General features: G+C 37.5%; 1 protein-coding gene and 1 pseudogene across 1 annotated transcript; both read left to right on the plus strand.

Annotated features, from left to right (window-relative positions):
- The first annotated feature begins 61,165 nt into the window (after positions 1-61,165).
- Positions 61,166-104,049, plus strand: LOC140522799 (uncharacterized). The gene is made up of 5 exons (XM_072638053.1): positions 61,166-61,268; positions 72,224-72,336; positions 87,225-87,416; positions 95,809-96,054; positions 101,673-104,049. Exons 1-5 carry the CDS (start codon positions 61,166-61,168, stop codon positions 103,470-103,472), a joined length of 2,454 nt encoding a protein of 817 aa, XP_072494154.1. The 3' UTR covers positions 103,473-104,049.
- Positions 104,050-138,443: 34,394 nt separating this feature from the next.
- Positions 138,444-144,179, plus strand: part of LOC140522801 (heterogeneous nuclear ribonucleoproteins A2/B1 pseudogene) — a 7,487-nt pseudogene continuing 1,751 nt past the window's right edge.

The raw sequence follows: 144,179 nt of genomic DNA on the forward strand, positions 1-144,179 counted from the left end.
ATAGGAAAATCAACAACTTCTCTGCAATTTATAGTGTTAGAAAGTTGCCTCAGACACTTAGAGGTTAAATTACATCCCTAGGGTCATTCAACCAGTATACATCAAAGAGAAGTTTTAAATTCAGGTATTTCTTCCTGTCTGAGGCCAGCTTTCAAACCATTATTCCCTTCTGCCTTTTTAAGAAGACCTTATTGGAGGCAACCTATTTTATTTTGTATTGTTACCTAGCACTGTCTCTGTCTCCCTTTATCCCCTATCTTCTGTGTCCTCTTGGTCTCAGACTCAGGCTCATTTTCTTCAATTCCGATGGTAGTCCTCATCATAGAGGACATTACAGTCCCCTTCCTCGATGAGCCCTTTGAAAAGACATTTTAAGTATTCTTTAGATATAGAGAATAATAAACATCTTTCTCTTCCAGTTGAGAATAACAAATAAGCTTTTAAAATAGCCCACAGGGGATAATTAGCTCTTGATTCTTGGTTTATAGTTTTCTCTAGCTATGCGACTGAAGGCAGAGACCAATCTAAATTCACATTATAAGCACATCAGGAAATTGGGGGAAAGACATTGACAAAAAAATGGAGGGAGAGGTAATAAAAGTCCAATTATCTTTTAAAGGATTGGCTCAATTTATAAATGAGTTTGCACTGACCAAATGACTTTAGAACTATCTGAAGGCAGTTACTTCTGTAGGTGTTTTGTCATTTGAATATTTAGCCTGCATAGTTCACCTCCTTTTCTCCACTGTTTTCTATGATCTCTATTGATCCCACAGGGAAAGACTGATTATTTTGATTTCAGATGAAAGAAAAGGAAATTTCTAGATTACCTGGAAATCAGAGGGAAATAGAAAATAGATACAGTAATTGAAAAAATAAAAATGAAAAAATAGGAATTATTTCTAACATTTGATTGCTTACTCAAGTGGTTTATATTAATTCATTAATATAAGTACACTCACTTTTTAAAAATAAGCCCCTAAAATTTGTTGAAATATTAAATAGGAAAATAATTGTGAATGATATAGAAATATAACCTCATACTAAGTGTTTTTAATCTTTGTGTGTGGGTGGGTGTGTGGGTGTGGGTGTGTGGGTGTGTGGGTGTGGGTGTGTGTGTGATGGACCCCTTTGATAATCTAGTGAAGCCTTTAAACCTCTTTTCAGAATAATGCTTTTAAATGCATGTAAGAAAAATGCAAAAGATAATTAATGAAATTGAAAGTTACCAGAATGGTTTTTTTTAAGTTTAAAGTCTGCATCCAAAGAACTCCTCAGATAAATAAGAATTGCATTGAAAGTTAGATAAAAATATGATCACCTCACTCAATAACTGTGACTGATATTTATGTGGACTTTAGGGTTTTCATTTGATCTTCACAACAACCTTATGTAACAAATACTACAGGACTTACTTTCTCTATTTTGCAGATGAGGAAACTGAGTCTAATAGAAGGCAAATGACTTGTTCATGCTTACACAAGGTGACTTTTAAAAAGTTTGAGAGACATAGTTTCTTAGAGTCTTAGAGTTATCAGAAACACTAAGAGATTCAATGGCCTTCCCAATTTATTACTCAGTCTGTTTTAAGAAAGATACTAATAAAATTAGGGTGTGAGTATTCATGATTTAATTTCTCTCAAGCTGGCTTGACATACACTTCATGGAAGTTCATTCCAAAATTGAGCCCTCCCACAAATGGGCCAGTTCAGAACTGGCTCAATTTGGGATTTGGGAGTACAAGTTATATGGCCTTCAAAGAATAGCTGCTCCCAAGGGGTGTCAATCAACCCTGAGTGATCACAATACTGGGTAGTGGGCTATATTAAAATTGGTCTTAAGTATGTGACTTAGGTCACTTAATCTTGGTCAACAGGGGCTGGTATCATCCCACCATCATTCTATCTCTTTCTGAATCTCTCTCCCCCCAAGCCTGAGTAGGAGAAAATCAATTCATGTTTGGGTCTAGTCTGACCAGGATCAGATCCAATGGAATCTCACTTTGAGCAGAAGGCTGGGGGGTATAATGATAATTTAAATGGGAAGATATTTCCCATTCATTAATAGGCCCATATAACCTACACAGGTCACATGGAAGTCTGAGTCACATGGATCCTGTGGTGGGAGGAGCTTGCTGAACAGGTAGAACAGGAAGAAGTGGAGCTAAAGCAGAGCTGAGAGGAAGTCAGTCATGAGAACAGGAATTCAGAGATAGGAAGGATACAGACAAGCAGGCAGCTGGCTAGCATGAGTGAAAGAGCTTGTTTGTGATTTTGTTTATGTGAGCCTACTTGTGATTTGTTAATGGAGATTGTTTGTGGGAAGCCTAGTAAGGGGAAGGCTTGGGGATGGCATTGTCCTCTGCATTGTTACTGTGTATAGATTATGATGGATTTGGCTTTCTGGTGTCCAATGAATGTTTTGGTTCTGTCTTCCATGTGAAGAGTCTGTTGCATTTCGTGATTCAGAATTGTGTCAGGATATTCATGGCTACCATAGACACCATGAATATCATGTGGGCGTTAAAGTGGGATAGAACTCTGAGTCTAGAAAACACTTGTTTTCATAGCAGGTAATTTAATCATTTTATTAATAAGACTAACATGTTATTAATAAGAGGTCAGTGGCACTCTCAAATGACAAAGATCCCTCATGGCACTGGGCTTCCATGTATGCTATGGAAGAGCAGGTTTTCCTGAGGGTGACAATCAGCTCTAATTGGTTAGCAATTAATGAGAAATGAATATTACAATGGAGGTGAGTTATATTACTATGAAGGTCTTGAGGTATGTGACACTGAGCACCCAAATCTTCTTCAAATACACTTATCAGTTTCCATATCTTCTGTCTAACAAATGGAAGAATCCACATTTTCCCAGATACTTCTGAGTAAACACAATGAGCAGGAATCCACCCATTAGGCTAAACTTATAATTTCTTTTACTATCTTTGTTTACATCTTTAGTCTGAGTTAGTCTTTGCCCAAGATTTCTCACACTGGTTGATTTCTGGTGAGGAAATAGAAAAGGGGAAAAATCATCCTAATTCAATAATAAGCTGTTAATGCAAGAGAAATAATCGTTTCTCTCAATTGCTAGCAAATGTCAGAAGCCACATTTAGATCTAAGACTCACGTGACTACAGCTGTCGCATTCGTTGTACTGTACCACATTGTCCCATTCTGTGGTTTTTAATATCCCAGATTAATTTGACCAGGGCATTTCCTTCTTACGTCATCATCTCTGTGCAATGGATCCTTCCAACAATAATCTAACTTACAAGGCTGCTGTGTTGGTAATATTTGAGAAGTCAAGGGAAATAGAATTGTCATAAGACTAGAAATAGGCAGACACCTATCTTTCACATAAAGTAAAAGTAGATTCCAAAACTTAAAGTATTTGTAGAGTACTTTAAGGTTTACAAAGCACTTCCCATATGTAAACTAACTCAATTACCCCCATTTATCAGATCAGGAGACTGAAACACAGAGCTTTAATGATTTGTCCAAGGTCACAAATGATTGAGATAGAATTCAAATTCATATCTTCTTGACTGAAAGCCTATGCTGTACCATGTACCCATAAGAACACGGACCTAAAGATGGAAGTTACCTAGAAGATTATCTAAATGATTCCTCCCACCCCTATCTCAGAGGTGAGAAGAGTGAGGTCCAACCAAGGAAGTGACTTGCCTCAAACCACTTAAGTAGTAAGTAACAGCTGAAATTAGAAACCAGGCCCTCAAACTCCAAGTCTAGCACTATCCCCTGTACCATGAAGCAGGTAAAAATCAAGAATAATTTATTAAATATTTTAGAGGTACTAACAAAATGGATTAGTGAGTATTAGAATCAGCACTAATATATTAGGAATCCATGCCAAATTGACTGAATACTTTTTTTTTGACAGGGGAGTTATATGAAGGATTGTTAGTGGATTATTGTACCTGGATTTGAGCATAGTATTTAACAAGGTTTTTCATGATGTCCTTGAGGACAAATAAAGAGAAGAACTGTAAGATAGTCTGTTGGGTGGATTTGTAAGCATTGAACAATTGTACCTAAAGCTTAATGAACTGATGCTGATGTAGGGACAGATTTCTAGGGGTCTATCAATGCTCTCTATTTATCCCTATTATGTTCAACATGTGTAGCAATGATTTGAATGAGGAAATAGATACCCTTTTGTCTGTGATTACTTTCTACTTTCATGTTAAATAGTACAAGGCCTACTAGTCCATTTCTAATGTTTTCCATCAAAAAATATAACTTTACTAAATTTTATTTCTTAGTGAAACAAACTTTATTTTAGGAAAAAAAAACCTAATTATATACATCAGATCATCTTGACCATATTTTTCTTAAGAGGAAGTTATTTTTATTTACTCTTGGTATAGTCAGTTCTCTTATAGCTATTTGGGCTTTTTTGAATGCAGGACATGACCATCCTATTCAAAGTACCATAATATTTTTTTTTAAAATGACATCAGTGAATGATATCAAAGGATTCTGTAATAGCCCAAAAGTCTTTTACATACAATTTTATTTTTGTATGTTGTTTCCCCTATCATATTATGAGCTTCTTGAGGGCAGGAATCACATTTTGCTTTTTTTGGAAGGGGGGGAGGGTGGAATCCTCAGAGTTTTGCATAGTACTTGGCACATAGTAAGTTTTTAATACATGTTTGTTGTTCTTGGGGAAAATGGATTATATATTGGATGGCAGGAATGGCATCCAAAAAGATATTTACAAGCTTGGAAAAGGGTTGAAACTAATAATATGCAATTTAAAAGAAATAAATGCAAAATTCAGAGATTAGCTTTAAAAATTCAAACACATAAATACAACATGCGGGCAGCAAATGGCTTTAAATGGCCACAGACTGGGTGATACTTTCCCCAATGAAGCCTCCCTCCATAGAGCCTCCTCTAACACTGGTTTACAAGCTGTCCTGGGAACAATGTGTCACCGAGTCAGAATAACTTTCAATATTACCAGATAGACCCTTAGTAATCTAAAAGAGTTATTGAACATCTAGTGGACTAGATTGTGCATAATGTCTTTTCTAACTCCAAATCTGTGATACTATTTCAAAAAGTCTATTTTTTACCATAAGCTCAATACAAATAGTGCAATGTAGAAGGTCAAAAAGCAAATTTAAGCTTCTGTAATACAGGTATCCAGATTAAGGGAGATAAATAACAGTACCACTTTCCTCTGAAAAAGCCAAATAAAATATGAAATGCTAAGTTTAATTTTGGTTGGTTCATTTTAAGATGAATCTTGATAAACAAGTGTATGATAAAACAAGAGCAACCAGGAAGATAATCAGTCTAAAACTCAGATGGTATGAAGAATGGTTGAAGAAACTGGGAATTTATACCCTGAGTATAGGAAGGAAGAGACATTTTAATAAAACAATAGCTAGATCCAAATATTTAGAGAATTATCAAGAGAGATTCGGCTAATTCTTTTTCCAAAGGGCATAGATATCTAGGTTAGTAGGTAGGAGTTATAAGCAATCAGATTTTGGTTCAACATTTAAAAAATAGCCAATGTTATCACTGGAACTGTTTAATTAGGATGTTTATGACCATCTTCTGGACTGTCATAGAGAAGATTCCTGCACGGTATAGCAGATTAGACTACTTGAACAAAGGCCCTTTCCAACTCTGAGACTCTATGAAATAGGCACAGAGTAAAAAATGTGATTCAGTGAGTGCCACATAGCTAGTTAGTGATCAGGTGGGGAGAAGATATATCTGGGACTTCTTAAATTTTGAAATTTCAAGTTGAAAAAGTTGTTGATTTACTTAGATGACTACAGAAGATTTCATAACCCCCAGTAAGGAGGGAAGAATACATAAGGTACAAAGTATGTAAGCAATTTATCTCAAGTCTTTCAATTTGCAAAAGCTGTCATCAGCAACCAGATAAAAATGTCCCAAATTTCTTGAGTAGGTCAAGTGAGTTTTTTTTTTAATCAAAGAATGAACATTTTGTGTTATTTTAACTTTTCTCTGTACCATTTGTTTTTACAACAGACATTCCCAGCTATGCCCTTCTCTCCCAGAAAATCTTCCTTTACAACAAAGAAAAATAACTAAATAAGCTTATTCAACAACCTTCTGGTTGCATTTGTAGCATTTCATGCCCTTGGTTTCCCACTTTTGTGGTGAAATAAAGGTTGTGCATTTCCTCATCTTCACTTCAGATCCAAGATTATGTGTATGTAGCCCAAGAATTTGCTCTGTTTTTAAAAATTATATTATTCTAGCCATTGTTTTCTTGGCTCTGCTTACTCTATACAGCATCAATTTGGACAAGTTTTCCTGTGCTTATGTGAATTCCTTATATCCATTATTTCTTATGGAACATTGACATTACATTATGTTCCCATACCACAATTTGTTCAACCATTTCCCCTATTGATGAGCATCCACTTTGCTTTCAGTTCTTTAATGCCAGAAGAAAAAGAAGTGCCATTATGAATATTTAAGTACACATAGGATCTTCATTTCTGTCTTTTGCTTCCTTGTGCTGAGTTAGAGTATGAATGCTTTGGTCACTTTTCTCACATAATTCCAAAATGATTTCCAGAATAGTAGGATTTATTCAAAGTTCCCCCAATAGTGTGTTAATATGCCTATCATCCCATTGTCTGTCCATCAGTGACTATTCCCATTATCATCTTTGCCAAATGACCAAGTATGAAAAGAAATCGAGTTCTTTTGATTTGTTTTTATTTTACTGTTAATGATTTGAAGCCATTGTTTATATGACTACTAATTACAAAAAAAAAAATTTTTAAATCATTACCATGTTTTGACCAGGTGAATTTGTTGAATGCCTCTTGTTCTCATGTGTTTGTTCTACTTCTATATAGATCTTAAATAACAGAATTCCCATCTCACTGTGACAGTGTGATTATGATTTTCTTTCAAAGCTTTTTTTAACTTACCTCAAGTGTCTTCATTCAGTGGGTTCAGAAGAATCCTATATTACTTATGATATGGTGGTGATTTGAAGGTAGTTGGGGAAACTCCTCTCTCTCTTCTATAATATATATGGAAATATTCATTGTGCTTTTGTGTCTGTCAAGCTAAGAATTTCTTTTCTTATTATTTGTCTCTGAGAATCATGATTTCAAGATGAGTCACAATAATCAGTATATAATTTGTTTTCTCATTTAAAGTTCTTTTTCATTTTCTACCAAGTTGTCTCCTACTTCTTCTGTATTTTAAAAATTCCAAATTTGCCTTGTTATTCTTTTACAGCCTCTAATACTTTTGAAAGATTCTCCATTGGATGCTAGTTTTCAATTCTCTTGTATTCTTGCTGAGTTTTTTCTATAGAAGTTCTGATTTCTTACCTAATTATTATCATAATACCTTCTTTTAAAAATTTACCATTCTCAAGTTTCCTGTGGAGAATATGCAGAATTTATTTTCTTATTCTCTTTTTCTTTTTTTTTGTTTGCCTTCTCTTAGAATATAATACTTAGACGTTATCTTGCTGACCTTTTTAAAAATTCTTACTCATTTTTCCTTCTGTCTCTCCAAGTCTCATTGTGAGCTTATATGCCTGAAATCATGTTTATATTTTCTTGGAGTTTTTTTTTCTTTCAACCTTTTTTTCTGGTAAGTCCAGTATTATTTGCTCCTCTTCCTTCACTTAATATGCACCAGTATTTTCTTTTGAAGAAAACTCTGAAGCCAGATGTCTTTAATAGTCTCAAGTTGTTGTATGGGGAGACCCCAACTACATGTGTGACCTGTGAAAAACCTACTAGTTTTCAGCCCCTTTTCCCTATAAGATGCAAGTCCCTTCCTCTCTAGTCAGCTCTGCATTTATTCATCTCTGTTTCTTGTTCACTGTCTAAAGTGGCAAGTCCCAATTGCACAGCTTAGAGGGTATATAGACAGTCAATATATTTATAGGATTGAACTGAGGATGCCATAGCCAAAACTGGCATCAGGTGGAGGACCTGCTAGTTAGTTCGTATTTGTTGTGCAGTAAGGGCAGCTAGTAAGCACAGTGGATTGAGCATTGAGTCTGAAGTTAGTAAAACTTGAGTTCCAATCTGGCCTCAGATACCAGCTGTGTGACCTTGGCAAGGCATTTAACCCTGTTTGACTCAGTTTCCTCATCTGTAAAATGATCTGGAGAAGTAAATGGCAAAACCACTTACATGTCTTTGCCAAGAAAAGCCCAAATGGGGTCACAAAGAATCAAATACACCTGAATAATAACAACAATACCAGGACGGACTGGGGATGAGTGGGAAAAATTGGAAACTTGAAGAAGTTTTGCTCTATAGTTTTATTTCAGAAGGACTTCTTTTTTATCTATTTACTTGTGTTATCTTGTTGATACACCTTTAATTATTGTGAATTTGGTGCATTTTTTTCTTGTTCTGAATAAACAATTGATTCCCCTTGGTGTTACTGACAAGATTGGCAAATTAAAGATAGGTGAGTTTGTTTGTTTTTCCATGCCACATAACCACAAATCACATGATTCGTGGGATTTTCTTAGCCCAAAAAAGATATTTTCATCCTTTAAAAGGTTACATATAATATTTAAGGTGGGAGAGAACTCCCTAGGAGCAGTCTACATGAGTTCTGAGGAAACACAATCATGAGCTTTATTATGATAGATATCAACGGGACAGTTGAATAATACACATAAAACTAGAAAGGACTTGACAGGATATCAGGTACTCATTTTATGGATTGAAACTGAGGTCAGGAAAGGTTAAATTACCTCCCAAGAGCACAAGGTGAAGCCTGGTGAGGCAACTTGTCTTAGCTGAAGTTACACAGCTAGTGGTGGGCAGGGTTTATATTCTCAATTCCCAAACAAAGACTCTAATCTCCTAATTTGCTTCTTTTAAAAATCTTTTTCATTTTTCTGATATGGTTCCCGATGCGCAAAGGGAAGGGAGATTCCTTATCAAGAGATTTTCCCCAGTCCTCTTTCTGACAGGAATAATACCTTACCTTCGTCTCTGACTGCAGCCTAGTGTTTTAGATTATAACAAAAGGAACTCCTGTTGAGTAAAGTCCCTTGGTTCATTCAAATTAGCTCCAACTGCAAGCATTCAGTACTTTGTAGACCTTGGTTGGAAGATAAGGCTTTGCAGTTAGTTTACTACTTGAGAAGGGTTCTTGGAGATAGTTGAAAATCACAAATTCCCCCTAATTTCTCTGCAGAAACATGGTGTATGAGATAAAATAGTAGCTTTTTCTAAGGTTGATTTCAAAAATAGTATTTAGAGTTATAATAAAGAGCTTATTTGAATCTAATTTACTGAGGAATATTTGTTTTTTAACCCAAACTATGGATTAATTACCACAAGAAACATGGAATTACCAAATGTTAGGCATGGAAAGGATACAAGAAGGAATGTAAGAGATTACTGAGCCCAATCCCTTTATTTTATGGATAAGCCATCTTTTCAATGAAGTTATGCCTGATTCCCCAACTACTAGCACCTTCCCCCAAGAGCTGTCTTGCATCTATTTTGCTTATACCTACATATATACATAGTGTCTCCTCCCATGATAGACTGTAAGCTCCTCAAAGGTAAGGATTATTTCATTTTTTTGATTTATTCATAGGTAGATGAGAAAAATAAGGATCAGAGAGACAAAAGACACTCATATGATTGTATTGCTAATGACTTACAGATCCAGGACTAAAATCCAAGTGTCCTCACTTCTAGGCTGTTTCTCTTTTCAACTGTACCCCAATTCATCAAATAAAAACAGAATCATCTGACATAATTTGATATCCAGGAGCTAAGCTTACATTGTAGCCAAGCAACAACAATGGTTCCTGTTCTCTCTTCTTCATCAAGTTCAATCAGTTCATTTTTACAAAATACAGCTATCACCAGATTTGGCTCAGATAGGAGTATAATTTTTAGTGGGGTTGTGCTATAGGACAAATGGTACCTAAAAATTGCAACTAAGCATAGCAAGCCCATTTGTGAAATGCATTTCAATTCAAATGATGGAGTTTGGCAATGTAAACAGCAAGAGCAAAAACAATAACCACAATGGCAATTACAAGTGAACTCTGTCTAATTAAATTAACCAAACATTTTGACCCTGGAGGAGAGTTGAGAAAATGTACCTCCCTCATCTTTTTGCAGACATGAGGGATTATGGATATGGAATCTGGCATACATTATCAGACTCAGCTGATGAGCTGGTGAGTCACAGTAAAGTGCTTTTAAAAATTATTTGTTATAAAAGTAGTCTGACCGAATAGAGAAAGTTGAGAAATAGAATAAGAAATTAAGAAGAAGCAAAACAAAATATAGCTCCATTTTCCAAAAGTGGATAAAATGATGGTATTTGAGTGAGTTTTTAATGAGTTTTAATTTCAAAACTTCATTGCTACAGGTAAAAAATTATAACAGATTTTTCAAATAAACACAGAGATATATGTGTGTATGTGCACATATATACACAAACAATTAGGGATAAAGGATCAGCTGAATTAAAAGAAATGGATTCAACTTCTCCCTGGTGCTCAAAATAGGATTAAACCTTGTTTAGTATGTATACTTCATTGTCCTTTACAATAGAAGGACTAAGAAAGATGACTGGTTCTTACTGCACATTCAGAGCCATGGAATTCTGTCTAGGAAGCACTGTGTGGTTCAGTGGAAAGAGTGTTGTTGGATTTGGAAGCAAAGGACCTAGGTTTGAATCCTGTCTCTGTACCCTTACTGTGTAGCGTGAAGCAGGTCAATTAACCTTTCTAAATCTGCCTGATTACCCTCATCTATAAAATGAAGATGTTTTACAAAGTAAAGTAAGAAAAACAATTTATACAGTAACACGATTGTTAAAAAAAAAACAAAACAATTTTTTCAAGATTAAGAACTCTGATTAACACAATGATGAACCATGATTCCACATTGACCATGAAGCAGGCTACGTCTAGACAAAGGTGGGTAGGCTATCACATTATAGACTCAGGTTGTAGAATGAGACATTAATTTTGTTGTCATAGTCAATAGAAAAACGTGTTTTGCTTGACTATGAATATTTATTATATTTTTTTTGTTTTTCCTTTTTGATTTTCAGTGGTGGAATAGTAGAGAGAGAAAATAGAATTTTGCTAACTGGGAAAAATAATTTAAAAATATAATTAGCTCATTAGAGTAGATGATCCCTAAAGTCAATTCTAGCTCTAAATCTATAATTCTAAGTGGTAGAGCTAAGAACCACTTTATCATAGCTATTTTTTTAAACCAAGACAGGAAGTTTCTTGAAATTTGGAGTAGAAAGATCTTTATTGTGTAATGACAAAGAGATCTGTATTTTAGTACTGGTCTGGCCTCTACCTAACTATGTCATCTTGGGCAATCAATAAGCATTTCACAAGTCATTTCATAGCTATGTGCCTCAATTTTTTCCTCTGTAAAATGAAATTATTTGATTAGATGATACTAAAAGCCTCATCTAACTCTAACATCTAAAATTATTCCACTAATCAATCTAGGTGCTATCTCTCAAGCTTTCTGGCCCCTAGAATATGTTATTAAGTTAAGTGTCCTTGACTATTGGGGGAGAATCATAGGAAATGTCTTGATAGTTCTGTTAAAGGTAATTTTAAAAGGAACTTGGTATAGCCATTCTATTTTGGTATATCCCAGGGAAAGACTCACAGACCTAAAACCCAATAAAACAGGTAATGAGCATAGAATGCCCTCAGCAACACAGAGAAGTTTTTCATTTTTAAGGAAAGAAATAGCCCATTTCAATATTATTCTTTAGGAGAATGGAAATTTATAGGATAAACCTAAGTAAAGTGGGGGATGGGGAGAAGGAGGTGATTCTTGCTAAGTATTCAGGCTTTGTAATATTCATTTGTACAGGCTGCCATAATGATGATTAGCTTCAATCAGTAATCTGCTACTTGCTAGGAATCTGGCTCTTGTTCCTAAGTTGTCTTTTTTCTCCCTAAATAAATATGGAACTGCTATTTGTATATTTCAATCCCCATAGAAAGCTTCCCTATAACCACTAATGGCAGCTTTTTAGTGACCCCAGTTTATCTGTATAAACACCCATATGCTTAGATTTGTCTTAATTCCTTTCATTATAAAGAACAGACTGTAAGGCAGCTGTTATTATCTGCATGTTTTATAGGTGGAACAGAATAGTATATATACTAATGCTAAATTGTTTATACCTTCATTTTGAACTATTATACTTTTCCTCTGATGCTTCAAGGCAACATGGAGAAGACCCTGGATTCAAGATCATTCTGGGAATGTTCAGCCTCTGGCATGTCAATTAATCAATTATCAAGCATTGTTAAATGCCTCAAATTCATACCACCCTCAAGTATTCAAGAAGTAAAGATTGTTATTTTTTTACATAGACATTCATGCTTCCAACTCCAAATGGATGCATGATTGTCATAAGTACCCATGATCTAGGTTTAGGAAAGGGAAAATTAATAACAATATTGCTGGAGATGGCAAGGTTTTACTCTTATGCAATGACTGAAAGGTTTACATACTTTCACATAATTAGGCTGGAGCATGAACTGAGAGATGTGCACTCCTGTGTACTCATGTCAACCCATTCTCAACATCTTCCTCCTCACTTCTAACATTGAGGCCCTCGGTATGGAGGCACTGATGTGCAAATATAAAGCAAATGGCCCTTTGCATGAACAACTGCATTCCCAGACTGTACATCTAGGGCTTTCAGTACAGAGAGGGACAACATGTCTTACAAGTCCTTAGAGAAGCCCTCAGACTTTCATTTCAGTACTATTTCCTACACAGAACTTATTTGCATCTGAAATAAAACAGAATCCTACTTTCTAGTGTTACACTAATTTTAACCTTCCAATCCCACTCTAATATAGACTAGTGTACCAATAACTGATCTGAAATTCTCAAAAGCCTGGGCTGAGGAGATAGATTTTTTATCCATTCGTGTATCCACTTCTCAAGTTCCAGGTGAAATTTGGTTCACTCCTAGGTTCTTTTCCTGCCTTTCTCCAAATCTGAAAATGTGACAGTGAGAAAGTGATTGAACTCAGTTTTCTTTTACATAAAATGGGGACACCAATGTTATTCTCAAAGATTATATCAAGTAGTAGTGGGAATTACCGAGTTTCAATTTGTGAACATCTGTGAAAATGAAAGTATGGTGCAGGGTATTGTTTTTACTAAAATCACCTTAAAGCCAAACTCTCATTTTAGTACTGTATGGTGAAAGATAGTTTGTTATAGAAGTGGTCAGCACCAGGGTTATGGATAACAACAATACCAATCCAAATGAAGATTGGTGGAAATAATAGAAGCTGCCACAGCTGAGTTGAAATCTCCCTCCATTATAGCTGCATTTGGGATTACCCTCAGAGATTTAAAGGAGAGAGGGCTAATGGATTTGACTAAGTTAGTCAATCTGCTTAACTTCATAAACTTCAAATTTTTCGGAGAAGAGTACATGCTAAGTCAGCCTCTGAAACATGGGAATAGTTCCACTGAATTGTATATGATTTCCAGAGTCCTTCCTGAATATATCTCTGTCTTTGTCCTATCTCTTATGATCTAGTCAGTAATTACACAACTAGGAGAGGAGATACATACACACATACACACATAGAGTTGGGTTCAAAAACACATTTTTCCCAACAGGGAAATAGCAGGACAAAGGAATAAGAGGGAGAATAGATTAATGGAGGCATTGTCAGAAGCAAAACAAATTCTTTACAGAAAGGATGCAGAAAAGAATAAAATGTATAAAAGAATAGGATGGCAGGAAATTAAAAAACTAGTAATTATAACTGTGTATGTGGAAGTGACAAATACTTTTAAAACAGAAAAGGATAACAGAGTACAGTAGAAACTAGAATCTAAAAATATGTTACTTGTGAGTTATAGAGAAAGAAAAAAGGGGAAAAAGGCATGTATGGAGTGCCTACAATGTGCCAGGGACTGTGCTAAGTGCTTTACAATATTATTTCGCTTGAACTTAGAGCAACTCTGTTGCATGGATATTATTGTCTTCATTTTGCAGTTGAGGAACTGGGGCAGACAAAAGTTGGATGATTGTGTTGTTGATGTATTGTTAATGGAATGGGAAGATCTTTCCTATCCATTAATAGGCCTATGTGACCTGCTTGAGTCACATGGAAGTCTGAGTCACATGGAAACCTGAGTCACACAGAGCAAGAAGGGGTGGAGCAGGAAGGGTAGAGCAGAGCTGAGAGGAAGTTAGATAGAGAAGGCAGAGCTGGAAAAGAGAGAAGATGGATTTCTTGGTTGCTATGATGGATTTGGTGTTTCGGTGTTTGAATAAATGTCTTGGTTCTGTTTTCAATGAAGAGAGTCTGTAATATCTTGCAATTCAAACCTGGAAATCCCCCCAGCATATTAGCAGCAGCTGCTGTGGTTATCACCTTGGAGACAGAATGATATACACAGGGTCACACAGCAGGCAAGTGTCTGGGGCAGGATTTCTAAGTGGATTTTGAACTTGGCTCCAGGCCTAATCACTATGTCACCTACCTGTATAAAGACTTATGGAAATAGAGGTTTCTTTAGGTTAATATATAAGAATATCCAATGAAACAGAAAACAGGAAAAATAATGTCAATAGGCAACAATAATGTTAGTTCTCATTCTTGTACTATTTTACCGATTATAAAGCATTTATCAAGTGGAAAGGTGTTATAGAGTAGTAAACAGAGAGCTAGTCTCAGAGGCAGAAAATCCTGTATTAAAGTTCTGACTCTGGATTGTGACCATTGGCAATTAACTTTACCACTTAAGTGTCATAGGTAATTTATTTTTTAAGACTATAAGTCGTAAAGAAGGTGTTGGCCTCCATTGGCAAAGGGATTTTCCTCATTTAATAGTACCCTAAATCAATGAAATCACAGATTATGTTAATATATTTTAGCTCCCAATGATGTAAGATTGGTAGTACAGATATTGTTATTCCATTTTTATAGGTAAAAGAATTGAGTCTCAAAGAATTTAAGTGACTTGAATAGGGTCACATAGCTAATAAGTATGGAAACCAGGATTTGAACTCAGGTCTTCTGACTCCAAGAACAGTGTGTTTTATACTTTTCCATGCTTTCTCTCTTCACTCATACCATTTTTACCCTGTAGAATTACAAGGTAACTGAGAGTCGAGGAAAATACAACATGTCTCCTCATTATTTAGTAAATACATCTTACTCTTTAATCTATAATCACTTGTAAGATCAAGCAAAGTGAGATTTTTTTTCTTGTTTTCTTTCTGGAGTTCAGTTTCCCAGGCTCATTGAAAATATCTGAAGGATTGATAGCCTTTGAACCCTGGTGGTTCACAGCTGTGCTGAGTGATGTAGGTTTCAACCCTACTTTTTCTGAGCCAATCAGGAGCTGAGTCTTTATTAAATGTACTTGAAGGTTGACATTTTACATTGGGAGATTCACTTAGGAGAAGGACCTTTTGATTCCCTGGATGGAACTCTGAGTAGTTATTTATTAAGAGCCCCCAGACTTCTCAGATGTTGCTGGTGCTCCCCCATCTGTTGGTATGTAGGTGGTTGTATTACTTTGTCAGACACATGGAGACCTGTCTGTTGATCTTTGTGATAATTTGTCTGTATTTTCTCCACATTTAGGGTGTTGACCTAGTGAATGACTTATACGTATTTAATTAAAGAAGGATTGTTAACCCCTTTGAAGCTGTCCTTCCTTTATAAAGCAAATCAAAGAACCTTTGCTAACAAGCAATCCTGGGTGTGGTAGGGTCCCTGCTACTACATCACTTAATTCTCCTATTTTCTGCACCTGGTCTTTCAATCATGTCCTCCACAAATAAACCTGTGTGCCCTCAAGGAAGGCAAAGGAGGAAAAAAAAAACTAGAAGTCAATTATGTAATGAACTGAGGGAATTTATTACAGGCCTGGACAATGAGAAACAATTATTCTGTTAACAGGCCAATGTGGCTGAATGGCCTCCAAGGTCTCTGTTCCAACTGAAGTCATCAGCTCTCTTTAACTTCACCTCTGAGTCTTTGATCACCTCTCAGATTCATTGATCATCAATAAATCAACCCCATCTTTTAATTCTTCTATTCAAGTGCCTTATAATTAGACACACACCTCTATAAGAAGATATTAAACACTTGACATTTTTGAAAGAAACTCATAATGGAATAATTAAGCTGAAAGTTCATCACTAGCTAGCCTTGCTCCTTATGCAAAGACTATATAATTAGAATAAAACTAGAGATGTTTAAAAAGAACATAGCTCTATTTGACAATAGAAAGCAAATATTTAATACTACAAAGAACCAGCATTGGGTTTGTATGACTCTGTGTGTGTGTTTACCTATATAACTGCTAATCCTGTTCAGAGTCATTCCTGGACAAAATTGCAAAGCTTATCTATACCACAATATTTAATTTCACCTTCAGAGCAACCATATAAGCCAAACAGGACAGATATTATTATCACAGGATTAAGAGCTGGAAGTTAGGTCAGAGATCAATTGGTCTGGCCTTTTTATTTTTCTCATGAAAAAACTGAGATGGAGAGGTGAAATGATTTGCCCAAAGTCAAATATTTCTCAGTTTCAATAGTCTCATTGAAATCATCATTTATCAAACAGAGAAACAGTGAAGGATGGATTAAGTTACTTGCTTTCAAAGTCCATAGCTAGTTGATGACAAAGCCTCAACCAGATTCTAATTCTTTTCACTTTTAGTATCCACCACACTGTTCTACAAGACTAGAGTTTTTAGCAGTCCCACTGAATATGTCTACTGCATTTTAGCACTGGTTCCCCAGGGGTGCTCCCAAATTGAAAACACCTTTAGAACTGAGGGAGTGAGGCAGTGGACACAGATTCTCACTAAATTCAACTCCATGGAATTCTTCCTTTGGTTTCTATTCTCTTGCAGCATTTTGGTGCAGACCCAGAACTCCACTTTTCTACGCACTCAAGAATCTAAGTATTCTGATGTATAGCACCATCTTAACCATGTAGTATAATGGCATTAATGCTTCCTACATGATGGGCAAGAGGTTTTTGATATTAGATTATTTATTATTTCCCTCCTTCTGCCTGAGAGGTCGATGACATTTTCTGTTTATCAAAATTGAATCGAGAGAAATTACCTCTTTGCCGGGGTGACAAAGTATTCTCTTATTTTGAACACTTAAGAGAAACATGCCTTAAAATACATTATACTTGCCAAACAATTATTGGCCTGAGAGTAATGTATTAAATCTGTTTCAAATACCCATTTGCTATCATCAAGGATAATTTTCAAATGAAGAATATATGGCTCCTCTCATTTCCAGGCATTTAAATGCATGACATTCTGTTATGTTCCCATGAGAAAAGAATAATTTCAAATATTCCAATAGACAGGGCATTCCACAGTCTCCTATTGCCATTTCTTTGGTCTCTCACATTCTTGCTGCTGGGAACTATAATGTAGCTGGGGTGTACAATTTTTTGAAATTAGTCAAAAAGTCCCATTCTTTTCACTCTATCTCTACATTCCCACTCTCAAAGATAAGATTCACAAATTCTCTGGAGTTGTGCTGAAAAGACATGCAGATCCATAATCACAGGATTACAGATTTAAAAACTGAAGATTCTCCAACACCTTCATTTTACCAATGAGGAAACTGAGGTCCATATAAATAGCAAGTAACTCATTCAAGGTTATACAGCTGCAAAGCCAGAGTTAAGACCCAGACTTTCTCACTACAAATAAAATAGTCTGCATAATAATACCATTATTATTATGATAATAATACAAATAATAATAGCTCATTCCTAAAACATGCCACAGTATAGAAAAATTCCCCTTCCCCTGGAAACAATTTTGGTGACTTGTCATAGCAACTAGAAAAGATCATAGATTCCCATACTGAGAGCTAGAAGAGATGATTGAATCAATCCCTTCACTTTATAGACGAAAAAAAAACTGAGATTCAGAAATGCCAAGGGACATATCCAAGGCTAGTTAGTGGCACAGAGAGGATTTCAACCCTATTACTACGATTTCAAAAGCTATATCTACTTTGATTTAGCCAAAAGTATATCGAGCTGTGAATTAGAATTCTTTTATCCCTTGCCTATTAGATAATACTAAACCTAGTAAATCAGAGCATCTTTGAGCCTCAATTTCCTCAAGTGTAAGATAGGGTAATAATACTGGAACCTTAAGTTGTAGTTTCCATATCCTTTCAATATCCTTTTTGTCTGGGGCTAATCAATCAGGCCTGCAAGCATCAAGTATTTTTTCATGTAAAGAGTATTTAATTTTTCCAATTAGATATAAATATAGTGTTCAACATTCATTTTTACAAGATTTTGAGTTCCAAATTTTTCGCCCTCCCTTCCTCTCTTCTCCCCTCCCTAAGACAACAAGCAATCTGGTATAAGTTATATATATGCAATCATGTTAAACATATTTCCACTAGTCATGTTGTGAAAGAAGAAACATAATAAATGCAAAACACACACAAGAAAAAAACAAAGAGTGAAAAGAATATGCTTCAATCTGGATTCAGACTTCATCAGTACTTTCTCTGAATATTCATGACATTTTCCATCATGACTCTTTGGGAATCGTCTTGGATCATTGTGTTTCTTAGAAGAGCTAAGTCTGTCATAGTTGATCACTGCACAGTGAAGCAACAAGTATTTAACAACTTCCTAATATGTGTTACGCACTGGTGCCAGGTACTAAGGATATAAAGGAAAAATTAAAAGCCCATATCCTTGAGGAGCTTATATTCACTTATTTGGATGGGAGGGGATAAAATAATGATAAATCCCTACAAAATACAAAATAAACCTAAGGTCTTTTGTAGTGCAGAAAGGACACTAGCAGACTAGGAATATTATCAAAGGTTCATATAAAAGGTAGTGTCTGAATAGTTTTTAAGAAAATAAAGGTACAGGTATTTATATAAATGAATGCAGAAGATGTGCATTACATGTCTAAATATAAGATCACATGCTTTATTACCATTAATTAAGTCATATTTATCAGGCAAATTCAATCTGGCAGAGAGCTTTTGTCCCTAGGAGGCTGAAGACATAAATTATAATCTTATTCATACTATTGATTTATAGTAAGACGTAGGAGGCACATTCAGTCTAGCCTGGGAATCAAGGGAAATTTCAATTCTGTTCTATTTAACATAATTTATCCTTTGTTGAGAAATTTAAAATCAAGATGAGTTTCATGCCTTATTTGAGAAATCTTAGACATTAAACTTAGAGTTTTAGAGAGCAGATATCTAGTATTGCCCACTCATTTTAGAGAACAGGAAATTGAAAGCTCAGAATGGATAAATGACTCATCCAAGGATATTCAGTCAGTAGAAGTGATGGGACTAATCTTTGTATCTCTCTGGACTCCCAGTTTTCTGGGAATGATCAGGAGAGTTGTGTGCCAACTGATAAAAGATTAATTTTATAATTTTGCCTTAATTTACTGTAATTTCTATCTGTGTGAATGCACATTTAAATACAAATAGTTACAAACAAATATCATAATTTTACTCTGAAATAAAAGTTTCATTGTGCTGTCTCTAGTATATGCAAATGTGTCATTTGAATTGACTTAGCTGGGTAACCAAGCTGAAATTGAAACAGTACATTTGCCTGTACTAGAGAGAGCAGAATGAAACCTTTTGTTTCAAAGCAAAATTACAATATTTGCTTGTAGTTATTCATATGTAAAAGTAAATTAAATTCTGGTCTTTCTTTAAGCTGTTTAGCATCTGTACACCAATGCATGTGGAGCACCTGCTTTAAAATGGAATTCAAAATCCGCTTTTACCTGGAAGTCTTCCCCAATTAACCTCATATTACTTGAAAAATTCAAAATGCATGCGTGTATTTGTATGTGTATGTGTGTATACATATATGATTATATAAACACATATACATATGTATACATAAATACACATGCCTATATACATATACACATATATATACACTTACATATATATACATATATATACATACATATATAACTTTACAAATCTTAAATTATGATGTGAATAGCAGTTATCAAACTCAATTCAGTGATTATTCATTAAGCCCTTGCTATATTCTTGGCATAGAGGATAAAGAGCCCAGCTAGAAGTCAAGAAGATACAAGCCTAAGTTTTGCTTTTAAACATACTGGTTTTATGACTATGGGAAAATCACTTCAGTTTTCAGTGACTTAAACAACTCTCTATGACTATAATTTGAGTATGTGATCTACTTTTAGTGGAGGGAGTTTTCACACTAGCAGATTTGTTCATTCAGAAGTCTCTCCTCCAACCATCACAACCACCACCCAAAGCTGATATTCTATCATGACAATGGTCATGGTGGTGTATGGGATGGCTCGGATCCCTACTTAATTACTCAGAGGCCTCTCAAAGTGATGACAGAAAATTTATTTATTCGATTCTCAAGAAGCGGGACAATCCTGTACCAGTTCACCTGGAGTAGGAAAGCTGAAGACAAAGAAGAAGCAGTGATATTTATAGACCCTAATGCAAGACCCACCTCCCCCCACTGACCATTATCCTCATGGGCTGAGAATATGATCTTACATTCTAGACGCGAAATCTAGCCTGTCCCTTTTGAAATGAAGACATTGAAGAATTATGTAAGTTTCACCCAATCACTGAGACCCTAATGTGCTACACAGTTTTATATCCTTATATGGAACTATTCTACTCTAAAAATACTGTAACCTTGAGCCTCTCGGTCTTACCTCACCCCTGGGAGAAGAATTACAATCTGAGAAGTCTTCACTAAACCTATCCCACTCAGTGGTGACAATGGTGGTAATAATGATAATCAACCAACCAACAAGCATTTAAGTGTCTACTTTATTTCAGACACTATACTAGGTTCAGATTTGAGATACAGACAAGAATGAAACAGTTCTTGAGGAGCTAATTACATTCTATTGAGGTAAACAACATGTACACATAGAAGTGTCTAAAAATAAGTATATATACGTATATATAACATACACAAAAGTAATATTGGAAGAGAAGTACTAGTAGTTGGGGGTGAAATCAAAAAAGGCCTTATATAGAAGTGGAAGTTGGAGTTAAGCTTTAAAGGAAAGTAGGGATTGTAAGAGGAGGAAGAAAGGATGGTGTTTTCCAGGGGAGTAGTGTAGAGGAAGACTCAGAGATAAGAGATGGTGTGTGTGTGTGCATCTGTGTGTGTGTATGTATGTATGTATGTATGTGCATAAGAGTGAGAAGACCTGTGTAGCTAGACTTAAGAACAAGTGGTAGAGTGGAATCCAAGTACAATAAGCTTTAAAAAATGGATTGCAGTCAAGTTGGGGAGAGTTTTAAATGCCAAGCAGAGGAAATTATATTTGACCATAGAGGTTAAAGGAAACCATAGACCTTAAGTGAGTAGAGGAGTGATAGGGTAAGACCTGTGCTTTAGGAATAGTAGTAGTATGGCAGCTGTATGGAGGATAGATAGGAGATTTAGGGATGACAGTAGTGATCCTAGTGATAATAATGATTTCTTTACTGTGAGACTCCTCTTAATATATTTGTGTAGTACATGGTCTGCAAACTATCATGGTCCACCTGTTTTTGTAAGTCCCAAGAGCTAAGAATTTCTCAATATATCTTTCCCTCTTCCCTCCTACCTGTTGCATCAAGCACACTGGCATACACAAGAGGGCCTGCTGGACAGGTTCTTAGGTTTACTTTTCTAAAAGGAAAACAACTTTTGAGAGGTCAACAATCTTTTTTTAACTGCATACCAAAAGAAAAAATACAAGTAGAGAAATAAAGACCAGCAGACAGGGCTTTCAGCTGTTTGACCATAAGCAATACGTGCATCAGAGACTGACAGATCCAAATGTCAGACCATTACATACATACATAGTTACCAGAGAGAGATGCACCAACATCTGGCTTTTCAAAGCTGCAGGGGAGGCCTCCTTAATGACTACCCGGAGACTCATCTCATTTGGAGCATTCTTCCAAAGGGTAAGCCCCCAAAGTCAAAATCTCACCTCAGAGTATATATACACTTTTCAGAGCTGGAGGGCATCACAATCCTCTAGACCCAGTGCCTCATTAATTAACAAAAGGTGTGAGCATTCCAACAAAACAAGCTTCTTGCAATCAAGCTTCCCTTAATGGGCTTCAGCTAAGACCTATTAATGGATGGGGAAGATCTTTATATTATGCCACCCCTTATAAATTACAAAAGAAAAAGAAACAGGCGGTCGGCACGGCAGGGCGGAGGGGACCAGAGGAGCCCGAGGGTGGCGGGCAAGACCAGCGGAGCAGGAGATAAGCCAGGCCGAGCCGGTGAGAGCCGCTGAGTGCCAGACATCAGCGCAGCAGTCCTTGAAATCTTCAGCCTGAAGACAGACTTCGGTGGGTCACTACTTGAACTTCCAGGAACTGGGATGGCAGAGTGATCAGTAAGTGCTCTCTCCTCCCCCCTGATGACCCTGAGGGAACCATAAAATTCTTCCCCAGATTAATCCTGGATCAGCAGGAACAGCAGAAGGGGGCGGGTAGTCTCATAACACCAGAGGCTGGAGAGGTGGCAAAGGGGAATTCTTCCTACCGTGGTGGAGGCTATTTGGAGGGACAGACGACCCAGGGCAGAGAAAAATTCGCACTGAGACCCAAGCAAGCCTCAGCCCAGGAGACGAGCCCCAGGAGGGGCGGGAACACGCATTAGCCTCTAGGCGTGCCCCAGCCCTCCAGGGGAAAGGGAAGACAATAGGGAAGCTGGGATCAGCATCCCCGGACCTTGCCTTTGCCTCAGGCCAGCTGAGGAGATATCCTGAGACCAGACCACACCTCCCACACACCTATCAAGCTAAACCCAGGGTTGATCTGGGAAACAAACAAAAAAAAAAAGCCTGCTTTTAGCCTAGACAAACATCAACTCAACTTAAAAGATCTGTATCTTCTGACTGAAAGAACCAAAAGCTACAACACTCAGCCAACATCATGAATCGGAAAAAGCAGATGAAAAGTGAAAAAACCATAGAATCTTTCTATGGGGATAAGGACCAAAACACAAACACCAAAGAGGTCAGAGCTGAGATTGTACTTCCATCTGAAACCTCAGATGGGACTATGAATTTCTCGCAAGCACAACTAGATTACCTGGAACGTCTGAAGAAGGATATAAAAGAAAAACTGGCCAATGATTTTAAAACCATAAAAAAAGAATTCACTGATGAGAACATCAATCTGAAAAAGAAAATTGAAGAAATGGAAAAGGAAGTTCAAAAATTAACTGGAGAGAATAATTCCCTAAAAGGAAGAGTTAATCAAACGGAAAAGGAAACTCAAAACCTAATAGGGAAAATTGATCAGATGGAAAAGGAAACCCAAAACCTAACTGGGAAAATTGGTCGAATGGAAAAAGAAGTACAAAAATTAAATGGAGAAAATAGCTCCTTAAAGGGAAAAATTGGCCAGATGGAAAAGGAGATGCGAAAGCTAACTGAAGAAAACAATACGATCAAGATTAGAATTGGGCAAGTAGAAACTAATGACTCAATGAGGCAACAAGAATCAGTCAAACAAAATCTAAAGAACGAAAAGATAGAAGAAAATCTAAAATATTTAATTGGAAAAACAACTGACCTGGAAAATAGATCCAGGAGAGAAAATCTAAGAATTATTGGCCTGCCAGAAACCCATGATGAAGAAAAGAGTCTGGACAATATCTTCCAGGAAATCATCAAGGAAAACTTCCCAGAAGTACTAGACTCAGAGGGCAAAATAGTCATCGAAAGAATCCACCGTTCCCCACCGGAAAGGGATCCCAAACTCAAAACCCCAAGAAATATAGTTGCCAAATTCCAGAGCTATCAAGTGAAGGAGAAAATACTACAAGCAGCCAGAAAGAAACAATTTAAATATCAAGGTCACACAGTCAGGATCACACAGGACCTTGCAGCTTCTACATTAAAAGATCGAAAGAATTGGAACCCAATATTCCGTAAGGCAAAGGAGTTGGGACTCCAACCGAGGATCAACTACCCAGCAAAGTTCAGCATAACATTTCAGGCAAGGAGAAAGTCATTCAACGAAATAAGGGATTTCCAGAGCTTCCTGACCAAAACACCAGAACTCAATAGATAATTTGATCTTCAAATGCAGGTCTCCAGAGAATCATAAAAAGGTAAACAGAGGGGAAAAAACAAAAACAAAAACTCGCAACTCAATTAGGGCAATCTGTTTACCTCCCTGTAAGGGAAGATGATACCTGTTAATCTTGAGAACTGTGCAGCTATTATGATAAAAGGGATATATGTAGAGGGAACGGGCATAAAGTAAATGATGTCATGGCAAAAATATGATTTAAGTATGAGAAGGGAATGTAATAGGAGGTGTGGAAAGGGGGAAGCAGAAAATGGCAAATTATATCACATGAAGAAGTACAAAACTATAGTAGAGGGAAGGAGGGGAGGGAGATGAGCATTGTTTGAGAGGTACTCTCATCTGATTTGTTCAAAGGAGGTAACAATAATCTTAAGTAGATAATCCTAACTAGCTCTATAGGTAGTAGGAGGGGAAGGGGGAAGAAAGGGGAGGGTGGCTAAAAGGGAGGAAAGAAGCAATAAGAGTAAAGGGGACTAAAAGGGAGGGGGGCTAAAAGAAGGAGGGGAAGGCTGCAGGAGGAGGGGGAGAAAAGTGAATACTATTGAGGAGGGGAAGGGAGACGGGAGAGTTAAAAGCACAAATGGTGGGAAAGAGGGTGGAGGGAAATACACAGATTGTAATCATAACTGTGAATGTGAATGGGATGAACTCTCCCATAAAACGGAGACGGATAGCAGAATGGATTAAAAGCCATAATCCAACAATATGCTGCTTACAAGAAACACATTTGAAACGGGGGGATACACATAGGATAAAGGTCAAAGGATGGAGCAGAATATATTGTGCTTCAGCTCATGTAAGAAAGGCAGGAGTAGCAATCCTAATCTCAGACAAAGTGAAAGCAGAAATAGATCTAATCAAAAGGGATAAGGATGGAAACTATATCCTGCTAAAAGGCACCATAGACAATGAAGCAATATCATTACTAAACATGTATGCTCCAAGTGGTATAGCATCCAGATTCTTAGAGGAGAGGTTGGGGGAGTTGAAGGAAGAAATTGATAGCAAAACTATACTAGTGGGGGACCTCAACCTCCCCCTCTCTGAACTAGATAAATCCAACCTTAAAATAAACAAGAAAGAGGTTAAGGAGGTAAATAAAACTCTGGATAAGGTAGATATGATAGATCTTTGGAGAAAATTAAATGGGAATAGAAAGGAATATACCTTTTTCTCAGCGGTACATGGAACATTTACAAAAATTGACCATGTACTAGGACATAAAAATCTCACAATCCAGTGCAGAAAGGTAGAGATAATCAATGCATCCTTTTCAGATCATAATGCATTAAAAATTACATGTAATAAAAGGCCATGGAAAGAGAAACCAAAAATCAATTGGAAACTAAATAATCTAATTCTAAAGAAGGATTGGGTTAAAGAAGAAATCATAGAAACAATCAACAACTTCATTCAAGAGAATGACAATAGTAAGACAACGTACCAAAACTTATGGGACACTGCAAAAGCAGTTATTAGGGGAAGTTTTATATCTCTGAATGCTTACATAAATAAAATAGAGAAAGAGGAGATCAATGACTTAGGCTTGCAGTTGAAAAAGCTAGAAAAAGAACAAATTGAAAATCCCCAAGTAAATACCAAATTAGAAATACTGAAAACCAAAGGAGAGATTAATAAAATTGAAATAAAGAAAACTATTGAATTAATAAATAAAACCAATAGTTGGTTTTATGAAAAAACTAATAAAATTGATAAACCTTTGGTTAATCTGATCAAAAAAAAGAAAGAAGAAAACCAAATTACTAACCTTAAAAATGAAAGGGGTGAACTCACCTCCAATGAGGAGGAAATTAAAACAATAATTAGAAACTACTTTGCCCAACTTTATGCCCACAAATTCGACAATCTAAACGAGATGGATGAATATTTTAAAAAATACAAATTGCCCAGATTAACAGAAGAGGAAGTTGAATACTTAAACAACCCCATCTCAGAAAAAGAAATTGAACAAGCCATCAATGAACTCCCTAGGAAAAAATCTCCAGGGCCAGATGGATTCACAAGTGAATTCTATCAAACATTTAAAGAACAGTTAATTCCAATACTACATACACTATTCTTGAAAATTGGGGAAGAAGGAGTCCTCCCAAATTCTTTCTATGATACAAATATGGTTTTGATACCCAAACCAGGAAGAGACAAAACAGAGAAAGAAAATTATAGACCAATTTCCCTAATGAATATAGATGCAAAAATTTTAAATAAGATTTTAGCAAAACGAATACAGCATCTTATCACGAGATTAATACATTATGATCAGGTAGGATTCATACCAGGACTACAGGGCTGGTTCAATATTAGGAAAACTATTAGCATTATCGATCACATCAACAACAAAGCTAACAAAAACCACATGATTATCTCAATAGATGCAGAAAAAGCTTTTGACAAAATACAACATCCATTCCTACTAAAAACATTGGAGAACATAGGAATAAAGGGAACTTTCCATAAAATAATAAGCAGTATCTATCTAAAACCTTCAGCAAGCATTATATGCAATGGGGATAAGCTAGATGCATTCCCAATAAGATCAGGGGTGAAACAAGGTTGTCCATTATCACCACTATTATTCAATATGGTACTAGAAATGTTAGCTGTAGCAATTAGACAAGATAAAGATATTCAAGGAATTAGAATAGCCAAAGAAGAAACTAAGTTATCACTCTTTGCAGATGATATGATGATTTACCTAGAGAATCCCAGAGATTCAAGTAAAAAATTACTTGAATTAATAAACAACTTTGGCAAAGTTGCAGGGTACAAAATAAACCCACACAAATCCTCTGCATTCCTATATATTAGCAACAAAGTTCAACAGCAAGAGATAGAAAGAGAAATCCCATTTAAAGTTAGGGTAGACAGTATAAAATACTTAGGAGTCTACCTGCCAAAACAAACCCAGGGACTATATGAACACAATTACAAGACACTTTTTGCACAAATAAAGTCAGATTTAAGTAAGTGGAAAAACATTAGTTGCTCATGGGTAGGCCGTGCTAATATAATAAAAATGACAATTCTACCCAAATTAATATACTTATTTAGTGCCATACCAATTAAACTATCAGAAATTACTTTCTAGAGCTGGATAAAATAATATCAAAATTCATTTGGAAAAACAAAAGCTCCAGAATATCAAAGGGACTAATGAAAAGAAATGCTTGGGAAGGTGGCCTAGCGCTACCAGACCTTAAACTGTACTATAAAGCAGCAATTATCAAAACCACTTGGTATTGGCTAAGAAACAGAGAGGTAGACAAGTGGAATAGACTTGGCACTCAAGATGCAGTAGGCAAGGAATATAGCAACCTTCTGTTTGATAAACCCAAGGACCCCAGCTTCTGGGATAAGAACTCATTGTTTGACAAAAATTGCTGGGAAAACTGGATAACAGTGTGGCGGAAATTAGGCATAGACCCATACCTGACACCGTACACAAGAATAAAGTCCAAATGGGTACATGATTTAGGTATAAAGATTGATACCATGAATAAACTGGAGAAGCAAGGAATAGTGTATTTATCAGATCTATGGAGAAGGGAAGAATTCTTTACTAAAGGAGAGATAGAATGCATTATGAAATGCAAAATGGATAACTTTGAGTACATTAAACTGAGAAGTTTTTGCACAACCAAACCCAATGCAACCAAAATCCGGAGGGATGTAGTAAATTGGGAAAAAATTTTCACAGCTAAGCTCGGGGATAAAGGCCTCATTTCTAGAATATATAGAGAACTGACCCAAATGTATAATCATACAAGTCATTCCCCAATTGATAAATGGTCAAAGGATATGAACAGGCAATTTTCAGAGGAAGAAATTAAAGCTATCTATAATCATATGAAAAAATGCTCTAAATCACTATTGGTTAGAGAGATGCAAATCAAAACAACTCTGAGGTACCACATCACACCTATAAGATTGGCAAACATGACAGAAAAAGAAAATGATAAATGCTGGAGAGGATGTGGGAGAGTTGGAACACTAATTCATTGTTGGTGGAGCTGTGAGCGCATCCAACCATTCTGGAGAGCAATTTGGAACTATGCCCAAAGGGCTACAAAAATGTGCATACCCTTTGACCCAGCAATATCGCTACTAGGACTATATCCCCAAGAGATCATAAAAATGGGAAAGGGTCCCACATGTACAAAAATATTTATAGCAGCACTCTATGTAGTTGCCAAAAACTGGAAGTCAAGGGGATGTCCATCAATTGGGGAATGGCTGAATAAATTATGGTATATGAATGTAATGGAGTACTATTGTGCCATAAGAAATGATGAACAAGAAGACTTCAGAGAGGCCTGGAAGGACTTATATGACCTGATGCTGAGTGAAAGGAGCAGAACCAGGAGAACTTTATGCACAGCAACAACCACAGTGTGTGAGAGCTTTTTCTGGTAGACTTAGATTTTTGTAATAACACAAGAACTTCTGAAAAAAAAAAAAAAATCCCAATGGTGGACCTCAAGGCAAAATGCCTTCCACACTCAGAGAGAGAAATATGGAAGTCACTCACATAATGTAGCAGATCATGTTTGTGTATGTGTATCTGTTTGTGTATCATGTTCTGATTTGTTATACGGATTCTTTCATTTATCTTAGTCTGACTACATAGCATGACTATAGTGAAAATATACTCAATAGGAAAGTATATGTAGAATCTATACAGAATTGTATGCAGTCGTGGGGAGGGAGGGAGGCAGTGGGGGGTGGGTGGGGAGGGATAAAATCGCAATTGTATGGCAGTGATTGTTAAACATTAAAAAAATAAAAAAATTAAAAAAAAAAAAAAAAAGAAACAGTAGTTAAAAAAAACTAAGAAACACTTTCACTCAAGTCTTTCAAATATATACAATATTCCACCCCACATACACCTCTACAAAGGAGAAGGGGAGGTACATATGTTCTTCTCTTCTTTCAGACCAAGACTTATAGTTACAAAGAGACAACATTGTGTTGTTTTCTCCTCCTCCTCCCTTGATTTAACATTCTAATATTTTTTACTAGGAATCAAAGTCAAACTTGTTGACCTATAGTATAAAATTTCTACTTCCCTTATTTTGAAAATTTTGACAATCATTTCCCACAGTTTTTTGATGATAGCAACCTATGAATCATATTCATCAGTTTTATTTTCCTTTTCTTGATACATTATTCACTTGGGTTTAGTGACCTGAATACAGTGAGAGCAGGTTGCTTTACAATTACATCATCAGTCTTGGATTTTAAAACTCTATTAACCACTTTTGCTCAATATCTCTCATTCTAAAACTTGATTTCTTTAGTAACAAAAAAACATAGAACCATTATACTAGTCTATGAAATTAGAGTGCTATAACTGAAAAGGGACATTAGGAACCATTAGTCTAACCTGCTCATTTCCTAGATAAAGTAATTGAGATCTAGAAAGATTGACTTGCCCAAGGTCACACAAAGAGTAAGAATCAGAACTGTTTATCTATCCAATATACCATGTTTCCATACCTACACATTTTTTCATCATCCATTAATATTATCCTACCTAATTCTTGCCAAGGATATAGTTAAAAATTTATTTGTCTTGTTCTGACTCTGCTACTTGAGCCAGCCGCTAAGTCTTTGTTTTCTCATCTGCGAAACAGAAGTAATAAATACCTGTCCTACTTACCTCACAAGATCACTTGAAGCAGTTTATAACTGAAGAGCATTATATAAATGTGAACTGTCATTACCTCTCTCATTTGATCCAAGAGAGAAGAAAGGCATGATATGCCAAGCCTAGAGGCCTGTATTGGGCTACCCGAGTCTTTCTTACCTGTCCCAGGTCTTCGGTTGGCCAAACCGGATAAACGTATGAGAGAAAGGACGTTCCAGAGTCAAACAGGGGTTGAGCTTTATTACAGGGTTTGGGTTACAAATGCAGGGGGATCTTCCTTAGGAGGAAGAGGGGGAGATCTCCTAAGGAGGCTAAGCTTAAGGGATTGGAAGTAGAAGTACAAGCGGGGAGAGAGGGGGAGGGGAGAGAGGAAAGAAAAGAAGCGGAGCCCTACTATCCTCTTAGGCTCCACACGTGCTAAGAGAGAGCTTTCTGGCTTCCTCAATCCTACTTAATCTTCAGCCACACAGTTTGCATCTCAATATCATGCTGTTAGGTAACTAGGTGTGCTCCAATCCGGGACGACCTCGAGGGCAGGGAGACTCCACCCATCAGGTATCTCTGGGGGAGAGGCGGAAATACCCGAGCTAGCCAAGCTAGCTCAGTCTGACCTTCTCGAACCCCCGCTGTTCATGGAGGGCCTCGTAAGACTCTAAGATTTAGAAGTCCCACTTTTACCCGCCCGAGACCGTCCACACGGAATTGAGCTTCCAGTCCCAACAATGATAGAATGGAGACAGAGAACCTGTTTGGGACTCAGTTTTCTAAACTGTTAAACTAGGGGATAAGAATAAACAATCATGAAGGTTCCTTCTACCTCTACATGTATCATCCTCTGGTTGTGTGATTTTGGATCAAGGCCCAACTCATTCTGTCACTTTGATCATGTCATTCAACCTTTCTAGACCTTTGTTTTCTTATCTGTAAAATGAGCAAGTTAGACTAGATAGAATCGATTCTTCTTCCACCTGTAAATGTATAGCCCTGTTTTAGAGTTGGAGAAATCAAAACCCAGAGTAGGGTCCCCAAGTCATAGCTATTGAAAAGGTAGGAGAAGGCCAGGGGTGGGCAGCTAGATGACTCAGTGGATAAAGTACTGGGCTTAGAGTAAGGAAAACTTGAGTTCAAATCTGGATTCAGACACTTATTAACTGTGTGATCCTAGGCAAGTCATTTAACTTCTGTTTGCCTTAATTCACTGGAGAAGGAAATGGAAAGCCACTCTAGTGGTTTGCCAAGAAAATTCCCTGGAAAATCAGATCCATCAGGTCAAGAAGAGTGGACATGATCCAATGACTGAACAAAGCCATAGATCTCACTTATCCCACTAGTTAGACCCCTGCACCTTTCTTTCATTTAAATGAGCCCAAGGATAAAGTGATTCTAGCCTTACCAAATATTTGCCTTTCCATCTGGACCTCTCCTTGCAGTATTTGTATACAGATGCTGTTGATCAGTTTGATGATGATGATTAAATAGAGTCCCTTGATTTGGGCTGAAAAGCGGTGTGATTCTTTGCAAGTTTTTTATCATGAGGAATTTTTTTTTTTTTTTTACTTCTGATCCAGGCATCAATGCTGACTGAAATGATCAATTGTCTTGATAGCTCAAGGCTAATGACTAAAATTAAAATTTACAAGGCCATGGGGAAATATTTCAAAACACAACTTCTACACATTTCAAATCACACATGACTTCTAATAACCACCATGGTGCCAACCATGTTACTGGGCACATAGTAGGAACTCAAAAAATACAGATTGATTCATTAACAAATTTGCAAATCACTAAAAATCCCTTATTATATAATATCATTTACATTAACAAGTATCTTACAGCAAATATTTGAAAAGATGAAGAGATAGTTATATCATTCTTTTTTTAATTAAATACTTTATTGTCCCCCAATTACATGTAAAAAGTAATTTTAGCATGTATTTTTAAAAAAATTTTTGAGTTCCAAATTCTTTCCCTCTTTTCCTCCTTCCCTCTTTGCCCCGCTATAGATGCTGAAAAGGCAAGCAATTTGATATAGATTATACATACGCAGTCATGCAAAACATATTTCCATATTAGTCATGTTGTGAAAGAAAACAGTAACCTAAAAAACAAAACCCAAGAAAAATAAAGTAAGTATAGAAAAAAAGAATGTTTTGGTCTGCATTCAGACTCCATCCGTTCTTTCTCTGGAGATGTATCATTCTTCTAGAACATTTAAAAATAACATTTTAAAAATGATACTCTTTCCTCCTTCCTTGTCTATTAAATTGTTCCCTCTGCCCCCCATTCTAAATCAGATTCTCTTTTCAGAGCTTCTAGCATGGAAGTAATTGCAGTCTTCCATGCCTACCCTTCCTTGCTGTCTTTGACCCCATTATCACTTAACTGAGAATATTTTTCTTTATTTTATTAATGGCTTCAGTTGCATAATTTTTCCTATTTGACAGTCCTTTTATGATATATATTTATTTCTAAGGTATTCATATTGTGATTGTCTCATAAAACTTCACTCCAAGGCATTGATTGCCTACAAGCCTTTCAGTTCTCTCATTACCTTTTTATGTAACTCATAAAACCTTTCTTATTTAAAAGACTCTTGATCTAATGTTCTGAGAGACATGTGTTCTGTGCTATTTTGCAAATGTTCTTTCTGTTTGGCATCCAACAGTCATATGAGTATTTTACTCTTTTTACATTTGAAATTCTTTGAAAACTATGACATGACCATTTCTACATAGCAGCCCCCAATATTTTGAATAGTGCTATGGGAGGAGAAGAAGATAGCTGGCCATGGTTCAAGTGTTGGGGCTAAAAATTGAAGATTCAATTTTTACTGTGAAAATAATTTTATATTTCTTACCTATCCTGGTCTAGGGCAGGCTACCTAACTACTGTCCTTCCATGGTACAAATGTCAATATATATATATATACAACATAAGCTCCTTGAGAGCAGGAATATCATCTTTTCCAAAAAGCCTTCCTTGATGATCCCAGTCAAAACTGGCCTCTCATTTTTCTGAAATATTATAGAATATCATTATACTTCTATTCCATGCATATAAGATTCTATTTAGTATTATAGTTTTTTTGTCTACATGTTTCCTCTCTTCTCTTCTATTTTTTTGCCAACAGGCATGAAGAAGCATTTATTAGCTTTGTACTTCTTCCAGTGACCAGAGCAGTGCCTTACATATGGCATATATCTTTAAAATTGTTTGCAATTGAAAAATGAAAAACTGATGCTTACTAAGTACTTGTGTAATGGAGGAATGAGTGGGTGAATGAATGATCAGTTTCAGGCCAATTCTCAAGAGAAAAAATAGATGTGGGTCAAGAGACAAAATGTGGCAGGGAACGTCAAACAGGGAGAATAGCTGTTGTTTTGAGAGGCAATATGGTGTAGCGGGACTTGGAGTCAGAGATGACCCAGTTATCAGTTCTACCTCCAGTCCTTACAAGTAGTGTAATAGGTGAGTCATCTAATTCTCTAACCCCAGTTTTGCTCATTATTAAACTGAGATCATAGAATAGAACAACTGAACTATAGACACAAAACTAGAAAGACAAGCACCTAATTCACAAGTTTTTATGAAAATCAAATGATATCTTAGGATCAAATATTTAGACATAATAGCATAAGAACAATAATATCTGGCATTTATATAATGATTATGATTTGTAAAAACACCTTAAAATATCTCATCTGATCCTCAGAATGACCATGGAAGGTAGGTGTTATCATTCCTACTTTGCAGATGAAGGAATTGACACATAGAAACAACAAGTGACTTGCCCAGATTCACACAGCTAGTGTTTGAGGCTGAATTTGAACCCAGGTCTTTGTGACCCCAGTTCTAGTGATCTATCATCCACTGTGCTACTGATCTACCTTAGAAGTCATCTATTCCAAGTCCTTAACTTGACAGGGAGAGAAATTTAGGATGATAGAAATTAAATAACTTACCCAATGTCACATAGGTAGAATGTAGGAAAACTGGAATTTTAACTCATCTGCCTTCCCTAATGTGTACGAAGTGTTTTACAGTCTAAAAAGACTATATAAAGGTAAGCCCTTCTTAATAATAGGCAGTTCTCCATCATGGGTAAGGATTCTCATTTCACTAAAAGGTAAATGTCCTGAGAATTCACAACAGACTCTGATCCCCAACAAACAGAATCTGAGAACAGAAATTAGAATTGATGAGCAGGAAGAACACTTGGATCACTAAAAGAATGAAAATGAGCCATGATCTATAGAAGATTCCACTGCAGGAGGGTTACAGCAAGAGTCCAATCAAGCTCAGGATCATAGTTATCATGATAATATTCATTAAGCCACCTTGTACAAGTTGACACTTTTCAGAACAGAGGAGAGATATGGTCCTTGACCTAGGAATGGCTAATATCTGAACAAAGATGAGAAGAACCCACATAAACCACTTTGAAGAATGAATTACCTCCTGCAGAGAGAAAACAAAGGTTTATGGCACTTCAGGTAGGAAGGGACAAAGTTTTCACTTAACTAGAAAGGAAAGTGGATTAAGCTTGAACCTCTGGGGTAAAATCAATCAACCAATCAAACAACAACACAGCATCACCTTTGTTTTGTTTTTGTTTTCTTTACAAGGCCCTAAGGTACAATTTGTTCTTCATAGGAAATTTACCTGTGCATACTCACTCCTATCCTATCAAGTGACTGAAGACAAGATAGTAGCTTCAGTGGTTTCACAGTCCGTACTCGGTGCTATAGACAGGCATTTCCCTTGCACACCACAAAGGAATCTTGGTTGATGCAGACTCTTCTATATAGGAAACCTGGGTAGAGAGTCAAATTTGGGAGTTCCTTGAACAATGTACTATAATAGTTGGAGTATAAATATTATCCCTCACTATTCCCTCATCTTATAATAAGCTTTTGTAAGAAAGCAAATTGATGAACATTTAGATCTCAACACCTGTTTTCTCGGACCCTGGAATTCCTATTTTTGATGTTCAAGAGCTGGTGGAATAAGGAAAGGTAGCATATTTCTAATCAACCAGTATAGAATTTTGGGTGGCACTATGACATTATGAAAAAATCCTAGGTTCCAAGGGATTGCTAGAGGGCTGTGGAGCCATTGCGGAGTTAGTGTGTCTTCATCTGAAACCACTGAGAACTTCAAGGAGGAAAGTATACAAAGGATATCAGTAACTCCCATTTGGGAGAGCTCCAGAAGGCCAAAACTCCAGGAAATTTTGCTGTCCCTTTCTCCTTTGTCCTTATATCCATCTATTGCCAAGACCTGCTGATTCTATCTTCTGTGATTTCCCTCCATTGCAATTGTCATAGTTTGAGCCTTAATCTCTTCCCATCTAGACCAATGTAATAATAGCTTCTTAATTGTTTCCTGTCCTTCTTCTCCAATTCATTCCTCATACCTCTAATACTTTTCACCCCTAGTAATTTTGATCATGAATTACTGTAAAGCTGTAAATGGCCCCATTGTCTGTTGAACAAAAGATACCCTTCTACCCTCTAGTCATTTTCCTTTCATCGTCTCTGTTTCTATACCTCCCAACTACAAATTTTATCTAAAGGACTTACTCCTTTTGTCTGTGGGACCCCTGCCCTGAGATCTTTGCTACCCTGATTGATAAGCTCTCCTCTCTCCCCATGTGGCTCACTATATTTAGACTGGTCATGCTTTTCACATTACTTCTTGACCATCTTCTTTTCATCATTCTGTCTCTAGACCATCTCTCCATTCCCCACTCTGGAATCAAAATCAAATCAATACTGATTTTGTTAATGGAAAATGTATGTCAATCTATTTTTTGATGGCTCCACTCACCATCCCTGTGTTTCCAATCTAAGATACATTGCACATAGATACCACTCCTCTCTATGTCTCCAGTATTAGACTGTGAGATTCCTGACAGCAAAGACAGTTTTGATTTTGTTTCTGCATTCTCAGTATTTAGCACATTGCTTGTCAGATGGTTAGGTCTTAAATGTTTTCATTCATTCATTCATTCTCATTCCAGGCCCTCCACAGTCTGGTTTCAACAATTCTTTCCAGATTTATGCTATTCTGTTTATATACCCTGTATTTCAGATTACTCCTCATTCTCTGTTCTTATCTTGCCCTTTCCCATCCCTGTGCTTTTGTTCATGTCACCACCACCACGGATTGGTGGAATCCACAAATGGAATGGACAAATCTACATCTGCACTAAGCCTAACTCAGACTATTTCCCTGGTAATTTAGTTTCTTTATTGGGTCAAAATGAAGTACTCATATGATAGTCAACATTTAACAAAAATGGATTGACTCTTGACATAGTGGAAGAGGAGGATATTCAATGTATTATTAGGTAATGAGAATGTATCAATTTCATTCAAATAAATGAAGATTCCTTGCCTGCGTTGTCCATAATGATCCATCAGCTAAACATCAGAACACCCTGGAGCATCTTGTGGCAATTTTATACTCTGATGACCATGAAATTGTGTCAATTCTTCTGAATCAACCAAAATTCAAGGATTGTCTCAATACCTTTTAAGGAAAAACTAGTCTAACTTGCATGGGGGTGAGGGAAGCAGAGGTTAGGATATTGTTCTTACTATTATGTTCAATTTTCATCTCTGTTGAAGCCCTACCTTCTTTCAAGATTAGTCCAAAAGACAGCTTCTCCAGGGAGTCTTTCCTAATATCCCTCATCCTTAACTGGTAAAAATGTTTTGCCCTCTTTAAATTTATCATAGCACTTTTTTGTATCTCTTCTGTACCTCTCTCATTCTTTTTTCTTTCCCTCTCTTTCTGTCTATTTTGCATCAAAGTTATTTACATGCATGACATTTCCCCAAATGCTATAGTTTCCCTGAGAGCAGTGTGTGGTTCTTCTATTTCTACACCCTCAGAAGGTACCACTTTGCCCGCAGAAGGTATTCAACATTCATTAAATTTAATTGAACCAGTTTGCCAAGAAAATTCACTAATAGAAGGGATTAAGTTGATTACTATGTTCACAAAAAGAGCACACAGTCAAAGTCCAATTGTCATCCATCCATCCATAGAGGGAGAAAATATCAGGAGGTAAAAGGGTAATATAGAAAGAGGGAATGCCAACTCTAATGCCAAGGACTGAGAAGTAAAGAGTGAAGTCAGGAAAATGCACTACCTTTCCTCATTATTAATTTGCAGGCTAGAAATGGAACAGTGGCTCAAATTGCTGGCTAGCTTCATTTGAATCATACTTTGAATGGTCTTCTCAGATATCTTAGCACTATTCTTGTTTCTTAAGTATAATTTCCCTAAGAATTGAGTCATTCCAATCACCAATGCCTTTTGTAACAGGGATCAGAGTTCAGATAGAGTTATGTGTTAGGAAAAGATTTGTTTTCTCTCATTTTTTCGACTTCTCCAAACCAGAGTCCTGGGAATTTGGTAGCCACAGAGGAGCTTTAGGATCCTGTTCTGGAATCACCATGGCACACATAAAGTATCCTCAATCTATAGAAATGGAAATAAACTTTTCTTGGACCATTATAGCTCAAAAAATAATAGATTTGGAGCCAGAAGGGCCTACAGAATATATTTAATCAAATGCTTCCATTTCACAAAGGAGAAAATTGTTTTCCTTAGGGTTCCTGGGACTTTTCAAAGGTCATCTAGGTAGCAAATCAGGATTTGAACCCAAGCACTCTGACTAAAAACCCAGCATCATTGCTACTGCACCATGGTGTATCCAATTATGCTAAATAAATATAGTCTCTAAACCATATAAATTGCTAATCACTCAAAATTATTCTATCAGCTACAATATCACAAACTTAACTTAGATCAGTAACTTACAGAAACTCACAACTAGTTTCCAGTTGTATATGAGTTCCTTTGGCTCTGCATCAGAGCCTGCTTTGACTGGAAAATTTCCCAGCCACCTGTCCTCCCAATATTTGTCGTCCAAAGCAAAGGCTGTCTTAGAGAAGACCAAGACATCTGTTTTTCTTAGTAGTCAGCAATATATAGTTTCATGTAAACTATTTGCCTCCAGTGCCAATTGCCTTCTTGTTCATCCATCAATTTTCCAGCAGTTTCATCTGACTTAACAGACCAGAAGGTACATGGGAAGCCAGGAACATTCCTTGAGAAGGGACAAAGGTCCTAAGGATAGGACTGAAAATATTTCATTTTGTATCCACATCGTTGGACCAGTGTGAAAGGGTAGAACTTTATGCTCATACTCAGCAGCTACAATTCCCTGATTTAGATTTCATTCTCTCAGTTGTATTGAGCAACAATATCCACACTTGAAAAAAATTATCTGATTGGTGAAAGAATCCCATTTTAAAATATTGACTTTACCTTTGGTAATCTGACAATCTGACAAGCCACTGTAATTTGTCCTTTAAAATGTTTGGGGAGATCTATAGGAGCAAACAGGCTATGGTCTGTCTCAGCAGAACTAAAGTTGTTACTACAGAGTGTGTGTTATGGAGTCTCCTCACACCAAACTTGTCCTCTAAATACAACGCATATTCTCCCATAAGGGCAAGAGAAAGGGAATAAATTCTCATGTGGCTGCATTTATTGCATGCATCTGATTAGTTTTCATATGCCAGGGTACATTTTGCAAAGTTTGTCTGTCTTACTTCTTTCTCATAAAGTTCTGATTTTTCTAGCCACTTCACAATTCCTATTACATGCTCATACTTCATGCCCCCTTCATTAGCTTTCTTTCTATTTTTCCCTCTCAGTACTCTTATTTAAAGATGATGGCTCTGGGCAACCATGCACTTAAATATTTTGCTCACAACTATTTTCTAGCACCTTTTCAGAAATTACAAAAATCATTCTTTAGGACGAGAGACCATTTCTAAGAGCTGATTCATCTTCACTGAAAATATTGCAGTAAATGGTTGTACCTCATGAGATGAAGTAACATTTCCTAGCACCAAAGTTGTTGTTGTTATTGTTGTTACTGTTTCTCTTTCATTCTCAAAGAAGATCATGACATCAGGGAGGAAATGCCATGACATGCAAGTGAATTGGATTCAAGTGAGACAGGACTATACCAAATCACCAGCCTCACTTTCTCCTCTGGAGTCATCTGGGTCCAAAGACAAGATAAGGATCAGGATGACCAGAGATGGCCATGGATGCAGTGGGAGACCTTGAACGTTTTATGCTTAACAGGTCTCAGTTTGACTGATTAAGGCTAGGTAAGAAATGAGGCAGAGAGTGGCCTCTGTATTTACCTAATCAAAAAAAAATTATTCTGAGAGAGAAAGACCCTCAGAGTTTCTGGCCAAAACAGAAACAATTGCTATTTACACTTACTCTGAGCCAATCAGGGCTCAAACAATGAGGAAGCGGGGCTTAGCCTGGGACCAACTGTTGGTCAATCAATGAGAGTCCAGTGGTTTTTGTTTAAGGAATAGTCATTAAGAAAAAAACCTAGTCTAAGAATACCAAGATATCTTGGGAGATTTCAGCAATCAAAATTCACATTCCTTTGGGCAGTGCCCATACGCAGAGGTAAGAAGTATTGATATCAGTGGTAAAAATTAAAATTAAAAATATAATCAAGCTAAATTTTAGAATCTCTTCTTTTAAAAAATATTTATTTTTATTTCCTAATTGACAAAGGTCCTTTCTTAATATTCCTTAACCCTCGCACCACATAGGTCTTTGAACCTTTTTATATAAACAAAGAGAGAAACATTTAGATAAAACTAACTAATAAAAACAACTATATCACATGGTATCTATTATATTCCATATTTTTGTCTACTAAAAGGGAGAATATAAATTTCAACATGAGCTCTCTGAGATCCATAAAAATCAATGTGACCCACTGAAGTTCACTTCTTTTTTAGGGTTGGTATTTTTTATACATTATTGCAGTCATTTTACATAGAGGCACCTGTGTGGCATCATAAATAAAGTGCTAGGCTAGGAATTTGTAAGACTTGGTTCAAATCTAGCCTCAGACTGAGTAGATATGTGACCCTGTGTAAGTCTCTTTGACTCTCTATGACTCAGTTTTCTCATATATAAAAAGGGAATAATAATATTACCTATCATCTAGAGTTGTTGTGAGGATCCAATGAGATAATATTTGTAAAGTGCTGTGATAATCTTAAATCACCATATAAATGGGAGTTATTTTTATTTTTACTCTAAGTTTGCTTTCTTCATTCTACATCACATCATAGACATGTTACCATGATTTACATTGCACACTGACTGCTCTTCTATTTCCTTTTAAGGAGGCACTAGGCATTAGTCATAATGAAGATGTAAGCAATTATCCCTGGAACTGTAAGGTGGAGGTTTAAAGAGTCAGATATTGTGAAAGAAAGATTGATATCCCTATCTTTAGAATCTAGACTCCCCCAGGACTAAATCCGTGCCCGAAAGCCTCCAGAGCTGTGGTCCCTTATTGGGAAAGGGTGCCCCTGCCTCCTGGGCCAAATTCAGTTCACTGTTACAAATTGTTATGCTAGAATTTGTTCATGCATTCTCCTATTGGTGGACAGCCATGCTGTTTCCTTCTTTTTTCTTCTACAAAGATTAATGCCACAAAATATTTTCTTATATTTAAGGCCTCCCATCACTGACCTTCTTGGAGATATACACCTAATTGAGATCAAGGAATATGAATATTTTAATGGTTTTCATTGACTAATTTTTGCAAATTGTTTCACAGAATGTCTGACCAATTTACAGCCCCACCCACAGAGGCTTAGTTTGTTGTTCCTTCAATAGAACTTCCAACATCGAATGTTTTTATTTTGTGTAATCTGTCATTTGATAGCTGTGAAGGAAAATCTCCGAGTTGTTTTAATATGCATTTTTCCTCTTAATAATAAACAAAAGAATGGATGAATGAAAAAACATTTATTAAATGGTTACTATATGCAAGGCACTATACTAAGGAGTGGGAAAGCAATTAAGAAAGTGAGACAATCCCTGTCCTTAAGCAATTTGCATTGTTATAAGAGGAAACAGCTTATAAGGGAGGAAAGTTTGGTCTGGGGAATCATGAGATAATGACTGGAAAAGATAAAGGTAGACTGTATTACTATTCTCCACACCAAGAGGTAGGAAATAGTATTAGGGAATAGACTGGGGGTGGGAGAATTACGTGCATATGAAAGAAATAAAACAGAAAGTTGAAGTAGATGTCTGGATAAGAATGAAGCATTTTCTGGTCTGGGTCCTCCTAGATATAATGGGTTGGGTGACTTTATACTCATTTATTCACCAATCAGTTCAGTTCTGCCTCTGGGTTATAAAATTGAGGAGATTCACTGGGCTAGTTTTCTCAGAAATTAGAGTAATGGCTTGTGGAGATCCAGTCTAAATAATGTTATTCTATATAGAGAATGGAGGAGATGACAACAGCAGGGTAGGTGGAAAGATGGTGCTGATAGATGGCTAGATGAGATGGAATTTGTAACATTTCTTTTCATTTTATTGTTGATAACTTGCATTTTACCTAAAAACTATTTGATCATATCATTTAACCATGGAGCTATTGGGGAATTAATCTTGACTTTATCTATTTTTGTCAGTTTTCTATATAACTTTGATTTCATATTTTATAAGATATTTTATGAAGTGCTTATTTCCATAATTGACAAACCCTTAATTTTAAAATTTCAGTTTCCCACTCCCATGATTCGCCATGATCAGTCATTTTACCTTCTCTAAATATCCTATCTTTGTCTCCTCAAATCATTCAAAAAATATTCGTGTTTTCTTTCTTCATACATGTTATATTCCTTACCCTTATGATTCTTCCTGAAGGTATCACTCTAACCAGTCTAAAAGTAACATTGTTCCTCTGGAGTTGAGTTTTATACCACTATTCAGTGATACATGTCACTATGTAATTCTAGGTAATAATATATGTGTGAGGGAATATCCCTCTACTCTCAAAATTGGGAAGATTTAAACTTAAAGATTCATTGCCAGTATTGCCTTGCCTGATCATTATTTTTCTCCTCAATATGAATATCTTATTGTTATCTTGAGGAATAACAAGCAAAGCGACCCAAGAAAGTCACTTACCTGAAATAAACTGATTATATATCCAAAAATCACTGAAATATAGAGGAGAGAATAAGGATTACCCAACTGACACATGGTTGTTTCATTGCTTATCTTTGCATCCCAACCCCAAGCATGGTGTCTAGGACGTAACAAGCTCTTAATAAATATTTTATTGAACAAGGAGATTGAAGATAAAAGTCTTTTGTAGTATAGCATTTCATGTTATCCTCATTATTAATCTGAAGCAAATTGGAAAACTTTGGGTTGGACATCTCTTTTCCAAGGCCATCTCTGTAATCCAAAACAAAAGCCAAGCAATTTACAAATGTTAAGTACTCAGTGAATTTCTGTATCTCTAGTTTCAGGCATAGACATGATCATTCACAAAGTAATTCATATTCTTCACAGTTTATGTAGAAGGAGACCTGGAGCAAAATACTACCTTTTCACATTTCCTGAGATAGATGGCTTCTCAGTACATTGATATGTCCTGAGATAGATGGCTTCTCAGTACATTGATATGTCAAGATCCTGTGATTTCATTGATATGGGTATTCTTTTCATCAAAACAGATGCCACCCTATCTATAATATACAGTACTAGAGAATTGTATAAGGTTAAGGGAAATTAGGGAGCAGATAGACAGCACAGTAGATAGAGTGCCAGGTCTGTCTGGAGTCAGGAAGACTTATCTCTATGAGTTCAAATTTGGCCTCAGAGACTTACTAGCTGTATCACTCTGGACAATTCATTTAACCATATTTGCCTCAGGTTCCTCATCTGTAAAAATTAGCTGGAGAAGGAAATGATATGCCATTCCGGTATCTCTGCCAAGAAAAAAATGGGGTCATGAAGAGTCAGATATGACTGAACAGTGACTCAACAATAATGGAAGTTAAGTGACTTGCTCAGAGTCACAGATATTAAGTAGGTCAGAGCTGACATTTGAATATAGTTCTTCCTGACTTTAAGCCTAATAGTAGATCCACTATTATCTCTGTCCTATGGACCAATTATCCAAAATAAGGTCTAGATCAAACTTGTACGGCTAACATAACTGAAAAGTCCATAATAATTCACATTCTTCTTGTCTGCCTAATTAACCCTTCTGTTCCCACTACAAAATAATATAGACCTATCCTACAATTTCCTTCCCTGTCCAAATTCATTAAAATGTTTTTGTCTTGTTTTTCCTCAAAAACTAAATGACATCTATATTGAACAGAGGTCTGGATACCTAATATCTAAACTATATAAACTGTGGCAGGGATTCAAAATAAACAGAGGTGTTGTTACCACGTGATTACAGAAGAAATGCTATTTTTAGAAGGTTGGCCCATGACATTCTTCTGATAGATGCAGTAATAACAATTACAGGGAGATATGCAAGTTTCTAAGTATACTGCAAACCTTTGACAAGAAAATATTTGAGCTCTGATTTGTCCTTGGCCTTGCTTCATTACCAAATGTCCTCATCATTCTTAAATGATGTTTGTGCCTAGCAAAAAAAAAAAAAATTAAAACTGAAAGGTATTCAAAAAAAATTTCCCAGAACAATCAACATAAGATCTCTCTCTCTCTCTGGAACCCATAGCCTTTTTTAATGCTATTTTTGCTTAGTAGATAATTGTTTTATTTTTAAAAACCATGAGCAAAGCAATGATTTTAATTTTACAGAAGAAGCCAGGAGACCATTGGCAGAAGAACTGACTTGGGAGGCAGAAAAAGAGATACTACTCTTGATTCAGCTGTCAATGGCTCTGTCAACGTGGGTGAGGTACTTTCCTCCTTGGGGCTTCAATTTCCACTTGTAACTTAGCATCAACTGCTCCTCAAGCCATCTAAGTGTAAGATTGTAAGAATGAATCTATCCCAACAATGTCCTCTTAATGATTCAGCTAATCTAGCATTTCTTTATAAATCTAGTGTCAAATACCCAATCCAGTGGCATATTGGTGCAGTTTGTGTAAGTTTTGCTTATGAAATCTTTTGTCAGAGACCGTATGATCATGTGACATTAAAAATAAAAAATACCTTTAGGGAACAAATCATGATCAAACAGGAAATATTTTATGAAGTACCTACTTTGTGTCAAGCTCTGTACTAGATTCTGGAGATCTGAAAACAAAAATGAAACACATCTTATTTTCAAGGAACCTCTATTCTATCAGGGGAAAATATGTATTTCTATACACATAATGTGTATGTGTGTATACATATGTAAATATGTATATATAGCAAAAAATACATAAATAAAAGAAGATAAATTGTAGAGATGGTGCTAGAAGCTTATGGGATTAGAAAAAGCTATAGGAGTTGAGATGAGTTTTAAAGACAATAGGATTCTAAGAGGAGCTTTAGAACAGAGAGTGTCAGAGCTAGAAGCAAACTTAAAATCCTCTTATTTCAAATCTTCATTTCTAATGAAGAAACCTAGGCCTAAAGAAGAAAAGTGTCTTAAGATTATACAGCATGCTTAGCTTGAATACAAGGGTTAAATCAAGGAAGGAGCTTGACATTTTGTATGAATAGAGGGCTGCTGGGAAGAATTTGCCTTACTTTTCATCAATATTTCTTATAAGTTGGTCAGCTTTGATTTGGGAGTTTTCATTCACTGAAATGACTGAGTTTTCAACTGACTTGGGCCTCATGCAACTGCAACCAGAGTTAGACGCTGTTTAGAGCTAGAAGATAACATTCAATAATTACAGGGTTGTGATGTAGTTCTGTGAACTAGAAAAATCCATGTGAATTTCAAACTAAATTGTCTAATTCAACAGGAGAGGTATATACATCCAGAGATCTGAATCCCCTGTGTTATGGTGGTGTTATGTATAGATGTTAGCTCCAATTTTAGAGCCAGAATTAAAAATAATATAAACATTCACAAATAGAGTTAATTTGAAATGCAAATGTTCAATTCTTCACTTACCTAAGTAGTTCTTTTCCCTCCAGTCAAATGATGCTCATATCCCCAAATTAAGGAATCCTAACTCATGAGGTAAACATCAAGGCTGGAAATCTCCATTTCTCTGGATCTTTAATTGTTTACCTTCCTCGGGGAAGGAAAAACAAAGGTAGAAAATGGCAACCAATAATTCAGTCTAGTCTCTGGCCCACCTACGCAAGCATATTTTCTCATATCCATAGGCTTATGACGGAAGTGGTCATTGCCACAGGGTATAGGAAGGAGGGGGGAAGGGAAAAGAATTTATACCCTTCCCCTTGCAAGAAGTTCAACTGTCTGTTAGCACTAGAAAAAGGCACCAAATATAACACAAATAGGACTTACTCTTCCCTACACGAGTCCATCAATGTCAGTATCATTCAACAGTCATCTTTAGTGCAGCCCTACTCACTCAGAACTAATCAAGAATTTCCTTTATCATCTAAGGAAGGCACATATTCCCTCAGTGAAGAGCCAAAGCTCATGCCATGTGGTGTGCCTCAAGCTAGCAAATCAAATGGTTCCCTGGATTACTCCTTCCACACGGTGAATGGGTGTTCTATTTTCTGTTGTTTATATGCTTTATAATGTCTTTGGTATATGCCATTTTCAGCAATGTATGCCTTAGCAGATGACTTTGTGAATTTCTACGGCTGATATTGTCAGGTGACAAATATTCTGTTAAAGGGTTTTTTCATGTTGAGCTAAGCTGATCATCAGATGTTAGAGTTGGAAGGGATTTTAGAAGTCACCTAGCCCAACCCTTCCAATTTACAAATGAGGAAACCAAGGCTCAGAGACATTACACTGTCTTTTCAAAGGTCATTCTGGAAATAAGTGGCAAAGCTAAAACTCAAATCCAAACCCTCTGACTCTAAATCCAGCACTGTAGCACACAGCCTCTAATGACAATGATATACAAGGCATGACTGGTTTGTACTAGAAAACTTAATCATAAGGACCTTCTAGAGTTTTTGTAAACTCAGAATCTCCTTTCTGTCATTAAGACACATTGGAGGAGGATGTTAATGGAGAAAGAGTTCTATAAGGGCACTAAAATACTCATTTCCAAATCACCAGTTCAATAATCTCTTTCTAATCATCTATTTGGGTGTCATGTGAACAGATTTGAAAAACAAAAGCAAAATTAGAAAGCAAAGTTTTTCTTTGTCCTTCCCAATTGCAAAAAAAAAAAAGAGAGAATGTTTAAAAAAAACCACACATATCTCTAATCTTGATTGTGTGCCTTTTGCTGAGTGTAGAGGACACAAAGAAACATTTTACTTCAGAGAACTTCAAAGCAGGTGACAATATTTCTATCTTTGGGTACAGTGTCCAACTTTCTGACAAGTCACCACCTTCTGTGATCATGCTAATCGAATAGCATTTGCTAGCCTTAGGGGAGGAATTATATTCGGAGTCTGTCATTCCACTTTACAAGTTCTCTGGAGACCTTCCAGAGGCAGATGACAAAACCTCTGCAAGGTCTTTAAAAAAAAGAAAACAGAACCAAGAACAACATTTGTAATGTCTTTCACTTTTCAGGCACTTAAGAGAAAGAAACTTTCTGATCCTTCATTGGAATTTTTTTAACATAGGTAAGTACATTCAGAAGAAAAATGAGGGAGGAAAAATTGTTCCAAGATGCCTTTTTGGTTGTCGTTGAAACTGCTCATTGGTAGGAAAGCCAGACGTAGATGAGGTCATTGAAGAGATTTGTGGTGGTGATGTATGTTATAGGTGTGACATACTGCCCTGTTAGCCATCTTTGGTGACTAATTCCTTAATGAATTGCAGTACATTATTAATATTCTCTAGACTCCAGTCACTTGTCAAGATCTATATGCCTGGATTCCTTTTCTGTTTATTTAATATTTTGAAGTAATGCTTTTATTGCCTGTTTCAAAACCTTAATGGTTATCATCTTACAAACTAAATCTTTAAACTTCTACTGAAGTTCTGTTTATATTTCCTCATTATAATCTGGAGATAACCTTGGGATTTTAAAGGGTTTGTCAGTGGAGCCTAACAGCTTCTAAAAAAATTTGGAAAGATGTCCAGTGTAGACCCAGTAGTAAAGTCTGTAATCTCTACAACAACCTGGCTAAATTTCAGAAACTGATCATCACAAAGGTGGCTACCAGGAATTTTTGGGTTTTGGGGGGGGGGGGGGTTTGTTTGTTCTAGTTTTTGTTTATTTTACAATTTCAGCTTTTGAGACAATCTAATAAGGCATGGAGAAAATAATATTGATTTTTTTAAAGGAAATGTGGCAGAACCTGAAAATTATAAGGCAGTGAATTGACTTCAAACTCTTACAAAATTTTAGAGTATGTAATTTAAAATAGGGTTGATATATATTTAGAAAAGGAAGCAGTTGTCACAAAGAACCGTCATTATTTGAACCTCATAATAACAGAGCACAAACTGTTATTCCCATTTCATAGATTAGGACACTGTGACTCAGAAAGCTTATGGAATTAGACTAAGGTCACACTGATAATGGTAGAGTTATGATTTAACCCAGATCTTGTAGCTCCTAGGTCAAATTCTCCTATATCAGTCTACCTTTGGGTCAGATTGAAACCTTAATTACTCTCCCCTAAATTATTTCCAGGCTTTCCAGACCCCTGTTCCAGCCCCGATCAGTGGTAGTCAATGTCCTTACTCTTCATCACAAGTCCCCTTGAAGCCATTTAATGCTTCCTTTCATTGATTCTTGCTTCCCCATAGCCCCAGTTCCAAATCTGCCAGTTTTCGAATTCATAAAATCTAGCTAGTTAACACTCTAGCCACAGAGAAAAGGAAAAGCCAGAAGACAGTACGGGCTTTCTCAAGAACAATTCAAGTCAGATTAAGCTACTTTGTTATTCATAGTAATACTATACTTAGTGCCCTGAAGAATTTAGAAAGTATTTACTGAACTCCACTCTGTTGTTCTTAGAAAAATAGAGAAATGTGGATGAAAGGATAGTCCATGTAGACGAAATTTGTAACTAATTGAATGATTGGATATAAGGAGTATTCATAAATGATTTCATGTTCCTTTAGAAAGAGGTTTCTAGTTATGTACTCCAGGGATCTGTACTTGTTCTATGCTATTGAACATTCTTGTCACTGATTTGGAAAAGGGCACAGAGTCCATTAAAATTACATACTCGCTAAATTTGCAGATTACACAAATGTAGAAGGCTTTATCTCATATGTTGGATGACAACCTCAACATACATACACAAAAGAAATACATGAGATAGGATAATAAGGTCCCTTATAACTTTTGAGATGCTATGATTCTGAGGGATTGCAAGGTAGATTGGTGGAAAGAACATAATTTCAAGGAAATCAGAGATCAACTCAGTTCAACTCAGTTTAATTCAACATGAAATTTTTAAGAGCCAGACACGAAGCCAAGTGCTGGGGACACAATGATGAAGACAAAACTTCTCCTGTCTTCAAGCAGTTTACATTGTAGATAGAAAGGACATGTATGGTAATAAATAGAAACAAATGTAAACAAAACAATTTCAGGAGGTTGTTTACTAACAATCACATGCATCCGTGTGTGTGTGTGTGTGTGTGTGTGTGTGTGTGTGGTCATTAATCCTTTTGGAGGCAGAGTGATATAGCGGTTAGAGAGTTGGCATCTATCAGGAAGAACAAGGTTCAAATCCTATCTTTGGCACACACTGGATGCCTGACTCTGGGCAAGTGACAGCTTCTTAGTGCTCCGAGGTAGTTTCTAGGTCTCTGAGTTGCAAAATAGGAACTGATGTGTATCAACAGAAATTTCCTCAATGAAATTAACCTGTGCATCAATTGTTCTTGATTTCCACTCCACCAACATCATGCTTCTAATTTGGCTCCTCTGGTGACTACCCTCACATGTTTTTTTTTTTTTCAGCTTCCTTTTGTGCATTGTCAATTTCCCTTAGATTATAACTTACTTGAGGGCAAGGAGTATCTAAGCACTTTCTTCATTTGTATCCTCAGGGCTTAACACAGTGCCTGGCATGGAGCAAGCACATAATAGGTGTTTATTGAATATACCAATTAGTCATTTATCCAATTTTTAAAAATCTTTTGATAAAGTTAGTGCTTTGATAAGGTGTGAACTCTCCTGTTCCTGTGTGCTACCTCTTCCCCTTTAAAAATCATATTAAAAATGCTTGACTATCTGCCTGGTATATGAGTTGGGATAGATTCTCTCATACCATGCAGACTGGGTACTTTGGAGAAAGAAACAGGCTTTTTTGTTGTTTGTTTCATTTATCAAATGTCATCCAGTGAGACAACAGAATATTCTGTCAAGTTGTATATTGTGCAAGTGAGAGAATGTCTGTGTTGAGGGGAAGGAATAGATAAAGAGAAGTGTGTGGATGATAAGGACTAGTTAGGTTTAATTCCTACTTTCTGAGCATGCCCTCTCTATGATATATTGGCAGTATGGTAGTAAAAGCACTCTTCCTGACATTACATAACCTGACTTCAAGTCTTCATTTTTGCTACCTAAATGGACCTATAAATACCTTTAAAAGTATATTTCACTGGGCCTTGGCTTCTTCATCTATAAAGCAAGGAGATTGGACTCTCATCTCTAAAGTCCGCTTCAACTCTAATCCACCATTTGCAGTTGAGTGTTTCTTTCCATAAAAGATTAGAAAATCAAATTGCAAATAAGAGCTTGAATCAGTAGGCACGCCTACATACACGGGGGTGGGGTGGGGGGGGTGGGGGGGGAGGGAAGGTAACTACTATCACAGGTTCTTTGATCTGCTTTTCTAAAAGGAAAGGCAACTTTTAAGGGGTTAACAATTTTCTTTAATCAAGTACATATATCATTCACCAATAGAGAAAAATATAAGGAGAGAAATAAACACCAAAAAATAGGCTTCCAATGTTTGGCCATTATATACATATATAGTTACCAGAGAAGTAAGCACCAACATCCGGGTTTTCAAAGTCAGGGAGCTGCTTATTGACTTCCCAGAGTCTCATCTAGCACACAAACCATTTTTCCAAAAACTAAGCCCTCAAAGTAAAACCTCATCTCAGAGTCTTTATGCACTTTTTAGAGTTAGAGGGCATCCAAACCCTTGAGAACTCATTAGAAAATTAACAAAAGTTGTCTGCCTTCCTACAAATCTTCCCAGGCATATTAATCAGTGGGGAAGATCTTCCCTAATCACTTTATTCAATCTGAGGCACTTTATATTAAAACAAAAACAGCAAAAGATCCTACTTTACTTGCACTTACAGAGCTTTACCAGGGGAAGCAATACTACTTTCTCTCCTCAACACTCTTCAGTGAAGTTTCTCCCATCTCCTGTGGTTACAATATCACATATCTTACTCAAGCTTGTGAATGTGAGAATTTCTGAGGAATGCTTTGGTTTGAATTCAAAAGAACACCAGATCTAGTTTCAAAGAGCAAATTACCAATAAGGGAAGGAATAATTGCTCCCTTCTGAATGGGAAAAGATCATAGGGTTTCATGTTCAAAGAGTATTTGAAAAGTAACAGTGATTTCTCCTTGAATAAGCTCTAAGTAGTCATAAAATCTTAGCTTTAGGAAAAAACACTTAGAGGTCATCAACTCTCACTTCCCACTCAATGAAGTTGTAAGTGGTCATCTAGACTTTATCAAATAATTCCAGGGAAATGGAGGTTACCATATTGCAAAATAGTCTATTCCACTGTTGAACAGCTCAAATTCTTTAAAACTTCTGTTTTGTATTGAAACAAAAATATATCTCCCTATAACTTTCCCCCATTGGTATTAGTTCTGCTCTCTATAGCAATAGAAAAACTCTAGTAATTCTTCTAGTATTTGAAAATATTTATCACATTCTCCTTAAATTCTCTTTCCCCCTCCTCAGACTGATATAACATTGAAAGGCAATGCAACATAATAGTAAGAATTCTGCATTTGGAGGCAGAAGATCTAGTTCTAATCTTGTCTCTGATATGTATGAAGTATGTAAATATGCACTGGAAGCAGAAATTGCAGACAGTTTAGTTTACCCAAGAATGAGAATTCATAAACTAGGAATGGTTGAAATTCATGGATGACTGGCATTCTAGTGAAGTAATTAGTGAAATTTTAAAGTAATATACCATGAAGTCAGTGTCCAGTCTGAGTAGAGTTCTTTTAATAACCCTTGGAGAAAAGAGAAACCCCCAACTTCCATGAGGTCTTGCATTACTATACCTCCAAATTTGTTAAGGTACCAGGGCTTCTGAAATCTTTTGTCATGGCCATGTCTTTGAAGATGAATCTCATGGGATACCTGTATAGTTTTGTTCTAGGTTGTCATTATACCACAATATACGAATTAGGAGTTCAGCAATGAACATGCTAAGCTAAAATGACTCCAAAAGCAAACTACAAGGACCTTCTAGAGAATGACTTTTGTATAATAAAAATACAATCCTTGATGATAATCTCAGAAAAAATAAATATTTCTGGAGACAGAAAAACATAGAGACAGACAGACAGAGAGGGAGAGAGGGAGGGAAAGAGAGAGATGAAAGAAAATGAGAAAAGGAGGAGAAAAGAATCAGGTCAGAGCCTTCAATTCTCTGACCAATATGAAGGAAAAGCTGGGTTAGGACAAAGGAAGAATGGGAAAAAAACTAAGAATCTGATCTTTTGTGGAATGGAATAAGTGAGAGTTTAGGTACAGAACTTAGAGTGCTCACTCTGATTCCAAACCTGGTCATAAAGAAAATCATGAACAAAGCGAGGGCCTTCTGCCTCCTCATGATCTCTTGGGAAGAATGGAAGAATGAAAAATAAAACCTGGTCATCAGGAAAAAGGGATTTAGGAAACAAGGTTGAGGGCCAAAATGCTATCTTGACTACTCCTTTCTTGCCAGTTGGAGGACCAGGGAAGAGAAATACCCAGAACCCAAAGGATCATTTGGGTTTTATTCTCACTATGTGAACAACTTAAATTACCAAGACACAAAGGTTGACCAATCTGGCACTTGCAGCAGCATGACACTGAAGAGAGTTGGATTTGAAGACAGAGAACCTAGGTTCAGATACTGTCCCTATTACATTCTACTTTGGTGTCCTTGGTCAAGTTATATTACCTCTCTGTGTGCTTTGGTTCCCTCATTTACAAAAGAGACATATTGAGCTAGATGACCTCAGAATTTCTTTACTGCTTAGAGGTTTTAAACTTAGAGTTTAAAACATCCTTAAATACCCTGCCACAAAACCCAATCTTCCATTGCTCTTTGCTGTATCACCACAATGTTGTTAATGTGAAAGCAACTTCAATGTGCCTTGATGCTGTCCCTTACCACAGTGCTGATTTATCTCCCAGTTTTTGTCCTGATAATGGTGCTCATCACTTCTTAACAATAGTACCAACATACTGTATATAACAACAAAACCAGAAGGGGAGAGATGGATGAAGTAAGTGAAAATGGTTCAAGAGACTGAATTAAATGCTCTATTACCAAGTAATTAAAATTTCCCCATTTGAGTTCATAAACTGCTCAAAAGTATTAGTCATATTTCATAGACCAAAAGGTATGACCAATGATGGTCATAGGCGTTTAACAGTTTCCCTTCAATTTCCTTTGTACACCAAACGAGAATATATGCCCCCCCTTAGATTTATTTTATTATAAATTGTAGTCTAGCATACCTGGTGCAATAATTTGTTACCTGGAACTAGAAGCACCAGTGTCATGTTATAAAGACATTAAGAATCGCAACTGACATGATATCAATTCCCTGTGTTTCTGTTTGGTTAATAGTTGCTTTGCCCCAGCTGTAGAGGTAGATAGCTCAGTTAATGTCTTCAGTACAAATGATCTAGAGCAAGAGGGCATAGATTTAAAACAGCTCTGCTGCTAAATACCTAAGTCACCTGAGTAAGTCACTCGCTCTGCTTGGCCTCAGTTATATCATCTGTAACACTAAGGGATTGAATTAGATCATTTTTAAAGTCCCTTCTAGCTCTAAATCTATGAACCTAGGATAATGATGCCCCCAAATTAGTTTCTTAACCTTTATTGTACTTCAGGTAAAAGTTACAATAAGGAGGCAGCCATCATGGTTCAGTGGAAAAATTGGAGTGGGAAAGACTAGAATCTGAAGACCTGGCATTGGAATCCTGGTCTCATCACTTTTATTTGTGTGATCTACAGTCCCTCCCCTAAGAAAAGATTTAGAATTGTAGAGGATTATGTAGTAGATCAAATGTTGAACCTGGAGTCAGAAAGAACTGTGTTCAAATTTCATTTCAGACACTGATGAGTTGTGTGACCTTGGGCAACTCATTTAAACTTTCTGGGAATTAGTGAAATGAGAGGGCTAGACTTTATGCTCTCCATATTCTTATCTAGCTCTAAAAATTCAGTCTTATAATCTAGTGCAACCCACATGTTTTACAGAGGATCTAAAACTGAGGACCTAATCAAAATAGTGATGTGACTTTGAAAATGAGGAGCAGGAGAATCATTCTTATTTCTAGACCAGTTCAGAAAGCCAATTTTAGCCATGATACCCACCCCACTTCTCTATTCTTATTTGAGGGAGCCAATGGAACACCATATCTTTTCTGCTACTTTTAGAATGGTCCAAAACTGCAAAGAAATTAATCACAATTTCATTTTTATTGTTATGCTATGGAGACTTAGAATTGAAAACTTTACATAATGCCAACATCACTTAACAAAGAATGCTTTACAAAGTCAGTACCAGTATTGCCTTATAGAAGTACCCAGGACATAAGTGCAAAAGAGAAAGCTATTTATTCTTAATATAAAAATAAGCCTTATAAAAAGGAAAGTTAGCATTGCAGTAAGGTTACATGCCCAAATTATTTTCTATTCAAAGGCTCAGAAGATTAATAGCTAAAAGAGACCTTGGGGATCATCTCATCTAGGATCTTTTTTTATAAAACCAGAGTAACAAAAAACTTTGGGGCAGGATCTTAGAACACATTTTTTAAAACATTCCAGGGGGGTAAAAGCCACTTCACATCCCCCTGATGAGGTTATGAGTCATAAAGGGGTCCTTTACAAAATGAAAATGCAAGCTGGGAAGCCAGATTTAGACAGTACTGGGTTTATTAAGTGTCAAATTCAATGGAAACATTTTGTAGTGCAATTACAACACCTTGTTGTCTTCATGAAAGAAATATTAAAATTGTGTGCAAAGCTTGACAATATCCATATTTTCTTTATAAATGGAAAGCTTTTAACAAACCATTGCAGTATCATCTCTTGAATGCAAAACTAGTGTATTTTTTCATAATATAAAATTTATGGGGTAGACAGACACAGGTTTATTTTTCACATTTTCTACTTCAAGCATTGGGGCTTCCTTGAGTCATTGACTCAGCATCTCACTCTTGTATGGATTTCAGAATATATATGCATGTATCTACATATAATATATACACAAAACATAAAATTAATCTGTGATTTTTTATTATACAACAGATTTACTGATGCCTGATTCTGTCTCTGCTTTGTCCTGATACGAAGAAAAGCCTTAGGTTATCTTTCTTAGATTCTCAATCAGCTCTCTGAGTAATGAGGGTCATTATTTCCTTTGCTTTCAAACCCCACTCCACATTATCTCCTCACTCTCTAGAGAGAGAGAACACCCTGCCTTTCTACTTAGGAAAGATAGAACACAGTTATATTGATCTCAATTTAATAAGGATGATTAGTTTGCCTACAGTGTTTCTTTCCTGACAGTTATTATCAAAAGCACCCATGTTGACTGAGAGCTAGCAATATGAATTGAAAAGAATGATGGGTGTAAGACAAATAAATTTTGTTCAAATCCTTGCTCTGCCAGTGTAACCTGGGCAAGTCACTTAACACAATTTTATATTGAATTTTTATCTATGATAAGAGGGAGTTGAACTAGATAACCTCTAATATTCCCTCTAAATCTGCAATCCCATCTTCCTATTAGAAGGCAGTATGTTGCCTCCACCTGCCCATTGTACTTAGCCTTTCCATTTTTGTCTCCAAAGTTAGTTTTATTTATTGATAAATTTATATAGAATTTAGTAAGGGTCACAAGTGTAGAGAAAGAGGACTAATCCTTGGATGCAGGCAGACCTGGACTCCAATCTTATTTTTGACATATAAAAGCTCTGTGAATATAGAGCACTTAAATTCTAATGCCCTTGGGAAAATATAAGATTATTAATTAAATTACAAAAGAGATGCTGACTGCACTGGAGAAATTAGGTTTCCATACTAGGAATTCCCTACACCATTCTCCTCACCAAACACTAACATACATAATTAAATCATAATAGATATATAATAATATATAATATAATTACATTAATAATAAATTTTATATATAATTAAATATATTACACATATTTATAAATATTTGCATATATATGCATATAGAGATATGCATGTTTATATTAAATATATTTGGAAAGAAAGAGAGGGATTTGTTCACCATTCTAATAGGCACTGACACAAAGAAATTTGCAAATCACCTCACTTTTTAAAGTAGCAATATCTCTTTTGGAGATTATAATCCCTGAAAATATATTTAGAGAAAATATAAGATATTTTAATGGATTTAAAAAGTGAAATTCTCCTGCCCTAGGATGAGCATTACTGGTAGGAAAGAGAGTTTAGTCAGTTGCCTTTGCAAAGCTCATTTCAGGATGCAATAGCTATACATTTCACCACTACTTCTCTTTTAGGTTATTTTTCCATTAGCTTTGAGATGAAAAATTATTGTTGAGCTGGAGCTTGGAGTCATTGGGAGAGTGATTCAAAAGCATCTTTATAACCTTCAGAATATCTTTTATAATTTGTTCTTATGGTGCTGTGTGGATTTGTTTGTCTTTCAGACTCAGTGGTTCTGAGTTTACACTGAGCAGTGGACAGTAACCCTTTCAAAATGTATATCATATTAACCCCATGTGGCTTCCCTGGGACAGCAGAAAATACTATTCTTTAATGTGATAAATGGTCAGATTATCTAACTTAGAACTTTTCTTTTAATAGAGCTTCTTAGCTGAACTGAGACATTTGCCCAGTCATTATTATGGAAGGTGGGCAGTTTGTCATTGAAGTCCTGAAAAGGAGACTCAGAAAGAGGGAGTAATACAGCAGTTTAAAGTTGCTGAAGCAAGCAAAATACACGTATGAGTGGTAGAAAGAGAAATAGAGGGCTCTCTGAGCATTCAACATGGTACCAGCTCCTCTGATCAAGTCTGTATTTGATTTCAATGCCTTTTCACAGATTCATAGCTTTGACAATAAAATTCAAACTTATCAAGCTTTTGTCAGATATCACAGCCTTTAAAACATAGGTTATAACAGAAGTAGTGGGGGATTGAGTGTATGATTGGGTCTTCAGACAAAAAAATATGGAGGGGGAATAAAAGCTAAGGGTTTTTAGGGAGACTGCCTCTTTAAGATATTGAAAAGTATGTAGGTGATTTAGTGAATAGAGAATAGGTTTGGCATCAGGAAGATCTAAATTCAGTTGTAACTTCAGACATTAACTAGCTATGTGATTGACCCTGGGCAAGTCACTTAGCCTCTGTCTGCCCAGTTTAATCCACTGAAAAATGGAAAAATTACAAAGTTGTGAAGTGCTTATCACCATTGTCTGGTAAATGCCAGTAGGCATTTAATTTTTTTCTTAATTTTTGGCAAAGAAAAATTAGCAGGCCAGAGTGATAACTATTGGTAAAAGTGATGTAAAAGCCATAGAAGGTATGCTGGAATCCTCTTCTTTTTAAAAAAATTTATTGATGCACTTTGTTTTTTTACTTTTCAGATGTTTATACATTACTCCTACTTCATGAGAAGTCTCTTATAAAAAAGTAAAACAGCATAGTGACTTTATCTGAAAACAAATGCAGATACTTTTCTAACTAGTGGGAACTATTAGGGGAACTGACAAGATTCATGTTAATGTGTAACATGAATAATTAAGGAATTTGTCTATTTTCTCCTAGATACTTTGTGTGTAATTGGATCCTGCTGGCACTGCTCAGGGATGTGATTCAAAGAACCTAACTTCCCATAGTGGGATGACTAGGAAAAATGTTGTGGGCTTCCCATTATTTTCCCTTTTTAATGGGAAATAGATTTATTAAACTACTTCTACCACTAATATCAATCAGTTAATCACAGAACATTTTTCAAGCACGTGCTATGTAAGCCATTCAGTCTGCCAGGCCCTGGGGATAGAAATACAAAAACAAGATACTCTAACTCAAGAAGCTTTTATTCCACTGGGGTAATATAACATACTTGAAGATAAATAAATAAAAGATGCATACAAAGTAAATTAAGATGGGTTTTAAGAAAGAATTGGAAGAATTCAGGACATGACAGTGGAAATCAGGAAGTCCTATTGTGATGCTTCATTGTGGCATGGAAGTTAGTGTGTTTTGGAAGCGTATGTTATCAAAGATCTGGCAGATCTGATGAAAACAGAAGGACTTTTGGAGTGGGGTTTAGGTGGCATTCAAAAAGTACCTACTATGAACCAAATATTTCTCATTTAAGAAATTCATAAATACTAAATATTAAGTATTGCATGGAACCAGTATCAGATGGTGGGACTTTTGTTCAAGAAAGGACCAGACTATGTTCAAATGCTTTTTTAATTAAAAAAAAATCTGGAGATACTCATTAAGGTTATCAGCTACTGCATGAAGTAAGGTTATGGAGTAAGTCAGTGAAGGGAGCACTAAAATTAGTTAAATCATAGGTAAAAAATGTCTTTAAAAATTCTTAGGAAATGTTTTCTCTGTTGTTCTCTTCTGATTGATCAGTTCCTGGCCAGGCTGACCATCTCAGGATATGCCCAAGTCATTGGAGCTCTCCCAGCCCTTCTCCTAACTCCAGAATTTCCACCTTACCCCTATTTAAATACTCTTCAATGTAAGCTTCCTGAAGATAGAGGCTGTCTTTTGTTACTCATATTTCTCCCCTTGGTACTTAACACAGATCCTGGCACATGATAAGTGCTTTATAAATTCCTTATTGTGAAAAGGAAGAATTAAGGATCTGAAGGAAAGGAAATAAAAAGCATTTATTAAGAACATAATATGTGCCAGGCACTATGCCAAATGTTTTATAAAAATAAGTTTATTAAATCCTCACAACAATCCTGACAGATTGGTGTTATTATTATCCACACTTTATATTTCAGAAAAATGAGACAGCCAGAAGGGAAATGATTTGTTCAGAGTTACACAGCTACTAAATGTCTAAGGCCAGATTTGAACTCAGGTCTTTTGTACTACAGACTCATAGCTCTTCATTGTGCCACATCACTGCCTAAAGGTTATAAAATATTTTCAATATATAATTTATTTATTTTTCAGTTCTTAACATTCACTTCCACAAGAATTTGAATTCAAAATTTTCTTTCCATCTCTCCCCACCTCCCACCACAGGACAGTATGCACCACATCCACCCCTTCCTCCAATCTATCCTCCCCTTCCTCCAATCTATCCTCCCTTCTATTACCCATCCTCCTTCCATCCCTCTTCCCCTCTATTTTCCTGTATGGCAAAATAGATTTCTATACTCCATTGCCTGTATAGCTTACTTTCCAGTTGCATGCTAAAACAATTTTAACACATGTTCTTAAAGCTTTGAGTTCCATATTCTCTCCCTCCCTCCTCACCCACCCTCATTGGGAAAACAAGCAATTCAATACAAGTCATACATGTGTAACAATGCAAAGCATTTCCATAATAGTTATGTTGAAAAGACTAACCACATTTCCCTCTGTCCTATCCTACCTTTCATTTATTCCATCCTCTCCCTTGACCTGTCCTCCCTCAGTAGTGTTTGCTTCTGATTATCCCTTTCCCCAATTTGCTGACCCTTCTATTATCTTCCCTCTCTTATTCCCTTCCTCCTTGCCTCCCTGCAGGGTAAAATAGCTTTTCATAGCCAATTGAGTGTGTTATTCCCTCCTAAAGCCAAATCCCATGAGAGTAAGCTCAATTATTTCTTTCATCTTCCCTCTCTTCCCCTCAACTGTAAAATCTCTTTCTTCCCTCTTTCATGTGAGATGATTTACTATGTTCTACCTCTCCCTTTTTCTTATTCCTAGTACATTTCTTTCAAATGTAAATTTTTTTTTTTTAGGTATTCTTCCTTCATATTAATCTCACCCTGTGCCTTCTATTAATATATATACATATATATACACATATAAACATACACCCATGTACATATACATACCTACATATATATAATATACATATATATACCCATACACACCTACATATATATAAAACATTTATATATAATATATATATATATATATTCCTACTAACTACCCTAATACTGAAAAAGGTCTTCAGTTTCAAATAACATCTTTCCATGTAGGAATGTAAACAGTTTAATTTTAATAAGTTCCTTAAGGCTTCTCTTTCCTGTTTACCTTTTCCTTTTTCTCTTACTTTTCCTGTTTTTCTTAATTCTTGTATTTGAAAAGTCAAATTTTCTATTCGGCTCTGGTCTTTCCAACAAAAATCTTGGAAATCGTCTATTTCATTGAAATTCCATTTTGTCCCCTGACATATTATACTCAGTTTCACCGGGTAGGTGATTCTTGGTTTTAATCCTATCTCCTTTGACCTCTGGAATGTCATACTTCCAGCCCTTCAATCCCTTAGTGCAGAAGCTGCTAAATTCTGTATTATCTTGATTGTATTTCCACAATACTTGAATTGTTCTTTTCTGATTACTTGTAATATTTTACCCTTGACCTGGGAACTCTGGAATTTGGCTGCAATATTCCTTGGATCTATTTTCCAGGTCACTTGTGTTTTCAATAATATATTTCACATTGTATTCTATTTTTTCATTCTTTTGGTTTTGTTTTAGAATTTCTTGGTTTCTCATAAAGTCATTAGCTTCCACCTACTCCATTCTAATTTTTAAAGAACAACTTTCTTCAGTAAGCTTTTGAACCTCCTTTTCCATTTGGCCAATTCTGCTTTTTAAAAAATTCTTCTCCTCATTAGCTTTTTGGACCTCTTTTGCCATTTGGGTTAGTATTTTTTTAAAGGTGTTATTTTCTTCAGCATTTTTTTGGATCTCTAGCAAGCTGTTGACTTGCTTTTCATGATTTTCTTGCTTCACTCTCATTTCTCTTCCCAATTTTTCCTTCACCTCTCTTGCTTGATTTTCAGAATCTTTTTTTTTTTGAGCTCTTCTACGACCTGAGACCACTGTGTAATTTTTGGAGGTTTTGGATGTAGAAGCCTTCACTTTGATGTCTTTATCATCCAAAAGAATGGAAGAAAATACCTTTTCAACAAGAAAGGAAACTTCTATAGTCTTTTTTCCCTTTTTTTAGACATTTTCCAAACCAGCTACTTGACTTTTGAGTCCTTTGTCAAGTGGAGGGTATACTCGAGGGACCTGTAAGTTCTCGGTTCCTCCAAAGTGGCACAATCAAAGGAGAGGAGTTTACTCCTCTCCTGGCCTGCACTCTGGTCTGTGAGCAACCACAAGCACTCTTTTCTGCCAGTTTTTGACAGCAGGATTCCCTCTCCATAGCTACGACCAGCTCTACCATGCCAGTGCCACTGCTCCTCCTCACCCCAGCAACTCCACTCAGGGCTGAGATCCAGATCAGCTGCTTGATTCCCCCAGAGTCTTTAGGCCAGGGGCTCCAAAAGAGGATGCTGCTGCAGTGACTGCCACTGCCTTGGGACTGGGACTGGGGCCGGACCCAGGCCCCCCTCTCACCTAGGTGAAAAACTAACTAACTAACCTTTGAAGATCTCTTTGGCATTTGTGGGTTGAGAAATCTAGGAACCACAGCTGCTACCTGTAATTCTGTGCCCTGAAGCTTGCTCCAGCCCTGTTGCTGTCATGCAGTACAGCCAAGGCTGGGCTGCACTCCTTTCTGAGCCTGGTGTGATAGACCTTTCCTGCTGGACTTCCAGGCTGTTTTAAGCTGGAAATCTCTTTCACTCTATCGTTTTCTGGCTTCTACTGCTCTAGAATTTTTTTAGATTCATTTTTTACAGGTATTTTATGGGTTATGGGGGAAGAGTTAAAACAGGTTCATCCTTCTACTCTCCCATCTTGGCTCTGCCCCCCAAAGGTTAAAATAAGAGTGAAGAATAAGTATTAGAGGAGTAAGGGGTTGAGCAATATGAAAGAGAGTAGATTGCTGAAGAAGCGTAGTGGTTCTGGATTTTGAAGATGAAGCATTTTCAAAGTATCTTGGCATGTGGTTGAAGTAGAATGAAGTTTAGAGGTCACAAGAATTAAGAAGTTCAAGAAACTCTAATAATAGGATATACAGAGATCATCAAAATGAACACTGAAGGCATAGAAGAAAATGTCAGGAACAGAAATGGAAATAAAGTTTGTGATGCAGGTGCCAAAGTTACGGGAAAAGTGAGAAAATGGACAAATGGTCAGTATATAATTGTAACAAGCAACAGGAAAAGGAGGGTAGTATGAAATTTAAAGGAAAAGGTCCTTAGTGATAGCAACAGAGTATGGAAATGCAAGTGGGGAGTCAAAATGTCAAATTTCCTAATATACTCAGTGAGATAGTCATAGTAAGGAGAAAAGTGTCCTGCATTAGGGATAGCAGTTGGATGTTGGAGTCCTTAGAAGAAAGATAATTAATTAATCATCAAGAAATTTTAGACAACTACTATATGACAGACACTGTGCTAGGTACTGGGGGTACAGAAGCAACAATGGAACAGTCTCAGTCCTTAAGAATCTTATGTTTTACCAAGGGAGACAATACATACAATAAGTACATGAAAAGTAATGCAATTTGGGGAAAGCATTAACACAAGGATAGAATGGGCATAGGAGGAACAAATCCATAATAAAGAGAAATTTATGTTTGGTTGTTCACAATGAAACAAGATTCCAAAAGTGTAATGGGAGAAGTGAACAGGGAGAAGATAAGAATAGGGATGAGTAAAGAGTAAGTTAGAAGCAATACTAGATTTGTAGGGAGTTTACAAGCATTAGGGAAGAAAGAAATTAGGAGGCAAATTGGAGAAGCATGTTCATCCTAATGGAAAGCAAATTACTGAGCAAGCAATGATGTTTAATGAATAAACTGGTAGGAATAAAAAATGTTACCAGAATGCCCTTCGGACTAAAACAGAATGCTACTTGCACTCAGTTAGCTACTTACATAGCACTGGCACCAAGACAAGGCAGATGAATAAATACACAACAGAAACAGACTTCCCCCTAGTGCTCTTGTCTTGCCATAGACTTTCTAGTATGGTATCTACTAAAGCAACTAGTAGTTATCCTCATCTTTTGAATCTTCGGTCATATTTTAGAATTGTTTCCAGGTTCTCCTCTCAATCTTGTCTTTATTCTTGCTATGATCCAGGGGTCCAGCATCAACCCATATCCTTCCTCCTTGACCTCCATAGTCTATGTTACCATTATTCCCAATCTCTGAGAACCCCTAAGAGTACTAGGCAATACATTTGATTCCAGGAACCTTGATTACAGGAAGATGGTTGTATTGCATGACTAGTTTAAAGACCTAAGCAATCTGAGTTAATTTCAGTTTAGTTGTATTTCTGCATGTTTTCCTAATGTTAATATACATTAACTACTCAGATAGTATGTAAGGATACATAGACTTGAGTGTGAAAGCTCCATTCAGAGGAAGAAGCTGTCTGAATTTACAAAGGAAATATTCAAATCCTTTAATAACACACTTTGTCCAACCCTACACATATATTATTTTCTGAGTGTGCCCCTACACTTTGTTCCAAGGGGGCAAGTAGTAACCAGCTACCTGAAAGACAGTTCCCCCTAAAAAAACTCATTTATCATCATATTTGGATTCTAGGTACTATACTTATGCCTGCAGAAAAAAAATATTCAGAGTTGCAAGAAGGAAGGAGCCACACACAGCTGTCATAATGCAATTAACCTTTATCAAGAGCCAAATATTTATATAAGGCACTGTCAGGCAGTACAAGGACAAAAAAATAATCCTGACCTCAAGAACCTTATATTCTAGTTCTACAATATCTGTCTGTTCACCCATCTTACCCTTACTACTAACATACCAATCCATCAGAAAGAGATAAAAAGGGACATGGGCCTGAAGAAAGTACATATTTAAGTCTCAGAATGGAAGATTGAAGTTAACATGAATATGAAGCAAATTATCAGATCTTCCCTTGGACTTTAGATAGCACTTTTGTTCATAACTTTCTAATATATGCATTATGCAGTATTGTGTTATCATGTTATAAATATAATTTTATATATTTGTGTCATCACCTTTGTAGAATATAAAGTACAGAAGCATAGACACCATGCCTTTTTTTCAACTTGTCACTTCTTCCCAACATCTAGCACATAGCTTTCTTTATAGAATTAGTATTTATGAAGTGTTTTTTTTTTCTGAAAGAGACAATGAATGACAAAATACGATATAGTGGATAGATTGCAGGACTTCATGTCAAGAAGGGTTAAGTACAAATCCCACCTCAAAACATTACCAGAAAAAAAAAAGAAAGTGAATAGAGCACCACTCTGGAGTCAGAAAGACCTGAGTTCAAATCCAGTTTCAGACACTTGACACTTACTAGCTGTATGACCTTGGAGAAGTCACTTAGCCCCAATTTCCCTGCCTTCCCCCCTCCAAAAAACAAAAATCTTACCAGCTGTGACCTTGGCAAACCACTGAATCAGAATCACAAGTTGAAAAGGACCTCATCAGTCATCTAATTCAATACATACACTAAAAGAATCCCTGCTATAATATATGCATCAAGTGGTAATCTAGCCTCTGAAGTCCTTCAAGGAGTGGGAATTCATCACCCCATTCCACTTTTGGACAGCCCTGATTGTCAGGAAAATATTTCTCGAAGCTAAATCTCAATTTGCCTTTTTCCACCTTACAACTGCATTTAAACTCAGTTTTAATTTCTTCGCCTCTAAAACAAGAATAATGATAGCACCTGCATCAATGGATTTTTGTAAGGATCAAATGAGATAAATATATAGTGCTTTTTTAAATCTCAAAATTTCACATAAATGTCAGCTATTATGATTAACTGATTGCCACCAAGGCTAACTGTGTGACTGGAGAAGTCATTTTCTGAGCCTCAATTTCCTCATCTGTACAATGGTCATATAAACATCTTCAGTATTTGCTTCACAGGGTTGTTGTGGGGATCTACTAAAATGATGTATATACGACTTTGCCAAATATTAAAGTGCTATGTATTATATCATAATTGTTGGTGTCATTGAGTTGAAAACAGACAGAAGCCTCAGCAAGTACTTCTGCTTTAGGCTTCTGAGGGCACATTTTCCTTAAAATGTCATATTGAATCACAGAATTTTAGGGTCTTAAGGGATCTTGGTGACCTTTAGTTCAATCCATATCTACACATACATCTCCTCTATTAAAAAGCAAAAAAAAAAAAAAAAAAAAGCAGGCATCATCCAGCCTTTATTGAATGACCTTCAGTGAAGGGAAACACACCATCTCCTGAGATAAAATTATTAAAAATATTTCACCTAGTAAATCCCTAAAGCAAAAAGTTTTGTCCTAGTCTCAACTCTCATAAACATGATTAGCAACCCATAAGTAGAGCCCCTGCCATGTAAAGTGATGAGTATTTAGCACTTGCCAGCATTATGTTGGACCCAATTAACTTTAAGGAGAGGCTTCCATGTTTTAGGCAGGATCTCCTAGGTTTTCTGTCACTGTATTTTTAATCCCACATATTCCACCGAAAGTCATTTTCCAAACAGACTCTAGCCCAAGTGTTGTTTGTTTTGCCCAGCAATTTCAGAATAACCTTGGGGGATAGGCATGCATCAACATGACAGAGCTTCAACACAGACGTTTCTTGTGTTCCTATTTGAGTAATGGGGACCTTTTGCAGGCAAGTGCCCTGGCTGTTTAAAGGGTGTGATATCTTTCGTTTTCTCATTTAAAGTGCTATTAAAGCTAGGCATAGAAGAGACAGAAGTTTTATTAGCTGCATGGCATTTCAGGCTAGGGATTTAGCTTTTGCCATCACCTATAAACCTTAGGTTAAATGTGCACTGGATCCATTAAGGGTCTTTATAATTTATTTGGCTCATCTCTCCTTAAAAATATGTAATGCTGGGCCAACCAGGAATCTTCCCATGAAATTACCTGTCTGGCCATAGCCACGTGTCTCAGAGTCTCTGCCTGTTACCAAAGACTGCAGTTATGCATCTATTATAGAGTGTCACTGCAATATCTCTGTCTCTTTTTATTTCAAGTGAGATTTTCCCTAGGTTTATTTCAACAGAAAAAAAAAGCTGTAGAGTAGAAATGAGGTGATATTGGCAACAGAAATTCAAGGGTTCCAGAAAAAGCTTGAGAGAACATTTTGCTGGACGCACAGACCATGCCATTGTATAGCTGCATAGGAATTCTTCCTTATCAAGGTTGACTCAGATTGGGGAAATAGGACATTGTTATGGGAGAACAAAGGAGACATGAGGACCAAAAAAAATCTTTTAAGAAGTCATAATTCAGCAGCATGAAGGCACAGTTTAGTCTCAATACCTCATATATTTTATATGCTCTGACTGTTTCACCTTCTCAGGGAATTCACTTTCAGCTATCTCTTGTGAACTCCATACACTTTATGATCCAGTATTTCAGACTGTCAGAAATCTTATTGTATATAAATACCTATGTTTAGAGGGTTATCACTCGGCGTTATGAAATACTCTCTGGTTTGCCTCAAGACTAAAACTTTATCAAGGAAGGTTATGTTTTAGCCTCTGGAATTTTAAATTTAAAAAAAAAGATTTCAGACATAGTCAATATAGAAATTTGTTTTGTAATTATGCATTTTTATAGCAAGAGGTTGTGTGGGGGTGGGGATGAAAGACAAAATGATAGTGCTTGATAATATTAAAAAATAAATTTTAATTTTACAAAAGATCTCTCAGGAAATGTTCTCATTTCTGGAAGTCAGAGAGTAAATTTTTTAAAAGAAATAAAGCTCCCTTTATCATTAAGCTATGACATCCATCACTTTCTCAGGATAACTGGGAGATAATAATATACTCAAATAAAATGGAGACAGGATGAATTGTGGGAATTGTAAGTATAAGTCCATGGTCTAGGAAAATGTGAGGTACCTGGAGACATCAAAAAAGGGCTATAAAACTGTTTATCACTTGAAGCCCAAGGAACAATTTGAAAATAAAACTACCTTCTCTGAGACAGAAAGATTGTCTTATTCTTGAACAAGAAAGTTGAACATTCTGTGAGTACTGTGGTGGTAACTAGGGGAAGGGAGGCAATAGAAATCATATAATGTTAAGCAGAAAGGACCTCAAAGATCATCTAGTCCAATCACTTGATTCTTTTGAGAAGAAAACAGACTCAGAGTAAGTTAGTGACTACATGTTTCCAGGAATCTAATCTTAACTTGGCCCCTCCAAAAATATCTCATCCTTTCATTCCTCCCTAAGGAAGTTTTTATCCAACTCACACAGATATTCTGAAACCTTCTTTCCCTCCTCAAACTCCCCACATGAACCCTCCTCCACCCTTTCAGGTTTTCTCCCCTTGTTTATATTTCAAAACCCCATTACATAATCATACATTCTCTTCTCTTTTGCTACATAGAGTCTTTGTTTTTTTTTTAATAACCTTCTCACCATTAAGGCCAATTCCTCTAATCTGTTCCTTTGATTCCATCAATTCCTCATCTCCACCTCTCAGAAATTTTTTTTTCCTTAAGAACTCAAGTGCCACTTTCTAGTTCATATTGCTTCTCACCCCATTAACGTTGTTAAGTCTTATATAGAATAATAGGGATAAGGACCAGACCTATGATTTCACTGGCTTGGTGAAGTAATTTTCTATCAATACAAGCTAGCATCTATTCTGCAATTTATATTTGCAGAAACATGAATGTGTAGGTCCTTGAAAGGTTCTCTAACTACAATTTTCACTGAATGATTAGAAATATAATCCAAATAAAATGCAGAAATCTGGAGGCAGATCCAGAAAGAAGGGACTGCTAGTCATTTATTTATCCACTGGCTCAGATTCTTTCATCAGTTATTGAACACTGCAATGCTGAGCTGTCTTTGCTAAGAAAGATGCAGAATATAAAGAAGTGAGTCACATATTGAATATAGAATCTTTGATCTAGATGGTATGTATTGCTATCTGAAAGGCCTTTCAGAAGAGAACAGTAATTTGAGATTTCTCTACTGTCTTATTTCCCTCCCTTGTTCCCATTCACATCTCCTTTTCCACCTTTCCTATTATAAATCACAAATATGGTACAATGCTTTTCATATAGTATGTGCTTAAAGAAAGTTTTCTCATTCATGTATTTGTATTTGCTTCCAGAGACAAAGTAGAATAATGACTTAAAATACTGGAAGTCTCATTCTCATTTAGTCTTTACAATAATCCTGGGAAGTAGGAGACATTGTTATCCCAATTTTACATGTAAGGGAATTGAGTCAGATAGAGGTTAAGTGACTTGCATGGGATCACTGTAATGGTAAGGGAATTTGAAGATCTTCCCTGCCTTTTATTAGGCCCATGTGACCTACTTTGATCTCTGTCCCAGCCCAAAGCTTAAGTCACATGGAGCCAATGGTGAGAAGAACTTGCTGAATGGATGGAGCTGGAAGGGAGGAGCTAAGACAGAGTGAGGCAGAGCTGGGAGAGAGAGCAGGCAGAGCAGCTAGTATGAGTGAGAGAGGGAGTGATTTTGCCTAAGGGAGTTTATTTGTAAGGAGGCCTGATAGAGTGAAGGCTTAAGGATGGTCGTGAACCCTACATTGATAATGTGTATAGATTTCTTTGTTATTATGGTCGATTTGTCTTTCTGGTGTTTTAATAATGTATAAATTGAATAAATGCCTTAGTTTCTTCTTTGAGGAAGAGTTTATATTTTGTGAATTTATCCTTGAAGTACACATGCATATTCATAGTGCCTGCTGTGGGCATCACATTGGTGTTACAAATGGTGACAAGGATGAGATCACAAAATATAAAACTTCTACTTGGAGACAGGAAGACTCTAGGGAAGGAAAGGAAATATTCTGGGATGGGAGGATTTACCTTATTCCTTCCTCATGAGAGAATGGGCTAAAAGCACAGGACTTCATGAAAACTGGGAACCAAGGCTACAGAAGGGAGAACCGAGAGATTTAGAAATGCTTGCAAGGAATACCAATAGAATCAGGGAAAGAAATGGCAGAGATATATAGAAAAAGATGGACATTGTTAACAAGCTATCATACTATATGTAAAAGTAGAGACAAATTGCTGGAGGAAAAGGTTCAGCTGAAAAAGGAATTAACTGATTTGCAAAAGAAGCTTTCAAGCTACAGCATCCAAACTTTCTTTTAGAAGAGCAAGAAAAAGCATATTGGATGGTAACAGAAAAGACAGTTGTGAGAGTAGCTCAGAAAAAAAGGAAAAGGGGAAAGTTAACAACAGGAAAGTGGATGCGACCCTTGCATCTGTGAAGATTGATTGGGGCCCAGACAACTAGAAGGAAGATGCATGGGAGGAAAATGAAACAAATTTATAGGAGGAGGCTTCTAGGAATGTAGACACATATCCAATACTATGAATGAAGAAGGAGAACTGGGGCAGGGGGCACACAGTGCTTAAGGAAGTAACTGAGAATTTTACCCATCAGGAGGTCACTGATATTTTAAGTCAATTCACCTGAAAAAATGGAAGAATCATTAGTATATTGGATAGTGAGAATCAATGACTAAGGAGCTAGAGGAGTATGGATAGATAATGTAGATTGGTAGAAATCATAGGTATTAGTCAGAAAGTAGGTATTAGGTGTTAGTGCAGAAAGCAGTATCCCACTGACTCTATGTGGCCTAGTGGAGAGAGACCCAAGTATTCACTTAGATACTATATGAGAAACATTTTTTATGAGAAAGTTAAAGAAAGAGGTAATGAAAACAACAATAATAGTTGGAGATGCTGAGGCTTATCATAGCACTCCCTTAACAGTTTCTCATAGGAATGTAATAGTGAGGACTACTCCTCCTGCTTATAAGCACCTAATTCTGACTCTACTAATCTGAATAAGATTTCACAATTAGGTGACTTAAGGAAATGAGGGAAAGATAAATTTCCTCAAGAGAGAAGAGCAAATGGTCAGCAAATTCAAAGTCATTATATATTAACAAGGAAAGAATTATTTATTGCTTTATTAGGAGCAGGGGTGGGAGTGGGGCAGAACCAAGATGGCAACATACAGAGATCTGCTGGAACTCTCCCCCCAAATCCCTCAAAAATCCTGTAAAAAATGACTCTAAACAAATTCTAGAGCAGCAGAAGCCACAAAAAGACAGACTGAAGCAAATTTCCAGGGTAAAACAACCTGCAATATTGACAGGAAGGGTCTATCATACAAGACTGGGAATGAAACACAGTTTGGTGTGGGCTGTGGGGGCAGACAGAGCTGGAGCAGTCCTTAGGGGACTGAATCACTGGCAAATGCTGGGGTTTCCAAACTTCTCAATCCATAAATGCCAAAGATAGCTTTGAAGGTCAGTGGGAAGGGTCTCTCACCTGGCTGAAAAGGGAGTGTGATCTGGCCCAAGGTCCAACCCCAGCCCTGATCTCAGCGCCAACACTAGCACCAGGGTAGTGGCAGTCACTGTTAAAGAAGATGTTGCTTCTGGAGCCCTACACTTAACAATGAGTTCAAAAGGCTGGGGAAAGGAGCAAATGGGGAAAAAGAAACAGACTATAGATTCCTAGTTTCTCAGTGAAGAGGCATTTTCTTACACCATTGGTGTCAAGGAAGATCAAATATAAACAGGTAGAAGAAGACAACAAAGTCACAACTCCTGCATCCAAAGCCTCCAAGAAATTGGTCTCAGATGAGGATAGAACTCAAAAATCAAGGAAGAGAACTAGGGGAAAAATTGGAAAGAGAGATGAGAGTGATACAAGAAAATCATGAAAAATGAGTCAACAGGTTGTTAAAAGAAATCCCCCAAAAAATGATGAAGAAAATGACACCTTTAAAATTAGACTAACCTCAATGGCAAAAGAAGTCCAAAAAGCCAACGAGGAGAACAATGCCTTGAAAAGCAGAGTGGGCTAACTGGAAAAAGAGATACAAAAACTCACTGAAGAAAATAATTCTTTAAAAATTAGAATTGAGCAAATGAAGCTAATAACTTTATGAGAAATCAAGAAATTATAAAACAAAATGAAAAGAATGAAAATATAGAAGACAGTGTGAAATATCTCATTGGAAAAACAACTGACCTGGAAAGAGACCCTGGAGAGATAATTTTAAAATTATTGAACTACCTGAAAGCCATGGTGAAAAAAAAGAGCCTAGACATCAACTTTCAAGAAGTTATCAAGGAAAACTGCCCTAATATTCTAGAACAAGAGAGGGAAATAGAAATGAAAAGAATCTACTGGTCACCTCATGAAAGAGATCTCAAAAGGAAAACTCCTAGGAATGTTGTAGCCAAATTCTAGAGTTCTCAGATCAAGGAGAAAATGTTACAAGCAGCCAAAAAAAAAAGAAAAACAATCCAAGTATTGTAAAAACAAAATCAGGATAATACAAGATGTATCATTTTCTACCCTGAAGTATCTGAGGGCTTGGAATATGGCATTCCAGAAGTCAAAGGAGATAGGATTAACACCAAGAATCACTTACCCAGAAAAACTGAGAATTATAAATCAAGGGGGATAAATAGAACCTTAATGAAATTGAGGACTTCTAAGTGTTCTTTTTGAAAAGACCAGAATTGAATAGAAAATTTGACTTTCAAATACAAGAATCACAAGAAGCATGGAAAGGTAAACAGGAAAGAGAAGTCACAAGGGACTTACTAAAGTTGAACTGTTTTCATTCCCACATGGAAAGATGATATTTGTAACTCATGAGACCTTTCTCAGTATTAGGATAGTTGGAGGGGAATATATGTTTGTATATGTATATCTGTATATATGTGTAGGTATATGTATGGAGAGACAGAGGCAGAGGGCACAGGGTGAGCTGAATATGAAGAGATGATATCTTTAAAAGGAAATTAAGTGTTGAGAGGAATGTACTAGGAGAAAGAGAAAGGGAGAGGTAGAATGTAGTAAATTATCTCATATAACTGAGATAAGAAAGAGCTTTTACAATGAAAGGGAAGAAAGGAAAGAGAGAATAAGTGAGCCTTTCTTTAATCAGATTTGGCTTCAGGAGGGAATAACATACACATTCAGTTTGATATGGAAGTTTATCTTACCCTACAGGAAAGCAAGGAGATAAGGGAATAAGAGAGAAGGGATCATAGAAGGGACTGCAGATTGGAGAAAGGGGTATTTGGAAGCAAACACTTTGATGTAGGGACAGGTCAAAGGAGAGAATAGAATAACCAGAGGGTGGGACAGGATAGAGAGAAATATAGTTAGTCTTTCACAATATGATTGTTATGGAAGTGTTTTGCACGACCACACATGTATAACCTATATTGAATTGCATGCCTTCTCAATAAGGGTGGATGGGCAGGGAGGAAGGGAGAGAGTGTGGAACTCAAAGTTTTAAAAATGCATCTTAAATTTGTTTTTACATGCAACTACAAAATAAGATATATAGGCAATGTGGTATAGAAATCTATCTTGCCTACAGGAAAATACAAGGGAAGGGGATGGGGGAGTGATAGAAGGGAGGGAAGATTGGAGGAAAGGGTAATCAGAATGTATGCTGTCCTGGGGGAGGAGGAGGAGGAAAGATGGGGACAAAATTTGAAATTCAAAATTTTGTGGAAGTGAATGCTGAAAGCTCAAAATAAATATTTTTTTTTTAAAAAGAAATAAAAGAACAGGGATAGATTTTGAAAAAATAGATGGTATTGCCACTAGCAAACTATATAAGATGACAAGGGACTTAATATTAGACTGAATATGGAAGTAAGAACTGCACCTACAGATCTTCCTGAATCATTGTAAACAAGTTTGTCACACCTGCAGGGAGAATAGGAAATTGGCCAAGCCCCAGTTTAGATTAAAGAAGTATGCAGATGAGATTACAGACCTCATATCAGTTTAAGTATATACTGGAAAAATTGAATCAACTACTGTAACTAGGGTATTAATAGATACTGGGGCTGGGGCCTCTCATATAGGGAAACCCTGCAGTAAGGAAGATAGGAATTAATGCAGTTCCAGTGGGTTCATGGACTTCAGGGGCATGGCTGACATTATATTTACCCTGCTTCTGGTTATTGTCTCCTTATTCTTTTTTGACTTTTGTCTGTTCAACATATTTGCTAGATTTGTGTCCTGCAGGATTAGTGCCTTCCACTTGTAGATGACTGACTACTTAAACTGGATGTCACTCTTTGTCTAAGACTGTGATATCTCAACTCTGGACCAGGCATCGACCAGGCTCCAGATACCAGCTAAAGAATTGACCCCTCGAATGGGACCTCCTGAGGTAGAGACAACACTGCAGCCAATCTCAGTAGGAAGTAATTCTAAAAGAAGAGAATTCCAACCTTTACCTGAAGGGATGTTGGGTCTCATTCATTTGAGGAGATAATGATGGGATGCTTGTGCTCAAGCCTCCATCCTAAGATATTGTTTTATGTGTTTATTTTGTGTTATCCCTGTTATATTGTTGTGAAATTATGTTGATACCTGTTACCCCTAAACTCCCAATGACTTATTAATGGATACAAAAGATCTTGCCCCCAAGTGTAATGGCCAAATGAAGACCTTCTCTGTCCCTTAATAGGCCCATGTGACCTATTTTGAGCTCTGGCCTAGTCCCTAGCTTGAGTCACATGGAGCCAATGGGAGGAGGAGCTTGCTGAATGGGTGGAGCAGGAAGGGTGGAGCTAAGAGACTGTGAAGCAAAGCTGGGAGAGAGAGCAGGCAGAACAGAGCAGAGCAGCTGGCATCAGTGAGAGAGAGTGATCTTCCCTAAGGAAGCTTGTTTTGGGGAAGACCTGAAAGAGGGAAGACTTGGGGATGGTCATGCTCCCTGCACTGAAAATATGTATAGATTTCTTTGTTACTATGATGAACTTAGCTTTCTGGTGCTTGAATAAATGTCTTGATTTTGTCTTTGAGGAAGAGAGTTTAATTTTTGCAAAATTTACCCTATGCATATACCCTATATGCATGCATGTCCATAGTGGAAGAGCACTATCAATTGCAATCCCAAGGGATGAGGGACCCTCCATGGGTAAGAATCAGAGTACAGAACAAGAGAACAGAGATAACACATTTCTCCAGATCATACCCCATCTTGAATGCACCAAAAATTTCTAAACTTCCAGAACTAGTGCTGAAAAGATCAGTGTGAAAAAGCCAGAGGCTTGAAGCAGAGCCCCACCTTCCCATACCAGGATCAGAGCCAACATTAATATAAAGTTCCAAATCAAGAAATAGGGTTCAAAAGTGAGCAACCAACAGCAACAGCAAAAAGAATTTGAACATGAAAACTTACTGTGTGACAGGGAAGATCAAGACACAAACTTATAAGAAAATAGTAAAGTCAAAATGTCTACAAGCAAATCTTCAAAAGAAAAAATGTAAATTTGACACAAGCATAAAAAGAATTCCTGGAAGAGTTTTAAAAAACATATTGTCACAATCAAATGAGAGTGGTAGAGAAGATATTAAGTCAATAAGTGAAAGCAAGGAAAGAAAATTATGAAGATAATTAATAGTTTGCTAAAAGAATCACAAAAAATAGTGAAGAAAATAACACCTTAAAAGCAGAAATGGCCAAATGGAAAAAGACGTACAAAAGTTAACTGTGAAAAACAGTTTCTTAAAAATTAGAATCAGGCAATTAGAAGTTAATGATCTGATGAGACATCAAGAAATGATCAAACAAAATCAAAAGAATGAAAAATAGAAAAAATATGAAATATCTTTACGTAAACTGACCAGGGAAAAAGACAGGCATGATAATTGAGAATTATTAGATTACTGGAAACCATGATCAAAGAAAGAGCCAAGACAACATATTTATCCAGGAAAACAGTGCCAATGACCTAGAACCAGAGAGTAAAATAGAAATTTTTTCTTTCTTTCTTTTTTAATAATTATTTTATTTGTTTTCTATACATCTTCTATAATCACCTCCATATATCTTAGACTTTTTCCCCTTCTTCCACCTCTTTCCCTCCTTCCTCCCCACTCCATCACCAAGATGGCTTTCAATCTTATATTGTTTCTACGCATACATTCCTCTTAAATACAATTTCAACATAGTCATCTTGAATAGAAGAATTAAAATGAATGGGAAAACCATAAAACAAAACAAGATATAACACAAAAGAAAATGGTCTGCTTCATTCTGTGATCCAATTCCATGGTTCTTTCTCTGGATATGGAAAGGGTTTTGCCTCAAAAGTGCACTGGGAATTTTTCAGGTCATTACATTGCTATGAAGGACTAAATCTACCAGAAAAATTCCTCACACACTGTGGTTGCTGTGTACAGAGTTCTCCTGGTTCTGTTTCATTCACTCAGCATCAGTCCATATAAGTCTTCCCAGGTCTCTCTGAAGTCTTCCTGTTCATCATTCTTATAGCACAGTAGTATTCCATTATATTCATATGCCACAACTTGTTCAGCCATTCTCCAAAGGGATGGACATCCCTTGGATTTCCAGTTTTTGGCCACCACAAAGAGACCTGCTATAAATATTTTTGTACAGTAAAATAGAAATTTAAAGAAGCCGCCAATCACTACCAGAAAAAGATCCCAAAATAAAACCTCCCAGGAATATGATATCCAAATTCCACAACTCCCAAATACTTTGAGAAAATTCTTAAAACACCATTCTCATATCATGGACTCACAGTCAGTATCATGCAAGATTTAGCAGCTAACACATAAAAGAAGCAAAGTTCTTAGAATATGATACTCTGGAATGCAAAAGAGCTGAAATTACAACTGAAAATAACTATCCAACAAAACTGAGTATAATATTTCAAGGAAAAAAATGGATATTTAATGAAATGGAGGACTTTCAAGCATTCCTGATGAAAAAACCATAGTTGAATAAAAATTTGATTTGAAAATACAAGATTCAAAAAAAGCTTGTAAAAGTAAACTTGAAAGAAAAAATCATAAAAGACCCAAGATTAAACTGTTTACCTTTCTATATGGGGAGATTATATCTACCTATCTATATGTATATAGATATATAAACATCTATCTATCTGTCTATCAATCTATCTATCTATCTATCTATCTATCTATCTATGTGTATATATATATATATATATATATATATATATATATATATATATATATATATATATATATATATATATATGTAATCTGCTAAACCATTATTGAACCAGTTAGAAGGATTCTACATAGAAAGAAGGTCCAGGAGTGAATCAATTAAATGCTGTAAAAAAAAAAAAGAATGCATAGGTGAGAAAGAGAGATGTCTGGGGAGAAGAGGGAAAGGAGAGGAAGAATATGGAAAATTATCTCACATAAAAGAAATTCTCACAGAAAAGCTTTTGCACTGAAGGGGAAAATGAGGGAAGGGAAGTCAAAAATATTAACTTCATTCACATCTAAATTGGTTCAAAGAAAGGAAATATCTAATGCCCAATTGGTAATAGAAATCTTACCCAATACGCAAGTAGGAGTCAAAGGGGAGAAGATGAAGCAGGGAAGAATGAAAAAAGTGAGGGCAGATAAAAAGAAAACAGACTTTTGAAGAGGGATCAAATAAAAAGAGAGAATGAAGGAAAAAACAGAAGTAAATAGAATGGAGGGAAATATACACTTAGAAATCGTAACTGTGAATGGGAATGGAATCAACTTATTTATAAAATTGAAATAGATAAGAGAAACCAGAAACCAATAATATTCGGTTTACATGAAACATGCTTGAAACAGAGATACATACCTAGAGGTAAAATAAAAGTCCAGAGTAGAATCTATCATGCTTCAATTAAAGTAAAAAAAAAAAATACAGGGATAACAATCATGATCTCAGACAAAACAAAAGCAAAAATTGAGCTAATTAAATAGGATAGGGGCAGTTAAATGGCTCTATGTGACCCAGAGTAAGTCACTTAACCTGTTTGTCCTAATCCACTGGAGAAGGAAATAACAAACCACTCCAGCATCTTTGCCAAGAAAACCCCATGAACAATATGGTTCACAGGATCACAAAAAACCAGATGTGACTAAAATAGTGAACAGCAGAGGCAGTAAGCAAAGAAATTATATCTTGGTAAAAGAAATCATGGACAATGAAGTAATGCCAACATGAAACATATATGCACCAAATAACACAGAATCCATAATCTTTTCTTTTTAATTAATTTACTTTTAGTTTGCAGCATTCACTTCCATAAGTTTTTGAGTTTTCAATTTTCTCCCTTTGCCTCTTCTTCCCCCTCCCAAGATGGCATGGAATCTGATGTAGGCTCTACATACACATTCATATTAAACATATTTTCACATTAGTCATGTTGTAATGAAGTATTAGAACCAATGGGAGGAACCACAAGAAAGAAAACAAAACAACAAAAGAAAAAAGAGCAAATAGTTTGATCTGATCTGTATTCAGACTTCATAGCTGTTTCTCTGGATGTAGCTTTTTCTCTGCATTTTCCAGCACAAGTTTTTTGGAGTTGTCTTAGAGCCTTGCATTGCTAAGAAGAGCCATTAGTCATCACACAATGTGGGTTCTTCTCACTTCACTCAGTATCAGTTCATATAGGTTGCAAAGAATCCAAATTCTTAAAGGAAAAGTTAAATGAACCATAGGAGAAAATGAAACTTACAACTATGCTAGTGGGGCACCTCAACTATACCCTCTCAGAGCTAGGTAAATCTAACTATAAAATAAATTCTAAAAAGAAATCAAGGAGATGACTAGAATCTCAGAATAGTTATATACAATAGTCCTTTAGAGAAAATTGGGGAGGGGGAGTGGATCTCCAGTCATCTTGATTTATATCTTGCCACTGGAACCAGATGGTTCTAGCAGAGAAAGTGAGGCTGGAGGAGAAAGTACTCCCTCACATCCAATTCACTTGTAATGTGAAATTTTCCTGGTGCCATGGTCCTCATGGAGAACAAAGGACAAACCACAACCTGTGGCTGCCCCACTGGGGACCAACTAGCCAGTTCTTGGGCAATACAGCTCCTCCTTCCCTTTCTTCTCCCTTCTTCCTTCCCTTCCCTTCTCTTCCTCCTTCCTCTCCTTCTGCCCACATAGGGTATCATACCCTTCCTTACTTGTGGATGCTCTGCTGTAATAGTAATTTAAAATGGAAATATCTTTCTGATTAATTAATAAGTCCATATGATCTGGAAGCCTGGGTCACATGTGGTGGGAAGAGCTTGCTGAAGAGGCAAGAACAGGAAGCGTGGAGCAGAACAAGAAGGTAAGTGAGTGAGTGGGGTCAGGTCAGAGGGGAAAGAACACGGGCCAACTCACTCATTGTGACAGTTGATAGTGAGAAGACCCTGGCTGAGGGAGGGGAGGTTTGAGACTGACACATTGTGACAGTTGATAGTGAGAAGGCCCTGACTGGGGGAGGGGAGGTTTGAGAATGGCTGTGCCCCCTGCTGTGATCGTATTTATTAACTTCTTTGTCACCATGACAGATTTGCTTTCTGGTTCTGGGATTTGGCTTTCTGGTGTTTAAATAAATGTTTTTCTTCTACCTTCTGAACGGAGAGTCTTTTACACTTTGCAATTGAGAACTACGCTGGCATATTCATAGTCACCACCAGTACTGTGAAAATTGCCTTGCCGATACATCTGCCCAGAAGAATGTAAATTTTGATCACTGAAACCTCCCAAGATATCCTGAGTTTTATGGGTAGATTTCTTTCTTCACTCTGACTTTCACTGATTGGCCAACAATAATTCCCAGCCCAAGCCCCTCTTAATGGTCATTGGCCGGGCCCTGATTGAATCAGTAAATCTAAATAGCAATTGTTTCTGTTTTGGTTGGAAACCTTGAGGGTCTTCCCCTCCCAGACTGATTTTTTTACCAGGTTTAAAAGGCAATTCTTTGTCTTATTTCTTACCTAACCTTAATCACTGAATGGGAATTGCCCCAGTCAAACTGAGACTCAGGAAAAAACTTAGCCTAAAAAGAACAAGGGTTTCCTGCTGCATTTAGAGCCATCTCCAAGCAGCTGGATTTATATATTGCCACCAGACCCAGATGGCTCCAGAAGAGGAAGTGAAGCTGGTGACTTGGCATAGCCCTCCTTCCCTTAAATCCAATTTATTTCTTGTCTTCTTTAAAAATGAAGGACAAAAAAGAAAAAAACAGAGAAAATTGAATGGTAATAGAAAAGAGTATGGCTTTTTTCCCAGCTGTAGAGGCACCTTCATAAAAATTGGCCATATAGGAACCAAGATGGAGGAGTACAAAGATAAACATATGCTAGCTCGAAACCTACAGCCCATAAAATACCTGTAAAGAAGAACTCCCAACAAATTCTGGAGCAGCAGAAGCCACAGAACAATGGAGTGGCAGAGATTTCTGTTCCAGAGAGACCTGAAAAACCGACGCAAAAGGTCCATCGTGCCCTGGATGGGAGCAGAGCCCAGCCCTGCCTTGGCCACACAGCACCAAGAGGAACAGATCCGAGCAGGCTTCAGAGATGGAATCTCCAGTGGCCAAGCAGATCCCTACACCCACAGGTGCCAAAGGTTGGTGAGAGAGTCTCTTTGGCTGGCTGAGAGGGGAGTGGGGTGTCTCCATAACTCAGGCCCCCTTGGGAGGCAGTAGTGGAGGCAGCAGCAGACAAGGGCTCCCAAAGCAGGCAGGAGCTCAGATCCATTGTTGAAAGTCTCTGCATAAACCCCCTGAGGGAACTGAGCCCTGTGTGGCTGCCCTGCCCCCACCTGAGCACCTGAACTTAATCTCACACTGAATAGCAACCCAATCCCTGCCGAAGCCCTAAGGCTGGGGAGCAGCATTTGAATCTCAGCCCCCAAGCCCTGGCTGGGTGGATCTGGAGGCCAGGTAGATGTGGAGAGGACACTCAGAAGTCAAGTCACTGGCTGGGAAAATGCCCAGAAAAGGGGAAAAAAATAAGACCATAGAAGGTTACTTTCTTAGTGAACAGTTATCTCCTCCCTTCCTTTCTGATGAGCAAGAAAAATGCTTACCATCAGGGAAAGACATAGAAGTCAAGGCTTCTGTATCTCAAACATCCAAAATAAATATTCCATGGGCTCAGGCCATGGAAGACCTCAAAAATGATTTTGAAAATCAAGTTAGAGAGGTGAAGGAAAAACTGGGAAGAGAAATGAGAGAGATGCAAGAAAAGCATGAAAAGCAGGTCAACACCTTGCTAAAGGAGACCCAAAAAAATGCCAAAGAAAATAACACCTTGAAAAATAGGCTAACTCAATTGGCAAAAGAGGTTCAAAAAGCCAATAAGGAGAAGAATGCTTTCAAAAGCAGAATTAGCCAAATGGAAAAGGAGGTTCAAAAGCTCACTGAAGAAAATAGTTCTTTCAAAATTAGAATGGAACAGATGGAGGCTAATGACTTTATGAGAAACCAAGAAATCACAAAACAAAACCAAAAGAATGAAAAAATGGAAGATAATGTGAAATATCTCATGGGAAAAACAACTGACCTGGAAAACAGATCCAGGAGAGACAATTTAAAAATTATGGGACTACCTGAAAGCCATGATCAAAAAAAGAGCCTAGACATCATCTTTCATGAAATTATCAAGGAAAACTGCCCTGAGATTCTAGAACCAGAGGGCAAAATAAGTATTCAAGGAATCCACAGATCACCGCCTGAAAGAGATCCAAAAAGAGAAACTCTTAGGAACATTGTGGCCAAATTCCAGAGTTCCCAGGTCAAGGAGAAAATATTGCAAGCAGCTAGAAAGAAGCAGTTCAAGTATTGTGGAAATACAATCAGGATAACACAAGATCTAGCAGCTTCTACTTTAAGGGATCAAAGGGCTAGGAATATGATATTCCAGAAGTCAAAGGAACTACGACAAAAACCAAGAATCACCTACCCAGCAAAACTGAGTATAATACTTCAGGGGGGAAATGGTCTTTCAGTGAAATCAAGGACTTTCAAGCATTCTTGATGAAAAGACCAGAGCTGAAAAGAAAATTTGACTTTCAAACACAAGAATGAAGAGAAGCATGAAAAGGTAAACAGTAAATAGAAATCATAAGGGGCTTTACTAAAGTTGAACTGTTTACATTCCTACATGAAAAGACAATATTTGTAACTCTTGAAACTTTTCAGTGTCTGGGTAGTGGGTGGGATTACATACACACACGCACACGCAAACACACAGAGCACAGAGTGAATGGAATAGAATGGGATCATATCTTAAAAAAATGAAATTAAGCAGTGAGAGAGAAATATATTGGGAGGAGAAAGGGAGAAATGGAATGGGGCGAATTATCTCTCATAAAAGAGTCAGGCATTACCGCTAAGCTCGGGGATAAAGGCCTCATTTCTAGAATATATAGAGAACTGATCCAAATGTATAATCATACAAGTCATTCCCCAATTGATAAATGGTCAAAGGATATGAACAGGCAATTTTCAGAGGAAGAAATTAAAGTTATCTATAATCATATGAAAAAATGCTCTAAATCACTATTGGTTAGAGAGATGCAAATCAAAACAACTCTGAGGTACCACATCACACCTATAAGATTGGCAAACATGACAGAACAAGAAAATGATAAATGCTGGAGAGGATGTGGGAAAGTTGGAACACTAATTCATTGTTGGTGGAGCTGCAAGCACATCCAACCATTCTGGAGAGCAATTTGGAACTATGCCCAAAGGGCTACAAAAATGTGCATACCCTTTGACCCAGCAATATCGCTACTAGGACTATATCCCCAAGAGATCATAAAAATGGGAAAGGGTCCCACATGTACAAAAATATTTATAGCAGCATTCTATGTAGTTGCCAAAAACTGGAAGTCAAGGGGATGTCCATCAATTGGGGAATGGCTGAATAAATTATGGTATATGAATGTAATGGAGTACTATTGTGCCATAAGAAATGATGAACAAGAAGACTTCAGAGAGGCCTGGAAGGACTTATATGACCTGATGCTGAGTGAAAAGAGCAGAACCAGGAGAACTTTATGCACAGCAACAACCACAGTGTGTGAGAGTTTTTTCTGGTAGACTTAGATTTTTGTAATAACACAAGAACTTCTTACCAAAAAAAAAAAAAAAATCCCAATGGAGGATCTCAAGGCAAAATGCCTGCCACACTCAGAGAGAGAAATATGGAAGTCACTCACATATTGTAGCAGATCATGTTTGTGTATGTGTATGTGTTTGTGTATCATGTTCTGATTTGTTACACGATTTCTTTCATTTATCTTAGTCTGACTACATAGCATGACTATAGTGAAAATATACTCAATAGGAAAGTATATGTAGAATCTATACAGAATTGTATGCAGTCATGGGGAGGGAGGGGGGTAGTGGGGAGTAGGTGGGGAGGGATAAAATCGCAATTGTATGGCAGTGATTGTTAAACATTACAAAATAAAAAAAAATAAAAATAAAAGAGTCAGGCAAAAGACTTTTTAGTGGAGGGAAAAAGAGGGGAGGTGAGAGAAAAATATGGTTTACTCTCATCACATTTGACTCAAGGAAGGAATAAAATGCACACTCATTTTGGTATGAAAACTTATATCACAATACAGGAAAGTGGGGGAGAAGGGGATAAGCAGGGTGGGGGGGGATGATGAAAGAGAGGGCAATGGGAGGAGGGAGCAATCTGAAGTCAACACTCTTGGGGAAGGACAGGATCAAAAGAAAGAATAGAAGCAATGGGGGGCAGGATAGGATGGAGGGAAATATAGTTAGTCTTACACAACACGACTATTATGGAAGTCATTTGCAAAACTACACAGATATGGCCTATGTTGAATTGCTTGCCTTCCCAAAGGGAATGGGTAGGGAGGGAGGGATGAAGAGAAGTTGGAACTCAAAGTTATAGGAACAACTGTCGAGTACTGTTCTTGCTACTAGGAAATAAGAAATACAGGTAAAGGGGTACAGAAAGTTATCTGGCCCTACAGGACAAAAGAGAAGATGGGGACAAGGGAAGGGAGGGATGATAGAAGAGAGGGCAGATTGGTGATAGGGGCAATCAGAATGCTCAGTGTTTTGGGGTGGGGGGAGGGGACAAATGGGGAGAAAATTTGGAACCCAAATGAATGTTAAAAGTTAAATAAATAAATTTTTTAAAAATTGACCATATATAAAGAAATAAAAACCTCACAACAAAAGGCAAAAAAGCAGAAATATTAAATGTGCCCCTTTCAGAACATAACATAATAAAAGTTATATTTAATAATGAGCCATGAAAGCATAAATTAAAAGTTAATTGGAAACTAAAAAAATCTAATTCTAAGGAATGAGTGGGTCAAAGAACTAATCATAGAAACAATATAATTTCATTAAAGAATGACAATGATGAGAAAATATTCCAGTATTTGTGAGATGCAGCCAAAGCACTATTTAGCTGAAAATTTATATCTCTAAATGTGTTCATTAGTGAAAATGAGAAAGAGCAGATCAATGAATTAGGAATGCAACTAAAAAATATAAAAAGAACAATTTTAAAATCTTCAATTAAAAACCAAAATGGAAATCATACAAATTAAAGGAAAGATTAATAAAATTGAAAGTTAAAAAATACTGAACTAATGAATAAAAATATTTGGACCTGATTTTATGGGGAAAAAAACAAAAAATAAACTATAGATAAATTTGATTTTAAAAAGAAGAAAACCAAATTACCAGTATCAAAAACTGAATGGGTAAATTCAATACCAATGATGATGAAATTAAAGTAGTTTTTAGAAGCTATTTTTTTCAAATTTATTCCAGTAAAGCTGACAGTCTAAGCTGAATGCTTGCATATTTCCAAAATATAAATTGCCCACATTAGCAGCAGATGAAATATGATAATTAACCTTTTTTAGCAAAACAAATTTTATGAGCAATAAATGAGTTTCCTAAGAAAAAAATCATCAGGACCACATGGATTTACAAATGCATTCAAATATTTAAGAAATAATTAATCCCAATATTATATAAACAATTTGAAAAATACAGGTAGAATGTTATTTTTTTATGACATCAATATGGTTTTGATACCTAAACCAGGGATAACAAAAATCAAGATAGAGAACTATAGACCAATTTCTTTAAAGGATATTGATAAAAATTTTTAAATAAAATTCTAGCAAAGAGTTTACAGCAATATATCACAAAGACCATACAATATGACCAGATGGGATTTACACTAGGAATACAGAGCTGGTTCAATATGAGAAAAACTATCAGCATAATTCACCATAACAATAACCACAAACATCATATGATTGTATCAGTTGATGTAGAAAAAGGCCTTGATGAAATACAGCACGATTCCTGTTAAAACACTAGAAAGTATAAGAATCAATGGAGTCTTTCTTAAAATAATAAGCATTTATCCACAGCCAAGAGTGACAAACAAGAAAACTAAATGACTAGTCCAACGTCCATTGAGTAAGTACGTTATCCTAAGGATCTGATTGCAAATCTTTCTAACTCTTGGTCAAACACATTTTCCATTATACAATAATAGTTTCCATTGTACACAACTCCTATTTCATACCTAAGGTGAATATTGACAAATATAATACTCATATTGACAAAGGAATTGAAGCACAAGATAGTTGTGTAGATGATAAGATATTTTAAATAATTTTAAGCCTCTTGTCTCACCCATGATATGCCGAGATACCCTATAGATATGATCACTGAGAAGTAATAGAGGATGAGACAGGCAGTCTCTATGAATGATGATTGCTAAACACAGTCCTGCTTTTTCAAAATCAAAGAATCATCATGTTCCACTAGATAAATACCCACTGGTCTTGATTTTCATATCTGGATATATTATTAAATAAATGGCTGTGACCTTTTAGAAAATTAAGAACATGGTTTCACTAAAACCATTCTAGATTAAATTTACTTACTTTGTTATTAGTGTTATCATACTCATAGATTAAATAAATAATATTTAATAATAATATATAAGTAAATAATAGTAACAAGAAATAAGAACTATTAATTAAGTTCCTACAATTTACAAAGCCCTTTGCTGTGGGTCTGTGTAAAGGTGTGAACAGTGGAATGCTGAATTTCAGTGATACACATGACAAAGTATTTTAAAATAACTTTTTCAATGAAAAAGAGAAATATGAGCTTCAGGGCTACAGAATTATGTGAATTTATAGCTGTTTCAGCAGCATAATCCAAAGAGTATTCATTATTTTCTATGTAAGTCTCCAGTGCTATCCCATATGATTCTAACCTTAGCACACCTTATTCATCACTTTTATTACTGACTTGGATAGAGACACAGGATACATGTTTAGCAGATCTGGGCATGACACAAAATGTAAAGAGATTGCTAATACGTTGGGTGACAACATTGGGAATGAAGATTCTTAGAGGCTAGTGAAGCAAGAGTGACAACGCAAAATATGATCACTCGTGTGAGTCCTGAATTCAATCTGATGAGATTACAAGAAAATAGAGTTCTGTTAGAAAAGGGTGCCTCTCTTGGAGGATGTGACCCAATGCATTGAACTCTTCTGATTATTCCCAGTGCCTGAGATTGCTTCATGACCATTGGGTGACCAACATCTAAAACCCTGTTTCATAAGAAACAATCTTCTAAAACTAGAGCTTTTAGAAGATTTAAACTTCTTAAATAATAAGTTAAGAAAGGGTCAGTTAGATGGTACAGTGAATATATCCCCAACCCTGGAGAGAGGAAGACCTGAGTTCAAATCCAAACTCAGACACTTGATACTTACTGTGTGACCTTGGGCAAGTCACTTAATCCCAATTGCTTTGCCTTCTCCACTTCAAAAAAATTGTTACTAAATATTCAAAAAGTAATAAATTGATAAAGTCCTGTGTTAGATTCTAGGGATGTCCTAGAGTTTTCATTAAATACTGTTTCTACCCCTATAGTCCTCTCCCATCAGTAGGGGGATAGTGAACAGCAGGAGGACTTTCTAAGTATACAGAACAGTGTAATTAAAAGCATGGAGACAGAAAAGAGTCTTGGACATTCTGAGAGCAATGTGAGGTTCAACAGCTAGGTTGAAGAATGAAAAGGAGCAATGAGAGGATTGAGGAGACAAGATTAGACAGAAAAGCTAGTGCTAGGTTATATAGAGAAGACTGAATGCAAGATAAAGGAATACAAACTTTACTCATTAGGTTATATACAAATACTGGAGATTTTGAGTAGATAAGTGATATGAATAGTCATGTGTATAAGAAGTTCATCTAGCATCAGTATAGCATTTGTATAACATCTCCCAGGCACGATGAAAGGTGTTTTACAACATAGAGTCAAAACTCAGGAATTTGGGGACTATTGTTATGACACATGTGTAAAGATTTTTCCAAGGTCACAGAGCTAGTAAGTATCTAAAGCCAGATTTGAATTCCTGAATCCAAGACCAGCATTCTATTCACAGACCCACTTAGCTGCCTAGGGGGGTAAGAATAAAATGATAAATACAGTTTAAAAGATATAAAATAGGATAAGAGGGAAAATGTGCGGTGGAGCAAACATCTGATAGGAGTAAGAAATTGTTCAAACATAAGATTATCGGAGCCTACACAACAGTAGTAGCAGTGGAGAGAATAGCATATATTCTAGAGAAAGGAGGTGAAATATCCATGACTTGCCATCTGTTTGGATGTGAACAGTGAGGGAAAGAGAAAAATCAAAAAATCAAAAATCAGGGATTGCAAAAAGAAAGACCCAAAGATTTGTGATTCTTGACCAACTTAGGAAATGATTACTTATATTATCCAAATTAATGCCCTTATTCAATTCCATGTTGACTAAATTATCTAAAAATACTGTATAGAACTATAAAAAATAAAAATAAAATATCTGAAAGAACAAAATGTTAAGAATATCAAGGGAATCAATGATTTTTTAAAATGTGAAGAAAGGCAGCCTAGCAGTCAGTATCAGATCTCAAACTGTATTACAAAGCTATAATAAACTAAATAATCCAGTACTGGATCAGAAATAGAGTGAGGGACTATATTAGGCACATAATGTACAGAAGTAATTTTCCACAGTAACCTAGTATTTGATAAACCCAAACATCCATACTATTGGGGAATGAACTCATTGCTTGAGTAATGCTTATGGGAAAACTGGAAAGCAGGCTGTCAGAGACTAAGCACAGAGAAACACTTCACACTCTACCATTTTCCAAAGCTCAAAATGAGTCAATGATTTAGACATAGAGGGTGATATCTTAACTAAATTATGAGAGCATGGAAAAAATTACCTGTCAGATCTATGGATAAAGGAAGAGTTTATGACCAAACAAGAAACAGAAAGGATCATGAGAAATAAAATGAATAATTTTAATAACGTGAAATTTAAAAGTTTTTGTACAAAGAAGTCAATGCAGCCAAAATTAGAAAGCAACCAAGAAACTGGAGAGGAAGGTGGAATTTACAGTAATTTTCTCTGATAAAGACTTCTCTTCTCCAAATATATAATGTACTGACCCAAATTTATAAAAATAAAAGCCATCCGCCAGTTGATAAATGGTCAAAGGAAATGAAAGGGCAGTTTTCAGAAGAAGAAATGAAAGCAACCTGTAGTCAAATGGAAAAAAAAAATGTTCTAAATCATTATTGATTAAAAAAATGCAAATTAAAAGTACCTCTGAGATACCACCTCACAACTATCAGATTGGTTAATGTAACAGAAAATTAAAATGACAGATGCTAGAGGGGATCTGAGAAAATAGGTGCATTAATACTGGTGGAGTTGTGAATTGGTACAACTATTCTAGACAATAATTTGGAACAATGCCTAAAGGATTATAAAAGAGTGCATACACTTTGACACAGCAATACCAGTATTATGTCTGTATCCCAAAGAGATCAAAGAAAAGGGAAAAAGAGCTATTTGTACAAAAATATTCATAGAATCTCTTTTTGTGGGGGCAAAGTATTAGAAATTGAGGAGTAAGCAGAGCCAAGATGGCAGAGTAAAGGCAGAGACTCATCGGACCTCTCCTCCAAATCCCTGCAAATACCTGTGAAAAATGAAACAAATCCAAGAGCAGCAGAACCCACAAAAAGACAGAGTGAAACAAATTTCAAGCCCAACACAACCTGGAAGGTTAACAGGTCTGTTGCACCAGGCTGAGAGAGGAGCATAGTCTACTGCAGACCATGCTGTCACAGAACACGCTCCAGCAAAGGTAGAGCAGGCCTCAGAGAACTGAATAACTGGTGGTTTCCAGACTTTTCAACCCACAAGCACCAAAAGGTTAGTAGGAAAGGGCTGTCGGATCTAGGTGAGAGAGGAGCACAGTCCAGCCCTGGAACCAACACAGTACTGGCCCCAGCCAACCAGGAGCAGGCTTTGGGAGTGACTGAATCAGCAGCAGTGGTTGTGATGGTAACAGAGGCAGAAGCAACAGCTACTTCTGGAACTATCAGTCCACAGATGGTAAGGAGATGGAACAACTGGTCAAAAGGAGACAATAGGGGTCTCTTTGCAGACACTGAGGCAAGACTCTATTGCTTTCCCCTTGTGTGGTAGTCCTGGGTTGAGGAGGAACACAGGCATGGTAGAACTTGTGGCAGGAGTGGAGAGGGAGCCCTTCTCACAGTTCCCGGACAGAAATGAATGCTTGTGTTCACTCAAAGACCAGAGCACAGGCCAGGAGAGGAGTAAACATATCTCCTTAGATCATACAGTCTTGGAAGAACTGAAAATTTACAGGTCCTTAGAAGCATCTCTGAAAAGAGTTGCACAAAAACCCTGAAAATAGGAACAGTATACCCTCCACTCTGCAAACAGAGTCCTACCTTAACCAAGAATTAAAAAGTCAAGTAATTGACTGGGAAAATGAATGAACAGCTTACAAAAACCTCAGACTATAGAATCTTACTATGGTGACAAGAAAGGTCAAAACACACACTCTGACAAAAACAACAAAGTCATAGCTCCTACATCCAGAGCTTCAAAGAAAAATATGAATTGGTGTCAGGCCACGGAACAACTCAAAAAGGACTTTGAAAATCAAGTAAGAGAAGTAGAGGAAAAAGAGGAAGAGAAATGAGAGTGATGCAAGAAGGTAAAGAATTGAACATTGAGGGGATGCCCATCAACTGGGGAATGGCTGAATAAGTTGTGGTGTATAATTGTGATAGAATACTATTGTACTATAAGAAATGATGAGTAGATTGTTCTCAGAAAAATCTAGAAAGACTTACATGGGTTGATGCAAAGTAAAATAATGTATACAAAGTAATGGCAATATTGTAGGATGATTGGCTGTGAATGATTTAGCTAGTCTCAGCAATACAGTGATCCGTGACAACTCTGAAGGACTTAGGATCTATCCCCAGAGAAAGAGCTGATGGTGTCTGAATACAGACTGAAGCAAATTTTGTGGGTTTTTCCATTTTTTTTTTTGAGTTTTTTTTGTCCATGTTTTCTTTTAGAAAATAACCATTAAGGATATGGTTTACTTGACTACACGTATAGAGCCTGTATGGAATTGCTTGCCTTCTCAATGAAGGGGATGGGAAGGAAAGAAGGAACAGAATTTAGAATTCAAAGTTGTAAAAATGTTAAATATTGTTTTTACACGTAACTGGGAAAAAATTAAATACTAGATAAATACATAAAAAGAAAAGAAATTGAGGGGGTATCTGTCAACAGCGAAATGGCTAAACAAGTTGTGGTACATGATTGTGATAGAATACAATTGTGCTATAAGAAATAACAAGCAAGATGATTTCAAAAAGACCAAAAATTTTTACGAACTCATTCAAAATGAAGTGAGAGAACATCTACATAGTAACAACAATATCATAAAGATAATCAAATGTAAAATACCTAGTTTTTCTGATTGAGTAAGTAATCCAAGAAAATTCCGAAAGACTCATGAAGAAAATGCTATTTACCTCCAGACAGAGAACTGATGAATTCTGAGTGCAGATTGAAATACACTTTTTCATTTTATTTTTTCTTGCTTGTTTTGTTTGCAACATGGTTAATATGGAAATATGTTTTGGGTGACATCACCTGTATAATTGAAATAATGCTTGCCTTCTCAATGGATGGGTTAAAGACTGGACATGAAAGAATTTGGGGCCCATAATCTTTAAAACTGAATGTTAAAAATGAATGTATGAATAAACAAATTAATAAATAAAGTTTGTTTTATGTTCAAATGCAAATGGTAACTATGCTTATATTTTTTTCTTGACTCAGTACTCCAGAATAGGAAGGCATTTGGTGACTGTCTTACTAAACTGGAATTACTGATTAGAATGAATAGCAACTCATCCAGAGTCTGTAGACTATCAGGTGGGACTAAAAGTAGATGGAAACTGGTGCTGAAAATGTTGAACTTAGATTTGATAATATTTGGAGAAGGTTTCATTTAATTTAATAATGCATGCAATATGACCAATTGTACCTTCCATTTGGAGAGAAGACAGCTGCTAATATGGTATGATTGATGGTGCAGGAGAGAAATTCCTCATCTTAAATTGCCTCCCTCATCAGCCTGGAATAAAACTTTGACATTTTAGTCCCCAAATAACTTGGGGAAATTCAGGCATATCCTTGGAAAGCAATATTTAGGCTGCTTGCAGGCACTGAAAGGGAAATTGGGGGCATAGGTAAAGAAAGCATTACCTAATTCAAAATCTTTATTAGGGCTGTCCTTAGCCTTATCATAGTCCAGGATAAATTATACATAATAAAGTCTCAATTATTAAGTGCCTTCATTTAAGTAGAAATTATTTCTGCCCTCAGATTTGTGAAGAAAGAGGAAAACTGTGAGAAAATAAACAGAAGAATTTGTCCTATTTCATCTCTTTACATGCTTTTTTTAAATATAGGTCAATATTCTAACGGATCTGTGATCTTATTGACTTGGCTCCAACCTCTAATGATACAGAGAAAAACTTATCTCTCCTTGTTCATATTGTGCAACTCTTATCCAATTGCATCCTACAAGGAGGTTCATCCAATGTGTTGGGAGCCTCCCTAACATTTTCTTGACATTGATGGATACCAGTAGAAAATTAATGCTGCCTATTATTTATCCCTTGCCTTATAGTAGTTATACAATTTTCTGGTAAGATGCTTTGACAAAAGCACAGAATTTCAGAGTTGGAAAGGACCTTAGTAGTCCATACAACAAATAGCAAAAGAGAGTAAAATTATTTATTCCATTGTCTCACTTGACCTGTCTTCCTACAATAGTGTTTGCTCATGATTATCCTTTTCCCCAATTTGCTGTCCCTTCTAATATCTTCCCTCTCCAATCCCCTTTCCCCTTGCCTTCCTGCAGGGTGAAATAGATTTCCATATCTAATGGAGTGTGTGTTATTCCCTCTTTAAATCAAATTCCATGAGAGTAAGGTTCAATTATTTCCTTTCATCTCCCTCCATCTTCCCCTCCATTATAAAAGCTCTTTCTTTTTCTTTTATATGGGATGATTTGCTACATTCTACCTCTCCCTTTCTCTTACTCCTAGTATATTCCACTCAAGAGTAATTTATTTTTTTAGGTATTCTCCCTTCATATTCAGCTCACCTTGTGTACTCTGTCTATATATATACATACATACATGCATATATATGTATATATACACACACATATACATATATAATACACACATACACACCTATACATACCTACACATATATAATATACACGTAAATATATACCCATACACACCTACATATATCTATTCTCTCTAACTACCCTAACACTGAAAAAGGTCCCAGGAGTTACAAATAACATCTTTCCAGGTAGGAATGTGAACAGTTCAACTTTAATGAGCTCCTTAAGGCTTCTCTCTCCTGTTTACCTTTTCATGTTTCTCTTGATTCTTGTATTTGAAAGACAAATTTTCTATTCAGCTCTGGTCTTTTCAACAAGAATACTTGGAAGTCCTCTATTTCACTGAAAGACAATTTTTCCCCCAGAAGTATTATCAGTTTTGCTGGGTGAGTGATTCTTGGTTTTAATCCTATCTCCTTTGATTTCTAAAATATCATATTTCAAGCCCTTTGATCCCTTAATGTAGAAGCTGCTAAATCTTGTGTTATTCTGACTGTATTTTCACAATATTTGAATTATTTCTTTCTGGCTGCTTATATAAATTTCTTCTTGACCTGGGAGCTCTGGAATTTGGCTCCTATATTCCTGGGAGTTTTCATTTGGGGATCTCTTTCAGGAACTGATCAGTGAATTCTTTCAATTTCTATTTTACCCTCTGGTTGTAGAATATCAGGGAAGTTTTCCTTGATAATTTTTTGGAAGATGATGTTTAAGATCTTTATTTGATCATGGTTTTCAGGTAGACCAATTAATTTTTAAATTATCTCTCCTGGTTCTATTTTCCAGGTCAGTTGTTTTCCAATGAGATATTTCACATTGTCTCCTATTTTTTAGTCTTTTGGTTTTGTTTTAGAATTTCTTGGTTTCTCATAAAGTCATTAGCTTCCATCTGCTCCATTCTAATTTTAAAGAACTATTTTCTTCAGTGAGCTTTTGGACCTCCTTTTCCATTTGGCCCATTCTGCTTTTTAAAGCATTCTCCTCCTCATTAGCTTTTTGGACTTCTTTTGACATTTTGGGTGAGTCTATTTTTAAAGGTATTATTTTCTTCAGCATTTTTTGGGTCCCCTTTAGTAAGCTGTTGACTCATTTTTCATGATTTTCTTGCATCGCTCTCATTTCTCTTCCCAATTTTTCCTTCACCTCTCTTACTTAATTTTCAAAATCCTTTTTGAGCTCTTCCATGGCCTGAGACCACTGCATATTTTTTTTTGAAGGTTTTGGATGTAGAAGCCTTGACTTTGATGTCTTCCTCTGATGGTATGCTTTGTTCTTCCTCATTGGAAAGAATGGAAAAAAATACTTTTTCACCAGGAGAGTAACCTTCTATAATCTTATTTTTCCCGTTTTTGGGCATTTTCCCAGACAGTTACTTGACTTTTGAGTCCTTTGTCAAGTGGGGGATATACTCTAGGGATCTGTAAGTTCTCAGTTCCTCCAAGGTAGCACAGTCAAGGGAGAGGAGTTTACTCCTCTCCTGGTCTGTACTCTGGTCTGTGAGCAACTGTAAGCATGTTTTCTGCCCTGGAACTGCGAGCAGCATTCCCTCTCCACAGCCACCACCAGCTCTACCATGCCAGCCAGTACTCATCCTCACCCCAGGACTATCACTCAGGACTAAGATTCAGGTCAGCAGCTCAATTCCCCTGGGGTCTTTAGGTAGAGGTCTCCAAAAGTGCCACAGCCTGGGGCCAGGACTGGGGCCGGACCATGTTCCCCTCTCACCCAGGTGAAAGAGCTTTCTTACTGACCTTGGAAGCTGTTTTTGGTGTTTGTGGGCTGAGAAATTTGGGAACCGCAGCTCCTATCTGTGATTCTGTGCACTGAATCTTGCTCCAGTCCTGCCCATGCTTTGTGGTCTAGGTTGGGCTGTGGTGTGCTCTGAACCCAGTGTGATAGGCCTTTCCTGTCAGTCTTCCAGGCTGTCTTAGGCTGAAAATCTGTTTCACTCAGTCAATTTGTGGTTTCTGCTGCTCTAGAATTTGGTTGGGGTCATTTTTATAGGTATTTTATGGGCTATGGGAGGAGAGCTATAACAGGTCTGTCCTTCTACTTCACCATCTTGGCTCCACCCCAATTGTCTACCTTTACTATCTGTAACAGACAGGAATATCAAAATACAAGCTTTATATGTTCATCCAAATGCATTTTGAAATCTAGGCAATGGACATTTTTAATCCACTTAGTCTTTCTTGTGTAGATGGACAGGCTAAAACTCTTTTTAGTGATTATAGTAAATGTTTAGAGTTTGCTGCCTATATGACCTTCAGTCATTTAACTTCTCTAGACTTCAGTCTCCTTATCTACAAAATAAAGGAGTTGGAATAGATATCATTTCAAGTTTTAGCTGGAAATACCCATTTTATCTCTCTATGATATAGTTAAGTAGGTTGGGAAAACTTCTTAGACACACACACAGACACACACACACATATACAAAAAATGTTGTTGTTATTCAGTCATTTTTCAGTAATGTCCAACTCATCATGATCCCATTTGAGGTTTTCTTGGCAAAGATACTGGAGTGGCTTGCCACTTCCTTTTCCAGTTCATTTTACTGGCAAGGAAACTGAGGCAAAAGGAGTCAATTGACTTTCCCAGGGTCACACAGCTAACAAGTATTTGAGGACAGATTTGAACTCAAGGAAAGTCTTTCTGACTCCAGGTTCAGCACTCTATTGTGCTGTCTAGCTGTCCATATATACACACACATATATACATAAGTGTACATGTATAATACTTCTTTATAAGTGTTGGATATCAGACCCTTGTCAGAAACATTTGATTTTTCCTCAGTTTTTCCTCAGTTGATACTTTCCCATTTTATCTGATCTACATTAATTTTATTTCCATATTAGCTTTTCAATTTCAAGTAACCCCCCCAAAAATTTAAATTTTTGTTGTTCTCAATCCCTTGTTTTGCTGTTAATCATCTTTCTTTTTAACTGTAATTGTGAAAGTCATTCAGTTGTTTCCAACTCTTTGTGATCCCATTTGGTGTTCCTTGGCAAAGATATTAGAGTAGTTTTTCATTCCCTTCTCCAGCTCATTTTACCTATGAGGAACTGAGGCAAGCAAGATAAACTGACTTGCCCAGAGTTGCATAGCTTCTAAGAGTCTGAACTGAGATGTGACCCCAGGAAGATGAGTCTTTGTGACTCTACTTTACCACCTAGCTGCTCCAAACTGTAAAAGGTATTAATATTCTTTTTTATCTTTTTGCATATGATATATTCTTTAATATTTAGAGCATGGATCCAATCAAAATTTACTATAGCTAGGAAATATGAATCTAAACCCTTTCCACCCAATCTATTTGATAATTTCCCCAGCAGTTCCTGTCAAATAGGAAATCCATTATCAAGTAGTTTATATTCTTTGGCTTTTTATATGCTGCCATTTTTTAAGAATGCCCTTTTCATTAAAAATCTCTTCATTTTTGGCACCTGTTTTTTATTCAAGTGAACTATCTTCCATCCAGTTCACAGACGCTCCGTAGAGTATTTGCTCACAACTCTAGAGACTTTTATCTTCTTTATTTTCTTCTTCCTTCATAGTAAAAACTCACCATAAACTCACCTGTTCTTTTCATAGCTCAAGACTAATAATGACTCACTTGACTTAATAATAATAATAGCATATATATTACACTTCCAGGTTCACAAAGATTACAAATATTATCTCATTTGGTCCTCTCCACAAATCTATAGCTCCTACCTCCCCAGGCTGTTATGAAGATCAGATGATAAAATATTTATAAAGTGCTTAGCACAGAGTCTAGCACATACTAAGTGCTTAATAATTCCTTCCTTCTCTTTTTTATAAATGAGACAACTAAGTCAGACAAAGGATATATTTCTTCCTCAGGATCATATCACTAGTATGTGTCTAAGGCTAGACTTGAACTCATGTATTCCTGGCTCCAGGTTCAAAACTCTACATACTGTGACACCCAGCTGCCTATATATTGTCCATTTTTAAATTGTGCATCTAAGCATGAAAGTAATAAAGGAAAAAAATCTACATTTCTCGTTCCTAAGCTACCTTTCATTTAGTGGTAGACATGAAAGTCATTTAATTTTTTTTAATGTTGTATTTATTTTACTTAGCCAAAAGCATCTTCTCACTTTTCCTTCCCAACCTCCCTGAAATCAGGACACAAGAAAAGCAAAATTCATTGCAAATATGTATAGCCAATCAAAATAAATTTCCACAATCTACATAGATTTGGAAATCTTAACAACACTTAGCTCATGTAAAGGTCTTCTTGAATGAGAACATTCATTCTGCTGTAGAAAGGCCTTGAAAATAAATATGCAGAAAAAATCCTTTAAATATTTAGCCTTATTCTATCTCTGAAGGAACTTTCAAAAATTATATTTTAAAATGTTGTTTTGTATTCCTTCTCCTATTTTTAAATCAGTTCTTTGTTTTTTATTCAATTTATTTCAAATGAAAGTATTTTCTGAGAATCCTCATGAGCAGCATAGAAAATAAAAAGGCAAAAACAAATCACTGGCTCTGGAAACAGAAGACCTTGGTTCAAATCACACTTCTGATATTTGCTAAATACTCAGCCTTGGGCAATTCACTAAACCTATTCACTAATTTCCTCATTTATAGAATGAAAGGCCTGGGCTAGATAGCCTCTGAGGCCCCTTCCAGCTATTGAACTCTGATTTTATGATTATGACAAAGTTCTGGTTACTGTTACCTAGAATACTAAAGAGCAGAGTTGAGAAGTGATGGGTCATATAACCATCAAATTCTCATTTGGTGTGTTGGTCCTTCGTTGCCAAAGAAGACCATGCCATCAGAGAAATAATGACTAAGTTCAAACCTCACCTCAGACACTTGACACTCAATAGCTGTGTGACCTTGGGCACACAGCCTCATCCTGGGTCATCTCCAGTCATTCTGATGAATATCTGGTCACTGGATTCAGATGTTGCTGGAGGAGAAATGATTCTGGTGACCTGCACAGCCCTCCCTTGTCGGGGACTGAGGCCCCCCACCTGTACCTCCTCTAACCTGCTTGCTTTCGTCCAGCCTGAGAAGAAAAACCGCACCCCACGATCCCGTGGAGAGATAAGAGAAGGGACTGCCTGAGGCTATGCAAACATACCAATGCGGGACCTGGTGAAGCAGTAGATGTTATGTAAACACAGATAGCCAAAGTACGATGTCCTAAGATAGAGCTGGCCCACCACGGAATTTGCTTGGAATCTCTTTGTCTTTTCTCTATATAAGTTTGCAACCCTGATAATAAAATCAGACCTTGCTTACCACCCCTTTGGTCTCACTCCTCTTTTCACCCATCCCCTTCAGGTAGGCGTTCTCCTCGATCCCCCCACTCATACTGGCCCTGCAGGTCAGGGCAAGTGGCGCCCAGACGTGGGGCTCGAGGTCCGGACTTCTGCCAGGCGGACCAACATTGAGAGACGATTCGTCGCGACCCCTTCCTTCTCATCGCTCATGAAGAGCCCCTGCGTTTTGGTAAGTTGAGTTTCGTCCGCCTCATTCTAATCATGGGTTCCAACCTTTCCAAGGAACAGGTCTTTATCCATGACCTTAAGCATGCCCTTAAGGATAGAGGAGTTAAGGTTAAGAAAAAGGACTTAGTGAACTTCTTTCTTTTTGTTGATGAGGTCTGTCCCTGGTTTATTGTTAATGGGCCGGACATCCATCCGGGCAAGTGGCAAAAGGTTGGGAGAGAGCTTAATAAGAAATTGCAAACTGAGGGCCCGGAGGCCGTCCCCCCTTCTGTCTTTTCCTATTGGGGAATCATTAGAGACATAGTGGAATCCGCCTCCAGAGATCCGGGTGAGCGACAGCTCCTTTCGGTGGCAGAATTTTGCTTGCGCCCTTTGTCACGGGCCGCCTCTGTTAAGTCACTAGAGCGCCCCTTACCACGGGCGGCTCCTGTAAAATCACTACCTTCAATAGCCAAAAGTCCCCCAAGGCCCCCGTCCGTGGTCATTGATATTCCGCCAGAGCCACCAAAGCCCATTTATCCTCCCCTCCCTACAGGGCCCCGCCCTACAACCGAGTCCCTAACTTTCCCTATTATTACTAAACACAAGACCCCTCCCTTAAAGAATCCTGACCCTGATACGTTAGATCCTGGGGATGAAGCGGAACTTGAGGATGAGGCCGCCCGATATAATGATCCCGATTGGCCTGCTCTTCAACATTTGCTTCCTCCTTACTTATCCCAAACCTGCGCCCCTGTACTTTTGCCCCCTGTTCCCACTCCCTCGGTCCTTACCAATGCTAGACACCAACTTTCCACCCAGGTTAAGGAGCTCCGAGAAGTCTTAGACCTACAAAAGCAATATGTACAGCTCTCCTCGGAGTTGAGTTCCCTGCAGCACTCCCTCCAGAGCTCAGTCATTCTTTCTCCCAGTAAGCCTCAGTCGACCAAGGACCCGTCCAACAGGACTGGCGCTAAGACTAAAAACTCAAAAGAAGCGCAGCCCATGATGTTCCCCGTTATAACTCGGTCCCGCCGACTTGGGCCCCCACAAACCCCTGGGGCGGGTGAACTTACAGACTCCTCCGCGAGTGAGGGAGAGGAGGAGGAAGAGGAAAAGAATAAGGAGGAGGAGGAGGAGGAAGAAGAGGGAGAAGAAGGGCAGAGCAGTAGGAAGGCGGAACGGGAATGGCCGGAATACCGAAAATTGCATTTCAAGGGGCTTAAAGATCTCAATGCCGCTGTTAAGGCATATGGCCCCAATGCCCCTTTCACCCTCTCCGCCCTTGAGGCCATGTCCCGTGGAGGGTATCTTTTGCCGGCGGAGTGGCTCCGCGTGGTTCGAGCTGTTCTCTCACGGGGACAATTTTTGACGTGGAAAGCCGACTTCTATGATCGTTGTCAATCCACGGCAAAGAGCAATGGGAAGTCCCCCAACTCCCCCGCTTCAAAATGGACCTATGAAAAGCTGAGTGGTCAAGGCAAATATGCAGGTGAGGCCAAGCAACGCCGCCTTCCCATAGGTCTCTTGGCGCAAACCGCCAACGCGGCATTTGCCGCCTGGCGCGCTTTACCAACCCCTGGTTCTCCTCTTGCCCCGCTTAATAAAATAATACAAGGGACTCAGGAGGACTTTTCTGAATACGTTAGCAGGCTCCTGGAGGCCACCGAGCGGACCCTCGGTCAGGAGGCCTCTAAGGATCAGCTTGTGAGGCGTCTGGCATATGAGAACTCCAATACTGCTTGTCGCTCTGCCTTGCGCGGGAAATGGAGGGATAAAACCCTAGAGGAGATGATCCGCCTCTGCAGAGACATAGATCCTTTTACTACGAAAATATCCCAGGCTGTACATTTAGCTGTCGGGGCGGCTCTCCAGCCGGGGGACTCCCAGAAGGAGTGTTTCCGCTGTGGGCAACCCGGTCACTTTGCCCGGCAGTGCCCCAGCTCGCCAGATACCCCCCCTCCTCCAACCCAAAATAGGGGTTCTCAACCTTCCACCCTCTGCCCCAGATGCAGGAAAGGGAAGCACTGGGCGAACACTTGTCGCTCCGCGACAGATGTCAATGGCCACCCCCTGCAGGGAAACGGCCGGAGGGGCCAGCCCCGGGCCCCCCAGCCGATCCCCGTCCCGCGGGCCTCGGGGACCAGCCCGCCCACACCCAACTCTACAGAGCCACTTCAGGAAGCGCAGGGGTGGACCTGTGTGCCGCCTCCACCACAATATTGACCCCTGAAGGTGGGGTGCATATAATTTCTACAGGCATCTTTGGCCCCCCGCCCCCCAATTTTTATTTTTTTATTCTTGGTCGTGCTTCCACTACTATTAATGGCCTTCTAATCCACCCCTCCATTGTTGACGGTGATTATATGGGGGAAATCCAGATACTTGCTTCAACCCTACAGGGACCCCTCACTGTCTATCAGGGGCAACGCCTTGCACAGGCTCTCCCGCTCCCCCTACAAACCCCATACCCTGCCCTCACCACCGTTAGAGGCCACTCCAAGCCCGGGTCCTCAGACATCTATTGGGTTCAGGCCATTTCCCAGGACCGCCCCATGCTTACGCTTACCATTCAAGGCAGATCTTTTGAAGGAATATTAGATTCCGGAGCTGACTCAACTGTTATTTCAAAAGATAGCTGGCCGCCTTCTTGGCCCCTTCAACCATCCATGACGCACTTACAGGGCATAGGCCAGTCCCATTATACTCTACAGAGTTCCCAATGGTTGCCCTGGCAAGACAAGGAGGGAAATAAAGGGACTGTCCGGCCTTTTGTGGTCCCCGGCCTACCTGTCAACTTATGGGGAAGGGATATTCTTTCTCAGATGGGGATAATTATGGGCAGTCCAAATACAGTTGTAACCCGTCAGATGGTCTCCCAGGGATTTCTCCCAGGGAAAAGGCTAGGCAAAAGAGGGCAAGGACAACCGTCCCCAATTGTTGCTGAAGGGAGGAAAGGGCGAGCAGGCCTTGGCTTTGAAGGCCCAGATAATCAGAACCATTTTTCGTGAGGGCCACGGGTCCTCCTGCACTCCAGGCAGATAGGATCTCGTGGAAAAATGACCTACCCGTCTGGGTAGACCAGTGGCCCTTACCCAAGATAAAGCTGGAAGCAGCGTTCGCTTTAGTGCAGGAGCAATTAGCTGCAGGGCACATAGAACCGTCCACATCCCCGTGGAACACGCCCATTTTTGTTATCCAGAAAAGGTCAGGTAACTGGCGGCTCTTACATGATTTGCGGGCCGTCAATAAAACTATGGTTCCTATGGGGGCCCTTCAACCTGGGCTCCCCTCTCCTGTAGCCATACCACAAGGTTTCTCTAAGATTACAATTGACCTTAAGGATTGCTTCTTTTCCATTCCCCTCCACCCCTCCGATTGCCAGCGCTTCGCTTTTAGTGTTCCTATCACCAATTGTGTGGGCCCTTCCCCTCGTTTTCAGTGGAAAGTCTTGCCACAAGGCATGGCTAATAGCCCTACGCTGTGCCAAAAATATGTAGCACAAACAATTGACCCTTTTCGCTTGCAGTATCCCAAGCTTTATATCATCCATTATATGGATGATATCCTCCTTGCAGGTTCAGATGATGAGGAATTGACCCAGGTATCACAGGAGCTCATTAGGGCATTGGAAAATCGGGGCCTTAAAATTTCCCCCGATAAAATACAAACCTACCCCCCACAGCTCTTCTTGGGGTTTGAACTTTTAACTAATCGCATTCTCTCCCAGAAGGTTCGCTTGCGAGTAAGTCACCTTTGTTCCCTTAATGATTTCCAAAAGCTTCTGGGAGAATTGAATTGGCTTAGGCCTTATCTTAAGCTCACTACGGGGGAATTGAGACCCTTGTTTGATATTCTAAAAGGAGACTCCGACCCAAATTCACCCCGTTCTCTCACGCCGGAGGCCCGTAAGGCCCTTGCCTTAATTGAGCAAGCTATTCATGATCAACATATTGGGTATTACGCTCCTCTAAAACCTCTTTGGCTCTTAATTTTTTCTACCGCTTTTTCCCCCACTGGATTATTGTGGCAGGAGCATCCGTTGTTTTGGATTCATATGCCAGCCACACCTACAAAGATCCTCCCCTCCTACCCGCATTTAACGGCTGGCCTCCTGCGCCTAGGGCGAGAGGCAGCCCTTCGGCTTTTTGGTCGGGAACCAGATCATATTGTCTGCCCCTACACCGCTTCACAGATTCAATGGCTGCTTCAGAATGATGACGATTGGGCAGTTAACTGCATTTCCTACCCAGGGATTATAGACAATCATTATCCCTCAGACAAGCTTGTCCAGTTCTTTCAGAAAACACCTGTTGTCTTCCCAAGGATTACCAAGGCGGAGCCCATCAGAGGCGCCCATTTGGCGTTCACTGATGGATCCGCCACAGGGAAGGCAGCCTTCAGTGTTGATGGAAAGGCCACCTCTTTTGACACACCCTTCATCTCTGCGCAGCTGGTGGAACTTGCAGCGGTCATCAAGGTTTTTGAATCTGTTCCGGGTCCTCTCAATATTTATACTGATAGCTCCTACATTGCACATTCGGTCCCTCTATTGGAAACTGTCCCGTATATTCGTCCCTCCACTAATGCATCTCCTCTTTTTGCCACTCTTCAGCTTCTAATCCTCTCCCGCAAGCACCCCTTTTTCATTGGACATATTCGTGCCCACTCCGACCTCCCCGGTCCCCTTTCTGAAGGGAATGATCAGGTTGATCAGGCAACTCGTCGCATTTTACTTGCGCTGTCTACCTCTCCTGTTGCTGCTGCCACGCAAGCCCATAAGCTGCATCACCTTAATGCCCATACGCTTCGTCTCAAGTTCCCTATCACCCGGGAACAAGCCAGACAGATCGTGAAACAGTGCCCTGGCTGCCTGACTCTTCTCCCTGAACCTCATACTGGCATCAATCCCCGAGGTCTCATTCCCGGGGAGCTTTGGCAAATGGATGTCACTCATTACCTCCCTTTTGGTCGGCTTAAATATATTCATGTGTCCATTGATACCTTCAGTGGTTTTATCTTTGCCACCTTGCAACCTGGAGAGGCCACCAAGCATGTCATTAATCACCTCATTAGTGCCTTGGCAGTCCTCCCGCAGCCCAAAATTCTTAAGACAGATAATGGCCCCGGCTACACTAGCTCTTCTTTCAGATCCTTTTGTACACAACTACATATTAAGCATGTAACTGGCATACCCTATAATCCTCAGGGGCAAGGAATTGTGGAAAGGGCCCATCAAACATTGAAAAACATGGTCCTGAAATTACAGTCAGGGGGGGAAGTTCTTTATCCCAGAGCTGGCAATGCCAAAACGTTGCTCAATCACGCCCTTTTTGTTTTAAATTTTCTCACCCTTGACGCTGCGGCAAAGAGTGCAGCAGACCGCCTTTGGCATTCCTCTACGGCCCAAACCTACGCTCAGGCAAAATGGAAAGATCCCCTTCTTGGCAAATGGCAGGGCCCTGATCCTGTGTTAATCTGGGGCAAAGGCCATGCTTGTATTTATGATTCAAAGTGCCAAAATGCTAGATGGTTGCCTGAAAGGCTGATCAAGTTGATGGACAAGCCAGATGCTTACAATACCGTCCAGGGGACTACACCTCCCTGAGACACATCTGTTTTTCTTTTCCTGTTTTTCAGGAGATGACAATTCTAGCATTTCTCCTCCTGCTCCATGGAAGCCACGGCGGTTTTCAATCTCCCAACCCAGCAGCGCTTAGCCGTACCCTCTTTGGGAGCCCTTGTGACTGCGGTGGGGGTGTGGTCACTGTCCGCCCTAACACCTACACGAGAACGATCGATTGTACGGACAGGACGGCCTACCTCGCTTACCGTCATACAGCCACAGGCATCTCCAAACAATCTTGGGAATGCGTAAGAAAACCCCGAGTCATCCCTCCAAATGGTGACCAGCCTGGGCCCTGCCCCACTGATTGCAAGTACCTTGAGGCCTTGCACTCTACATGCTACAGCTCCACCCAGCAGTGTAGTAGTGCCTCAGGGACAGTATATCTTACTGCATTGCAGGAGAGGGAATACGCTGGCTCTGTTGGGGGTGATTGGGGACTAAACCCCAGCTCTCGTGGTACCACTAACAAACATGCTCAGGCTTCTTGCCGCAAGGAAAATATTGGAAAGAATGTCTGTTGGCCCCCCCGCGCACCCGTCCACATTTCTGATGGGGGTGGCCCCACGGATCAGATTAGAGAATTTGAGGTAAGGGAACGTATAAACGAGATTGTTAGAAGCATGTACCCCCCTGTTCATCATCACCCGCTCGCACTGCCAAAATCCAGGGGGACGGACCTCGATGTCCAGACCTCGGAAATTCTTGAAGCTACGCTCAAGGCTCTTAATTTTTCTAATCCCGAATTAGCAACAAATTGTTGGCTGTGCATGGCCCTTGGCATGCCTATGCCCCTAGCTATTTTGTCTAAAAATGGTTCTACTTCTACAAATTGCACCCTCAGCCCGCCTTTTAGGATTCAGCCCGTAGTTTTCCGTCCCTCCCCCTGTATTCAAGCCCCATTCCGGAACTCTACCTTCGATATTGATGTTGGCTTCGCGACCTTTGCCAACTGCTCTGAAATCCTTAATCACACTTTTCAGGAACCCCTCTGCCCACTAACAGGTCAACTCTTTGTCTGCGGGGGCAATATGGCCTACTCTGCCCTCCCCCAGAATTGGACAGGACTTTGCACACAAATATCAATCCTCCCCGATATTGACATTATTCCAGGGGATGAACCTGTCCCACTGCCCAGTCTAGATTACATTGCTGGGAGACCTAAGAGGGCCGTGGTATTTATCCCCCTTCTTGTGGGACTCGGAATAACGGGGGCGCTTGCCACCGGCACGGCCGGTCTGAGTGTCGCCGTAGACTCCTATACAAAATTGTCCCATCAATTGATTAATGATGTGCAAACCCTCTCGGGGACTATAAATGACCTTCAAGACCAGATTGATTCTCTGGCAGGAGTTGTTCTTCAAAATAGGAGAGGCCTAGATTTACTAACGGCAGAACAAGGGGGAATTTGTTTAGCCTTACAAGAAAGGTGTTGCTTTTATGCAAACAAATCTGGGATAGTTCGGGATAAAATCAAAAAACTACAGGAGGATCTGGTTAAAAGACGCAAAGAACTTTTCGAAAATCCCCTCTGGAGTGGCTTGAATGGAGTCCTCCCATATCTCCTCCCTCTCCTTGGACCCTTGATTGGTCTCCTCCTACTTCTTTCTTTTGGGCCCTGGGCTTTTAGTAGACTAACCTCTTTCATTAAAACGCAGATTGAGGCTTCTCTTAAAAGCCCTATCAATATCCATTATCATCGCCTGGCACTTCTGGAGAACCCTGCAGACAACGAGGAGGACGGACTTCAGTTCTCCAAGCTTGTGCAGTCAGAGTCCCGTTGCATGCGGTGGTGGAAGGCCTTTAGGGAATAAACACGGAGCGGCAGCTGTGAGAGTGCCCATGACGGGAATATTGAGGCCCCATATATCAGGATCATAGGCGCGGCTGCAGTTGTTCCCTATGACGGGAGTAGAGCAAGGCCGTGGCTGTTCGGCCACGTAGATCCCCTTGCTTAGCCTAAGACAGGGTCATCTGCCGAAAAAGCGCTCTGAATATGGAAACCAGCCTCATAGCCTAAGACAGGCCTCTCACCCGCCCGCATATTTTAATTTCAGTCCGCCCGCATGTTTTAATTTTAGTCAAAAGGGGGACATGTCGGGGACTGAGGCCCCCCACCTGTACCTCCTCTAACCTGCTTGCTTTCGTCCCGCCTGAGAAGAAAAACCGCACCCCACGATCCCGTGGAGAGATAAGAGAAGGGACTGCCTGAGGCTATGCAAACATACCAATGCGGGACCTGGTGAAGCAGTAGATGTTATGTAAACACAGATAGCCAAAGTACGATGTCCTAAGATAGAGCTGGCCCACCACGGAATTTGCTTGGAATCTCTTTGTCTTTTCTCTATATAAGTTTGCAACCCTGATAATAAAATCAGACCTTGCTTACCACCCCTTTGGTCTCACTCCTCTTTTCACCCATCCCCTTCAGGTAGGCGTTCTCCTCGATCCCCCCACTCATACTGGCCCTGCAGGTCAGGGCACTCCCTCACTCAAAACAAAGTCAAGTTTCATTTGGTAATTGAGAAGTAGAGTAGGAAAAGCAGACAGGGAAGATCGAAAGATCCAGAATTTACACTGCTTATTTGGAGTGCTTTAGGGGGGAACTCGAAGTTTCTAGGTATCTGGGAGAAAGGTCTAAAAAGAAGGAAATATCTAAAGTGGGAGGGAGAGACTGCTGAAGATAATCTATAGCTACTTTATAATTTTGGTAAGAGTCAGCCATGGTGTGGGCTGCACTGACAATGAAACCCTCAACCAGGTTGAGATGAATAGCTGCTGTCTTGATTTTTCTGAATAGTGTTTCTCAGAAACTTCCATTAGCAGGATATTTCCAGGGCCTCCCAGTTTATTACTTCCTGTTACACTTGATGCCTGATGGGGACTAAGACTAGATTGTTCAGGAAGTCTGAAAAGGAAGGAAATTCCAATAGAGGAAGAAAAAGAGATGAAGAAGAGAGAGACAGAGAGAGACAGAGACAGAGAAGGAGAGGGGAGAGGAGGAGAGAGGAGGAGAGGAAACTAATTTGGCTGTCACTGTCAAGTGCACATGCAGTAATTATAAGCTCCCTCCTCTCCCCATACCTTGTAGCTGGGATATTGTAAATTGCCAAGCTAAAAAAAGTGCAACATGTGACATCAGGATATGGGATGGCTAAGGGCCCTAAAACTCTCTGAAGTTTGTGGAGAAGCCCAGATTACATCCTAGAGTCAGAACTGCCTTTTATGAAAACTTTTCTGAGTGACTGAGCTATTTTTCCTTCCCGTCATGTTCAGAAACAAAGAATTAATGAGGAAGTAACAGAACTTCTTACTTTACTCCTCCCTGACAGTGAAAGTGGATCTAAGGGACTTCAGGCTTGAGGAAGAGTGGATAGAGAAGACAATTAGGGGGTTGATGTAAAAGTGAGGGCTATGTGTTATATCTATGGTTTGATGTTTATTGATATCGCCATTTTTTGTCTTTATCCAATTAAATTATTTTGCTTTTACTATTCTTCAAGGTATAAGTGATTTCAAATAGTCATATTTTGAGAGGGGGAGTTTACAGTGGGTGGGGCCTGAGCCACGAATATATTGAATTTAAGTCATGGGAGTATACTCTTAGAAAAAAGATCTGGGGCAACTATCCACATGTTCCCACAGCAGATATGAGAACTAACTCTTTGAACTCTAAACTTTCCACCTTTAAACTGGGAATAATGTCATCCCTTTAACCTAGAGTAGTGATGATTAATGAATAAAAGTTAAAAGGAAAGTATTTAGATGAGTCAAAGGGTCAAACAAAAATGCCTAGAATTCTCTCACATTTCCCTCTCCATCTTAATTCATAGGAATATGAAGACTATTTTTTCTAATTGACTTGGCCTACTTGTGATAAATATTTTAAGTGAGTGGTTTATGAACCAGAATGAACATCAGATGTCCACACAATCCAATCCAACTTTCACATTTTACAGATGAAGAAACTGAAATGCAAAAGTCACTTTGTCCCAAGTTACACAGGTAGTAAGTGATAGTGATAGAATCCTAATAAAGCTGCCCCATCCCCAGTATTCTAACTTCCTTATAGGCCCCACTGAACCGCAAGCCCATTGCCCTTACCTAGTCCCTCACCCCCACCCCCACTCAATATCCTAACTTCATATGTGCCTCACTGCTCACTAGAACAACAGGTGTGTCCATGAATTCATATTTCTCACAAACAGCAGGTGAGTCTATGTGATGGGATTCCAGTCACTGTCTCCAGCTAGTCACTGCCCCTAGAACCATTCCTCATATTTCCCACAGAGACAGCAGGTGTGTCCATGCACTCAACCACAACCACATCCATCTAGTCTCAGACAGGACCACAATACTCAGCCAATCAGAAAGCAGCACCACCAGGATGCCCAAGCAGGATGTGTAGCCCAAAACAGTAGAAGGAACTTTCCCTAAGCAGGCACCTGTTCAGTAATAGCAAACAACTGACCTTGAGCAAACTTATGATGTAGAGAGGCTTATTATAATATCATTATCATACATACCCCCTACCATGGATTTTTCTGTATACATTGTGAGTAATAGCATGTGCCGTTCCACAATTGCTGGGACTCTTCCCCTATTACCCAGTCCCTTAACAAACTCCTCCTGCCTTTTTTGCTTTGCTTTTCTTCTGCCTTTTTAATATTCATAATTTCTGTTATGTAATTGCATCTTTACCCTATAAAAATTTCTTACTTTCTCTGAAGTTGCTGGTTCCTCTTGGAACTCAGCCCACTTCATGAGAGGCATCAATCTCAATAAATGCCTGTACTTGAATTAGAGGTGGTCTGACTCTGAATTCACTTCACTAAACTGTAGCAATATCATCTGGATTTGAACCTATGACTTCTGCCTGCATTCTGCACTCTCAAGCACACCAGAGACTGCATGTGTAGCAAAATAAATTGCATAATTGGTACAATTCTCTTGATAATTCCTAAATCTCCCTACACTATCTCCATAACATACCCTCTGCCTCATCCCCTCCATAAAAGAGAATAAGAAAAAATGCCATAGCCTGAAATATGCTGATAATTCAGGCTAAAGTAGGTTGTTTTTTTCCCCTCCCATTTCTTTCTTAATTATCTCAGAAACTGTTTCAACCCCCTGCTTTCTTTTTGGCTGTGGAAACCTAGCCAGACAGAAACTTCAACTACTTGCAAGCTTCTTTGATGCTCATAATTCAAAGATCTATGGGACCACAAAGGAATTAGATAGCTATAAGGGGGAAACACAAAGTGGTTCATTTGTATTTAATTCCTCGTGTTAATACTTAGATCTCTGGGAGTCATGATTTACTAAGAGCTATTTCTCTTTCCAAATTGCCAGCCCTCACTTCAGCATAAAATATTCTGCCCCCTCAAAAATCAGTTTTTCCCCACAGTTAACACATTGCCATTCAACATTAAGAAATGTCTACAAGAAAACAGCTGTATGAATTTAGATTGCTTTTTAAGTGCAAAAATAAATCAAAGATTGGCCTAAGACAGTCTATAGACATTACTGGCAAGTTCATTACTGCTTTCTTATGCCTTTATCTCATGTTGAATTTCCTTTTGTGCTGCAGGGTTCTTGATGCTTTTAAATACCAAATTTACTTAACAAACAAAGCTCTAATCTCGCAGTTTTAATGATTTAGCCTGGGGTTTGAGATCACTTTTTCTATTTTTTTTTTTTTAATTATCTAAGAGGTCACACCTGAAATTCCCTTCCATTAAAGTAAGAAGTTAGAAAAAAAATAACAAAAGCCTACTTTTTCTTGGGGGTTGGAGTGGAGGGGGAGTCAACAACTTAAAAACTGTTATTGAAGCTGCATTGTGTTTCTGCTGGCTTTTCTGTGCCTCTCCTGGCTATCCCCTGGGACTGGACCTTCTGTTGAGAGTGGGAAAAAATGCTGAGTGCCCTTTCTGATTTTCTATATCAGTGTTTTGTTTTGTTTTGCTTTGAATAAACTTTGGTCAGCTCAGAAGTGAGTTTTTTACAGTCTGCCCCTTCAACAAAAACATTCCAGCTAAATCCAGTAAGGAATGGAGATTAAAACAAAAGTCAATTAAAAGAGCTATAGCTTCTGGAGCTTACAGCATCATAACTGTGATTACATTGCAGAACAATTACTATTGGAATTCTTTCTTGCATCAAGTTTTAGTTGACATTTTACAAAATACATTTCAATAAAAAAAAATTGAATAGTCCTGTAAGCTTTGACTCATTTGCCTTCCCAAGAAAGACAGAGTGAGGTATAGGAAGAAAGTTAAAAAGCCTGGATTTCAGTTTGGACTCTGCTCCTAATGATGATAACTTTAGGTTGTCATGTAATCTTTCTGGACCTCATTTTCCTTCCTTGAGCTATGCAATAGAAGGATTTGAGTAGATAATCTCTGAAGTACTTTCCAATTTTATCCAATTCAATTTATGTTTATTTTGTTCCTACTATAATATGACACTGAAAGAAACTAGCTATGCAAAAATGAGAATAAAATAATCCCTGCCCTAGATGACTTTAGATTATACTGAAGGAAACAAGATGTACACAGACAAATACATACAAACTATACAAAATAATTTGATGTTTGAAATGGGCCATGAAGGATTCTAAAAGAAGTATATAAAGAGGAAGAACATTCAACATATTTGAGATAATCTTTACAAAAATATGGAAAGAGACGATGGAATGCCTTGGATGGAGAACAGCAAGTAAGTCAATTTGGTTGGAATACAGAGTATGTGTACTACGAAATCAGTTTAGACAGATTGGTTAGAATCAGATTGTAAAAGACTTTCTGCCAGACAAAAGAATTTGCATTTTGTTTGATTTTTTAAATTATATTTTATCAATCAGAAAAATTTGCCTTCTCTCCACCTCAGCCCAACCACCTCCCCAAATGAGGATGAAAGAAAACAAAACTACTATACAAAACATATATGGTCAAGAAAAATAGTTTTCATATTTTATATATATATATATATATAGTGTGTATGTATATAAATATATACATACATACACACAAATATAGCTATATATATATATATATATACTGTATATGCGTATTAAGTCTCAATCTATACTGTGAATCTTTCACCTCTCTATTACAAGGTGGGTAACATTTTACTGTTAGTCCTCTGGAAATGTAGTTGGTCATTACTTTTATTAGAGTATCCAATTCATTTCAAGTTGTTTTTAAAATATTGCCAAATAAATTTTCCTGGTTATGTTCACTTTACTCTTCATTAATTCATATTTTCTCAATTCCCTTCATCATTTCATATAGTAAAATGATATTCTATCATGTATATATGTGTGTGTGTGTACATATGCACATATATATAATAATATGTTCAAATATTCCCCTGCTAATAGGCATCCTCCTCATATCCCCATTCTTTGCTACCTCAAAAACATATATGTTTTTTTCTGTTTTTGTTAGACTTTGTTTTGTTTAGAACTAGTCATTCTATCCTCTCCTTCTCCTCCTCCTTTCCTCTTATTTCCAGCTAGAGTGAAATGTTATTTCTCTACCTAAAGTGCATATGTGAATATATTCTTCCCTCACTTCATTAGTTTATATAACAATGAGATTCAAGTGTCAGTCACTCTCTCCTATCCTCTCCTCTTTATTTGTAAAAATATCTACTTACAGACTTTGATTCTGTGAGATAGTCCTCTTTCCTTCTCTTTGAATTCTCTTTTTAAGGTCATCAAAACTTAAACTTTCTGTCTAATTATACTCCTTCTATGACTCCTGATGATAACTGCTCAGAGGATACACATGTACGATCTCCTGATATTTGAGTGTAAGCATTTTGCCCTTGTGTATTGCCAAGGCAATATTCATAGCACCAACAGTGACTATGAATATGCCAACATAGTTCTGAATTATAAAGTATAATAGGCTCTCCATATAGAAGGCAGAAGAAAAACATTTATTCAGATACCAGAAAGCCAAATCCCAACAGCAAAAAGCCTAGTCCATCATAGCAACCTAGAAAATGCACATTAGTGCTGCAGAGGACAATGTTGTTCCCAAACTTTCCTCCCCCCACCTCCCTTGGGCCTTCCCAGAAGCAGTCACAAGACTAACCATACCTGCCTGTGTCCTCCTAATGGCTCTCACCAACTTCCTCCTAGCTCTGTTCCACCCTTCCTGTTCCACCCATTCAGCAAGCTCCTCTCACCAGATGTGACTTAGGCTTCCATGTGATTTAAGCAGGATACATGGTCCTATTAATGGGTGGGAAAGATCTGCAAATGAAGCAAAAATACATTAGCAATACATCTTGTTTGTTTCTTATGATTGTTTATCTCTTTATATTTCTCTTTACTCCTAAACTGTAAAGTTTATAGACAGTTCTTTTCATCAGAAATATTTGGAAGTTCACTAATTCATTGATTCTATGAGATTATACTCAGTTTTGTTGAATAAGTTACATTTGGCTATCAATCTTTATCCTTTGCCTTCTATAATATCTCATTCTGATTTCTCCACTCCTTCATACTGTTGGTTACTAAATTGTTTGTGATATTGACTGTAGCTCTTTGAATATTTGAATTCATGTTTCCTGGATGTAATTTTTCTTTGCAGTAATTTTTCTTTGACCTAGGAGCTCTCAATTTTCTATAATTTTCTTGGAAGTTTTTATTTTGTGGTTTCTTTGAGAAATTGACAAGTGAATTTTTTCAATTTCTACTTTGCCCTTTATTCTACGAAATCTAAGCAGTTTTCCTTTTAAGATTTCTTGAAATAAGAGGTTGAGATGTTTAGTCTTTCTTGTGTGTGGTCATGGTGTTCAGGTGATATAATGATTGTTTTTTAAAAACTCCCTCAATCTATTTTCCTGATTAGTTATTTTGCTATGAGATACTTTATATTTTCCCTTTTTTCAGACTTTTGACTTTGACTAATACTTCTTATTGCTACATGAAGTTATTGCCTTCTTTTAAGATTACTAGAATTTTCAGAAAGTTTAATGCTTAGATAAGGTTCTGGAATTCTTATTCTAAGCTGTCAATTCCCTGACCAACTGTTTCTTTCATAACTCTCATTTCCTTTCCATTTTTCCTCTATTGTTCTCATTTTATTTGTTTGAAAAAATTAAATATTTTTTTAAACTCTTGGTTATTCTCTTTGAGGAATTGAATTTGTCCCAAAATTATTTTTTTCCTTTGTAGCATTGATTGTAGATGTTTAAGAATCATTCTATTCTTCTGTGTGTCTCTAATATCCCTGGCGCCATAATAGCTTTTCATGGTATGATTCATTTTTTGCTGATTCTTCCAATCTACATTTTAGTGCCAGACTCAACACACTTCTGAAAGGAATTCGTAGTCTGATCCTATTTCTGTTTTCTTGTCATATTCATTGTTGTGTTATTCCTGGGTTTTCAGGGACAGCACATGCAGGGCATATACAAGTTTTCAGTGCCCCCCAAAATGCTCTGATCCAGGGTAAAGTCTGATCACTACCTCCCTGGTCTGAACTTTGCAAATTGGTAACCAGGGTTTGAATCTAAGGAACAACAGAATGCTACTGGACTCAACCGTTATCAGATAGTTAGAAAACTCTTCTGGTTCAAAGGGGAAAACTTTGGTCTGGGATTCCTGCCTTGTTTATTTTTCTGTAAGCTTTAGATTGTGCTAGAAGTTTTACCTGAGACTATTCTCTGCTCTTGGGCTCTGAATCACACCATTGCTGCTTGATTCTGAACTTACTATTCTTTCAGTATACAATCTCGGGTTTGCAACTAGTCGTTACCCTGAAATGTCACCTTTGGGTAAAGGTCTTTTCATCAATCTGCCCCCAGATCTGCCCCTGGAACTAAGCAGTAGACAAGACAGTTACAATTTTGCACCTGTTTCAACAGCCTGCATGAGGTTATGATGTTCCATCCCAATGTAGGTCTAGGATACCTTCTTTCCCTGTCCTTGTATAACCTATTCTTGGTCATAATTTATCCTTGTGGCCACACTCCTGTCGAGCATCCATCCCCAGTGTTGATATATCTCATAGTCTATTTGCTTTTGCTGTCTTGGGCTAGAAAAATAGTTCACCAAGCCTTTTTCTTGGATTTTAACTGCTGGCAGTGAGACTAACTGGTAAATCAGTTCTAGCTCTTATATTCCAGGATCATGTGGTTACCACTGGGCAAACATTGTTCAAAATATGAATTTACAAAGTTGATTATGGAGGCAATGATGATAAAATGATATTTCCTGGGGTATATGTGACAGCACTATGACGTGAGACAGTGGTAACTATTGGTAACTTGTATGCACTTGGTTAAAGATGACTACTCTCCTCTTCTCAAAGCAAAATTCCTGTTGTAATCAAATTTTTAAACACACACACACAAATTTGTTGCAGAAATTTTTCACTTACTTGTTCAAAATCAGGATGAAAATATTTTATAGGATGGACACATCAAAGTGGTATTCAGAGTACTGAGGTGCTTGAAAGAGGGCCTATATCTTGGAAGAAATATGAGGTACCTGTGATATGTGGCAGAAGAAAAGGGAAGGAAACACTAAAACTAAAAATCCCAGAAAACACTTGTTCTGTCCTCTTAAAATTGTTATTCTAGTACTCAATAAATACTTAGTGACTAATTCCTTTTTAACTACTCTGAGTATTGTATACAAATTCTGACTATCAGTTGCACTTAAACTTTTGTTTTAATGGCCATTTTTTCCTGCTATACTCATATACATCCAAAAATAATAAAATTTATATGTGCATGTACAAAAATATCATGAACATGTGGATTTATTGGGTGAGGGATGGCAATCAGAGCCTTGGTCATGACCAACTGCTTTAAATATGGCCAACTTTCAAGTAGCACCTCTATTTGCCATCTCTGGCCAAGGATTTGGATTTTTCATGCATCCTGAATTCAAAGTGATGGAAAAAAAGTTCCTGTCACCAATATACCAGCCTTTGGAATATGAGGTTCTCATTTGTTTTTAGAGGGGCACAGTGGTGTGGAATACATTGTCATATGAATAATGGAATGGAATGGAATGGGATGGAAGAGGAGCAATAACTCCAACAACTCCAAGAATCTACCTGAGGTGTACTTGTTGTAGAGTGCAAAGGACTAAATTATATCTCAGCGAGACATCTTCAATGCATTAGATACTATCATTAGGTGAATATTTTGGTCCATCTCAGTGCACAGCTGATCAACTGTCAGAGGTATTAGATGCTTTGATGGTCTCTCCTGTCATTAGCAGGGGCAGCTAGGTGACATAGTGGATAGAGTACTGGGCCTGAAATAGAAAGACTCCTCTTCCTAAGTTTCCATTTGGCCTCAGACATTAACTATCTGGGTGACTCTGGATAAGTCACTTAACCCTGCTCATCTGTAAAATGAACTGGAGAAGGATATGTCATGTATCTTTGCCAAGAAAACCTCAAATGGGATCACAAAGAGTCAGACATGACTGAAATAACTGAACAACAGGAAGTCCATTAAACACACTAGATTGCTTCAGAATGTAAGACACTTTATACAATACAATCTCCATTCTCTTTGGACATGCATTGTAAATCCAGAGCAATATCATGGAATATTTGTAAGGTCCACATGCTATGCTATGGCTACCTGTGGCATAGCTTTAGTTTTCTATCCTCTTGTTTCCTCAGAAAGCCATGCTGTTAAAGGAATCTTTTCCCCACTGATGACTGATGTGCATCTCAAACTCAAATCCCAATATTAGGACTATTCTTAAAGAAGAAATCTCTAAGACTGGAAATTTATACTTCATGTTCACAAACTTCTAATATGCTCAGAAAAGGAAACAAAACTGTAGAATGATGCCATGAATTCCTCTCAGGACAGATGCAAACACAAAATTAGCCCTTCATCCTCCTGGTATGGTGGGTGAAAACTCCCCTCCCCTCCTTGTTCCATTCTAACATGGAAATCCAAGAAAGTGGCAAAACATAGAAAGAATACAAGAAGTGAAACTATTTCATAGTTAACTTTTATATGCAATCAACATTTTCTTGACACTCAGTCAAGCAATCATCAGGAGACAGCCCCAGTCAACAAAAAACAAGAGTTCTCTCTAACTTTCCAACAAGGAGCTATAACACATATCTCTACCTTCATGAGGACATAATGCCACCTTTCAACAAAGGTCCACCCCCTGAAATCTCTTCAAGTTGATGAATGGATTCATCAGCTTTATTAAAAACTCTCTCAGCCTCCCATTACACCAGGATTTGACAAGCATAACAATTATATTTCAATATTCACTAATATATACATGTCCTTTCTCATGTCTTATTTCAGAAAGACAAAGTGTTGTTTCAACTTCATTATATAGATGAGAACTGTGAGACCTCCAAGAAAAGCTAAGTAAATGCTGGGGCAGTACACCTTTTTAAAATGACCAAATATGTAGGTAATAACAACGCAAAAATATTATGTTTGTGTTTATTTATATGTGTGTGTCCTTTATAATTTGCAATATGTTTTACTTAAACTGTCTCTTTTGAGTCTCACAAATATCCTGTAAAGCAGAAGCTATTATTATCATAATTTTATAAATCATAAATATGAATCTGAGGAAGATTCAGTGACTTTCCTGGTGTTACACAGCTAGTAACATAGCATTTGAATTCAGGTCTTTCTGCCTCAAAATCAAGCACTGCACACATTCTCTCCCCTAGTTACCCCATGATTTTTGGACTAGAAATAAAAGAAATTACTGGAATTCATCCATATTTAATCTTCAGAAACCATTTTCCTTAGTGACTAGATCACATTACATGAATTATTATCATCAACAGATAATAAAACTTTTCTCCATATTAACAACTCCTAGAGTCATTAACCCTACCAAAGGATAAAGAAATAAATAGCTGCTGTTTATCAGAGTCCAGACATACCACTTAAGGTGAACTCAGGCTAGCTGCCTTCCTCTTACTAGCTGTACTTGGAGGAGAAGTGAGCAGTGGCTACCTTCTCTGGTCACCGGACTAAGGACAAACCCCACCTTCTCAGTGCTTCAGGTACATGCTGAAATTCTTCATACTCAATATTCCACAAGACTATTTGACTATACTGAAATTGGAACTAGTGTGGGATATTCCCTTGAGTGCCAAGCTCCTACTTATGGGAAAGTAGAGAATGTTCAATGCCCTGTGAACTTTTCTAGTCAGAGGAGCAGAAACACTCTTTTTGTAAAGCCATCATCTACTCTTGGTATGACATGAACAACCCAGTTGAGCAAAATGATCTTCTATGCCTTCCAGTTTTCACAGTCCTTGACAATGGAACAAAGATCTGAACTGAAGGTTTTCAAGTAGTAACTCAAAAACCACTTACTCAGGTTGTTATGAAGAGTGTTCCTAGTTGTATTGGATTAACTCTAAGGTGCTTCCAGCTCTGAGTCTATGGCTCTGTGAAATGTCATACATAACCAAAAATATATGGTATTATAAATTAAAATATATTTCTTTGGGTGCTGATAAAGGTAGCCCTAAAGAAATGGTGATAGCAAAGTGAGAGAGCACTGTAAAAAAAAAATGGAGCCTGGAATTGAGTTCCTCTGAGGCTGAATAAAACCTAGAAAACTAATCAAAGGAGCTTTTACCTGTTTTAGGGTGGCAATATGCATAGGCAGAGTAGTTATTATATAAGTTCTTTTATTTGAACAGAATTAGAAAGCCATACATTTCCAAAACTAGTTCCCTCTCATTGCAGAAACACTACCATTCAAGATTCATTCCTGTGGAACAGGTCTTCTTAAACTTTTTCCACTTGTGATCCCTTCAGCACCTCTTAAACTGTGGTCCACAGCCCCATGTGGGGTCTTGACCCACAGTTTAAGAAGAACTGTTTTAGAATAAGACATTGCCCTGATTAAAAATCCTCGATTAAAATATAAATAAGATCATACATTTAGAGCTAGCAAGAACTTTAGAGGTTATCTAGACCAACCCTTTCATTTTATACATTTGAAAATTTGGGGCCAGAGAGAGTAAAGTGACTTGCTAATGGTGACAGAAGGTTAAGGTATAAGAGTCAGAATTCAAACCATATATCCTTTGTCTACAAATCCCATGTTATTGCCACTATTTCATGACTTTCTCTCTGGCAGGGGCAAGGTATCCAAATTCTTTTCAGTCTTGAGCAGCTAAGTAAGAATAAGTTGAAAGATGGACTTCCTTTGAAAGACTCTCCATTCTATACTCTACCCTCTAGTTTTCAATTTGATCTACATAAAGTATGCCTGGTTGTGTTATCTGCCCCATCTCTTACCTCATTCCATCAACTCCAATAGCTTCCTATAACCTCTAGGACCAAAAAGGAGAAAATGAGACTGATGACCTTGTACAGCCTCCCTCACTTAAATTCAATTCACTTGCAAGTCATGACATCATCTTCCTGATGTCATGGTCCTCTTGAAGGAAGAAGGATAAACAACAATCTGGGAGTAGTTGAGTTGCCCCACTGGGGACTCACTTGGCCAGTTCCAGTTGGACAACTCAGTTCCATCCTCTCCTTTCCCTTCCTCTCCTCTCCTCTCCTTTCTTGTTCTCTCTTCTCTTCTCCATCCATGTGGGGTACTGTGCTCTTACCTGTAGTTACTCTTCCTAGGAATATAAATTTTGATGGCTGAAACCTAGCAAGATATCTTGGGGTTTACTGGCTAGATTTTTTTAATGACCATGCCTTAAATCCAATTTACTGACTCTCATTGATTGGTCAGTAACAGACCCTAGCCCAAACACCACTTAGTGGTTTTTATTTGGGCTCTGATGGTTCAGAGTTAATGTAAATAATACTTGTTTCTGTTTTGGTCAGAAACTCTGAGAGTCTTACCCTCTTGGATTGATTTTTTTTTTATTAGATAGAAGGGGTCATTCTTTGGCTCATTTTTAACCAGTCTTAATCTCTGAAAGAGCATTACCACAGTCAAAATGAGAACTTGGAAAGACCTTAACTTAAAAAGGCTGAAGTTTCCCACTGCATCAGGGATCACCTCCAGTCCTCCTGATCTATATCTTGCCATTGGACCCAGATGGTTCCAGAGGAGAGAGTGAGGTTGGTGACCTTGCACAGCCTCCCTCACTTAAATCCAATTCACTGGTAAGTCATGGCATCATCTTCTTGATGTCATGGTCCTCTTCGAGAATGAAGGACAAACAATAAGGATCAAATATAAAATCTTCTATTTTGCTTTTAAAACCCTCCTTAGCCTGGACTCTTCCCACCTTTCCAGTATTCTTATACCTCACAATGAACTCCCTACCAATTCACACTGGATTTCTTGGTATTCCTTGCACAAGACAATCCATCTCCTGACACAAGGAATTTTCATCACATGTCTCTATGCCTGTGATTCTCTCCCTCCTTATGGGTTCTTTCTAGCTTCCCTGACTTCTGCAATAGTAATTTAAATGGAACGATCTTTCTCATTAATTAATAGTCCATATGATCCCCTTAAATTGCCTGGAAGTCTGGGTTACATGTGGTGGTGGGAGGAGCTTGCTGAAAAGGCAGAGCAGGAAGGGTAGAACAGAACAAGGAAGAAGTGAGTGAGTAGGGTCAGGTCAGAGAGGAAAGAACACAGGCCAACGGACACAGGTCACCTGACATATTGTGACAGTTGATAGTGAGAAGGCCCTGGCTGAGGGAGGGGAGGTTTCACCCTCTGCTGTGATCATGTTTATTAACTTCTTTGTTACCAACTTTGCTTTGTGGTTCTGGGATTTGATTTTCTGGTGTTTAAATAAATGTTTTTCTTCTGCCTTCTATATGGAGAGTCTTTTATATTTTGCGATTAAGAATTATGCTAGCATATTCATAGTCACCACTGGTGCTGTGAATATTGCCTTGGCAATATATTTGGTGTCACGAACAGGATTGCAAAGTAAAAAATCTCTATTTGGAGACAGAAATGATTTAGAAGAAGATATTAATATCCCAGGATGGGAGAATTTATCATTTTTCTTACTAGCCATGGAATGGGCTAAAAGCACTGGACCCTGTGAAAACTGGGAAGAGAAGTTACAAGAGGGGGAAGCTGGAGACTTGGAAAGGTGTTTGCAAGGAAAACCAATAAGACCAGGGAAGGAGCTGGCAGGGGTGAGTAGGAAAGGCTGGATTTTACTAATGGCTTACCGTATTATGTATAGAAACAGAGATGAGCTTCTTAAGGAAAAATTTCAGAGGAAAAAAGAGCACAACAGCAATATGGGGGGGGTGGCTCTCAGGTGAAAGGAGAGGCTGTTCATTCAGCTCAGAAGATGCTGAAGGCTAACAAAATTGCACCTCTGACCTTTGTGCAGACCCAGCCTAGTTGCCACAGTGACAAAGGAAATGAAATAATTTTGGAGGTAGAAGTTTCTCAGTCAGAAGCATGCCCAATAGTGAGGCAGAAATAGGAGAACCAAGGAGGTAACCCAGTGTTTATGGAAATAATTGAGGATTTTACTCAGCAAGAAGTCAGAGAAATTTTGAGTAAATTCACTCAAAGGATGGGAGAATCATTAATATCTTGAATGGTGGGAATCAGTGATGGCAGAGCTGCAGGAATAGCTATTGATCCCATGGACTGCCTGAAATTTATAGATATTAGTCAGAATCCTTTTGTACAGCAAACTTTTAGAGATTATAATAAGCAAGGAGGCAGCAATACAACTAATCTGTTAGCTTTGGCTGCAGTAGGCAGTATCCTAATGACTCTTTGTGACCTAGTGGAGATAGGCCCTGGTATTCACTTAGGGACTATATAAGAAAGTTAAAGGAGGAGGTAATGAAGACTGTCATGATGATCTGAAATGCAGATGCATACTATGACACTCCCTTTGCAGTTTATCATAGGAATATAATAATGAAGATGGCTCATCCTACTTACAAGCACTTGATTTTGATTCTAATAATTGGGGAAATAGGGAACCCTTTTTCAGAGGTGCTGGACAAGATTTTACAGGTGACTTAGGAGACTGGGGTAAAGACAACATTGCTAGAGAGAGAAGAGTAAACGGCCAGAGGATTCAAAATCATAAAAAAAAATTGACAAGGAAAGAATTGTTTACTGCTCTATTGAGATCAAGGGTAGATTTTAGAAGCATAGATGATATTCCAACTAATGAGCTATATCGAATGTACCAAGAAAAGAGACTTGATACTAGACTAAATAGAAAAGTAAGAACTGCCCCTACAGATCCTGTTGAACCCTTGTATCCAAGTTTGTCGCACCTTCAGGGAGAACAGGAAGTTGGTCAGATTCCAGCTCAGACAAGAATTAGCAGCTCAAGGAATACATATATTGGCTGGAGTAATAGATTCTAATTATCAAGGAGAAGTTATTGTTACATTCCAAAATTTAGGTGATGAACCCATACAGTTTTGTAAAAATGATAGAATAGTTGAAGTGATTATTATCCCTTGTGAAACAAGACCACTTATGAAAACTTATCCTCCTTCTGAAATAACTAACATAGGAACTGAAGGATTGGGTTCTACTGATAGAATAAAATCAGGAGCTAAAATATGGGTAAAACAGAAGCCAGAAAGCCAGATGAAGTTCCAAAGGCTGCAGAAAGTATAGCACATGGGAAAGATAATACCGTAACTGTTTTTTATTTAGGAGACAATGATTACCAAATTGTACCCTTAAGTCATATATTCTAATGTGAATGAGAATGTGATACTGGGTTTATGGACTCAAAAAACCACAGCTGGCCCTATTTCTATCCTGCTTCTGGTTATTGCCTCCTTTTGTTGTTTGTTTATTTTTTGGCTTTTCATCTGTTAAACTTGCTTGCTAGATTTGTTTCCTATAGGCTTAGTACCCTCTACCTGCAGATGCCAGATCACATAAGCCAATTGTCATCTCCTATCCATGATGGTGATGTGTCACCTCTAGACCTGGAATTGATGAAACTTCAGATGCCAGATAAATGATTGAACTCTTAAATGAGACCTCTTGGGGCAGGGACAGCTCTATGTCCAATGTCAGCAGGAAGTAGTTATGGAGGAAGAGATCTTCACCCTTTACCCCAAGATCTGGACCCTATTTATTGAGGGGGAATGATGGGGTGCTTGGAATACCAGATGCCCCAATGACCTATGTAATAAATATGAAAGATCTTGGTGCTGAATATAATAGTAATTTAAATGAAAAGATCTTTCTTATTAATTAATAAGCCCATGTGATCTGCCTAAATCGCCTGGAAGCCTGGGACATATGTGATGGAAGGAGCTTGCTAAAGAGGCAGAACAGGAAGGGTGGAGCAGAACAAGGGTGGAGGAAGTGAGTGAGTGGGGTAAGGTCAGAGGGGAAAGGACACAGGCCATCTGACTCATTGTGACAGTTGACAGTTGAGAAGGCCCTGACTAGGGGAGGGGAGGTTTGAGAATGGTTTTTACTGTGATCATATTTAATAACTTCTTGGTCACTGTGATGGATTTTACTTTCTGGTTCTGGGATTTGGCTTTCTGGTACTTAAATAAATGTTTTTCTTCTACTTTCTACATACAGAGTCTTTTAGATTTTGTGATTGAAAATCATGCTGGTATATTCATAGTCACTACCAGTGCTATGAATATTGCCTTGGCAATACAGTTTCCTTCAATTCTGAGCTAAAATTCCACCTTCTACAAGAAACTTTTCCTGATCTCCCTTGATGCTAATACTTTCACTCTGTTAACTATATCCAATTTACTTGTTTGCGGGGATAGTTGGATGGCTCAGTAGACAGAATGCCAGGCCTGCGGTCAGGAAGATTCATCTTCCTAAATTCAAATCTGGCTTCAGACAATTACTAGCTGTGTGACCCTGAACAAGTCACTTGAACCTGTTTGCCTCAGTTTCCTCATAGTTGGAGAAAGAAATGGCAAATCATTCTACTAACTTTGCTGAGAAAACCCAAAATGGGGTCACAATGAGTCAGAAAAAACTCAACAACAGCAATTTTGTTTGTACAAAGGTGTTCGTGCATTCTCTCTGTTAATTAGACTGTGAGATCCTTGAAAGCAGGGACTGGCTTTTACTTTTCTTTGTATTTCCCAGTGTTTAGAACAGGTGCCTGGTACATAGTAGGCACTTAATAACTGCTAGTGACTTATTTACTAAAAGAATAACTAAGGAGAATAAAAAGCTATCTAAGCCATGGCTGTTGCACTGGTCATATACTCTGGAAAAAGAAGACACTTTACTCAGAAGTTTCAAAGATATGAGTGACAACAAGTTGAATCAGGAAGCATTCTTTCCATAACTGGCTAATTCCCAGCATTTTTTACCCTGACTTCCAAGCTGCTTACCTCCATGTCACCTCCATTCACTTTGGATAGAAAAGATAAGAGGTATTTCAATGGCCAGTCCCCTGGGAACACAAACCCTTGAGCAATATCCTTGAGCTGAGAAAAACGACAGAGAATGTGTACCTTGGTAACGAAATACAAGGTGCCTCAAGGACCATCATAAGCGTATTGTCTGCCTTCCATTAGAAATACCTCCAGTCCTCCTCTACCCTCAGTGTATTTCACTCTACTGCTACAAAATGAGCTTGGCCAATCTAGCAACACTAGCAACTTCATAGCCAAAGCCCATATTTAAGGACACAGTGTCTTAAAAATTCTCACAGGAGCTAGATTCCTATGTGCCAATACTATGAATTAATGCTTCTACATTACTTTTCCTCCCCTGATTACATTATATGAAAGTCAACAGCTTTTCTTATCTACCTGATTCCCAGGAACACTAATTAAAAAAAGAAAGGCTGGCCTAGGTGAGTTAGTCAATTTGGTGAAGAAATGAAAGCACCAAATTTCAAATCAGGGAGACCTGGGTTCAAATCTAAGTTCTGATCCTTAGTTTAGACCTGTGTAATCCTAGGCAAATCCCTGAGATTCCATTTCCTTATCCCTAAAATGAAAATACTAATAGTACTACTTCCAGGATTGTTGCAAGGACAGTGCTTTACAAACCTTGAAGAATTATACAGATGGATGGATATTAATATTTTTATTCTATAGCAAAAATTGTGGATAGTCATTGAAAATCATTGAGGGCATCTGATGTCCTTATCCTGATTTCTATCTATTGAAATCCTATCTCTCTTTTAAGACCCAATTCAAATACAATGTCTTCTCAGAAGGTTGGGATCACCCCTCTGTTTAGGTACAAGCTTTCTTTGTTTAGATTTAGATTAACACATTTTGTTTGCCTCTCATATCACTTTTTAAGTCAAATTTAACAGATAAAAAGAAATCCTGATGAGGAAATGTTTTTATCAATGCAGAGTGGCACCTTCTCTTCAACATATGATGTTGGAGAGTGACCTGAGGCATAAAGAGATTAAATGACTTCATCAGGATCACCTAGCCAATAAAGGATTTCATGGTTCTTGACTCTACGGCCAGCTCTCTACCCATTATGCCAGGATAGATGCCTCTCCCCATACACTTACCATGATCTTTTCTTCATTGTAGTTGGTCATGTATATATCACCCTCCCTATGAGAGACAGCATTCTATGGGAGAAGAGAAGGAAAAAAAAAACTCTGGACTCAAATTCAAAAGATCTAGATTTTAAATCTAGAGTCTAGACTCTGCCAGAGTCAGCTAAGTGACTCAGTGAATAGAGTGCTGGACCTAGACGCAGGAAGATCTGAGCTGCACTCAGCCACTTACTAGCTGTGTGACACTGAGCAAGTCCCTAACACTTTGTCTGCCTCAGTTTCCTTAACTGTAAAATGAGGATAATAATCGCATCTACTTCCCAGGGTTCTTGTGAAGATTAAATGAAGTAATATATGTAAAATGACTGACACATAATAGTCATTTAATAATAAAAGCTTGTTTCCTTCCTTCCACTTATTACTTGTACAACTCTGAGAAATCAATAATGTTCTCTGAGCCTAAATTTCCTCATCTCCAAAATGGAAATAATAATATTTATACTACCTCATAAGGAATATCATCAGAGAAGTGATTTGTAAGCCTTAAATTACTCTATAAATGTGAGTAATACTAGATTATAAAGTCCTTGTGAGAAATGACTATGTCTTATTGTTCTCTATATCCTTGGCACCTAGCACATACTAGGCACATAGTAGAAGTTTTATGTAATTGTGTTGAATCAAATTGGGTGCTTGGGATTGGGAATGAATTTATTAAAACTGGGGAAAGGATACAAGAAGGTATAGTAAGAGTATCCTTAAAAGAAATTTCATCTACTTCATAATTTTACTTGTGGCTGGCCCAGAGACCATTCAGAATCAGTATTGATTTCTATCCATGCAAAGCTTCTCATTGGTTCACAAGGAATCATTCATCTGTGCAGGTGAACTTAGACCATCTGTTAGATCTTTGAAAGCATGGAAGGGCAATGTTATGGCAGATACAGCTTGGGTTGGGATAAGTAGCCATTCTTACTCTTTATAGCAATCCCAATTCAATTTAACTGGATAAATATGTATTAATCATTAAATTCATTTTAATTGTATGATTATTAAGAACCCATTAGAGGGGTAACATGGAGTAGTAAATGGAGTGTCAGTCTTGGAGTCAGAAAGACCTGAATTCAAGTCTCCCCTCTCCTACAGGCCTAATATAGGACCACTTAACCTCTCAATGTCCTGGGCAACTGTTCAAGTCTAAGAGTAGTCACAGAGAAGTTGCCATTCTGTGCTGGAAAGGGGATTTTCCTTGTCAAGAATTCACTATATCAATTAAATAGTTTCTAGGCAATTACTTAAAGATTGTTGCTTAGTTGCATCCATGGAGAAGGGAGTTTTCACACCAGGAGAACACCCAAATCAATGAAATCATGGCTAAAGGCCAAAACAAAAAAATAATAAAAATATTATATAGATGAGATGCAAAGACCAGATGCCACTAGTTTCCTGCCTTAATAGAGCTCACATGCTAGAAGAAATAGACATATACAAAAATAAGTTTAATACAAAATAAGGGCCCTAAGTGTATGTGAGAGAAGGATAAATAAAGTGCTATGAGATAGATGAGGAAAGAAAAAAGTTACTTCTAACTCGAAGTAAAATAACTTATCAATTTAGGACCTCAGAAGAGTGAAACTCAGCCTGAAAGAAACCAGGGTAACAGGCCAGTGAAAATCATAACTGAAGCCAGCATTAAGCATCTCTCCACTTGTGCTGGCTGTTGCTGCTCATTGCCTTGAGAGGCAGCACCACCTATGGCACTGATTGAATTTGTGAAAGGCAGGGGGGAATTATTAAAGGTAGAAAAATTGTTCATGGATGGAGGGGGGATTTAAACAGTCTGCAAAACTGCTCTACTATTCATTTTTATGACTTCATTCACTTCACAATGCAAAGCATTGCCACTTTCCATTTATTAAACTGGAAAAAAAAGAGGACAAAGCAAAAAGAATAATCAGCCTTTTGTTATCATTTGTTAGATAAAAGGAAATTCTTAGGGACATCTCAAAGGAGAAGAAAAAGAATAGAAAACTTTGAGGAGGAAGGCTAAGATTTATAGTATCACTTGAAGGCTAATTAATGCCTTCTCCCATCAAAAGCTAGATCAGACATGAAAGTTATGGATGAAAATGGTTGAAGAAATATTTAATTTCCTGTACATGCTTTATCTTCTATTATCTTGACTCAAACTGTGATATGTGGTTGGTCTCCAGAGGCATAAAAAAGCTTACTTCCACTTTAAGAAATCAAAGTGAATTTCCTCCTCCAGACTCATAGAAACCAGTGTTTACAGCTATTGATTTGGGGAAGCCTCCTTCATGATTGGGTCTGGTCCTGTACGTAATCAAAATTGAGGGGACCTGAGCAGGGCTACCTACCCTAAAATAACTTCCTTACTCCATAAAATTACATTAGAAATTCATTCCTTTGATAAGTCAGGAAAATGTACTTCTCTCTTCCCTTCTTTCATTGCAGAAGTGAGGAATTTTGGATACAGAATGCTACATATAGTTTCAGGTACAACTGAGATGTTGGTTGGTTTTTGACAAATTACTTTTTTCTTTTTAAACCTCTGTTACAAAGGAACTGAATGGAGGGAAGTAAAAATTTATATAGCACCTACTATGTGCCAGAAGTTGTGCTAAGTACTTTTTATAAATATCATCTCTTTAATTCTCACAACAACCCTTTGAAATTGGTGTTATTATTATCCCAATTTTACAGTTGAGGATGAGACAGACAGAGGTTAAATGACTTATTTAAGGTAGCAGTTTGTTTGAGGCTAGATTTTAATTCAGGTCTTCCTGACTCCAGATCCAGTATTTTATTCACTATGACATGAAGTTACTCTCTCCAGGGAAAGACTTCCTGTTTAGAGGATCAGGGAAGGAATGTGTTCAGAAATTAATATTATATAAAAAACCAAAATAGATCAATTAACATATTCTTTTGGATCACAAAGGCTTTTTCATCTTCAGGATCCTCTTACTAATGAATATGGCATTGAGAGATAATACTCAAAGTTCTAATCAATTAAAGTCAGCATACTCAAAGTTCCAATTAAATCTGGCATGACAAAAGCTTAAAGCAAGATTCTTAAAGAGTGGGATATAGAACAAGGTAGAGGGAGGAATATCATGAAAGGATGAAAGAAAAACTAACTACCTCACATTTTATCTCATTTATGATAAGTATCTATTAGAAATGTCTCTGGGGACACAGGTGTATGCTGCCCTCCAAACTGAGCAATGCGTCATGCCTATTAGTATCCTCAAAGAGACAAAGTCTTAGAAGAGATGAAATCATCCAATTTTGAATTCAATATTGCTTTATTCTACCACCCCAGTGAGAAGTCAAAACCATCTCGTCTTACTCTTAAGTTATGAATTTATTTATTTTAAATCATAAATATTTCAGTCTAGTTCCATAGTTTGCTTTTAATTCCAGAACATTCCCTTGCTCAGCATCTCTTTCCTTATTTGCTTTTTCCAAGCTCATTTCTTTCACTACTCTCTCTTCCATAGGAAGTTATACTTTATCAATGCCATTTCATATTATTGTTTCTATAGGTCTCTTTATTGGGAGAGGGGTATCATGCACTAGCTTGTATTTATATTATTTCTAGGCCATGGAATATAATAGAGATTTTAGATTTAGAGACCATGGATGGAAAGTACATCTCCACTATTTATTCCCTGTGAGACCTTGGGCAATTCATTTATCTTCTCAGGGCCTTAGTTTCCTCATCTGTAAAATACAAGAGTCACACTGGATAGATATAGATGTTGTAGGTGTCTACCAACTCCTATGATCTTTAGCATTGGGCCACCACCTTATCAGATGAAGTTGTATCTGTCATCCCCACAAAATTCTGCCTATGTGTTAAAATATATCAAGATCTCACCAACAGCTGTAAACCTTTCAAAATTTAAATACATCAAACATTCATTAAGCAGCTATCATTTCAATAAATGAAATTAAAATGATCTGCTCTCTCAAGTGATGTACTATCATACATCTCAGAGATGGGTCACTGGATTGGCATTAGAGAACCTTGATTCAAATTCTGGTTTTGCCACTTGCTATCTGTGTGATCTTTGGAATAGTAATTAAACTGGGTTTCAATTCATTCCTCTGTGAAATAAAGTGGTTGGACTAGGTGACTTCTAATGTCCTTTCCAGTTACAAATAAATAATTCTTTGTCTGTGGCTATCAGTTCTCCCCTACAAAGCAGAGAGATGAATTGAGAATCTGGCAGCATAAGCCTGGGTTTTCTCACGATTCATAATGCATACTTATTCAAATACATATCTACTACTAATCTTTGACTTTAAACTTTGATGGATTGATGATAAAAATCATTTTAATGTTTTATTTTTTCCAAAATTTTGAATTCCAAATTTTCTCTTTCCCTCTCTTCCTTTCCCCCTAAGACAGTAAGCAATTTGATATAGGTTAAATATGTGCAATTATATAAAACCTATTTCCATATTAGTTATATTGTGAAAGAAGAGACAGTTTGCAAATATATATATATGTATTTTCAAAAAGAAGAAAACATGAAAAAAATAAAGTGAAAACAGTATGCTTTGATATGTATTAAGACTCCATCAATTCTTTCTCTGGATGTGGATAGTATTTTCCATCATGAGTCTTGGAATTGTCTTAGATCATTTTATTGGTGAGAAGAGCTAAGTCAACCAAAGTTGATCATCACACAATGTTGCTGTTACTATATACAATGTTCTGCTTGCTTCACTTTGGAGAAGATAAAAATAATTTTAAAAAACGATACATCATGCACAGGATATTTTGAAAAGCACTCCTATGTCTCATTTGTGGCTGCAGACTTGAATTTTTGTTCATTTGACTTGGATTCTTATTAGTTTGATTCAATCCCATTTTTGTTAATTTGACAATTCAATCCAATTCGCCAATTAGCAATACATAATTCCTATATGCTAAGCAGTATTCTTATTGTTGTAGAAGACACAAAAGTATTGATCTCACTCTGTCTCCAAAGAGTTCATATTCATATAGAAACATAAGAGGTGAGGTTTTAACAGCATCTTAGAAATGACCTAATCCAACTCTGTCATTTTTAGAGGAAGAAATTGAGGTTTAAAGAGGGTAATGCAGAGGTTTGCCTCACTGAATTAGTGGCTAAGCCAGGACAAAAATCCTGAGTTCCCTGTATCCTAGCCTAGTAAACTTGCTCCACTAAACTTCCTCTTATTACAGAGAAAAGATATACAAACACACATGGAACAACCAAGGCATCCCACATGATAATGTTTAATATAAAATTTTAGAATAATCTCTTTGTTCTCTCTGAAGCAAACTCAGAGGGTGCCTCTTCGTATGTCAACAAAGCCAGCCAAGGCTGACTTAACATTCCTTAAGAGACCTTTAACCTAAGACACTATCTTGAATAATGGGACATTTTCCATATCTTAATATTTGTAGACATATACTATGTTATGGCATGTTAATGGTAAAGAAAACACAGACATCTTAAGTCGTAATTTCTATTGAACTTTGTTTACCCTTTCCTATGTCAGTTATCTGGTAGGGCAGGAAGCCTGCCACTTACTAGTGGTGGGATTTCCTTCTTTATCACCGAGACATGTGTTTACCCAGCTGGAATCCCAAGGCCTTACCAACATTACTTTGTTAATTGTCTTGTCTTTCTAAATTTATGATTTGTTCAACTAGGAGAGTTCCTTTCTCACGGCAAAATGTATATAAGTCAGAAGATTTCTGCACTGGGTAGCCAGAACATTTCTGGCTCCATAATGCATTATGTTACCGTTGTCTTTAATAGGGAATTGATTAATTAATTAAATCATAAAATGTATGCATTAGCCTGTTGCCTTTTCTTAATAAAGTTTTCAGGTCAACACACATAATAAATGAAAATCAATGATAAAATGAATATAATTGAGAAATAGTATTTATTCAGCAAACATTAACTAAGCCCTTATTATATATAATGTCCAGTGTTGAGTTCTGGAAGAGATAAAAACATAAATAAAATAGGGTCTCTTCCCTCAAGGAATTTACAATCTAATAAATTCCCAGTAAGATAAGACTAAGAACAATCTTTTTTGACAAGCCTATGAAGTCTTCCCAATGAGAAACTCCATCTACAAATGCAAACTGTCACCTGCTCTGCAAATTATAAACCTAGAGAGTTGTACAGAGCACTGAGAGGTTAAGTGACTTGCCCAATGTCACATAAACAGCCTGCTTCAGAAGAGAGTCTTGAATCCATCTCTTTCTGATTCCAAGGCTTGCTCTCTATCTACTACATCATATTCACTTTCAGCCATATCCTCAGTAATCAATATAATCCCTTCTGAAGGGTGCTAGGAGTTGAGGTGCCAATTACACCTCCAGGGTTCCACCTCCAAAAACTGCCTTTTTTTCCTCTAGGTTTACTGGCTACCTTTCTTGGTCAAAGATTAAGCCTCAAACCCAATTCACTCTGGAGCTCATAGACTGGAGTCTACAGTCCCTACCCACTGTAGCACAGAGTGGATTTAAATACTAAAAAGTAATTGTTTCTCTTTTACCCAGGAACCCTGAGGGTCTTTTCCTCCCAGTTTGTTTTTTTTTTTAAAGGGGCCATCCCTTGAGCAACTACTTAAAGAAGCCTATTCATTAAATGGGTATATCTCCCTCAAACTGAGAATACTATAAGACCTTAGCCTGAAAGGGTCAGGGTCTCACATTGCATCCTGGGTCATCTCCAGTTGTCCTGATGAATATCAGGCCACTGGACCCAGATGGTTCAGAAGAAAGTGAGATTGGTGACCTTGCACAGCCCTCCCTCACTCAAATCCAAGTCAACTGCAAGTCATGTCATCATCTTGATGTCAAACATGACATTTAACATGACTTTTGGATACCACTTTGGAGTGTACAGAGTTCGTGTATGTACATGTTATCCCAAAAGCCTGTGACTTATAAAAATTTGAGAGACATAGTTTCTGGGTAATTAATCATTTTATTAATAATGCTAGCATATTATTAATAAAAAGGATGGTTATTTGGCCATCAATCTTAAAACGAAGACCCCTTCATGGAATCCACTTAATGCTTATATGCCTTTGGACAAGTGAGTGTTCCTGAGGATGGAAATCAGCTCTGATAGGTTAACAATTAACCTATATTACAATGAAAGGTGTACCTATTCTAATGCAGGTCTGAAGTACATGACTCCAATCACTCAGTTTTGGTCAAAGAGAATTTTATGCATACACAACACCCATCTGACAAAAAGGAGAATCCGTATTTTCCTAGACCTATTTGGGTAAAACACAATGGGCCAGAGTCCAATTCACCTAGCTTCATCTTTTGAATTGTTCTGAGTTCTCTCTCTCTCTCTCTCTCTCTCTCTCTCTCTCTCTCTCTCTCTCTCTCTCTCTCTCTCTCTCTCAGCATCAGCCCTGCACTTCAAAGGCTGTCTGACTAACTTACAGGGTCACATTTCTGAATGAGGAAGTAGGAAAGGGGAAAAACCTTGGGTCCCAATTCAATAATTAGTTATTAAATGCAAGAGATACATAATCATTTCTCTTAAGTCCTAATAGAGTTTAAAACTTTAATAGCTTAAAATTGAAGTGACTTCTGGGATACCTGCCATATTATCCTTTTGCTCCAATAAGAGTTATAGGTAAATAAGAGGTCATAGGGTTATATAGAATTAGAGCTATAAGGGGCCTTGAGTTCCCCACCTTAATTTTACATTGAGGAAACTCAAGTTCAGTGAGGGTAAATAACTTGACCAAGGTCACAGAAGTAGTTAGCATCAGAAATCAAATTCAAACTGAGGTCTGCTGCCTCCAAAACCTTTTTGCATTATGAAGAAAGAACTTATGGCTGAGATAAAACTTGACTTCTATCTATTCACATTACCACTGGTTTTCTCTCTCTTAGTGTTCCATTACCAGTTTATCTCTATGACTTCCTGCTTTAGACCCAGGTACCATCCCCTAGACTTCTGAGCTTAAAGATCTCCCTCTCCAGGTTCTGTTGTTGAGTCCCAATGCTCAACCTTAATTCCTGATGGTATATCAAAGACTACAAGTATGTAGAGACAGAAGAAGGGAGCTTCTCATTGCCATAAGAGCCAGTACCACCTGTGGCACTGACTGAATTTGGGAAAGGCTAGGGGGATTTTTAAAGTTAGAAAAATTATTTATGTATGGAGAAGGGATTTAAACAATCTGCAAAACTGCAGATTTTATGACTTCATTCATTTCACAATGCAAAATGTTGCCATTTCCAATTTATTAAACCGGAAAAAAACATAAAAACACTCAGATCCTAAAAAATACTGGGCCAACAAAGGAGCCAAGTTTTCTGAATTGTATTTTCTTTATTTCTATTATTTCCAAGGGATTTTCCTGTGATAAGGTGCTGTCATCCCTTGAATTGAGTCACTTTATCCTTGATTGCAAACAACAGGTTTATCAAGATAGCATCAAAGTCTCTTAGATTGGTTAGTAAATGTACAGAAAACAAAGTCTCAGATAAAGGTACCTAACCTTGAGGAGGAGGAGAAACTGAAATGTGAAGGGTAGGGAGAGGTGAACTCTTCTCCAACTGAGAAGGTACAATATATCCTATGACTTGCAATGGCAAACCTACTGAAAGGAAAATTAATTAGTGGCAGCTACAGGATTCTGCAGGTCAACACTGCTTCACATCCTTTGAGAAATAAAGCACAATTTTAGTCAGAGAGAAATCAAATACATTAAAAAATAGCCTGTCATTGCCTTAAGAGTACTGTACTTTAAAAAGTGTTTCCTTTGTAATTTAAACAACCCCCTCCAAAAAAAAGATACATATACTTTAAGTAGAACTTGCTCCCTTATGAAAGAAAAAAACATGATTTTTTTACTTCCTTCCTGTATTTCAAAGAGTAGTAATATGTGGGACCTGGAGGGAAAAGAAGAACCTATTTTCAGACCCTGGAGTGATGAATTTCAGAACTGCAACATATAGAAAGATCAGGCTCTTCATTTAGAACATGATACTAATAATAAAAAGTCAATTTTATGACCTAGAATCAGTGCTTTAAGGTTTACAAAGTGCATTACTCACAACAGCCTTGAAAGATAGGTGGTACAAGTATCATTATTCTCATTTTGTAGATGGGGAAACTGAGGTTTTAAGAGGTGGTGACTTTCCCAGATTTATGGTGTTAGTGTGTGTCAAAGTCAGGATATAATATACTGTGTTCACCACCATCCTTGTAGGCAGGAGGAGGTTTTCTGGATCAATGTCAGGATGAAGACTCTCCCTAAAAATGATGCTAAATTATGGACCTTAGACTTCCTGGGAAAAGAAATAAGTAAAGGTAGGAGAAACAGATGATAAAGCATAAATGATATCCATCTGGTGTCCTTAGAGGGAGTTATTCTATAGAACAACTTGACCTCAAATGTATGAACTCATATTAAATCAGGAAAGAAATTCAGATGTTATCTAGGCCAGTTCTATCATTTTACAAATAAGAAACTGAGGCTTAGAGAAATTAAAATATTTGCTCAGTTACAGACTAACAAACATAGAGCTCCAAACTCTTACTCCAGTATTTTTTTCACCAGGCTGTTCTACCTCCATTAATGATGAATTTTCAATACATTAAAGAGATAGAAATGTTTAATGCAGAGAACATCCTCCTAATATTCAGAAAATTGAGTAGCCAAAAGCAAGATGTCTTCTATTTCTGAGCAGAGGGGATCTTGAGCTGGTCACTTTCCTCAAGCATAAAATAAGAGGTTTAAATCAGATGATTTCTAAGGTTCCTTTCAACTCCAAATTCAAATTTTTAACATTGCAGGATTACATATTTAGAGTGAGATCTTATAATCATGCAGTATCCAATCCCCTTATTTTAGGGATAAAGAAACTGAGGTCAGACAGCTCTGTGTTTAAGTGTGTGTGTGTGTATGTGTGTGTGTGTGTGTGTGTGTGTGTGTGTGTATTACAGAAAGAGAAGACAGCTATAGTGCTCCCCCATCTTTTCTCCAGCGTAAAAAATCCTTGATTCCTTCAAGTCATGCTCTTTATGTCACAGACCTCACTGAAACAAAGTCTGTATAGCCAACGTACAAGAAAAAAGTTATCAGTTTATTTTTTTCAATTTCCTACCCTACTCTTGTTTTACCAATGAATTATATGAAGAATGACATAACATGTAATATATAGTTTTGGGTTCTGTTAAAAAAAATTAGGGAAGAAAATTCATATCCTTCAAAGGTTCCAGCAAAGTCTGTGGCCCAGAAAGGAGGCTGGTTTGAATTTAGTATGTGCAAATATAATTCATTACTGCCCATTGAACAGATTTTTTATCACTCTGTGTATTTCACTGTGACTAAAGATCATTTTATTTCACAGATGCTGTCTATAGAGGTGAAAAGACAAAATTCAGAAACCAGAGCCAATGAGGATGTCAGGTTTTTTTAATGATTCTGCACCAACACAACTTGGCAGGAAGAACCATATAAATCATATTTAAGAAATAAAAATGTAATGCACAGGGCATCTGCTTTGGGAAATATACTCCTTTCCCACCAGAAATAAGTAGCTTTCTAATCTAGTGCTGAAAAAACACTACCTCTTCAGGTATTTCTAGTAAAAGCTTCTTAGGTGTTATTTGTGACCCCTACATAGGAGGGTACATTAGATGTAGAAGGGTAAACTCTTTTGCATAATGGGCATCCTAATTGAATTCAGTCTGTTTGAAGTGGTATAAGAGTTGTCTCTTTACTGATATCTTATAATAATTTCAGAACCAGGAACTTTAGTGTAGATATAGATCTTTATCTGCACTTTCAGGAATTCTAGGAGTGTGAGGAGCACCCCCAGAGTATTTAAAACAACTTGGAACTATCCATGGTGCTGAAATTGTTGAGGTAACAGGAGCAATGCCACTGCATAACAACAGGCAGAGAAAATGTAAACAAATTAGAGCCTGCAACTACACTGAGATTGCAACCACTTTATGAGAGTTTCTGCCTCACCCATCAGAATTAGCCTCATGCAGTGATTTAAAACACTTTTACAAGGAAATCTAATCTTTTCTGGTTACCCTTCACTGGGCATTTTATAGCCTAGTGGAGGAGTTTCTTTAAATTAGAGGGTTTTGAGCTTGTGTAAAGTGAATAAGCTTTTGTCAGACTTTTCCAATGAAGCTTCTTCCCATCTGGTCAGGCTGGTCTTTCCCTTCCTGGTGTTTAGTATATGTTGCTTGCTTATGGCCAGAAAACCAGGTACTAAAGAGACAGCTTGTTTTCTGTGTCCACAAGAGAGTGGGAACACAGAGGAATTTAGAATCTTGACCCATAGTAGCTAAAATGCTAGGGTTCAGTGATTGTTGATGATAATTAAACTAGTCTTTATGCAATTGCAAACCCAAATTTGCAGGTTCTAGGATCTTATGCATATCCAATATTAGGTGGAACAATCTGTGAAAGAAATAGACCTTGTCATATTACAGATAATTTTAAAAAATTATAAATGAAGAAAACAACTGCTCTTAAAAGAGTTCATGGTCCAAAGAATGGAGTAAACCCTTTTGAAGATAATAGTAAGTCAAAAGTATACAAAAAAGAGCTAATGGGAAAATAGAAAAAAAGAAAATCCCACACAGGAAAGCTATATTTGACACTAAACATTATCATAATGTGACAAGAAAAGTTAGTGAAGGCATGTTGAAACAACACCAGATGCTAATTGAGCAGCTGAGCAAAATCATTGGAAAAATATGGAGTTAGTAAGAAACCTGACAAAATTCAGTGACTGAGATAACTCTAATCATTATAAATACTTACCAATTAGAAATCTACTAGATCTATTCTCCTATTGCACCTCCTCAAACCCAAGCTCTAACCCTCATCTACTCCAGAGAGGTCAATTTATTTCCTAACATGAATCTAATTTGCAAATTGGGCATCAGCCATTTCTGTCATGAGATCAGGGAATTTGAGTGACTGTGGTATCCTAGAAACAGATGCTATAGATTGACCATGGAATGGAATAACCAGAAACATCTAGATCTAAGTTATCTCAAATTATTTCTGACTGTATGAGGTCTAAAATTGGATTCTCATTCTTTTGTTCAAGACAAGCCCAAAGACAGTGTTAGGAGGCAAGAGAAAGCTCCTTGTTTTCTCTCTTTGCCACCACATTAGAATAAGGAAGGAATCAGAATAGTATTTATTAATCACCTATTACTTACCAGGCACTTTATGCATATTACCTCATTTGATCCTTACAAAAAACACAGGGAGATAGATACTATTATTAATTCCCATTTTACATCTGGGGAAACTGAGGCAGACAGCCCACTGAATTGTTCAGGTTCACACTGTTAATAATCATCTGAGGCTAGATTTGAACTCCCTTTTCCTCCCAACACTCTATCTACTGTGCCATCTGGCTACCTCCTAGAACTTGCTCTTTAGCTTTGGTATCACATTGCTAAAAATGGGCCCTATACTCTCTATGGAAAGGGCTACTTCTGCTCTAGATATTGGCAAAAACAATGATTATAATCATCACTGATATTAATGTAACACTTTAAGGGTTTCAAAGATCTTCATATATATTATCTACTTTGTATATCTCAACAACCTAGAAGTGAATACTTTAAGTAATATACCATTTTGCAGATGAGGAAGCTGAGGCTTAGAGAGGCTAAGTGACTTGACCACAGAGAAGGTGAAATAACGGAAAGAAAGGAAACAAGCATTTATTACATGCCATACAATGCACTAAGTACTTCACAATATAATCTCATTTGACTTTTGCAACAACCCTAGGAGGTAGATGTTATTATTATCCCCATTTAACAGTTAAGAAAACTGAGGGAAACAGAAGTTAAATCACTTGCCTAAGGTCACACAACCAGTAAGTTTTTAACCCAGGGCTTTCTTTTCTAAGACCAGCATGCTATCCACTATGTCACGTAGGAAGTAAGTATCCGTGGTGGAACTTGAACCCTGGTCTTGCTAATTCTATACCCAAAACTATTTATTGGGCCTTATATTTTACAGTAATTTAAAAGTTAAAGATATTATTATATCTATATAATAATGTCACAGACATTATAGCAAGAATAGGGTGTATTTGAAGATGCTATAATGCATCTATTACTAGTGATGTATGGAGTCTTATGATATATTCTCACCCATAATCCTGTGGATTATACTAAGGTCAGTTGCCCATTGGATACTTGGCAAATTGACCTACTCAGGACTTACCTCTAGATATCTTTAGATTCCTCTAGCTCTGCAAAATAAAAGTAAAAATTCATGTACCCAAGGAGGGACCTACAATGAAACTTTGCTGTCCTGAGGGCACCAAACCTATTTCTAATGAACAAAAAAATAAATAAAACTGATCCAGGAAGAAACATACCGATCTGTAGAATTACCAACCAAGGGAAATAACTGGAGCACCCATAAGGTGTTACAGGGTGGAATTCTAGCTGTGAATTTGTCCAAACATGAGATCTCCTAGCAGTTTATTCTTATTTGGACTCTGAGTGTTGATACAGTGGAGAACAAGACTATGAGCATGGTTTTGGATTTACTGGGAAGGAGCAAGAGTAATCTGGAGCCCTGTTGTGAACCTAGGAGAAAACTCTAGTAGAGTAGGATCTAGTAGGATTCTGTCTTTAATTCTATCTGGCTTGAAAATTTTGTTGATAACTTGGGTGAAGTCACATATAACATTTTTATAAAATTTATGGATGAGATAAAGCTTATAAAAATCACTAATTCATTGATGATGGCTTCAGTATTCAGAAAACTATGATCAAGAATGATGCATTGAGGGTACATGATCTAGGTATAAATATTGATATTATAAACAAATTAGTGGAATAAGAAATAGTGTATTTTTCAGATTTATGGAGAAGGGAAGAATTTTCGACTAAGGAAGAGGCAGAAAGCATTATGAAGTGCAAAATGGATAATTTTGATTACATTAAACTGAAAAGTTTTTGCACAACCAAACACAATGCAACCAAGATTAGGAGGGAAGCAGAAAACAGGGAAAGAATTTTTGCAACTAGTGTCTGTGATAAAGGCCTTATTTCTAAAATACATAGAGAACTGAGTCAAATGTACAAGAATACGTCATTCTCCAATTGATAAATGATCAAAGGATATGAACAGGCAGTTTTCAAAGGAAGAAATTAAAGATATCTGTAGTCATATGAAAAAATACTCTAAATCACTATTAATTAGAGAGATGCAAATCAAAACAACTCTGAGATACCACACCCCAACTATCAGATTGGCTAATATGACAAAACAGGAAAATGATAAATGTTGGAGAAGATGCGGGAGAGTTGGAACATTAATTCATTATTGGCGGAGCTGTGAGCTGATCCAACCATTCTGGAGAGCAATTTGGAACTATGCCCAAATGGTTACAAAAATGTGCACACCCTTTGATCCAGCAATATTGCTTCTAGGACTGTATCCCCAATAGGTCATAAAAATGGGAAAAGGTCCCACATGTACAAAAATATTTGTAGCAGCACTCTTCGTGGTGGCCAAAAACTGGAAATCAAGGGGATGCCCATCAACTGGGGAATGGCTGAATAAATTATGGTATTTGAATGTAATGGAATACTATTGCGCTATAAGAAATGATGAACAGGAAGACTTCAGAGAGGCCTGGGAAAACTTATATGATCTGATGCTGAGTGAAAGGAGCAGAACCAGTAGAACTTTGTACACAGCTACAACCCTGTGTATGAGGATTTTTTCCTGGTAGACATAGAACTTCATTGCAATTCAAGGGCTTAAAAAATTCCCAGTGGTCTTTTAAGGAAAATGATTTCCACATCTAGAGAAAGAACTATGGAATTCAATTGCAGAATGTAACAAATCATTTTCTTTTGTATCACATTTTGGTTTGTTATATGATTTCTCCTATTCATTTTAATTCTTCTATATAACTGACTATGGTGGAAATGTATTTAATAGGAATGTATGTGTAGAACCTATATAAAAGTGTATGCCATCTCAGGGAGGAATGGGAGAGGGAGGGGAGAGGGAGGGAAAAAATATCTAAGTTAAATGGTAGTGATTGTAGAACACTGAAAATAAATAAAGGGAAAAAAAGGAATGATGCATTGAGGCTAGTGAGGCAAGATCTCCCAGGCATAAATGCAAGATGCTGGAATTGGATTAAAAAAATCAAGTGAACAAATATAAAATGCTGGGTGTTGTGAATAGTTATTTATTTAAAAAAAACACCTACAGTTCTAGGACATCAAACTCAATATGTCAGCCATGTCATATGGCAGTCAAAATAACCTAGTACAATCTTAAGTTCATTAATAAAGTAGAAATGTTTTTCCCACTGCTAGGTGGTATAGTGAATAGAGCACTGGGCTTAGAGTCAAGAGAAACCTGATTTCAAATTTAGCTTCACCTACAAACTGAGTGTCCCAAAGTCACTTAACATATGTTTGCTTCATTTTCCCCAAGTGTAAAATCAGGATAATAATAGTACCTACCTCCAGGTTGATGGGAAGATCAAATGAGAATACTTGTAACACACTTAATACAGTGCCTGGAACATATAGTCACTTATTCCACCCATCGTTCTTGCTTAGATTACCCATATGGAGTATAATACACAATTCTTTCTATTATTAATGCTATTTTAGAAGAAGCACTGACAAGTTGGAGTATCTCGGGGAAGACTAGGAACTTTATAAAACAACAGGATACCACACCATATCAGGATCATTTGAAGGAACTAGGGAGCTTATACTAAAGAAAAGAAACTTAAAGATAAATGATTGTGTTCTATAATGGGAAGATTTCCATTTAGAAGAGGGATTTTATTTATTTTTCCCTTGTTCCAGAAGATAAAACTAGGATCAACAGACAAAATTTACAGGATTCCAACACAATTTAAAATATCCTAGCAATTAGAGTTGGATCTCTTTTTACCTTTGGAGAATAATTTCTCATAATTTCATTCCCAACATATATTCAAGCAAAAGCTGGAGGGCCACTTTTAAGGATGTCATAGTTGCAATCCCTATTCAAGTAAGAGTTGAGCATCTTGGCTTCTTAGATCCCTTCCAAATATGAGAGTATATGATTCTCTGTTGGCATCATATATCAGAAACATAACTCTGCAATAACTCTCCATCAGGTAGAAAGAGGACAAAGTTTCTAATAGCTAGCACCATAAGACATATTGAGGTAACTTTTATAGTCTTGAAAAACTGCTGTCTCACAATGATAAATATGGCTTCCCTGAGGCCAGAGATAGCTTCCTTGAGCTGAAGATAGCAAGACATGTCCTCTGCCAAGAGCAAAAGTTCTGATGATCCAGATGCTGGTGAACAAGTAAGTCTCCTCTCTGCCTCACAGCTGCCTGAAGCTGTGATTTAGTCTGCTTGCTCAGTGTCAACAGGCAAAAAATCTGTTCTCTGAGGAAATTGAGTCAGAGGAAATCAAGAATTTTTTGATTGATGGGCCATATACTGGAATGTGCCACACTGGAAACTCCTGCAGAATGCTAGTCACAAACACCAATTTCATGCTTTCTACATGCTAACCACAGATATGAATTAAATTAAGAGTACTACATAGGAAAAAAAGATACTGGAAACTCTTTGCCTCCATCCTAACTCCCCTATATCTATCTGTCTGACCTGGAACCTGTCTTTCAGTGTTTTGATGTCAGACTTTCTCCATGACATGGCATCTTCTTGATGACAGGTGCTTGTTAGGGAATAGATGTACCAGTACATTAAGAAGAGAGAAGTATTAAGGAAATCCATGGGAGCCCTGTTAGCAGGATACTAATCTTACTAATTCAGATGAATTATCAAGAGTGAAGAGGAAATCTAGTCTGAATTGTTAAGAATCTTAATTATAGAATTTTAAAGGTGTTATGCTCCTATCATCAAAAAAGAAGAGTAAGAATATTTCAAATATTCTAGCTTTTGATATTTGTGCTTAAGGGATCTAGTTAGTTATCCAATAAATGACACACAGAGGTTAATTACTAATTCCAGGAACCAAGAAAAGGAGGAGGTGCTGGAAGAATCCCAGATCCATATTAAATATTCTACAATTAGAGTATTTTTCCACTTCTGGGCATCATAGTGTAAGGGTATTAGCAATCCTGAGCAAGCCTGTGCTAAAGAGGACAATCAATGGAAGAGAACTCAAGGAACAGTTGAAGGAACTGAGAATTTCTACTTTAGAAAAGAGAAGAGTTGAAGAAATATGGTCACTATCTTTAGACATCTTTGTAATCTGGACTAATAAATCATATTTTGATAGAGCTATAAGTGTTACAAATAATTATGGAGATTAAACTTATTTTCAGTAATGTTAGAAGGAAGGTAGAAGGATTTATGCAAAAAATTGGGTTAATCAACTTTGTGACTTCCCGTCACTGGGAATACATGAAACTCAACAAACATAGACATAGACTTGGAAGCTATGTGAGGGATGATCTGGTGCAACACTTTCTTTTTATAGATTAATCATCCAAGGTCCAGAGAGGTGAAGAAACTTGCCCCAAGGTCAGATAAGTGCTAAATAACATAATCAGAATTCAAACACAGATTTCTGACTTCAAATCTGGAGCTTTCTCCACCAGGCCATGCTGGAAAAAGCAAGTGTTAAATAACCACTTTCTTTTTTAAAAAATGGAAGAGGAAGGAAGGCTCATACACGGATTGAGCACTTCCTTCTTTAATTCTAAACTACATTTTTTTATTAAAGCACTGAAATTAATCTAACAAATCATTGCAAATTGAAGCCCTCTAGAGACTTGTCTTGAAGTTGTGACCATATACATTACTTATAAATTATACATAATATACATAAGAATAATAACTAGCATTTATATAACACTTTGAGGCCTTTAAAGTGCTTTGCATGTATTACCTCATTTGATCCTCACAACAACCCTGTTTGTAGGTTTTACCATTATCTCATTTTATAGATAAGGAAACTGAGGCTGAGAAGTTAAGTCCAGAGTCACACAGCTATTAAGGGTCTGAGGTAGGGTTTTGAGCTCAGATCTTCCTGACTCTAAGTCAGACATTCTCTATACTGTACCATCTATCTGTAACAGAAATACTTCAAAATATTTAATCCTCCAAAGAAGTTTAAATGGTGCTCTTTAACATTACTTTAGCCTATTCAGAAAGCCCCTTATTGCTAAACACTACACGGACCCACTCACTGCCTGAATTATCAATGATCAGAAAATAATGAAGTCAAATTGAATGAAAGTCCCACTGTACACATTCTTTTTATTGTACCGTTTGCAGTGCTACAGGAGCACATACACACATGCTCAAAAAAAGAGACAGCCCTTTATTTTCTTCCTCTGGCTGAATCCCAACAATATTGCAGATGTCAAAACCAATGTTCAGAGTTCTGGGAACCAAATTTGTTAGTAGCCCCTGCTCCTGCTACTGCATTGCATCAAGGGGACAGCCCAGATCTTCCTGGCAACATTTGCCTTCAGAAAGATCAGTACTGAAATCCCCTGAGCTGTCTTAAGGAAAGGTCCATGTCTCCTATTTACATACAGAGGCTTTGCTCCAAAATATCAGCAGTCAAGATGAATAGTATCACAGCAATTTGATAGAAGTTTCAAAAAAACTTCTAGTTACAATAAAATGCTGATAGATATTATTGTCCTATAGCCCTATCAGGGAGAGGTGCCCTGAAAATATATTATCCAATAGAATATGGAATATGATCCTCTGGATGTACTAAGGCCCCAAATATGCAAATACGATGATATCCCTCAAGTAGTACTTGAATTGTGTAGAGACAAAGGTTTTAGACATAATAAAAAAATAGCACCTATAGGACTTTTAAACTTGTTGGTTTAAAGAATTGCTAAATAGATATGTTTTTAAGTCCACTTAATAAGAGGCTTCAAATATTTTAAAATTATATCAAGCACTATCATCATTATACAAGACCATGTGTACAAAAAGAATTTTCTAACAAAGAGAGCATGATTATCATCTATCAGAGTTGCTGTATTTTGTGGGAAATTGGAATAATCTTTTCAGTTCTAAGCTTCTATATTCAAGAAATATCTATGGTTGAGTTAATTACAGATGCATAGAAATGTATAGTTATAAAGAACGCAATAGTTTATAAAACTTAACCCATATGTAAAATATGAATTTCCTCTACAATATGCCCGATAAGTAGTCACCCAGCCTTCCTATGAAGAGGTCAAATAAAAAAAAAAATGCTATTTCCTAGGGATAACTCATTCTGGTTTTGATTAGTTCTGATTAATAGGAAACCTTTTCTAATGTATTTTTTTCTAGAGTTATAAGTGAACCACACTGGTTGTGAACTGATCCAAACAATTTGGAACTATGGCCAAAGGATAACCAAACTGTGTATACCCTTTAATCCAGCAATGTCACTACTATGTCTGTATCCCAAAGATGTCATAAAGAAGAGTAAAGGACCCACATGTACAAAATATGTGTATAGCAGCTCTTTTTGTGGTGGCAAAGAATTGGAAATTGAGGGGATGCCCATCAATTGGGGAATAGCTAGACAAACTGTGCTATATGAATTAATGGAATTTTATTGTGGTATAAGAAATGATGAGCAGATGGATTTCAGAAAAACTTGAAAATGCTTAAATGAACTGATGCTGAATGAAGTGAGAAGAAGCAGGAGAACATTGCACACAGAAATAGCAACACTGTGGGGTGATAAACTATGGTAAACTTAGTTCTTCTTAGCAATGCAATGATCAAAGACCATTCAAAAAGACTCCATGATGGAAAATGCTAACCACATCCAGAGAAAGAACTATGAAGTCTGAATGCAGATCAAAACATACTGATTTCACCTTTTTTGTTTCTTGATTTTTTTCTTTCTCATGAATTTCCCCTTTTGTTCTGATTCTTCTTTCACAACACGACTAATGTGGAAATACGTTTAACATGATTGCACATGTATAACCCATATCAGATTGATTGCAGTCTTGAGGAAAGGGAAAGGGAGGAAAAGAGGGAGGGAAAAATTTGGAACTCAGATTTTACAAAAATGAATATTGAAAACTATCTTTTATGTAATTGGAAAAAAACTAAATACTATTATGGAAAAAAATGAAAAACTAAAAATAGTGAACCACTGAGACGGCTTTTTGATGCAAGGAAATGACAGTCATAGAGAACTTCGCTTTAGAAATTTTCAATAGGTTGTCTTCTCAATGACAAGTTTAGATAAGAAGGAACAAGAAAAGTTTGACCCTGAATACTTTCCCAAGGTAGGAAGACTTGAGATGGAATAAAAGTGTGAGGAGTCTTTGTTTAGGGGACCAGTGGCTGCCTATATATAGATAACAGATTAAATGATAGAATTGGGAATCAAAAAAAAAAAAATAACTTGACAGCCTGGTGATATGGACTGAATCTAATTGTATATAAATACGAGGTAGAAGATGAGGAGTCTCTAGATATCAGTTATTTGGGTATGTTAGTAGATTGTAAACTCAATATATATTTACAGTAAGATACAGTAGCCCCCTTCCCTTAGCTAATTTTATCATAGGTAACATTAATAGGATCATGGAATCCAGAAGGAAGATAGGCATCACCCCACCATATTCTTTCCTTTCAGACTACTTCTGTATTCAATTCATTTTAAGGATGTTATTACTGAACTAGAACACATCCAGAGGTAAATCTGTTTGACAAGAGGATTGAGGCTGAAAGAACTGCGGATGATTTGCCTGTAGCGAAAAAAATATATAGTTACTGAAAATATGATAGATGTCTTTAAGCATTTGAAGGGCTGTCACATAGAGAAGAGACTTGCCCTGTTTGTTTATAAAGGATAGAACGAGAAGTAAGGTTTGCAATCAGCAGAGAAATGTATTTGTACTCAACACTCAGATAACCTTCACAATTACAGTGATCTAGGAATGAAAGGGGCTGACCATGGAAGTGATGAATTTGTCATTGCTACAGGAATTCAAAATGACCGTTTGTTGAAAATGTGGTAGAATAGATTCCTATTCAGGTGCAATTTAAGTTAAATGACTTATAAGATTTCTTCTAATTTGGGAATCCATAATTCTATGATTTTACAAAATCCTGTAAAGAAGGTAAAGTGAGGAGAGTATTTTCTCCATACCATAATCTGTTCAATGAAGTGATCAGACCATTCCCTGCAGCAAATATCAGGGTTATCTCATGACATCTTCAAGCAGAAACATAGCAATGTAGTTATTTTATATACTTTGTTCTAGCCTCCAGGAGAGGAGGGGAAAGGATGTGTGAATACTTTTCCCCAGTCAACTACTCTGTTTTTGGTCACCTTTACTATTGGAAAATTTTTCTTTACACAGAAAAACAGATTTAAGTTAAACATGGAGAAGTATTGCCCAGCAATTACAAATGCCCATAGAGAGAATGGGTTACCATTGAATGTACTGATTTTCCCTTAAAAGTACAAATATTTAAATCAATGTTTACATGTAGGGGATATTGCAAATGAGATCCATACTTCAAGTATGGGTTACACTAGCTGACTTCTGAGAGCCCTTGCAATTCTGAGATATGGTTGTTTTCTGAGTAAATGGCGTATGGAAATGTGCCGAAGGTATATGTCTTTTTCAAAATTTTGCCCAGAAATTTTTGCCTTCAAATTTTTCCCTACTTTGTACTAGTAGGAAAAGTTTATTTTAAGAATAACAGTATCAATCACTCAATTTCATTTATAAAAAATCAATAGTATCAGGTTGGAGGGAAGATTCTAGAAAAACGGCAGCAGCGGTAGCGGCAGCCACCGCCGGAGTCGCTGACTAATCAGACCCTCGCTCCCTGCCTCGGACCTTTGGCCGGTAGCCCTCAGTGGTGTGATTTTGATTTCCCTGGCCGCAGCACCGCACGGCAAGGCACGGTAACCCTCCCACTCCCACCCCCACCAGTGCAAGGACTTGTCCGGTTTGCGCCCCTCCCTGGAGATCCTTTTCATCTAGCTTGGTTGAGGGGGGTGAGGGGAGAGGGAGGAGCCGCC

Source organism: Notamacropus eugenii, chromosome 2 (assembly GCF_028372415.1).
Source record: "Notamacropus eugenii isolate mMacEug1 chromosome 2, mMacEug1.pri_v2, whole genome shotgun sequence".
NCBI classification, from domain to species: domain Eukaryota; kingdom Metazoa; phylum Chordata; class Mammalia; order Diprotodontia; family Macropodidae; genus Notamacropus; species Notamacropus eugenii.

Bases quoted from the DNA above. Each gene is read 5' to 3' on its own strand.
- LOC140522799 (XM_072638053.1), top strand. From the start codon at position 61,166: ATGAACACTGAAGGCATAGAAGAAAATGTCAGGAACAGAAATGGAAAT. The intron at 61,269-72,223 runs GTCAGTATATAA...TCTTTGTCTAAG, and splicing joins AGTGAGAAAATGGACAAATG to ACTGTGATATCTCAACTCTG. The intron at 87,417-95,808 runs GTAAGGAGATGG...TCTCTATATAAG, and splicing joins GAACTATCAGTCCACAGATG to TTTGCAACCCTGATAATAAA.